Source organism: Argiope bruennichi, chromosome 9 (assembly GCF_947563725.1).
Source record: "Argiope bruennichi chromosome 9, qqArgBrue1.1, whole genome shotgun sequence".
Classification (NCBI taxonomy): Eukaryota; Metazoa; Arthropoda; class Arachnida; order Araneae; family Araneidae; genus Argiope; species Argiope bruennichi.
Window position 1 is genome coordinate 71,351,219 of NC_079159.1, and position 106,357 is coordinate 71,457,575.

General features: G+C 29.3%; 2 protein-coding genes across 4 annotated transcripts; one reads left to right on the forward strand and one right to left on the reverse strand.

Moving 5' to 3' along the window:
* Positions 1-11,658: 11,658 nt before the first annotated feature.
* On the forward strand, positions 11,659-16,426 carry LOC129984608 (KIF-binding protein-like). The gene has a single exon (XM_056094534.1). It carries the CDS (start codon positions 11,852-11,854, stop codon positions 13,538-13,540), a length of 1,689 nt encoding a protein of 562 aa, XP_055950509.1. The 5' UTR covers positions 11,659-11,851; the 3' UTR covers positions 13,541-16,426.
* Positions 16,427-21,852: 5,426 nt separating this feature from the next.
* Positions 21,853-77,591, reverse strand: LOC129983702 (uncharacterized). 3 transcript variants are annotated; one of them, XM_056093293.1, is made up of 22 exons: positions 77,356-77,591; positions 71,520-71,883; positions 63,585-63,794; positions 63,366-63,502; positions 60,899-61,009; positions 59,830-59,955; positions 56,027-56,086; positions 55,340-55,381; positions 55,054-55,149; positions 53,675-53,757; positions 53,352-53,427; positions 53,079-53,249; positions 50,316-50,436; positions 47,411-47,649; positions 45,221-45,341; positions 43,034-43,275; positions 41,996-42,116; positions 39,900-41,225; positions 36,919-37,134; positions 34,596-34,912; positions 29,706-29,875; positions 21,853-23,638 (listed from the first exon to the last, which is right to left on the reverse strand). In XM_056093293.1, the coding sequence occupies exons 1-22, from the start codon at positions 77,425-77,427 to the stop codon at positions 23,560-23,562; spliced, it is 4,500 nt and encodes a 1,499-aa protein (XP_055949268.1). In that variant the 5' UTR covers positions 77,428-77,591; the 3' UTR covers positions 21,853-23,559. The 3 variants fall into 3 exon arrangements, with proteins under 3 accessions (XP_055949268.1, XP_055949269.1, XP_055949267.1); XM_056093294.1 differs by having other exon boundaries at positions 36,997-37,134; positions 53,079-53,252; XM_056093292.1 differs by having other exon boundaries at positions 53,079-53,252; positions 77,356-77,590.
* Between the last annotated feature and the right edge of the window lie 28,766 nt (positions 77,592-106,357).

The following is a 106,357-nucleotide window of genomic DNA, read 5'->3' on the forward strand; positions in this document are numbered from 1 at the left end:
GGCCAATTATTAAGAGCAGTAGAAGGCCACGCCTATCATAGGAAAAATCACGTGACCTCAATGGGAAAATGGCAAATAGTTATCCCGATAAGACAATCATTTGTACCATTGCAATCACGTGATCTTCTTGTGGTAGGAGTGCCCTTCTATTGCACGCAATAGTTGGCCTCGTGTCAACGCTGCTTTATCGCAGTTACCAATTTTAAAACAAAATATTCTAGTCCGATCTGCATATCGAACAGTCGGTATGAATTCGATTGAGTTTTTTTTTAACTTCTCGCAGTTCCATATTCCGCTTTTTATTAAGCTTTGAAAGTTATTGAATGCAGCAGAAAGCCTCTTGATCTCGTTAAGAAAACTTCACTGCCAATCCTATTAATGAAATATAGCAATTAGTAACCTAACTGGCCGAATGAACAGTTTCATGATCTTTGTGGCTTAAAAATCACTAAAAGTGACTTAAAGAAACGTGGTAAGTAATGTTAGTGTGGCTTCTTATTCATCCAAATGATTACCTTAATCTAAACACATTACAATTTATCACTAAATGGCTTTTTTAAATGCCGCATAAAGGATTTTAATGGCTTTTGTGCCATTCAAGTCCAACTCCAACTGGACTTTGCATCCAAAGATATTAGAGAAAATCTCACCTCTATTTCAACTGGTATATTATTCTTTTCACAAATTTGGTGGTATATCTAAAATTTAAGAAGTTGCCTAAGTTTTGTCACAGTTTATCAGAATTTCATTCCATTTCCTCATTTTTTCCCCCTGAAATCCCACTTTGTTGATTCAAACACGATGTCTATATTTTCAGAGGCAATGGTATACTTAAAAACCATGCCTCATGGCTTATGATCTGAACGTTAACTTTCCAGCTTTCACATAATATAAATATCAAGCACATATTTATCAGTCACTATATCTATTCGCACATTGAATATTCAGTGAAATGTTCTTAAATCTGTTACACTCCATTCCAGAGTCGTAAATGCTGCCATGTTATCACAAAGTCTAGGTACCATTCTTCCTCCTGTTGTGCTTTGAAGATTTGAAGAGACAGCGAACGTTTCGTTTACTTGAATTTATTTTTTTAAATTTTTTTATTAACTCAAAACTGTTTTTATAACCTCACAATCCTTTGTTTAACTCAAATGCTGTTTAGTGTAAGCCTGGCTTGCTAGAAATATTGATTGTGTTTATTTGCAATTAAATTTCTAATGCATAACTTATGTTCCACGATTACTTCAAGATATTATTTGTAAACATCAAATCATAACTCGCAGTAAAGCCATGTTATTCTAATAGCCTTATGCCCATTCTTTTCCATTGTATACTAACCATCCAGATAAAATCTAGGCCTATGATATCATAGTATTATTAAAAACGTCATTACACAGTTCATCTATCTTCTAACTTTTGAGATTGTATAACTTAATATTATTATTTCTCAGGTGATATGCATAGATATTTAACAAGCTACAATTATTCCTTAATTTTCAATAATGGGAGAAAATCATGCGATAAAATATTTGAAGAAATCATTAAAACGGTTTCAACAACAATAAACTATTATTGAAAATCCTACAAGAAAGGTCTTTTTAATTTGCAAGGTAGTTGAATTGGGATCTTTAGCCTTTCGTGGTCAACGACTAGTCTGACTGAAGTACGCATCGTTTTCACATTCTTGTTAGATAATGATTGTTATAAAATCCGTATAATAGCAAACACTCTCACATTAATTTTTAAGAATTATAACAAATTTATAAATACTTTTTGAACTTCCTAAGCTCTAAAGGAATATTTACACTCGCATATGTATAATTATGCATCTTATTACTTTCCGGACCAAAAAGAATTAAGACTTTTTTTTTAAATCTTTATAAAAATTAGTTTTGCGCAATATTGTTTATGGAAGGGAAGATATATTTATCAACCTGTAAAAACGGCAAGGTTTCGCTTAATTATTAATTAACTGAAATTCTAAACAAAATCGAATCTTCAAAAACATGCTTCGAAGTTAGCATTTCTGCCCTCTAAAGTATATCTGTGCCAAATTTGGCATCTCTAGGTCAAAATATCTGTCCTGTAGAGAGCCAATACACACAAAGCACATTATCCTTTACTATCAGAAGAGATCAGATGACATCTTCCTTTCAGAAATGCACTGACTTACTGATTCAATTGAGATTCGAAAGAATACCTGATAACTTTATTAATTAAGAATCAGCAGATTACGCGAACGTTTATAAAGTATGAATAATTTTTTTTAATTATGTTGACTTTGAATAATTTAATCTCAATTTAAGTTGGACGACGCACGTTCACGACGGATAAAGAATAAAGTAGGAACTACTAAAAAAAAAGAAATATGCATTATTCACTGCTCTCAAATTAAAATTATAAAAGAGAATTAACATCCTACTTTTCATTCATCCCTTAATTTTTTTTCATTGTCAATTCTAATTCCATTAGTATCGTACTAATGCTTTATATATTCATCAAAATATCATGCCTTTAAACACATAAGCCGAAAAAAATCATTCATAAATTGATGTCTATTCCGATGTATAAACCTCAATTAATTAAACATGAGCAACCCTTATAAATACCTTGCTTTCCTTTTAGTTTATCAATGCCGCAATAATCGTCCAAAAGGTATATTTTTGATACTATTGCAAAAATAAAGTTTTGGACCTTCTTCCATTCAAAGAGGAAAAAAAAAATTATCAGATGAAAAAATTATGTATTGAAGAGCTTAATTTGTCTTTTAAAATTCTTGTTTAAAATCTCTATCGTAGATATATTTCAATATTAAACTATGTTTTCATGATAAGACCTGGTCATTTATCGATTCATGAAGAATGTTTAATCTAGGCATATATGAAACAGTCAGAAGGCCACAAATGCTAAATGATCATCCAATCAAAACATTCTTTAAGATTAAATGGAATACTGTCCGTTTCAGTATCCACTGACTACCACTTTTCAACAATATTCTATCTCGCTAAGAGGTGAGAAGCGGAAAGATGAGAGCATTTCGGGAATTCTACATCATTCTTTGACATTGCTTTCAGCTTTATTAGAGACTTTTCAGTTGCAGTTTGTTTGTTTTTTTCCAAGTGTATGTGAATGTTGTATCTTTTCTGATACTAATTTATTTTAACTGAAGATTGCATTGATTGCTTTTATGGATATTTCAATGTCAAAAAAGCTTTTAGGAATGGCACAAGGGCTATTTTATATAATATCATTAAATGCAACCGAAATTGTCTACCGCTATTGATATTTTTATATAAATTTAGAAGTCAACAATAAAAAAAATTGTTTTAACTTAAAAAATTGTTATTTTAAAATGCGAATTATCAAATTTTAAGAATAGAAATTTTTCATTTATTTACCATAATTTACTATTTAGAGCCTTTACAGTAAACAAAAATAATTCTAAGGTATTGTATTATAAATTAGAATCTTTTTCCGACAATATTAAGAATTATCCGCAATTTGTTCGCCTTCTTAGTCTGCTAATAATCCGAGTTCACTTTATCAATAAATTTAAACATCTCTTTTCGTCATTTCTTTCAACCCTATTTCGACTAAATAAACGCCTCCTGACACATGCGCAAAAGCGCGAAGGTGTTTTCGAGTCCCTGAAAGAAGAGTACCTGATTACGTAACATCATAGCTTTAGTACTCATAATTACAATCAGGGTATTAAAAATTATTTTAAAAAGTAAAACCAGTGGGAGTGGTCTCTCAGAAACTTTCTCGTAAACTCTCCAATAAAGGTCTTATCCCTCCTCCCCAACGCTCAGGTGTCGTCCTCGTCATCTGACCGTGGTTTAAAATTACGAGGGCCGTCCCAAAACAGCCCTAGTGTTGCTTTCAAACGGGACGTTAATATAACCAAACCAAAAAAACCCTCCTCCCCAACATAAAATTGTGAATCTTGCATGGAATTGGCGGACATTGGTTACAAAATGTCGATCTATGGTATTAATCTAATATTTTTAATCAATCTATCGGGTGAGCATGTATTTTAGACATTTTTTTCCAAACCAATTGAAACCAAAAGACCTTTCAGTAGTGTTATACATATCACATGTGTTCGAACAGCCATCTAGACAGACTTTTGATGAATGGGTTTCATTCAAAATTTGATAGAAATCTATACATTTGATCATTAATGCATATTCCAAATTTCATCCATGTAGCCCAAAATGTTTCTAAATTTTCGTGTTCACAGACTGACATATATAATGCCAAAAATAAATTTTTCGAATTCGTGGAATTCTGAAATGTAGAGATTCGTCAAAAATAGTATGAACTTTAAAATAAAAAATTAATAGAGATATTTAACCCCATTATTTACATACATTTCTCTTCTATAAGCATTGAATAGAATGAACTTTTAGTTTACTGAATTATGCATTTTTTTTTTTTTTTTTTTTTTTTTTGTTATTGTTGTTTGTTTGTTTCATCTAGATGATTTTCCCTCAAAACTTGGTTGGAACGCTGATCATAGGGTAAGCATTTATTTATTATCAGCAGAATTATTCAATGGGAGAAAATGTACAGAATTTTTACAAAAAAAAATTCTCAGATTTGTCAAATTTTGCAAGGAATTCTTGTACTTGCAATAAAATTTAAAATTTCGGATTCGAACAAAAATTTCTTACTGAAATCTAATAAGGAACTGTGTAACTTGTGTAAAAAAAATCACATATTATATATAATTGGGAAATTTCTTCCCTATTTCTGAAAATGTCTCCTATCCAGGGATTTGATGTAGTTACAAAACAACTTGCACCAACTGTTTAAATGGAATTCATAAGTTTGAAATATGTTGATCAAAATATCCCTTCCAGTAATGTAAAGGGAAATACAATTATCTGTTGTATCGTTCAAAAAATAAGGATTCTTTGATGAAAAAATCTTTGTCGATTCAAGATGTACCGCCAAGCTTGCAATCGAATGATTTCTTCCCTTCTCAAATGTCAACCACATACTCATTGGAAACTTGAATAGTCAGCAATTCTTACTAATGTTCCTTATTACATACTTTCTCTTCGATAAATAAACAACCGAAGGGAATAACTATCTATGGTTATAGTCAATATATGGTCCCCTATCTTGAATGACTATAATAGTGCAACTATATATAATATGTATAGTACAGTGTTTATATATGTATTAAGCAACAAATATTATAATGCATAAACTTAGGAAAGAATCAAGAAGGCAAATATATAGTGCAATTTTTATAACTTTACAATTCACAACTGATTTGGCTTTACAAAACAAAACGTAAATATCCCCTCATAAATATTGCTGCTTTGAAAGATATGCACATGGTATTGAATAGAAGATAAATAACGCTTTGTGACCAATAATAATTGTTCTTTCGCTTCAGTAATAGAATTTTTAATAGTGTCAAAAATTACTGACATAGTACAACTATCTGCTCATGATCTAACTAAAAACTTGACTACGGTGAATCACACTTCATTTTCCTACTCTAATTTTGATAAATCTGAAATGATTTTAGGAGCTGAATTGTTTCTATCAGATAATAAAAAATAACAGACAAAATAACAAGGTATCTGATATTCTAATTCTTATGAATTATGTATTTAGATTTATCGTTGGTGGATTTACAGAAAAAGAAGCGTAATAAATTACGGTTTCAGTTCAAAAGACAAATTATCAATACCATATAGATCATGACAAAATTTTATCACTGTAATTTTAAAATTCAATTTTAGAATAAAAAAAACAGAAAACGTAATAGAATAATTTTGTCTAAATTTTTCAATTTTAAAAATCAATGAACTCGAATTTCCTTATCTCAAAAGTCATGCGCTCATCCTCCATTGGAGATGATCTATCCTGCCTCTCCACCCCCTGCTGGACCAAAAAATATCTCTTGGGAAGGGGAATTTTTTTACAGAAGAAATTGACCACTTTATCCCTACTGGAAATTTTTCTTTATTTCATCAGAGATATTACAAGATTTACTCTTCACCTATTGATAACTGAATTATGTTAAACTTCAAAACGCGATGCGAAGTCAGCAACATCTTTAAACACAGAAGATATCTATGCGTTGGGTCAATTGTATTACAGGAAATCACGAGATATAGAAATTGATCGGGAAAATATGTGTCGTATTTTTGCAAAGAAGCAAGATGCATCTTAAAAGAACGCATTATAACTGCAATAGTATATTTCTCGAATTATTGATCCAATTTATGGAATGAATAAATTGATTAAAAAAATTAATTCATTTTAGCATTATTAACAAGTACATACGAAAAAAGTTACGGTACATCTCAAATTGTTAAAAATTATACACAATCATGATTAAAAATTATCGTTCAGAATAGACTTCAAAACCTCGCGATTATTAGGCATAATAGCAGTCCATAAAAATTATATTTGCAGTGCATAGAAAAAAGGCTTGATAAAAATGTATTCAAAATATCCAGTTCAGCTGCACTAATATCATTAAGGCACTATCTCTATCCTATTAGTAGAACATGTCCAACAACATTGCTACGATATCTACACGATATTGGTCAGCATCCAGAATGTCGAACAACGTCGTGGAAATATCGTATAATGTCTTATACTAATGAGGTATGAGCTAGCTCATCAAATTTCTCCACTGATATAATCTTGTTCATATTGTATTTTATATTTTTACACACTGTTGTTTGAATAACGGACTAGCTAACAAGAAGGTACACATACATCTCCTCTCAATCAGATAGGTCATGATATCTTGTGAAGGAGAGTCCAATGTCATTCCTATTAAGGGTTCAACATACAATCCCTAGGTATAACTGAAAAAAATTCTTCACGATTTAAAGCGGGACATATATATTGTAACGAATCTGTGATGCTGCTTCCCAGCATAGTTGGTTCCATCATCAGAAAGACTGTTTTACAGTCATCTGTATTGGACGGAGTCCGTGTGTCGCGTCGGAGGTCCCAGAGCTTGGCGACAAACTTGGCGACCATTTGGCTACTTGGCCACGAATTTGGCGACTTTGGCGCTAAAATAGATTATACCCCGAAACATCAGGAATTTTCCCGATCCGTCCTTTGGGAACCGAGATACGCCTCGAAAGTTTCTGATTGGTTGAGAGGCTTCTAGCTCCGCCTCCTGAGACCTATAAAAGGAGGCAGCCTGCAGCTGCCGCAGGGGTAGTCGGAATCGACGTGGAAGAACGAGTCTTCCAGAGATTAGCAGAGCAGCGACAGAGTCAAGCTAGTGCTGAACTAAGCTGTGCACTACTGTCTGCAGTAGAGTCTTGCTGTGTGCTCGTCTCGGCTGAAGATAATTGTCTTCTCTATGCTGTATATAGTCGTCGTCTTTGTGCTGTCCTGTGTGTCGTAGTGTCAATAAACCTGTTATGTGTTCGTCTACTGAAAGGACTGATCATTTTGTTGTGTTATCTTCATACCATACACAACCACTAAATACACACAAGTAAACGAACCCGACGGATTGATAGTGATAGAGGGAAATCCGTAACAATATATATATATATATATATATATATATATATATATATATATATATATATATATATATATATATATATATATCATATCTGTAGTTAAACTCCTCAGTCAAAGAATTAGATAAGTTCCAAAGATTTTTATTTAGTTGTAGCTAGTTTGATACAATTCATGTTTCGTATTGTATTGAACCTTCGGGATACCATTTCAATTTTCCAATGTATGGCTGTACTTATTGTTGAAAAAAGAGGGATGGAGAAAAGCTCATTAAGCATTAACTAAACATGGGATGACAGCGTCAGTTATTTTCCCGAATTCATCCCTTTCATTACTTTACTTCCCTATATGTTCGCAAGTAGCTTTTAAGCACTCTTCATATGTTCTTTCTGCTGATGTCTCATAACTCTCTTAATCTAAGCAATTAGGACAATTGCCTATAGTAAGATATACTGACAAATAAATCAATGGAACGACTACTTGAGGTAGGCTTTGTTTTCTATTGCGCATTATAAAATTTCTATTATAAAATTGCTGGAGGATCCATAAAATCGTTGACTCCCTATGTATTATTATTATAATGGATACATTGGAATTTTTGGCTACAAAGGCTTCATCACGTAATGCCTGAGAGTCAGAATTAATAAATATCACAAAACTTCAGTGAACGGTGAAAAATTTGAAGAAAGGGTTTATGAAAAACAGTTTTTTAGATCAAAATTTTAAGAGACTAAGTTTCTTGGTGATTGAAAGTGAACTTGCTTCATTGATATGTTCTTTGAGTTGAATACTACAAACAGTGTAAGAGTGCCATTTTCTTGGTTACAGGAAAATCAGTCAGGGTTAGTATAAAGTCTAAATTTAAACAGTATAGAAAGTATAGATGTGGGGGATAACGCCTCATCTTCTTAGTACTTGCTATTTTGATACATTTGATTCATATTTTGAAGCGATGTTTTTTTAGGAAGAAATTAATCTTCAATAGCAATCCTCTCAAACTGCAATGTTTGCAAAGGCGGATGCAACTGTTTTTTGCGAAATAATCCGCCTTTTCATTCCTTGTAATATTTGAATGCTTTGGAGTTCATAAAAAAATGATTTTTTTATTGACATTTGTTCTAATTAGTTTTGGCTATTCCATGAATAACTCTCGGAGCTTTAAAAGATAAATTTTTCACAACTTAATGGACAGAAAAACTCTCTGTTAACAACATTTTTTATCTGGAACTGCGAGTTAATCAGTGGCAAGATAGATTTTTGACAGAATTACAGCTTCCGCTGTAAATATTGAATTAATAGGATGAATACGAAAGGAATGAGTGCTTGAAAGGTTTACGATAGAAGTGATAAACTGCGACTTAGATGCATCTTCGGCGATGATAAAATTCCCTATGAAGGTGTCTTCTTCCATTCTGTTCAAAAAATTAAAAATCTCTTAAGGAACTTTAAACCTTAAATTTTTCAAGAGTTTTATTATTATTATTATTATTTCATTTGATAGCCTAAAGACTTCCAAACATTTTTTGTTATTACACATGTGTGTACGTTAATTAAATTTAGAGATATAGTCAGAAACATGAAGATCACTGTTGACTTTTCATTCAGAAACGTTTACTATAAAATCATTTTTCTTGATACTACATTTTCAGAGCTTACTCTCAGGTTGCTTATAATGAATCAATATGAAATTTTCCACGTAATAATAATTTTAAAAATAATGCAAAATCAGAGCATTATTATATTTACTTTTTTTAGTGCTTGCTAATATGCTAAAAATGTTTTTAAAAAACGTTATCATGTTTTAAAAAACATAGAAAGTGTGGTGACGCTTTATAAGCCAGATAACAGCTACGAGACATGAGAAATTTCTTTTGTCTAGTGGTCTTGTTACTCGGCTACGAACCATAAGGTTGCGAGTTCGATCCTCGCCTATCGCTAATAGCAACATTGGTGACTCGATGACGCAAAATACGCAAACCTTCATACAACTGTTGTGGCGCCCTCTACCAGAAATAAATAATCGGCCAATAAGAGAAAAAAAATGCAGCTGATAAATAATCAGCCAATAAAAAAATTAAAAAAAATGGATAAGGCGCAACAGCCAATATATCACCACTAATAACAGCAAAAAAAACAGGACAAAAAAATCGTTCGTCTCACCTCCGACGAACTGAAGGGGGAGTAATGTGGTGACTCTTTATAAGCCAGATAACAGCTACGAGACATGAGAAATTTCTTTTGTCTAGTGGTCTTGTTACTCGGCTACGAACCCAAAGGTTGCGAGTTCGATCCTCGCCTATCGCCAATAGCAACATTGGTGACCCGATGACGTGATACGCAAAAAACCTTCATACAACTGTTGTAGCGCCCTCTACCAGAAATAAATAAAATCAAAGCTGATAGATAATCAGCCAATAAAAAATGAAAAAAAAAATGAAGCTGATAAACAATCGGCCAATAAATAAAATGAAGCTGATAAATAATCGGCCAATAAATAAAATGAAGCTGATAAATAATCGGCCAATAAGAAGAAAAAAAAATGCAGCTGATAAATAATCAGCCAATAAATAAAGGAAGCTGATAAATAATCAGCCAATAAAAAAAAAATGGATAAGGCGCAACAGCCAATATATCACCACTAATAACAGCAAAAACAGGACAAAAAAAAAATCGTTCGCCTCACCTCCGACGAACTGAAGGGGGAGTAATGTGGTGACGCTTTATAAGCCAGATAACAGCTACGAGACATGAGAAATTTCTTTTGTCTAGTGGTCTTGTTACTCGGCTACGAACCATAAGGTTGCGAGTTCGATCCTCGCCTATCGCTAATAGCAACAAAAGTAAGAAAATTTCAGTAAATTTCTTAAAATATTTATCATTTTATACGATTATCAAGTTATGTTCTTTGGAGTAAATGGGCGTAATATTTGTTATAAGTTGCTTATTTTCTAAAAAAATTTTGCGAGCAAGCAAATTTTGTTTTCACCAATTTACATGAAATAATTTTTTCACATATATTTTAACTAATGACTAAAGGTTTAAAGTCTATGGTAAAAATATGGTATGGTTCTATTAAGTTTAAGAATTTTTACTTACGCTAGGCAGAGTCGCATTTTGACCAACTGTCGAGATTTGCTTTGGCTGTTAAAGGTCCTATAGCCCTTTAAATTATTGCACTATAGCTGTATTTAAAAAAACAAGCAAAAAAAAAAAAGATTGGAAGCTGATTGCTGTTAGGGATGACGAATATTTTCAGAGCGGTTATTACGTAACCAATATCAAAAAGTCACAAATACAAGTGATCAATACTTTTCAAAGAGGGGTGTGATTCAAATCCTTCATACGATCTTACTGATGATATTTCGATTACAGGTTTTGGATCACGATAGAAACTAACAATCGATACGATATCACTGAAATTTGCCGGAGCGGTGACGATACGATCTGTCCAATGGAAGCTCTCGAAAGAAATCTCTGATTGGATTGAAAAGTGAACGGACCGGTTATTATAATTATCGTATCGTATCATTGAATTGCATATCACTGAAATTTATCGGAGCGGTGATTTCACCGGAACGTGCGAGGCTTCACTGAAAAGTGCGAAGTCACCGCTCCACTTTACGAGAGTGACCGATATTCGTATTTGATGATGCACTATTCCATACAGATCATTTTTAATTGCTCGTGACATGATTGAATTTGATTACATGTACTCTGTTTACTGATGGCGCCATCTATTGGTAGAATATAGGACTAAAGTAAACATTTTAAAGAAATTACATATATTTTTAACTCATCTTTTCCAGAAAATGGTTCACTCTAATAAATAAACTAAATAAATAGTTTTGAGAAAAAAAAATTTAAGAAGTAAGCTGAATCAGATAAATTAATTCAATCACACTTTAATTAAATTAGTAAATTAAGTATTAATTACAATTAATAAATTTTATATTAAGTAATAATTTTTAATCAATAATATGATTGAAATAACAGATATTTGGAACGCATATTTAAAAATAACAATAGCAATATTATTTGTTATTCAAAAAATCGTGGATTATGCATCTCTAATTGCTGTTGATATTTAATAATCAAACAGGGAATGGCAACATTCTATGTTTTTGTTTACTCTGCAGTGTCTGTTTTCAAGAGAAGAGATTTTCGCAAAATTTGACTTCTTATGCTTTTGAAACATAAAGGTATGTAAAAGATCCTTAGCATTTCATGCTGAAAGAATCAATTATAACTTTTAAAAGTAAATACAAAAATTAAGTGATTGTACTGTTTAAGATTTTCTGCTTTTTATCTTGTGGAATATTCAAGAAATATGTTTGTATCCGAGTATACTCTTTGGTTAACTTCTGCCCGTGAGCGATATGCAGCTATAAAAAAAGTCTTGGAACAGTCGAAAAATGATCCTCCTACCGAACCTTATCGAAGTAAATATGAAGCTAAAAATATGTTAATTGATCTTATGTGCGAACTTGAAAAATGGAGAAATGTCAACGAAGCGCAAGTTAGACTTCTTTTCATACTCCTCAGTTATGAAAAAGCTGTTATTCTTATTGAAACTGACGAAACTGGGCCTGGAAGTGAGATTTTAACTACCATATTAGAAGAAGCACGAGCAATTGCCGAAACCCCAGAATGTATTCATTTGATTATTAAGATTTTAAATCAGTTGGGTATAATATGGAGTGAAAGGGGAGAGATAGAAAAATCCTTATCATATCTTCAAGAAGCAGAAACTTTGTACAACAATTACAAATCTAAAAACAATTGCTGTCCTTTTGAATTAGAAGAATTATTTATGATTGAAAATGTTAATAATAAAGATTGGACTTCATTTGAAAAGACTTTCACTTATACCCTGTATTATTTAGCCCAAGTTTATGAGCATCTCAATGATAGTAACAAATCTGCAATGTATTGTCGAGAAACACTGAAGAGACAAAGAGAAAGTGGCGAATATGAAACAAATGATTGGGCTATGAACTGTGCTACCTTATCACAATATTTTATCCAAGAAAAACAGTTTCCTGAAGCTAGACATCTATTGTCTTGTGCAGCTTATATTCTTCTCAAGTATGAAATCAAAGTTGAACAGAAATTGGATGAGAATAGAGATGCTTGGACTGAAGTCCACCAAAGTAAAGCTTCACTCTCATGTTGTTGGTTAAAATATTGTGTTAATCTTTTGGCTGAACCGCCATATAATGATGAGAAGGATAAAGAATCTGAAAAATTTAGTAGATTAATTGAAGATGAAGATGTCATAAAGATGGAAAAACGAATACCATGCTACATAACATCATATAATGATGCTAAAAGCATTTTTATCTTTGCTACAAATCATGTGTCTGTGGCTAAATCTTATTTCACACTGAATGAGTATGCAAATAATTATGCTCAGATAGTTCAAGATAATAGTAAGCTGTATAAATACCTTGCAGCTCATGATCCTGATCACAGTCGTCAATGTAAAATGCATAAGAGACGCTTGGATATTCTTGAAGAATTATTGCGTAGATTGAATCCTCAGTTTTATCTTGCTGTCTGCCGACAATTGCAATTTGAGCTTGGTGAAATCTGCCATGAGATGATTGATCTGAAGACAAAAATTGCAAATGAATCTGATGAAGGTCTCAATGTACACAGGGCCAAGAAAATTAATTCTTTAGCCTTAAAAGGGATTCAACATTTCCAAGATTTCATTGATTCCATGAAAGATAAGGATGGTAATCTTCCCACTACTTATTCCAGTGACATTGTCAGACCAGCATTAATAGCTCATTTTTATATTGGCAGGTATTATTCGAAACTTATCGAAAGTGACACTAACAAAAAATTGTATGATTTGTCTAAAACAGAGGAATACTACAATTATATTGTCAAATATGCTGAAGCAAATCCACAACATGCAGATAGCGTGGAGCATGAATTGCCTGTTGTAAAAGAAATGCTTGAACTTATGTCAGAGAAAATGAATCAGATCACTTGTTCTACTTTATTCTAAAGCCATTTTTAATGGAAAAGTAAAATAAACCTGATGTTAGAATGCTGAAAAAAATGTGTTGATTAGATTGAAAAAGTATTTAATTCAAAGGACTATGTATAATCATAAGTGTTATTTTCTAATATTTTCACAGCACTTTAAGCATAAATTTTAGTTTAGGATTTCTGCATTGTGCTGAACATTGCTGTGACAAAATGCTTAAATAGTATGCTTTATTTTGGGAGTGTAAAATTAATATTTGCAATCAATTGTGATATATATATTTCCAAACAGCTATTTTTTATTTAAAATAAAGCGCATGCCTGTTTAAAAAATTTCAAATTCATTTTCATGTCGGTTTTATTTTTGAAAATTATTCTTTATATATATATATATATTCTTAAGGGGATTATTTTATTTCTAAATTTAAAGATCTTGTTGAAAACATTCATTGTAATTATGGCATGCATCTACTTTATATGAATCTTTTATATTTTGTTTTATGTGAAAAAATATAATATGGAGAACAAATATAAATAATATACCCTTAATTTATTATTAACACTTTGTAAATATTTCTAATGGATGTCCATCATCAAACATCCATATCTATGTATGTGTTGAACAGCTTAGAATTAAGGAAAGATTTAGTGCACTTTTAAATTCTTATTTCATTGTAGCTCCTAGTCATTTGTGGAAAATGAAATCTTTTTTCTTTGAAAAATATAGATAAAAAGTTTCATATTGCTTCAGGGGAGAATAAATTTGAAATCTTAATTTCTATTTTAAAATCTATAAATATGTTGTTACTTTTCTTTTAGCAAGGCAGCAGTCAGATCATGAATTAACCAATCAAACCTAGCATTCATTTCAGAATATAATTTTTTTTTCCCTTTCTTATTTTAATAACTGATAAGTAACAGAAAGTTTTTGCTTTTATATTTGGCTATAAATACTGTTGAGCTAACTGAAAAATAGATATATAATTGTTAAATGTATAGTAATAAAAAGTATATTAACATTGTTGTCAGTTTTTAAATTAAATTGCTAAATGTCAAATAATTTTTTTCCCCTGTACTGTTATACATATATAAATTGAAGTATTGTTTAATATTTTACTTTTTCCTGTATGATTTCGTTTTGTAGTTCCGTTATACTTTATATATATTTGATACATAAACTTTTTATCCTCTAAAACATTTGAAAATTCATCTTGCAACACTATGTCTAATGGAGGGCAAATCTAAAACTTTGAGCTTACATTATTCTAGTATCACCTTCTCTTAATGATAGATTACACTATACCTTTACAGTAACATTCCTATCCTAAGATAAAAGCATGACCCAGAGAAACCTTTGTTCCTTTATAATATACTTTAGTGCAATGGGCATAGTTATATGACCAGCAAAAAATTTATAATAGAGGATAAAGGTTGCATATTTCTCCTCATGATAATTTATCAATATATATATTAACTGGGCATATATATAGATATATTTGTAATAATTTTTAATTATCTACATTCCTAATCACTAGAATTCTGACTTTATTTTAACTTTTAAGTTGAACAAGCTTTTATATTGCATGAATGACTTTTTAGCATGTACTAAATAAAATTGTTAGTAGATTCTTTTCTAAAACTATATAAGTTCAAAATACTTTCTTACTGTCTCTTCTTCCTATTTTCTGATTGATTCATTGTAGCTTTTAAAAGGAGATTTTGATAATAATTACTAACTTGGCTATTTTCTTAATATCATGAAAAATAAATTATTGAATTGCACTGCTACTTTCCATAAATCAAAATTTTTTTATATATAACAGCTAAGGGCTTGATAATAAATATAGCTGTTATTTAAATATATCTAAAGGTTATTAGAATTCCTGTGTGATTTATTTGGATTTGTACACAGATTACATCATAACATAATAACTTTGCAACACGTTTATTACAATATTTTAAACCAAAGCCTGTTATATGGTTTCAAAGAGAGTTCAATTTAAATCTAAAATAATAATAGTAATTCCTTGGTTCTTCACCCTTACTAATAAATCTTTTTCTTGTAATATAATTTTTAAATACAAAAAATATATATTTATTAGTTTAAAAATCCCCAATAAAATTTAGTTTTGCCGTCCTCTTGAATTATGTAAACAATAAAAAAAACATTGCTTTAAAATAAATCATCAGATAAAGTAAGCTAATTATGTAAAAAAATCATTATTTGTATCAACTGTAACTTTGGAAATGTATTGAAATTGGGTAATTTCTTTCAATAGTTTTAATCAAATATTAAACTCTCATCAATAATTTTAAGAATAAAAAGTTTTAATTTATTATGTATGATTAATTTATTACTATGATTTGAAAATGAATTCACCCTGTAGAATGAAACGTATGTGGAAAATTGTTTTTTATTAATGTTGCTGCATAATCATGATTAAAGAGGAGAGCTATTTCTAATAATTTTAAAGAAAAAAGTCTTATTTAAAGGATTTTTCTTTGTTTGGTTATATAACCTTTCATATTATAGATGTAGCTAAGGTATTAGATGCTGTGTTGAGTGGGTGTTGTATATGTATTCCTTTGATATGATCAATCTAACATTCTTTTTTCTTGTTGTTGTTAGTCTTTATTAGGAAGTTAATTGTGTATGAAGGAAGGTTTGGTTCCTTTACATTGTTTTATGTCAATATAATGTTTTTATATCAGTCCGCATCCTTCTATTTTCATTCTGCCATCTAAGCTTTACGAATAATAAGAATGTAAAAATATTGCTGTTATTTACTGTTAACTGTTTCCTATATGACTGTGACTATAAATATTTGTTTTTTGATGACATGCATTTTATTTTTGTTTTAGTTTCTTTCCATTTTATTAAACAAAAATGGAAATCAATAAATTCTTTGCCATTATTGTCATTTGCATTTTTTTTTCGAAAAAAGTTTTTATTTTATTGTTATAATTTTGAATTGTTATGTCATGACATAAGAATTAATGATATATATAATTGCTTAAAGCATTTCTTTAACATAATAATTCAATATAATTTATGTGCTATTCATTATTATAATTGTTTACAGTTTTGTAGTTTTTGTGTCTGTACTGTTTTGAAAATTCAATACAGAATTAAATTCACCACATAATTTGAATCAATGAGAACAATATTTTCAAGTTGATATAATCAAATTTTAAATTTGGGCAGCTACTACTTTTCTATATGCATTCAAAAATAAAACAGATCATGTAACAATGTATAATGGTTCATATAGTTCTGCACATATATTCCATGACTAGATCTACATTTGGGAAACTGATTTATGAAAAAAAAAAATCTTTTTGGAAAATTATAAGCTGAAAGTAGACGCCATTTGTATTTATGGGACTACCATTGTAAATATAAAGAATTCTGTCATCCCTCTTTATTATTTCTTCCACTAATTTCTTAAGAGTTAGTGTAATGAGAATGAAAGATGATGAAAAAGAAAGCAAGTGACAAGGATTTTCCAACAACGTGTCACAAGTTTAAAAAGTAGTAGAACTTGTAGGAATGAACCTGATTTGAATTATTTTTCATCTTCAGTCATAAAAAAGATATGGAAAATTAAAAATTCAACTTTTTCCCTCCACCATTTTTCCACATCCTTTCAGCTGGTTGGTTATGTAAGAAGTTGACTATTTTCACACTTCCTACAATATATTTTTCACCTAATTAAATTCACTCATATTTAATATGGTCAAAGACAATATGGACAGAGCATTACATGCTTATATATATATATATACAGAATTTTTTTTCAAATCATTGCAAGAACCAGTACAATAGGTAGTCTTCATATAAGGAATTTGGGAAAAAAAATGAAATTTGAATTTGAATCATTAAAACAGTACAATTCAAATGTATATCTAACTGCTAGTTAGTCATTTACTGCAAATATATATTTGTATAAATCCTAACTTTAATTAAAAATTTAATATCAAGTTGATGTGATAACTGATCTTCCTTTTCATTTTTTTTTTCATATTAAATCTTATTATTATTTGTTGTTTTCTATGGAAAATGCCAGTAAAATCAAAATGATGTATTTAGCTTAATACTTTCTTAAAGTACTTTTCTGCATCATACCATCATAAATGAAAATGGTGCATTAAGCTTCTTTAGCTTTTACTGATCTTATTCCTTTTCGTTATAAAATTTTTTTGTAAATTGAAACATTTACATAAACCCAAAAATATAAAGCATTAGTTAACTGTAAATAAAAGTTATATTATCTATTTTAATATTAAAGTGGTTTTCTTACTTAGTTTTCATCGTTAACTTTTTAAGAAATTGCAGAAACTATATTTATATTTTGAGGGCTGGACAATGTTTAAAAATTACTTTATGCATTTTTAGATTTAAAAAGAAAACTTAATGCTGGTATTAAAAACATAAAGTAGACTTGAATATTTAATTTAGATAAACATGAAAAAACACTTTATTCTGCATTTTTTGCTTCGCCTTTTTTTTAAGAGTATAATGTCCTGGTGTTAAGGCCTCAGCTTCGGAACCGGAGAGTTTCAGGTTTGAGCCCCGATTCCACCGAAGAACCGTCGTATAAGCGGGTCTGATGCACGTTAAATCCATCTGGACCAAATGCCCTCCCGCTGATGTGGAGAGAGGGGTGCCAGTTCAGGTATCGTCCTCGTCATCTGACCGAGAGTCAAAATTGCTAGATCCATCTCAAAATAACCTTAGTGTTGCTCTAAAACGAGACATTAATATAACTAAACTGAAATTTCAGAGTATAATACTCCATATAAACATATCCTCCAATAGCTATAGAATTTCCCTAGTTGCTACAGAAATTAACTGAAAACTGTAGCAAATTATTAAAAAACAAACAAAAAAAAACATGTTGTTAGTGGGTGAATTTTTAGGATGGTTTGAAAAAAATAAAAAGAATTATGTATCAGTATGAATACAAAAACATGGAGTCACTCCACTTTATAAAAATGCACATTGGAATCCATTATGATGTTAAACAGAGTAATGACTTTAAAAAAAATTCTTGCTATTTAATGACCAAAAAAAAATGTAAATGTCTAATAAATGGTGTTAATTTGTTTTAATCAATAAAACTGTAATGTATACTTTAAAAAAAATTATTTCACTTATATATTTAGTCAAGGATAAATGCCTGCTAAATAATCTTGAATCATGTTTAAAAATACTTTTGATTATTTAAATTTAAAAATTAATATTTTGTCGATACTACATTATAAGGGCTACTGATATTTGGATAACTGACGTTGAAGGATATGATAGAAGATGAAAGGACTTTGCCATTGCAATAGGCGATTATTATCAAGTCTGAAAGTGCATTGTTTTTTAGATGAGTTTATAAAACACTAAAAAATCTAATCGGGAATAAAAAGTGACAGCTTATTTGGATTCTAGCAAAAAATACAGTTATTAAAGTGAGATTTCTAAATCTTTGAAGTGATTCAATATCTAAAGAATTGTAGTTAAGTCAGAGAAAGCAAAGTGACCAAATTATAGGACAAGAACTAAGTTTATACTTAAATGAAAGAAAAATAATTTCCTAATAAGATAAAAAAAAAATGAAACTATACAGTCTGAAATCGAAAGTAAAGAAATGATGAATTCATATTGCAGAAATTTAATTTAGTAATAATTTCATAAAATATTTTTGTAATCAGTCCTTCAGTGAAACATGGAATAGACTATGCTAGTTTAAACCTATGTTAATATTTATCTTTGTATGTCAGTGAAGGTAAAAAGAACACATGATGAATCATAAAAAAATTGCATTCAGACAGGATTACATTCATTGTGAACATTTACAGTACAGTAGCAGAAATACTGAATACAAATTGAATGATTGATGAAAATATGAAGGATCAAAAATACACAAATTGTATGTATCAATCCAAATTAAATCCCCCCATATATAATGATTTACAAAGTAAGGAAACATTTATATTTGGGTAGAATGAAGATCCATTTCACGTTGCAAGAATGATTAAAAAGTATCTGCAAGACAATTACATTTCATGGTTGGAACAACTCAAGACTTTCATTGGTTAAAAAAATCTGTAGCATCAATAAGGAAACTTTTTAATCAGAAACAAACCAATATTAAAATGTATTAAATTTAAGGTAAGCTACAACTTGAGTTTAATTTATAGCAGTATTAAATTATCTAAATTAACCAGTATTAAATTATTATATATATATATATATTTTAGTTCCTTTAGAATACTATATAGAAACTTGTTTCAGTCAAAAGTCACCATAACATAATTAGCATTAAAGTTTATTAATTAAATATAAAAAAAAAATTTAATAAAATTTTTTTTAACTCCTGTTATAAAATGAATTCCTTTGCATTCTTGATTAAATTACATTTCTAATAATATTAAGCAGTTCCCAACAAATACTTCAGAAAAGCATTTATTTTCCCAAAAGACATTTTTAATTTTGATACTGCTGAATATGTAGGATTTAAATTAATTCTGTTTTCTAGTATTTAATTTGAATGTGTCCGATTTTGGCTACTCATTTTATACGGGGAGAATAGATTGGCGAAAGCCTTGGAATTTATTCTAATAATCTTATGCATCATAAAAATAATTTAAGCAAATAGATTGATGCAGAAATTCAAAAACAGTTTTTGTTAAAAAAAAAAAGATTGTTCATCAATATTAATTAATTTAAAATGTAGATATTTCTAGTTTAGAAGCCATTACAGACTTACTGTCAAAGACTGAATTGCTTGTCATGCAAGACATTAGGTTTAAATATTAGAAGGGGAGGGAGGGGTCACAGACAAAATTACAGCGTTAGTGTTGTAGACAAATATGAAAAAATAAGCAGTTATGCCCTCAAGGCAAATATTTCATATTTAAGGAAGGGGGAACTAATATCCTCCACTTCCTGTGGTTGTTAAATTTTAAATTACTGCAGATTCACAGCAGAAAAATATATCCTTATAAATATCATTAATAAGTATTTTGAGATATATCTAATGCTAACTGCAATTCACATTCACAATACTTCTAATTCTGCAATTGTAAAATGTTCCCATCCCACATAAATATATCACACTACACAACAAAACAGAGGAAATATTTATTCAGAGAATCAGCACAAGAATTGCAAAACAAAATATTTTAAAATCCGAAATGCAAAACCTAAAATATACTCAGCAAAAAATTATGAGAGACAATTTTTAAAATTTGTATAATTTAACTATAAACAAGTAAAGACTAACTTCCCTGCATTTTCTTTCCAGCTAACTAATATTTTAATTATATCACACTTATATTTCGCAGGAGAGGAAACTATAATACTTTACAAACAAGTCATATTTAAGAAATTTGAATTGCAAGATGTATGCATATTTGTTTGGTGCATTAATATACAAAATATTTTTAAGAGGCTTGATTTCACTGAAGCAAATCTACTTTCATTTCTTTTTTAAAAAAAGACAAATTGCATATCGAAAATATTGGCAAACATTTTAGAAACACTACTTATTTAACTTGTTGTAGACAATACTCAATTACTTACTATATTTTATAATACTCAAAATTTTTTGTTTTATTTTTAAAAATTGATTTGAATATATATATTATACACAACAGAACAAATATTTGGGATCTTAGTTTGAATTTAGCAATTTGAAATATTACTGAATTATGATTCACAATAGTTTGAGATTCTCACTTTTTACTTATTTTTTTTATAGTATGAAACTATTCTCACCACAGACAATGTAAGATTACTTAATTACAAAAAGGAGAAGGGGAAATAACAATTCATTCTCACATTCTGAAGCTTTTGTTTATGCGTTAGAAGAATTTTACTTCATCAAAAAAGAAAAAGAAAGGAGCGAGATCAAAGGAGGAGATATTTATATTTAGCAATAAGGTGACTTAAATATTTATGGAATCAGGAGTTCAGCTTTTTGCATATTACCCCTTAGTGAGTGCAAGTGTCAAAAAATGTTACTCTACGAGATCCTGAAACGAATAGCATGTAAATATATTTGTATTATCTAAAATAATGTTTCCTTTCTCTAACTATTATGATTTATTTCGTAAAAAAATGCAACAATTTCAACTGTGGAATTTCAATCAATATATATTACTAAATATCATATGCTGAATAAGTAAAACATTAAATTAAAATTAAGAAAGCTTTCCCCTTAAATTTGTTTTCTAATCATTAACACTCCTCAAAATATTGCAAATCATTTTAAATTGAGGACAGTAAGAAATGTTGTAAAACAAAAGTGTTGATTTTTTTTAAATGAAGGAGACAAATTTGAGAGATATTGAGAAAAAAAATTTATTGGGAAAACATTAACTCTTATACAATCGATATCCGACACAAAAAATAAAAAACATACACAACAAATCAAATGAGCCGCAACTCTCCCAGTCCTGTATCAAAAATATATTTCACTTTTCATGCCTTAAAAACCATCTACATTTAAATTGAGTCACTCCACATCGAGCACTCAAATCACACTGCTCAATAATTTATGGATTTTATAGAATATCTTCAAATTAAATTTTTTGCCAACATTTGCACATTTCAATGTTGGAACACAGTAGAAATAAGCAAATTTACAAAAGGTAAGATTTACATTTCTTTTCAAGTTATTTATATATATATATATGTACAATGCGACAAACATAATGGCAGTGGCCATTTATTTTTTCAATTTTCCTCAACAATCTGCAACATACTAATTTAACTAAAGTACTATAAACATAACTTGTTTCATAAGTTATAATGTCATGACTGCAACTTTTTTTTTAACAAGCATTGTTGCAGCCATGATCACCATTATAGTACTATCATGACCATGACTAGGGGTCATAGGTACAAACGCTAAAATGAAAATCTTTACGGTGATTTGAATGACTCATGTAAAACATGCTAAAATCGCACAGTAAATAAAATGAAAACATGACTTCACACTAGAACTACATGATTTCTCCTTAATAAAATATAAAAAAAGAATGAAATCTGCTTCACAACACTTTGAATGCAGTTCAGCCAAAAACAGGAGAAGGGGAAATAAAGATTGTAGCTTTGATTCACTTTGCTATTACTCTTTCATTATAAAAAAAATCAAGTCATAATTTATTTAAAGTTTTGAAATGTTTTCTTGGTAATTTTCACAAGCTTGCATTGTATAAAAAATGATGAGTAAAATATCTACATCTATATCAAGAAGTCTGTCAAGTTGCTAGTATATATATTTGAGAATGCACAAAAAGCCTATGGCACAACTTTCATAGCAGTTTTCCCTTTGACTTTCCCACAGTAAGAAATAAACAATATTGTACAAATAACTGAGAGCTAATCAGTAGCCAAATGAAGTTTTAATAAATTCCATTAAAACAAACAATATGATTAAAACAGAACTACAACACATTATAAAACTCATAATTATGCTTCCAATTCTGCCATATATTTTCCAATATAAGACATCACGCATAATAGAGGTTGTTGGTTCCTATAATAGTTTTTAAATTCATATAAATAAGTAAGTCAAAGACTTGAATGTTTAAGAAACCCATTCCCTGCAACTATGTCTTGACTATTTTACACAACCATTTTTGCATATTCAGTTGCATTATAAGTCACTTTTTGAAATTTTAAGTGTAGAATAATTTGAAGAATATTTACAATTAATATTGTCATGGAATATGAACCCATGACTTGCAGGCTAGAGCCTAAATATACAATATCAACCATATTGCTGATATGAGATGCTGTGTATATCAATCAAGCAGTGAAATTTAACTGCTGGAGGTTTTTATGAAGCCATCAGCTTTTGTATTTCCTTCTGGAGTGCAGGACACTTACTACCAAGAATTCTGATGAGATATCAGCTTTAGAAATATATCTTGAGGCAGAATTGCATCAAAATGGCATCAGGCACCTCACGGCTTGTTAGCATCACTTTTTATTAATTATTCTGTACAATTTCTAGGTAGATTTTACAAAGTATTATTTCAATCTTTACGAGGGACCCTTCGGACAGCTTTTCTGATCTTGCGAGGAGCCGATGACGGTTGAGAATCAGTACTTGCTCTGTAAAAAAAGAGAATTACACATGAAATCACAACCAACAACAAGATATTTTTAAATAGCCTTATTCCCTAATTTAATACATAGGTTAATCAAAAAGTAAAATACATTCTCTAATTATTTGATAATGGTTTAACATCAGAAAAATTACATTTCAAGTAGAGTACTTATAATTTATCATTACATTACAGTAAATTTTTATTCCCTATTGTTACTAGTAAAGAACCATGAATAACCAGTGTGGCAGTAACATGATTAATTGAATTCAATGGAATTCCTGAATGGAGATATTACGGATCTCCACATTGAAAGAATATACGAGATTTGAACGGTTATGCAACAAACTGATGTCAATAACAATGTGGAATCGCATACGGGTGATTTTCGTAACTTTTATGAAGAGGGTTGTCACACACTTCTGGAGAAAAAGAATTCCCAGTGTTTTCCCAGTAAGAAACGAGAAAAATACACAAATAGCACTCATCTGCTAGTTATAATGGAATATGAAACGAAGCAACAATTTAATATTATTCTAAACTAGCCGCCATTGGTTACCAGCTGGTTCCCCAGTATTATCGCTCGCTACAATTTTCAATTAAATATTTTAAGTAACTGGTCTCTTAATAGATTCTCAAACAAAACATTTTTAATCTTGAAATTTTGATAGTCATACCAAACTTATACTGTTGTTTAGATTGTTTCGTTCAATTTACTATATATATTTTGCTAATTTGTTGTCATTTCCAGTAAAATAATTTTAATTTAAAGTGGAAATGATGAAATTGCAATTAATATAAAGATATTTTTTAATAAAACCAAGCGTTTTATTTTATTTATCATCTTTATTGTTATTTATTAATTATTATTATTATTATTGAATATGAGTATTGCAAACAGAATCGCTCGGTATTTAAGTCTTATGTGAACTACAAAATATTTTTCATAATTTATGTAATATCTCAACAAAAACTTCTCTGATTCAGCATAAAATTCAGTTTTTAGTTTTGCTTTCAAAAGGATTGAAATGAAATCAATAATATTTTGTTCCGGCCTATAAATATATTTCAAAAATTATGAAGTCTAAATTTAATGCAGTAAAGTATCATATTCTGAGAACTATTCTGGACACACCAAATTTTAAATAAATGAATGAATGTTTCTATTTCCCACGATCAACTAAGACTTATTTATGAAGTCATGAATGTTAAAAATTTAGAAAAACTCAACATTTTTATAATCTTAGGCCAATTAATCTTGAGAAACCTGCGCGCTGATTGGCGTATTTTCTTTGAAACGATTATTGGAAAATCTAAAATTATCCTTTTTTTTTTTTAATTGAATAGTGATATTCAAATTTTCATTAATCAGCCAGTTTAAGTGATTGATTTAGTTGATTGGAAATTAACTCGTTTTATTTAAAATATTAGTGTTTCAAGAACATTTTGTTAATCGTGATTTCCACAGCAGAAGCTTTATGTAAAATCAAAAATTCGTTATTTATTAGAGCATTTATTGAATCAAGTTACATAAAATATAATCATTTTCCATTTAGACCATTTTAGCAGATCTGTGTCTATCACTAAAGGTTTACAAATTAGCTGTATGTTCATGATTTGAATGGATATCCTGTTCATATTAAACAAAACTTGCCTTAAAATAAAACTGATTTATTGGATTAATAATATAGAGAGTGTAAAAGATCGTAAAATATTTTTTCTTAAATTTATTTTTTAGAAAAAATAATATTTCATATTTGTTTCATTTCCTACAGACACGTGCCAAAAATTATATTTTTGCAGATTTCATTTCCAAAAAGATTTAAGTTATTTTTAATTGGAGCTTTAATCAATGTGATGGCTACACTTTGAAAAAAAGCTAATTTTTTTCCCATGAATGCAAAACGTGCTTGTGCAGCTTAAATTTTATTTTTATTTTGTATGAAAAAAATTGTTGAAAAATATAGTTAAAATATTTATTTAAAAATTCATTAAAAATAGAAATTTAATTTTAAGGTTAAAACATTGGTGTCATTTAAAAAATAAATTTTTGGTCTTTAACTTCATGTAAAAAAATTTTTTGTGCGGTAATATTTTCGGAAGTTAAAGCAGAAAATTTCGCTTAATTTTTAAATAAATAAAATTCTAATCAAAAATTCTAAAAAATAACCCCCAGGTGCACATTTCCGGTCTCCAAAGTATACACGTGCCAAATTGGTAGCTGTAAGTTGGTCTGGCCTGTAGAGCGCCAACACACACACACACATTGAGCTTTATTATAAGTATAGATAATAACATATTAAAAGATGGTGTATATTTACATATAGGAAGAAAAAAAAACAATTTACATTTATTATCTAGAATTTAGCAAAACAAAATTTATATATTAGGGCAGGGAAAGGGATATATTGGCTCACATGCCCTTTAAGTCATATAAAATTAAGGACTTGGGTGATATAAAACAAAACATTTTTGCTATCATGAAACAAATCATTTAATGATTACTTAACAAAAAACATTACAAAGCAAAAAATTTTTTAATTCATTTTTGCTAATTTATGCGTTTGGGCATCAATTTTTGCAGATTTTTCAGCCATCAGTTTCATAGATCTAACGAATCTAATCCATAACAAATAAAGTAAATATCTGTATGGTCTAAAGTACATGTTTTAGGTATTTCATTTTCAGTGAACATATGAGAAAATATTTCCGACATATCAGTGAATGAATTAAAAGGCGAATGTGGTGCAACCAGTTTTAATGTCCAAAAAATTTCAGATTAAAATTATTATTTCTGAAGTAAAAAGTTTGAAATCAGCTTATTTTTGGACATTAAACCTGACTTTTTTGGATTTGATATGTCATTCCTTTAAGACACTAAGTCCAGCATCTATTAACTCTTTTGAGCTGGCACAGTCTTGTATGTTTTTCTCTTTTAGCATGACCAGTAAGAGCTTGTTTTCCCATATTACTTAGGCTTATTATCTTCCTTCAAAGTGAGCAGTACACAACAGATTGATTTTGTGGAACTTTTTGAACCCATTCAGCAAAATCAGGATTGATTTTTTTATCCAAACAACTTATCTTACATACGGATTTTCAGTAGCTCATTGATTTAAAAATATTCTCTAATTTACTTAGAATAAGCTCATAGCTTCTCAAATAATAAACAAACCATTCAATAAACTCAAATATGGTAGACAGCATTACCACAGTGCTTCCACAGATTGTATGTTGCTAACCATGCCAGAGAAATGTAATCTCTTCCTTTGTGCAATTACAGTAGTCTCGCGCAAGCCCATTAGCTGCAATTCAGGAATCTCATGGGAAAAGAACAAATGTCTCTCAAATCAGAATCGAAACCAGAATGATCTATGTAAAAAAGAGGGAAGGGGAGAGAGAAAGGGTGTATTACATAATCGTATTACACAATCGCGAATGGCATTGTTTCGTTTTTGGAAGCTATGACTGTAATTCTTTAGAGGTTGCCAATTCCTGGACGAGAAAAAAAAATAAAGAAGAAAAATTCCCTGTATTTTCCTTATTTTTAAGAAAAATTTACAAATTTTCCTGCATTTTCACCAATCTTTTAAGATGACTTTAAATCCCCCGTGTTTCTCCTGTTCTTTCTGGTGGCATGGCAACCATGACAAACATGATCATTTCTAAAGAACAGCATTGATAATGGCATGAATAAATTTAGCATATCTTAGAGAAAGATAAGCTTAAGTAATGTGTGAAGGATATTAAGTTCCAACACAATAATGCAAGACTACAAAATTCACACCAAACAATTTAGTATACTAGCCAACTCTGGTCGGAGAATTTCCATTTGTTCAGATGACTAAAAGGCTTATATGCAAGTGTAATAGTTTCAAAATGACATTGCTTGCAGGTGGAGGGGACAACAACAGTGCACTTGCTAGTATAAGGGCTCTGCAAAAAGTGTATTCATGGAAACAAACAAACAAATACACATACTGAATAATTTTCAAAGAACCAATGATTTCACAAAATTTCTTCCCTTTAGAACTCCCAATTACCAATTTAAGAATGATATTCTAAGTGACGAGAAACTTATTAACCAAATAATAAAAGCAATTTCATAACTTTACCAGAGGCATCAGAATCACTGGGATGAAATTTATTGGTTTATAAATAGTTTTTATGATAGACAAAAAATTTTATTTTATAATTCATTAATGAATTAAAAAATATTGCTTAATATTCAGAATTGTCTTTTATAACTAATTCTCATTATTAGTTACTATTAATGATGGAATACAAAATCTTTAAAATAAACATATTGTTTGTTCATTGTGTCTGAGCTCCATAATAAATTTAAACTAAAAAATTTCTTAATGACACAAAAAATAAGATCAAAATTTATGAAAAGTTGATTTCAAAGAAAAAAAATTTCAATAATTTGTAACTGCACTGTATTTAAATACTTTCATCTCTAATGCTGTATCCAAATCCAATTTTTAAAAACTCAAAAGACAAATATAACTTAAACAAAATCAATTTCTCATTTTACATATCATAATCACTGGTTATTAATGTAAGTAATAGATGTCTTATGAGAAAGTTATTGATGCAATCTTTAGAATTAGAAAAACTTCAAAGCAATATATCAATGCCAAATTTACATTATATTTTAGTATTATTAAAAGTATATTTTAGTTGTCTTTTTGTTGACCACTAAAATATACATTTAATAGAAGTTTCTGGCTTGATTACCTGGAAAAATAATTATTCCGTCAGATCAAAATATGGGTGGAATTGAATTTTCCATTCATATTTTATGGCTAAATATAAAAGAGACAAGAAATGCAACAGTAGTTAAAAGATAAAACTGCTGAGGTTGTTAGTGCTTCTTAAAATTGTATTGTTTAAAGCTTCAAAACATTAATTTCTCTTTTTTCATTTATAATTTATACTCATTAGCATGTAAAATGCAATTCATAATATTTGAAAAATAATTTTTTTAATTATATATCAAATGGTAATTCCTAACATTCTAACAAATGAAGATTTATTCTTGTGTTAGACAAGATACATAGTAAGAAATGGATGCAAAATTTAAGCAGTTTTTAAGTACCTTATTAAAAAATAACTTTTATACATACACAGATGCATAAACCCATATTTTCTCAGCACAGAATTTTTTCTGTTCTGTTTCATAATAAATTATAGTTTTTTAATTGAAAAATTTAAATAATATTTTTTTAAATTTAAATGCTTCTTTTTTATTGTAATGTTTGAAAAAAAAAGCTTTTCTGCTTTAATCAACATATTCTAAAATGATATGGCAAATTCTAAAAACATTAGTAATTTCATTAAAGACAGACTACCGAGTTTTGCTTATCTGACTGAATAAGGGAACTTCAAAAAAGGACAGTATCTCAGAACATGGGATATGATGGAACTTCCATTGTCATCTCAGCAATAAAGGTCCAAGATTAGCTGCCTTTAAGCATTGTTGTTTTTAAGTGATTTGAATAACAAAGATTAAAATAGAGGGAAAAGGATAAAAAAAAGTAATTGAAATAGGAAGGAAAGAACCAGACAGCATGAGAGAATGTAATTAAAAATTAATAAATTAAATGGCAGCAAAAAAGAAATTTAAAGAGACCACATCAAGTAATGGTTCATCCTTAAATTTGTCTATATTTTATTTAAGGGTAATTTTTAGTAAAAAACAAAGATCCTTAATAAATTATTGAAATTATTAGTTGTGGAAGTATTTTCATCCCGAGCACAATCAGATATACCAGAAAGAAATTTGTATAAAATACCTACATTAACAGTCTACATTTTACTATGCAATCTGATTCACAAAAGAATTTTTACAAACTTAGCAACTTTTTATTAATAAGTTCCTATGAATTAAAGAATTATTTGCACAAGATTCTGAATGGGATGCATATTTTTTGTGAACCTGAAACAAAACCCACCTGAGCTTGCTAAATAAAACTTTTAAAAAAGGAACATATCACTGTCATTACCTTATTTAATTAAATTACAACATCAATTCTATTAATCCAAGATTAGCTTTTAGAATTTCTACTTACGCAAACTGGAATGGACCAGGATGTGTTGTAGAAGCAGCTCCAAAATTAAAAGAGGCTGGAGTGTTAAAATTGAATTGAGAAGTGGGAAATGAAGAAGATGGAGCAGGAGCAGGAGTTTCCTGAGCAGGTGTCCCAAAAGAAAATTGAGGAGCAGTAGCTTGCTTCTTTTCCTGGAAGAAAATTCCAGTTTAATTGATGAATTTCTCAAGCAAAATGTATATAACTTCTAAAAAATATTTGACCAGACACCTCCTTCTCTCATACAATGCTTGATTAAAACAAAAATAAAGATTGTGTATTAAATTATAAGTGCAATACATTTTGCAGTGCAGAAAGGCAACAAATAAATTGCATTGAATAAAACAAAACAAAAAAATTTCTTTCACATATTAAATATTAACTATAATTAGACCCAGATATTAAAACTGTGATTTTATGTGCCATAATTTTAATTCTATTTATTGCGTACATAAATCTTTCTAATGGAGAGTCCCCTGATATCGCAGGACTATTAAAAAATGTAAATATTTGATTCATCTTACTCAATCTTGCAGTACTGTAATTCAAGAATGTAAGCAAATAACATAATAAAGTATTTGATGAAAAATGAAAATTGTTCAAATTTTAGGACAACTAATAACTGTTGAAAATTAGTGGAAAAAAATATTTTTAAAAGGCTGCCAAAATTTAGTAAAAATTTGCATGTCTCAATGTCCTCCAAGGTTCCCAGACCATTACCCAGACATCAGTCACACTTCTGACCGATATATTATAACATTAAAACATTTATAGCCTATTACATTATATTATAATATTAAAACATTTATAACATATTACATTATATTATAACATCAACAAATTATTGAAGGTTAAATATTTCGAAAGAATAATTTTATCAAGATAAAACAAATATTTTCAAACATTATACAAAATTATTTAACAAACATTTATTATTGACAAAATTTACTTTTCTTTTTAAATTTTTACAACACAATTTTGTTGATCAAACAATTTAACACTACTTGCTAAAACATTTACAAATTTTGTTTTATTAAATAACAAGCTATGTTTACCTTTCTTAAGTTCAGTTTAACATCATAACAAACACCTATATTCATTTTTGTAATGAGAAGCAGCCCCAATATTTTCGTATTCATGCTAGAACATCCCCCCCCCCAAAAAAATGCTAATAATTTACTCAGAACCAGCATTGCTGCGAGTAAGGATTTGGGAAACGGATTTTTTAAGAAATTTTTTTCATTATACATCTGTGACTACTTAGTTTTCACCTAATTTCTACACTAACTTTAAAAACTCTGTAGCTACTAGGAGGGTATGCACCTATGAAATTACATTATAGTGCAAAAAGACAAGTTTCTCAAATTTGGAGTGGATGAAGTTCATTTTTGCAGTATAATATTTTCAAAGGTTATTACAGAAAATACTTAAAATTTGCTTTACTTTTAATTAAAACTTCAAAACAATAACTCTTAAGCACACATCCCCATTCTCCAAAGTATATATGGCCAATTTGATAGCTGTAGGACAAAGGAAGGTCTGTAGGACACCAAGCACACATATTCCTCATTAATATTATTACAAATATGCGTGTCTTGTATTAGTATATGGTGTGTTAGTATTACGTACAGTACAGTACCTAATTTGCCAAATGAAAGAACAAAGGTAGAAACAATGTGGGACAAAAAAATACGATAGCAAGTTTATCCCATCTCTTACTGTTTGCCAGCTATGGCAAATAAATTATGCTGCTAATGGAGGGAAGAAAATCCTAATTTAAAGTGATTCCAATCTATAAATAAAATAATCACATATTCTAAAACAGTAGTAAATTCATACAAGATAGCATTATTTTCATCAGGATCCTGGATTTAAAGGCAAGCTACAAGAGAAAGGAACGAAAATACGTGAAATCTTAGCAAAATACAAAATCAAATTAATGTTAAAATCCTTTACAACGTATAGTGAAAACACTTTTCTAGCTGTAAACAGTAATATCAACATTTCAAGTAATCAAATAATTTAAATATATTAAAAGCTTGTCCATCCCTTAAGCATTCAAATGAACCTACAATAAAATATATCAGTGCTCTAATTCAGGGGAAATATAGTCTTTCATCTTTACTTATATAAAGCTCAATGTGTGTATGTCTATGTGTTGGCACTCTACAGGCCAGACCATTCCACCTACAGCTACCAAATTCGGCACATGCATACCTTGGGGGTCGGGAATGTGCATCTGGGGTCCCTTTTCTTGAATTTTTAATTAGAAGTTTAATTATTAATTAAAAACTAACTTTCCTGCCAAAAAAATCTTCATTTCTCCACCGTCAAATGAGTAAGGCTTCAGTTTTTTTTTTCACACGCTAAAGAGGGTAGGTTTAAGAAATTTTCGGCAGATTATTTCAAAGGATTCTGTTTATTTTCTTAAGGTTTGATGCATTTAAAGTTAAACATTGTTAATTAATCAATCTTTCAGATACATTCTGAAGTACTTTTGAATTAAAATAAAACAGAATAAAAGAAATTAAAAATTTCTAATCTGCATAGGGTTACCCCAACTGGCGTAGAAAATTCATGCCTCTGCGTTACCATAATTAGCATTGAAAATTCAAGCATGTGCATTGTGTACTGATTGTTGACAACGGATACAGACTTGGATTTGAAGGCTTAATATGTTTTCGACAGATTATTTCAAACGATTCTGTTTATTTTTTTAGTGTTTGATGCATTTAAAACTAAACATTGTTAATTAATTGATCTGTTCATGATGGATCTGAGAAAATTTTGTTGAAAACTTCTTGAGATATTATATAAATTAAGAAAAATATTGTTAATGCCTATAAGGTTTAAATACTCGGCGACTCTGTTTTCAATACTCAAATTTGTTTAAAAAATGGTTCGTTTCAGTAAAAAAAAAAAAAAAAAAAAAAAAAAAAAAAAAAAAAAAATATTATATTTATTGCAGTTTAACCATTTCCACTTAAAAGCATAAATTCTACGGGAGCTAATAGAAAATTAGAGAGATACGTATTGTGTTATGGCTGAAGGCCTTTATAATATTATAAATGAATTATATGACTATTAAAATTTGAAGTTTTAAAATATATTAATGAAGAAGCAATTAAAATGGGAGTTCTATTAAATATTTAATTATTAAAATTTTAACGTGCATTAAGATTGGCGAACCAGCTGGTCACCAAAGGCAGCTAGTTTGCAATAAATCATTGTGTTAAAATAGACATTCAACAAAAAAGCTGGTAAATGAAAGAATGGTTTGATAAATGAAATGTATGCAAATCTCAAAATCTGTATTCCTTTGTATATGAAGTTGCCTGTTTATTCCTTACTTGGATTTATTTGTTGTTTGTTTGTTTTGAATCTAACTAAAACAACAAGTTTTGAAGGCGGACAGGAAATGCAAATCAGGAATGCCAATCTTTCTTGCAAAGTTTTCATTTTTGATGAATGCTCTCTCAGTATGGATGTACTGCAAACAAAAGAACCCTGAATTGAAACACTAATATTGGTTTACTGCAGGCTCATTTGAAAACTGATGGTATTGACAAATTTTTCACAAATTTGATAGATTGCAGTTAAAACAATATTTATGATAGATTTATCAATATTAAAGACTTTGGATTTTGCCAAGCTTTCGGTGCTCTCACTCGGATTTAAATCCGTGTTTTAATCACCTGTGCTGAAAATATGGGCAAACACCTTGAAATGCCTTTGTCACAAAATTGCAAACATCAGCAGGCAACAATCCCCCCCCCTGCTATTTATAAACTATTGGATATGTACATCTGTGAATTTTTTTTTTTTTTTTGCCAGTGCAAGTGTTTAATATAAATGGTGCAATGTTATAAAATTTTACTCTTTCAGATTACATGCTTATTTTAAGTGTAAATCTATCAAAAACTTTTATAAAATTAGGATTTTTTCCTTATTGGCAGTATATTTATTTTATCTGACATAGCTTGCAAAAGGTAAGAGATAGAACAGAATTGCTATCATGTTTTATGTTCCACAAGAGCTCTTTTATCAACCTTACTATTAATAGACTTACAACTTTGTTTCCTCCATTTTTTGATAGACTGCTTCGGTAGTAAACATTAGTCGAAATAGGTAAATAAAAAATGTCATACATAACAATAGCACCAGGTTAGAGAATTTTTGTTTTCAATTTATTCTAATGGATAACACACACACACAATATATATATATATACATATATATAATGCTAATGTACGTGGTGCATAACTCGCTCTTATTAATTAACAGCCTAAAAATTCAGTAATCTGGATGCACATGCTGGTTGCCAAAGGTGGATTAGATATAAAAGATATTACAGATTATAAAAGATAAGTTACAAACTGATTGATTCAAAACAATCAGCCCAATTTGAAACAAAATCCATCAAACGATACATGACAGATGTACTTCACAATCAAAGAAACTTCTAAGATACAACACTGACAGTCCAAAGTAGCTGAAAATCCTCAGAAATTTAAATGTAAACCTCTCATCAATTGGCAGAAGTGCAAAAATGTAGATGATCTTTAGTTCTAATTGCCAATATATGACCAATTTTCATTGGCTGTTAACAATGTTAATTTTCAAAAAAAAAAATCAATAAACAAATTTTTTTTAAAAATTCAAAACTGTTCCAGAATAAGGTTACTCCAAATCTCTTGGAATAACCTACCCATTCCCTGTTGGCTGGCCACCTATATAATCATGAATCAACATTAAGATATATAACTACATATTATATATATATATATTAAAAATGTAAATAGCTCTATTTAAGAAGAGCACAGGTATGCAGTTGTGATAAGGAGAGAAAAAAAAAATGAAATGTTAACTTACACCAAACTGGAAGACAGGTGTACTTGAAGCCTGAGGCATTCCAAAATTGAATACAGGTTTTTCTGCTTTCCCAAAAGCTGGTGCAGTAGTTCCTCCAAACATAGGCTGCATTGTATTAATGCCAAATCCACTTGTTGTTTGGGTTGTTGGTAGTTGATTTGTTGATTCAGTTTTTCCAAATGTAAAAGTACTTGTACCACTCCCGAAAGTTGGCGCAGGAGCAGTATTTGCTGCAGGCTGACTACCAAACTGGAAAGGAGTAGCTGTAGGGTTTGTCTGAAACCCAGAAAATGTAGAGTTTGTTGATTGTGCATTACCTAAAAAAACAAAATAGCCAACTTAAGTTTTCTTCATTTTAAACATTACACAATAAATCTGACCATAGATGCTATATTTTGACTATCTTCCAGAGTTAAAAAACTAAACTTACTGTTCAATACAACACTGTGATGCAAAAGCTTAAACACTGATGTCATTTAGTTTTAAAATTCAGAATTACAACAATATTACAAAAACCTATAAACATATTCAAAAATTAAAAATGCAAATAGTATAATCAAATCAATTGTTATATTTACTTTATTTATTTATTTATTTATTTATTTATTTATTTATTTTTTTTTGGATAAAAGCAGAAATTGGTCTGCTGCAAAAGTTTAGACATGATTATGGGACTCTGAATTTTTATTAGCATATGCAAATTTAAAAGAGAAGTTACAAACTTCAAATAGTTAAGTTTTGCAAATGTTAACACTAGGTATGCGAGATGCCATGAGCAAAGAAATTTAAACAGGAAATGCTATAAAAATTCTGAAATTAAAAGGCTATTGGAACTCTCATTATAAAAAAAATACAATTTGTAGACAAATTTTGGAAATGGGAACAATTGTTCATTATTTTAGTGATTAGTTTTTCACTTTGAATAGTAGTATATGAAAAAAGGAATTTTATCAGCATTAATTTAATTTTGATATGATTTCACAAGAGTAATAAATGGCTTACAAGTAACTTTGGAGCATCATAAACATTTTGCTTTGTTTTTATTTTTGGAAGCCTTTACTCATTCAGTGTATTAAAAATGTGTGTATCCATCCATGAGTGAAATATATATTCTCCAACATAATGCTGAAAGTTCTTAACTTTTGAATAAAAATTAATTGAAGTAAAAATACTTGAATAATTCACTAATGACAAATCACTAAACCGCAGTTGAAATATAGTCAACAAATACTCTACAAACATGTAACCATGCATAGAAATGCAGCAATGAGCTGATGTTGCTGTTAAAAACCAACACTCATGGTTTTACGAGAATACATAAAATTTTCTAAAAAGAAAATATTTTTCCCTAACTAAACCGCAGTTGAAATATAGTCAACAAATACTCTACAAACATGTAACCATGCATAGAAATGCAGCAATGAGCTGATGTTGCTGTTAAAAACCAACACTCATGGTTTTACGAGAATACATAAAATTTTCTAAAAAGAAAATATTTTTCCCTATCTAAACATGCAAAAGGAAATGAAAAGGATATATTTTCCTCATTCATTAAACATTGAATGATAGAAATGATTGAATGAACAGAAAATACAGCCTACAATTCGGCAGAATTAAGAGGGATGAAATGACCCCCCCCCCCCTCCCATAAGAAAGAAAACTTAAGTGCCTGGATTTAAAAAATTAACTCTTATATAAAGGCCATAAAAAATAAGCAATTTTTAAGGACTTATATGACACTATCCTCTTGATTATATCAGTAGTATTAAAAATTCATGGCAACCAAAATTCTGTCTTGATATGCACAACTTAGGGCTATATAACTTAATATTACTAAAGATTTAAGAAAAGAATAAAAAAATGAATTAGCCTAGTAGTCAACTTCACATAAAAAAAAGCCTGCATTTGCATTACACAACAAAAATGAGAATTATTCCAAATGATAATCAAAATCATAGCATATAATACCTACTATAGTGTGTCTTATTTAAAAAACCATACTATTAGTTTACAAATCCAAATGATAAGCAATCATGACCATATTCCCTCCTGAGAAATTTTAATTCACCATTCCAAACTGGATTAAAACCATTTAAAATGTTCGTGATTAAGTAGATCAAAAACATATTTTGTACTTTAAATTAGTGACATCTTTTTAACTAAACATCAACTTAGTAGAAAATTACTATTTTTTAAGATTAAAAAGTGGGCAAAAAACAAAAAATTAAATGGGGAAAATATCTACATTGATAATACAAAAATTTTAATGAAAAGTAAATATTATAAATTATAATTTGCAATAAAGATGACCAAGAATAAATACTTGATCCAAATCCGAAAGATGGAGTTGGAGCACTTGCGGTTCCAGGTTCTGTTTTAACAGCTCCAAAGACATAACTACCTGCAGTAGTGGTAGGAGCAGATGCATTGAATACAAAAATAGAAGATGTTGAAGAAGTTGTAGCAGGAGCATTGAAGTTAAGGGCATTAGAAGGTGCTAGAGCTGGCTTATCACCATTCAAACCTTTAAATGTAAAACCTGAACATACAAAAAAGAAAAAAAATTCAGAAACTTTTATAACATATAAAATTTTATAATGAAGCATTTGTGAATTATAGTGTAATGATGCCAAAGTAGTAAATTACATATATTTCCTATAAAAAATAAATTATGAAGGGGAAAAATATTTTCATATACTTTAAAAAAATTTATATTCTGCTCTTTCCAATTAGATCAATATCCCTTCCCTATTTACAGATATGGCTCTAAAAACATCAATGATTAAAGAGCAAAGATCTTCCTTGCATACAAATTTTTCCTAATAGAACACACTATTGAAACAAATCTAAATATTAAATTTTTTAAAAAAATTATTCCATGTTATAGAGTTTCTTCAAAAATGCATATGATGGTAATGTCTTGTAATCGAATTCCCTTAAAAAGTTTTAAAAAAAGCTTTTTGCATTGTGGTTTTCTATAAATATTTTCAAAATAATAAGCAATTATATTTTTTAAAGCATTCAACAAAATAATAAAAACACAAAATTGTTAAATTCGCAACACCAGTGAGTAATTGTTTTTCAGTAGTCCTTTATTATGCAATTTTATTTTTCTATGACTTTTTTTTAATGCAGCATATGAATTCCAACAGAGTTAGTATTATTGCACCAGTGTAATATTTTCTATCAGTATACAGGTATATAAACAATATGTATGATTTATAATGTATGTGCATATCACATCAACTAAATCCAATATTCCAAAATGAAATATATACTATATTCCAAAAATAAATCAACTCTAATATCTTAAAATCATGAAAGTGATTTTGAACCAGTTCATCACAAGAAGATGTGCTTTTTGGATTATGATGCGTAGAATTGAATTATTTTGAAAATTTTTATAAGTTAAAAATGGAAGATTAAATTAAAATATAAAAGGTTTCTATGTGTAATTTAATTATTTTATTTGAAAAGTACTTTCTCATTATTTTATAAATGTTCACCAGATTTTTTTTTAAATGCAGTTTCGTTTCGCCCTAATTTTTTCCCCCTTTAATACATTGCAAAAAATTTGTTAAAACTATTTATGAAGTTTCAGAACTTTTCTTGTGTGTTTGTATGTGCACAGAATATTTTTTATGTAGTCCCTATCTAATTCAAAAAAAAAAACAAAAAACAGTCTGACTATAGTTTAAACAGATTTAAAAAAATTCTTCAACATAATCTTTTGAAAATTCATATCCAGAAAAATATATGGAATAAACTGAACAAAAATCATTAATGTTGGTATATCAAAATGATTAAAAATTTTATTAAAGGAAAAAATAAATTCAGAGCAACAAATTTATATAACATGTAAAAATATATATAATTATTTTCTGTAGGCAGCTCAAGGTCACATTTTCTACAGCCTTACTGGTACCAGACAACCAATAACGAGGTAGAAAATGTAACTTTGAACAGCCTACAGAAAATACACAGACTATAAATAAAAGGTAATTCAGAGATGAAAGCAAAATGTTATAGCACAGTTGATTTGGGTAAAAAAACATAAGTGGATTTTGCTGATGGCTATGGTAAAGTGGCATTTCAAGATCTGCGCAACTATCATATGTATGTGGTATTCTCTCTAATTAGGTAAAATGGTGCTTTTTAGGTGCAATTGTAAAAATCGACAATTTTAACCATAAATGATTACATTTTTTTTTTTATAATAAGCTAGTACCCTATCAATTTTGCACCAAACAAATTGTTAACAGTTGAATGATAATTCCTCACTCTTACTATTCAGTACAAAACGTTTTTAGGTTATATCAAAAGTTATTTCATTTATGCATACTTTCACTATTAATTCTTATGAAAAAGATTACAGAAATTCAATATATTCAATTCAATCACATCCCAATTAATTCATTTTTACAAATTCCCTATTAGAAGCAACAATACAGTAAATGAGTTTTTATTCGACACTCAATAAAATTTCATTTTAATATAGTTCATATTTTTATACCCCCTCCCCATACACAGATTTAACATTTCTTGCCTTTATCATAAGTTCAATGCAACTATCTACTTGGAAAACTTGATCTATTAACTAATTTAATAACTTATTTGTTTGATAAATATAATTATTTTTATATTTCAAGTCATTTTGAACAATTTTCAATCAACACTAATTATGTAACAATAATAATCAGTATATTCTAATGAATGCAAGAGAAAATTCACGAAGCTTAGTACACAAGAATGACAAGATTCATTTTCAGGTTGAAATCCTTTTTTATTTATTTATTTATTTTTCCTTTTTTGACTTGGTCAGTAAAACAACTTTCAACAGATTATATCATTCAATATCACGTTGAATATGAGTACTATCCTCAATTTTTTTTTAAAACACTCAACAGTGTGTTTCTTATCTATGTTCTAGTCAAGACCCAGATACATGAATGTAAAATATAGTAATTATAAAAATATTGCTATCATCTAGTTAACTTAAGCTAATTTTGAATTTATAAAAAGGATATTAGGAGACAGACTTTGAAATTCTCAGTCATTAACAAATGACAGTGATGGCTGATGAAATTGTGCCCTACTCCTTAGATCTTGGGTGGAATAGGATCTCAAATTCATAATCGAAACGAAGACTTTTTCGACCTTTATACTTTTTCAACCATAAAGGTATAAGGTATACCATTATACTTTTCCAACCATTAAGGTAAAAAAAAAAGGGGGGGGGGAGGGAGGAGGCATTTAAAAAAATATACATATTTAGAACATCAATAAGAAAATTAGAAAACTTACCACCAGTGGTGGATGCCTGTGAAGTACTAGAATTACCAAACATGAACACACTAGAAGCAGTAGTAGTGCTTGCTGAAACAGTATTTGCTGCATTTGAAGTAAAAAATGAAAAACCAGAGGATGGATTGGATTGAGTTGTGGTAACAGCTGGAGTTCCAAACGTAAAAGTACTGGCTGTAGTAGCAGGACCAAAAGATGGCACAGATACACCACTTTTCACGTCTTGACTTTTAACCATATTGCCAAATGCCTGAGTCTGGGTAGGAGCCAGAGATACACTAGATTGAGATGAAGTAGAAGTCAACCCTGATAATGAAATAGGAGTACTACTAAAATTGAATGTAGGTGTAGTAGATGTAGAACTTGAGCCAATTGAAGATGCAAAAATATTTTTTATAGCTGACGCTTCACTTGTCTTTGCAGTCTCCACTTTATCTCCAGTTTTAAATAAAGGAAAAGAAGTTGCTATTGAGATGGGTGTGGACAGAGATGGGGTTGACACATTTATACCCAAAATAGGATCTGGCTTTTTTTCAGCATTAATACTCTTCACTTGAGAAGCATTGTTTCTGTCAGCATTTGAATTTGCTGCACCAAAAGCTGATGTAGCTGAAGACGATATTTTGAAATTGAAACCACCAATTGGGGCAATTTTTAACTGATCAGAAGAGACACTTTCCATCTTTTTAGAATCAGAAACTTTAGAATCTACCTCTGAAATATTTGTCTTTACAGGAACCGGTAAGGTAAATTTATTTTCGGTACAAGCAGATGATGTAAAACTTGTATTTCCCATTATAGAAGAGGGTATTTTGAAGGCAGAGTTACTACTACTTGTTATAGCCGGCAATGAATTTCCTTCATTACTACTACTATTGCTCTCAGGTATGCTGAATAATGATGGTTTAGTATCAGCATTTTCCTTCTTGTCCACAAGATCAACAACATCAGCATTTTCCTTTTTGTCCACCAGATCAATGACATCAGCATTTTCATTTTTGTCCACAAGATCAATGACAGGTATATCAGGTTTTGAATTGTCCAGTGATGGCACTTTTGGTGCATTAAACTTAAATTCAGGAACAGATAATTTAGGAATAGATGTTTCAGTCAATGACGTAGCTTTAGGTTCAATTGTGCTGTTCACAGATGTGACAGTACTTGAAACAGGAGTGAAGAAAGTACTAGTTGCTGAGCAACTGGAACCAAATGTAAAAGTTGAAGTTTCTGTTGTTGTTGTTGCTGCTGTTGTTAGAGTTATAATAGATGAACCAAATTTAAAAGTTATGGGAGAATTGAACTGGAAACTTCCAGGATCTTTCAAACCTACAAAAGACAATAAGTTAATTGTTTAAGACAAAAAAAAAAAAGTGTTTGAAGCAACTGTTTCCAAGTTGGAGAAGTTGCTATATTTAACAGATGCTTGAAAAGAAGAAAAGTGTGAAATGAAATTTTCCTAAGAAAAATTACACATGTTATATTTTATCTACTGAACTATATTACACCAATTTAGAGTTGGAATCAATAGCATTTTAGCTAGAAGAATGAAAAAGAGAATATGCTACTGATAATATATAATTAGGTGTTAGAACACAACCAATTTAACTAGGTGGCCCAGCATCCTAAGGCAAACTCAGATAAAAGCAAAAGCAAAGAACAAAACCATTACTATAACATCTGAAATATTTCTCATAATTCAGTGTTTAAAAATAAAATATTAAGAGAACCATGAATATCAAACTCTGAGTAAACTGGAATAAGCACACTGACAAAATTAATTAGTTTAGATTCAGTATCAACAAAAAATGATGGTGAAGCTTCAAAAATGTAATATTTGAAAAGGATAAATTAGAAATGGATGCTGTTATTTACAAAATAATTAACAATATAATATTGAATATAAAGATTTTCATCATGAAAAATATTTGATCTAATAAAATTAAATACACACACACACACACAAAAAAAAAAAAAAAACAGAATAGTAATAAAAATTGTAATTCAGAGAATAAAATTACTTCTATAAATGTAAAATATATTACAAAAATAGCAATTATTATAATCACACAAAATACAAATAGAAAGAAGCATATTACCCGACATATTTGTTTTAGATGGTCGTAATGTTTCACATGCTACACATTTCTGTTTATCAGAAGTATTTCTCACTAAACACACGTCACATTCCCAACTACCAGGCGGATTGAAGACAGGAAGCTAAAGGGAGGAGGGAGAGAAAGTAATAAAAATTACATTTTCAATGTTTATTAAATTGGTAAATTGCCCACACATACATAAAAAATTCAGCAAAGAAAGAAAATTTATTGAAAAATATTTACTTCCTTAGTTAATATTTGCACTGAACCACAACTGATATTGATATAAAAGTACACCTCAAACTAACCACATACTAACTTAGTTTTCAAAATCAAATATAACTCTTATGCTTATATTTGAGTAAGGCTTAAGAAAGTTAAGCCTTAACTGCATACAAAAAACCTAATTTAAAATATTGTCATACCAATTCTTAGGAAGAATGGCCTTTTAGTTATTTATATATAATAGGTTGAAATAGTATCCTATAATCCATTAACATATTTAAATTTAGAATTATTTAAAAATGTTAATCTGAACATATGAAGCAAATTCAATTATTAACCGATATATAACTAAAAGAATGTGTAACTACATATAATATAGATTACAATAATAAAATAAAATTCTTTTAATCTCTGATATTGAAGAAATTTCTTTAACTTATCATATATGTATCACATTACATATACTACAAATACAGTTTCTCCAATCATATCCCTTTGTAAGTTATTTTTGTAAGCCAAGAATTCTGCCAAATTAAAAAAGTAGGATTCTACCAGTAACTATAAAATAAGCATATTCATGAGAGAAGTTTATTTAATATTATTCTCAGTAATTAATACTATAATATAAAACACTGCAAAAATATTTACTTAAAAACAACAGAAATCGGGGGGGGGAGAAGAAAGGAATGTAATAACAATAATAATAAGCAATACGGAAATTCACATTTTTATTTCCCAATACAATGAAAAATAGGTTTCTTTCATTAAAATTTTATAAGTCTCATAAGAAGTGCTCCAAAGATAATCACATACCTTAAATTCAGAAATAGATGGTTTTGGAGCAGATGTTTCAATCAAAGGGGCAGCTTTAGGCTCCAATGTGCTGTTCACAGATGTGACAGCATTTGAAACAGGAGTGAAGAAAGTACTTGTTGCTGAGGAATTAGAACCAAACGTGAAAGTTGAAGTTGTTGTTGTTGTTTGAGATGTAGAAGATGAACTCACTTCATAATTTAATGGCGAATTGAACTTGAAACCTTTCTGGTCTTTTGTACCTACAGAAGATATTATTAATAAGATAAGAAGAGAAAGAAAATATATTGGATATACAGTTTTTATTTGAACTACTAGACATTTAAAAAGTTAATTTATCACATATAAACTTTAATTATATATCATTAAATCTAAAAAATGGTACTATAGATGTATATTAAATAATAAAGTTATAAAAAAACTATAAGGTAAATAATACTTCGGAGGGTAAAAAACACCTGATGTTCACGCTCTTGTTTTAAACAGTGATCTAATTCAGAGTTCTCACTCTTATTGTTGTAAAAAAAATTCAAGGACTTTCCAAGGTACTTTTTAAGAATATTCAAGGAGCATAAAATTACATTATTTAAGTATATAAATACAAATAATAACTTTAAATACAATATTTTCACTTTTAATATTTAAATTCAAAATTACTTTCCTGCCTACTACTATTAAATGCTTAGAGAAAGGGCACTAAAGACATTTGTTATGCTCACTTTCAGTTCATAAGTTAAAACTTGCAATTCGAAGTGTGTTTTGAGAATATACAGTAAAAAACCCTTACAATTAGCAGCTACTAGATGGTAATTTTGCACAAACTACTAAAGGGTGTAGTAGACTTGACATTCACATTTCTTTACAGAATTAAGTAAATAAAAATCTCTTAACCTTGCTTTTAATCAATAAATGGCAGAATAAAGGTAGAAATGGGGCAAAAAAATTAATACAAATTAAGAAATCCTTATTTGCATTGAAACAAATTGAAAACAACATGTCATTACAATATTTTAAATTATTCCGTTGAAACATCAATTTCTAACGCTATTTGATTCTGTTAAGCATTGAAAATCTATATTCTCTTCTGCTTTTCCTATTAGTTTGTTTGTAGATTTTTACAACCTAAAATTCATTTCAATTTTGGCCTTTTTTGATTTGAAATCAATTAGCTTATCTACAATATGTTTCTTTTCCTCATGCTTTTCACCATTTTGAAATTGTAATCTTCATTTGCCCAGTTTTTCAACTTTTTCACCACCCACCCACCACAATTCAGCTGCAATCACATATCTTTCAACATATGTTACTTCCTTAACTTTTTCAAGCTTAATGTTTTTATTTCAGAAAGAAAAAAACCCTTTCAAACATAATTGGGCATAGGATGGTAATTTTAATTACTTCGTACAATTTCTGATGAGATTCTGAAACTTTTCAATATTTTGATGAAAATGTGTTAACTTGAATATTGGATTCTCAAATTCCACTGATTTGTAGGACATACCCTTCAAAAGTAGATAAATTCTTTCAAAAATAAGATAATCTTTTTTCTGGTAGTTGCTTTCAGTACACAAGAACAGAAAGAATGCCTTTCAATTTGTTAAGGCGAGGCATTTTTATCTATTCTCCACAGATCATTAAACATTCAAATATACAGTAAGTATATGGACTGCAATGGCATTCATCCAAAAAACTTTATGTATAAAGGTACATATTAAACCATGACATTTATGTTTCTAATCTGTTGGCTGTTTTTATGAAATATTTTTCTTAGTAATAAAATTTTTTTGAATTTTAACCACGAAGATTCTAGTATTGACTTAGCTATTAGCATACAATCTTTATTGAAAAACTCATAGAAATGCTATTAACAGCTCTTATAGCCTTTCATAACATGAATTTTGAAGACAAGGAAAGTTTTCAAACAGCCAGTGACCACCATTATCATACATCCTGTGCAAAAAAAAAAAAAAAAAAAAAAAAAAAAAAAGAGTAAAAATGGTAATGTTACAAAAAAATGGTTGGATATATTTGGTTCATCATGAGAGGGACCTGATTTCTGTCTGACAGGTAGAATCTTTATTGCATTACCAACAAATTTAAATTATTACTTTTATTAATTTAAAATATATTAGAAATATAGCAACCATTAGAATCACACAAAATACCAGAAAGAAAAAAGTATATTACCTGACATATTTGTTTTAGATGGTCTTGGCGTTTCACATGCTACACATTTCTGTTTATCTGAAGTATTTCTCACTAAACATACATCACATTCCCAACTACCAGGTGGATTAAACACAGACAACTAAAAAGGGAGCGAGAGAATGCAATAAATATCATATTTTCAATGTTTATTAAATATTTAGTAAACGGCCTGGACATGCATAAGAAATTCTTTCCCAAATCCTTGCTCATCACAATGCTAGTAATGAAAGAATTTTTAGAATAATTAAATATATATTTTTAAAAAATGCAATTTTGTTGCAGCTTGAACGCAAAAACTTTTAGAGTCATTCTTCATAACAAAAATACATATGGTAGTTTGTTTTGATGTTAAACTGAGTAGAAATAGAAAACAAAAATGTGTTTACTATTTGATGGAAAAAAATAAATGTCTAACAAATAGTGTTCATTTGTTTGATCAATAAAACTGAATTGTGTGACTTTTTTAAAAATTATTTCACTTTCAAATTTAGTCAATGATAAATGCATGTTAAATAATTTTTGAATAATGTTTAAAATATTTGTTTTAATTAATTAAATTTTTGGAAATATCTATTCTTTAAATATTTGTAAATACTATGTTATATATCAATATGTTAGGTGTAACATATTGATAGGAAGTGATACTGATGACTGGGTAGCGATCTTGGAGGGTATGTAACATTCAAATCAAGACTGAATAATAATAACAAAAACAGTTAATGAATAATAACTTTAACTTAACACAAATTTTTTTTAAAAAAAATACAAGAAAATATTGGCAATAATAGTATGCATTTTTAAACAGGGAGGTGGTATTACATCAAAATAAATTAAATCATTCAGTAACAGCAAAATTGCATTACTTTTAACTCAAATCTAATTTTTTAAAAACCAGTTGCACAAGGGCAAAATTATTAACTTATATTACACTATAAAAAGTGGAAATTTGATTCTTCTCACTAAATTTTTCTTTGTAAAAAAAATATTTCCAATAACATGTTTAAAAAAATAGATTAAATGAATACTGTAAATTTTTATCAATTTCATATACTCTCTTTTTTCAGACATGGATAACCTCCTCACTAATGCCCATGCTCCAGAAGGCATTGATTTTAACTAAACAAGGATTAGATGAAATATGGGAGAGAGGATATTTACTTTCTATTTAAGAGTATAGCAAATTCTGATTATCAAAAAAATTAAAAAGAGTAGCAACCGCAGATAAACCATGAAGATGAACTAGTCAAACTAAGACTAAATACATGTATCACACTTAAACAGTGTGAATCAAAATGACAAGGGGAGGGGAAAATGCATCTAATAGTTTATTTTGCCAGAATAAGATTTTGCTCATAAGAAAGAAAAGTACATAGTGCAATGAAATTATTTAATTAATGTTGTTTTGATATATTATTCATTCTCAAGTATTTAGAAATATCAATTAATTTATTGATGCTTGAAAAATTCACATAGAAACTGGCTGAATTCAGATAAAAGAGAAATCAAACACTGTCTAATACAATATTAATAAAAAATAAAGAGCAAATAAAGTTCAAAAATAAGCAAAAGAGTTTGAACTACACAGCAAGTTTTAACATTACATAATGATTACAAATTCTTTCATCCTGTATGAAAATTTTCAAATACATTTTCTGGAAAACTGTGATTCTTGGTTATTTTCCTTTCAATCAACATCTCTTTGAAAAAGTTTTAGATATTATAATAAAATTTGACCAAAAGTAAGATTCTAGTTATGCTATGTATGAACAAGAATCTAATATTTCAGTTCATATTTATATATTTTACCAATCTTTTATTTTTTTTAAATCTAAAATTTAAAATCAAAACTTTGAATTTTTAACAAAAAAAAGAATAATTCGAAAACTTTTAGGATACATGAAAATATTTATGTTCATAGCAGAGATAAGTATATTAATTAAGCATTGTATGAATATGACTGAAAGAATGACTCAAAGAATGTTCAGAGTATATGTAAATTTTTACTAAAATTTAGTTAAAAATTGCTTAAATTTCAAATCTGACAAAATTCTCATTGAAACACCACTGAAATTCTTATTTTTACTCCTCATAACAATAAAAAAAAATACGTTTCTTTCAAAAAAAATTATAAATTTCATAAACAGTTTCCAAAGATAGTCACATACATACCTTAAATTCAGAAATAGATGGTTTAGGAGTAGATGTTTCAATTAATGGTGGAGCTTTCTGTTCAGTTGTGTTGTTCACAGACGTAACAGAACTTGTAACAGGAGTGAAGAAAGAACTTGTTGCTGAGCAACTAGAACTAAATGTAAAAGTTGAAGTTGTTGTTGTTTGAGAAGTAGAAGATGAACTGAATTCATAAGTTATGGGCGAGCTAAACTTGAAACTTTTTGAATCTGTCAGACCTACAGAAAAAATTAAGTTAATTGTAAGAAGTTAAAGAAAATATATTGAATATAGTATTTTTTTTAACTAGACAATTATAAAGTTAATTCATGTCTTCTATGAATTAATTTCATATATATTACATATAAAAAATAGTTATATTGACATACAAAAAAATAAATAAATAATATGAAAAAAATCTAAGTAAATACTTAGATATCAGATGAAAAGACACAACAGGACACTTTGCTTTAACCATTGATCTAATTACATATTTTACATTTAAAAATATATTTTTTATATCAACTGCATTATAAAGCAATGTGAATAGAAAAGTTATAAACAAAAAATATCTGATAATATAGAATAATTTATAGAAAAACAGAAATAATTTTCTTAACAATATTAAAATGCAGTTGTTTTATAGTAAAAAAAAAAAATCATACAAATTTCATTTTCTAATATAAAGGAAATTCAGCAGATTTAACATTAACGGTGCCTTTCTTCTTAAAGTGGTGCTCGAAGAACATTAAATAGTAGTGTTCATAAACATTAAGATGATTGAAAAATGCGCTGACTAAATAATTGAAGAAAAAAAATTTTAAGTTTAACCTCTCCTTTTTCTGAAAATTGGTTATTATAATGCTATCTGAAATCATAGACAAACATTTTTAGATTTCGAGTTTTTAGTTCTCTGTCTGTAAATTGAAAAAATGAATGCAAGCTTCAAGGATTTTCACGGGCTGTGGAAACCTGTAATTACACTTTCAACAATTTTAAATTATTCTTTTTAATCTATTAATTTTAAATGTAGCAAAAGGCAGTATTGGAAAAAAGTTATATAAAAAATATCGGAAAATTAAGGAAGTGCAAGGTGAGAGAAGAAAATAGAAAGTACATTTTAATAAAATCAAAATGCTTTCAAAATTTTTAATATTTATTAAATGTTATTTCAAATTTTGTTAACAAGTGCTGAAAAAGTAATTAAGGTTGTCTTCAATTCAGCAATTCACATAATTTTATTATTAATCACAGTTACTATTATTATTATTTAATTATTAATCACAATCACTATTTTAAGACCAATAATAAGCATTATCAAAAAATGTTATATAGTAAAACAAGTTTTAAAAAATAATGGTAGAATAATTCAAAGAGGTTTTTTTTTTTTTTTTTTTTTTTTTTTTAAGGAGATTTTTAATTTCCAATTTTTGTGTTTAGAAAAGTTCAGAATATACTTTTTCTTGTTTCAGATAAAGAATATATACATAAGATGCAAATCTAGAAGAAAAATATCACCATTTCATAAAAAAAGAAAGCATTAAAATCATTCTTATTTGTTAGATAGCATAGAAGATAAAAACAAAACCTTGACTAGTTAATAAAAGTAAGAATGTCTGTTCACATTCTCCAGTGAAGACCATTTAGCCTAACTTTAACAAATTCAAACCAAATATATTCTGCATGTGAAAATGAAAAACTCAGCATTATCTTTTGAAAATATTGCATAAAAATAATTTTTACACAACTTGAATGCAAAATAAATTGATTCCAATTTATTGTCTTTTTACTTTCTAATTTCAATAAATCCTTAATAATTTAATTCATAGTTTTTGTTCAATATTTTTAAATACTGCAATAAAATTACAAAATTTTCATAGTTTTTACATATATTAAATGCCAAGTTTCTCCTCCACTATTTAAAACTAAGGTATGATGATTGCTTCCCCTCTCCTTCATTTCTTTGATAAAATCATGATGGATTTCCCATTTTTAATTAAACTTTTTTGCTTTGTTGTTGCTGCATAGAATCTATAATGGAATTCCCATATAATTTAGTTATAATAATATTAAGAAATATATTCTAATAAATATAAAAGCTGAATTATTACAGTTTCCTTCATTCTTTTTATCAACAAGTTTTAGTCCAACTACTGTGCTGTTCACATAAGCTATACTGCATCATATTATATCGTGAATTGCAAAATCGTAACAGTGATAGCCATTCAGGCAATACATCGCAAGTCAAACTCAATTTTACAATTTTTAATTACAAAAAAAAATATATATATATATACCAAATACTGATATTTTTCTCTTATGAACTGTGGACAGATTGATATTGGCACACATAATGTCAAATGGCAATGTAATGTCAAAAATCAAAGATTTCATTCTGAATTCAAATGATTAGTCATTTTGCACATGTCCATTTTCAGAAAATCAATTATTCCTTGGTTAAAATAGCTCAGTAAGTGCACTGTTATTATTGATAAAACCAGTTTGAGCATTATAATGTCTCGCAGAAACAGCATACTGGATTTATAGCAAATCTAGTTCAAAAACATTTTGCAGAATGCAGCATTTTAAAATAGCAAAAAATATCAACTGGCTGATTTTTATTAGGTAAAGCAAATGTAGCATTTTTTAAATATATAGATATGACTATATATAGATATGCCTGTTTTATTATTTAGCTTTAACTTTTATTTCGGTTAAACTTTAGCTTTTTAAAAGAAGTTTCAATTTTGTGACTTGAAATATACTAATTTAATATTACAACGAATTGGCATATTATAATTTTATTTCTAACTATATATTGTGATGTAGAAATGCAGACAATACCAAATACCTCTATGTATTAGAAAAACAGCAAAATACTTGACCAAAAAAAAAACTATATTACCTGACGAACTTGTTTTAGATGGTCTTGCTGCTTCACAAGCTACACATTTCTGTTTATCTGAAGAATTCCTCACTAGACATACATAACATTCCCAACTACCAGGTGGAAGGATCACAGTAAGCTAAAAAGGGAGGAAATACAATAAGAGTAAGATTTTTAAAGTTTAATTAATTCTTGGTCTCCACAAACAAAAGAAATTCAGCACACACAAAACAAAGCAATTTAACAGAAAATGCAGAGCTTACAGAACTAAAATGGACATATGACTTGAAAATACATCAACTAAATCACATATAAAGTCATTTACTTATACAAACAATCTACTTTAAAATATTGAAATACCTATGCTTCAGAAGAATTAGAAAATATTGTTTCTTTCTTCCCTCTCCAATTCAGCAAAATTAACAAATTGGAATTAGTGAAAAAAAAAAAAAAAGAAAAGAAAAAAGATCTAAAAGTTAAAAAAGAATTCTAAAAGTTAAAAGAAAAAGTTTCAATAATGTAACTAGCTATTTTTCCTGCAGTATCAACTCGGTTATTTCTAGTGATAAACAATGTGCCGAGGAATTTAACAGAATAAAATGTTAAAATTATGGTCTAGTTAGTACCTTAAAAAATCATTTTATTATTCTAAGAACCAAATGATGACTGTTTCACTGGAACTGTTTCAATTGAATTTTTTAAATCTGTGCAGGTTATCCACTTTTTCTTCAATAAAAGCCTTATTGTTTTTGAAGTAGCATAAATAGTAAAATTCTCTCGAATAAAAACTGAGCAATGTTTAATTCCTAGAAATGATAGCATGATTCAAAACAACTAAACCAACATGATAATCAAGTTTGCAACTACCAGTAAAATCAATACCATATATTTCAAAATCATATATATTTATGACTACCATATATTTTAGTCTGTAGTGACAAAACACTTGCACATACACTGATGGTGTAGAAGTTGACTTCGGTTGTTTGTTAATTTCATCAATGGTAAAAATATTTCTACTTGTCCTAAATCCTAATAATTTTTACTGCCAGTAAGATTCTGAAAATATTTTTTTAAAGTTATATATACATTTTTTATTTATTAATTTCTACAATGATTTGAATATGAGGTGCATATAAGTCTATTAATAATTATAAAGTACATTAAAGTATCTTCATAATAAAGCAAATATTGGCAATAAAATTTCATTTCTTAAAAAAATTATGATTAAAATTTTTGGAAGAAACCTGCCAAATATTTGTAATTAAGAAAACAATTTAATCCCAATAAGCTTTCTGAACTTTTCAGAATTCTAAGGCACAGTAAGGCTTAGCAGTAAATATTAAACAGTTTTTTTAACCATTTTTATTTCTTGAAGCTCTTGATTAATTCACATTAAAATATAAAGAAACAAAAAAGAAAGACCACTTTTAAATTATGTACAGCTTTTTTTTCTTTCTGACAAAACATTTTTTTCAAGTTAATTTTAAGACTTTAATCTTTCCTAATTTTAAACTTATACATATTTCTGTATTTTTATGTCTGTATCTGAATATTTCAAAGACAGAAAGATAATTTCATTGCAATAATTGCCATTTATATATTATAATATTAGAAATTTTAACATTCTGTAAGTATACAAACTCTGATACACAGCTGAAATCAGATTTGAACTGCTATCAGGAGTGAGGCAGTTAATAGCTCAACTCTTACACCACCTCATATGATTAGATAGTAATGAAAAATAATGAATTCAATTCTGACAAGTTTTTTTTATATTTTGAATTAAAATGTAGACAAATTTTATAACAAAATATTTAATAAATGAAAGAAAAAGACAAGACACTCAAACGGCCTTTTTAATAATTCTTAATCACAGGCACAAAATATTAAATAATTTTTTTAAATGATGTACGGACATATATCAAAACAAATATTTATCAAAGAACAAAAACAAAAGAATTATTTAAAAATTCAATCTAACAATGAAAAATGTTTTATTTTTTTTTCCCCTTCTTTCTGAACTTATTACAAACTTTATACAAATAATCAAAAAAAAAAAAAAAAACTGTTTATATTTTTTCAGCATTTAAGCAAATTCCAGTTTCTTTACCGCATTATCTAAGAACTTAATTTCCTTAACTAAACTACAATATTGCTTCAAAAGTATTGATTAATTTTTTGTCAAATCTTTTATTTAATCAATGTCTAATGGAAAAAAAAAAATCTTGCTAAACTGAATTAATTTCTCCCATTCTAATTTTTGAATATTCCTATATATAAAAAAAAGAAGAAAAATTCCAAATTTTTTTGCAATAAAAATTCATGAATCATTCTCCCAGCCAAATATGAATTTTATAGGAGTATGTGTGTGTTTGTGCCTTGAAGGAGCAAAAGATATATTGATTCAAAAGATACTGTTTATTGTAGAATCTCAAGACATTTTTAAAGATGATGCAGTGAGTACACAAAAAAAAAAAAAAAAAAAAAAAAAACACCTTCTGCCCGTTTTTTTTTTTTTTTTTTAACTCATTTTTTTTCCACAATTCTCTGATGTTGACTTTCATTTTGTTTCAATTGCCCTATTTATTTAAATATATATAGCAATATTTCTACATATTGCAGAGTGAAAAATAAGCATCTCTTCCAGCATCTGTTATCTGACCTCAGTTTTGATGAAATAAAAATAGACTGATGCATGAGCAAAAGTATGTAGGATTTCCTTATCAGAAAACTGACAATTAAAAAAAAAAAGCTATTTTGTAACATTTGTATACATACATTATTATTATGCACAGGTACTTTAGGCAATACTTCAATAGGAGAGGAGAAAACAAAATCATTTCCAATTTTATTGAGAATTTCTGAACTTCTGTCAGGCTTCGGTCCAAAGCTAAATGTAGGCAATGTAGAGATGGAAAGTGGTATATTGGGCAGTGGTGCAGGTTCCAACTGCTAAAATAATAATAACAATTTAAAAAATCAAATTCAGAAATAATTTGTCCACTAAGTTCATTCTAAATGTATTTTATAATAAAAACTTCTTTACCATACCTCAAAAGAGCTACTTCCAGCACTAGGTTGATGTTGTTTAAGCATTTTGCTTTTCATTTTACCACCACCTTTAGCACTGAAAAATCAATCAATAAAATCTGAGCCCGTTTTATCTCATATTAATTTTAAAATGTACAGTTGATGAAATAGATATAAACAATATACTTTAAGCACAGCTAATAAATAAAAATTCACAGGAGTACTTCAACAATGCTGTAGTACTACAACAATGCTGTTCATATAAGTCATAGTAAAAGCTCATTGCTTTAAATAAAAGCAATGTTTACACTTTAATGAATATTAATGCATAACAGTTAACTTACAGTGGTATTTGTTGTAATGAATCTGTTTGGAAGATATCAGCAGGAACTTTATTTTTCTCTTCAGATGGAAGAGGAAGAGAATCCTATAATAATAATTAAAAAAAATACATTTATTTAAAACAGATAAAACAACTGGCCATTATAAGAAGCATCTTAGAAGATTCAATAACTTTATATAGTAAAGGCCTTATCACACGGGCAAATACCGTCTACACTTTCGTGGGCAATTTTCCGTTTTTATCCGCAGGCAACCGGTCAAGCAAGTTTTCCGTCATTGTGAGCTTTTTCAAACCTGCTTGAAAATGTAGACGATAGCGACGGAAAGATTGTTTGCAAACGAAATTCAGCCAATCGTGCATGGCTTTGGTACTGACGTAGTTGCCAAGAATGGCGCGATTGGCGCCAATATGAAACTAATTTGTAAACACATTTCCAAAATGTTCTATGGTCGTGTGATAAAAAATGGGTTTTGATCGACTTTATTCATCAAAAACCGGCTATTTCGAATCCACTGAATATTTATTATTAAAGACAAATGCTACACGAAGAAATTCGTACAATAATTAAGACAAAGAGATATTGACACCCGTAGATAGTCATTAAAACTAAGAAAATTTATTTTCAGAATTAAAAAAATTATTAATGTTTATGTGAACTGTCTTCTTTTTGTGAACTGTATTTGAGCAGATTAAATCTTTAATTTTTTTTTAAATAATGGTATAATTTATGATTTTCTAAACTATGTAATTAACATCTTCCATACAGTTGAAAAATTATTTAATTCCTTGCTGTTGTGAAAGTTAATAAGGATCAATTAATTTTTTTACCTCTGAAATATTGTTCAGCACATTATATAGTACATTTAAGGGAACTGAAGAATATGAATAATTCTGTTATTGTTTAATGCTTTGATTAATAAATAATAGTGAAGTTTTTATTTTTAAAATTAATTGCACATCCAACTCACAAAATCGCTTTTTTAGCATATTTCTGTGTGTCAATTTGATTTTCACAATTTAATCTATGAAATACCAATACAGATACATTATGCAATTATTAATTTTTTTTGTACGTAAACCTGTCATTATTACTGAAAAATTGGCAAAATTGATGAAACAGCAATATATCCCAGGATATAATGTATGGAATGTATGAACAGGAATCCCACTAACGAAATGTGTAAACTACAGATATTCACCAAACAGAAAAAGCGAATAAAGAGCAATAAATTAGCCATAAAGTACACCTGTGTTTTAGGTTTACTATACAGCAAATCCCCACATGACGTCACTACACACATTTTTCCGTGCATGTTTGCCCACGAAAGTGCAGACGGTATTTGGCCGTGTGATAAGGCCTTAAGGAGAAAAAAAACTTACCATTGTAGAATTCTGGAATTTTCTCATCCCACAACTTTTCAAAGTTGTTAATTTAGATATAGAACTTATATTGGCTATAGGAGGTCCTTTGGGTGTCTGGAATGAAAGATAATACAAATTTTGCTGTTAATACAGTAAAAAATTCTTCACAAATTTTATAAACAATAAAACATGAAAATTCTCTATGAAGCTTGGATGAATATTTAATTATTATATAGATAAAAAGGTTCAATCAAAATTAACATTAAAATATTAAAAACAATTTACTATGGAGAAAATTACTTACACCTGCAGGAGTTGACACAACATTGCTGCGATGTTTAGGAGGCTAAATAACAAAAAGATATTTAATTAAGTGCATAGTCAAAAATTAATATTCTTTACATATTTTAATAGACACCTGAAAGTTCAAAAACTTTTTTTTTTTCAAATATTATCATTACAGGTATTTTATTTGACAGAAAAAAAAAACCCACATATTTAAAGTTTTTAATAGTAATATTTTTTTAGAATCGAGCAGGGTTTTTTAACTTGCATATTAAAAAGTTTTTAAAAAGCATCTAATATTTTTAATAGTTGGGATTTGACATTGCTAGACCTAAAAAAATTGCTAATCATCATTCCTTGATTGTCTGTCAAAAAATGTAAATATTACAGAGGGTTTGATTTAATCATGTTTATCATTCTATATCAAATCAACAACAAAAAAAATTAATTGATAGTCTTTGAATGTTCACTTAAATCACAAAAGGAACAACAACGCCACAATCACTCAAAAACTGAGATCATGAATGCTAAGGTGTGGTTGAGTGGGTACAAAATGACCACATAAAGGGAGGAAATAAAAGTTATAAAAATTTGAATACAATTATAATTTTCTCTTTTTTCTTTAGTCATTGCTAAAATTATTTTATATTTTGAAATAAGTTATTTTAAAGGCATGCTTCACACAAACACAAATTTATCACCTTACCATCATATATAGAGATAAATCAACTGGAGACTTGTTAGTGTTGGGTATCTTTTTTACATCCTGTAAAAAAAAGTAACCTTTAAAATAAATGCTAATATAAACAGAAATATTTAATATGAATAATAATATACACTATGCAATGTCAGAAAATATTTTAAGAATTCTACGAGTTAAATCTATATTGCAAAAGAACACCTTAAATCTTTTCCAGATTTAGGGAACACAGGACGGTCTCAAAAACGAAAACAGTCAAAATTTTAGTTGTAAATAAAGGGGATTTAATACAAGTAAAAATTACTTCTCAATAAAAATATGGCATATATAGAAAGAATGTACTGTTTTCAATTAAATACAGTAAAAAAAAATAGTTATATTTTAAATTTATTTTTCTATAGCAAATTGAAAATGTGTTAAGATGCTAATATCCACAGATATGCAGGTACACATAGATATGCTCAGAAAAAAAAAGAAAAAAAAACTTCTGCTTAATATCATCTCAAACTCAGCATAATATGCGAGTAAAAGAATAATAATTACAATGAACTTATTTTTGTTTTATTAGATAAAAAATAAAAATAATTTAAAATATTACTTATATAACTAGAAAATCCCAAAAATACGTGTTATTTTTCATCATATATATACTCTTAAAATTATATTACTACCCAGAAATATATAAAAAAGTGTTTAATAGATACATAATGATTAAGTATATTGCAGTATAAAATTTTAAATCTCTACAATGAATACTATTTTTTATATGCATATCTAAAGTTGAAAAAAAACCTGTTTTGAGAAAATTGCAGAAAACTATATATTTACTTACAAAATAATCTATATTAATTTTTAAAACATCCCTGGGTCCTATTCATCATGATTTGACATTTCCTGAAGCTAAGCTATTCTTTTAATTTGTCTTTTAATTGTTCTTGCTTCTTTACAAGCTTTTTTGTACATAATATCAGCTTCTCTGATACGAAGCAAATCCATTTTTTTCAATGCATCACAAGCATTTCTACTAGGTGTAATGCCTAAATTTTTTAATACTTCAATTTGAATGTAAACTCTCCATTATTAAAGCATATTACAGCATCCATGACACCCATTTTTAATGTATTAAGTCCAACAAATGCGTTTTTAGGAATTCTTTGCCAGACACAATTGTTAAAACTCTAATTAGGGTTTTGTGTTTAACCATGAATACATTTTGCTAAGAACTCTTATCAGTTAGCTCTCTAAACACTTTCTTAGCTGCTAATAAAACAGGTGCTGGAAGTTGAATGTTTATGAATATACTATGCTCCAGTCACCAAACTTCTATTATATCCACACCAGCTTTCAGAGCCCATAGGACACAAACCATGTTAGGGCTTGTCATCAGTTGAGAGCTTGTGAAAGTAAATTGCCCATACTGATTTTAACAACTCTGCAACTGATTTGGAAGTATTTCTTCTAATTGCTAATCCATAATATTTCTGAATTAGCAGAATTTCAGCATCTGTAAGCCGGCCAAGTCCAGAATTTTTTTTTCCATCTGACAGTTTAACTGACTTTAAGCTATTTTTCAAAGTTTTTAAGCGAGTACCCATTCTTTTTTTTTAACATGTCCAATACACTCCAGTTTCTCAACAGAAAATGTATCTCCATATACTTTGGATTAACTTATTTTTAGGAAACCTTTAGAGTCATCATCCCCCAAATATATTGCATAGAGAACATCTCTTGAGGAAACAGAACACTGGAAGAGTCGATTGGCACCTTCACTTTCCATTCCACCACTAGAGCCTTCGTAGTTTTTTTTTTTGGCAATCTTTGCATCCATTTGTTTTATTTTTACAAATAAAACAGTATTTACACATACATGGAACATTAATATTTTGTATTGTATAATATTTAAAGTTAATTTTATCTTTTAAAAAAGTATTTGCACATTAACAATAAACAAAATATACAAAGCTTTAAAAAAATCCTTAAATTCTTATGAAAACCAGCAAAATTTGGTTTATATTGAAGCATATTCATTATATCTATACTTGTAAAAAAAAAAGTGCATAAGTGTATGCAATGTCCAGATGAATCTGTCCAACCATGAAATTTTTCACATAATCATAAAGGTGACTAAGTGACATGATTCTTTCCACGTATTTGCCCACAGTACAGCTTCTAATGATTTTAGACAAAATCTTTGCATTGACAAAAAGAGTATAAAACAGTCAATCCTATTATTTTTTTTTATTTGACATAATTCCTTAAATTTTGAAAAATGTTTTAATATTAATTCCATTCCCTGATATTCCCCCCCCCCCCCGTAACAGAAACCAGAATTGCAAAACTCAGTTCCAACAAAAGGTAAGTGCAATGGATTTGCTTAACAATAACCAAATTACAACATAACACAATTGAAGCAAAATAAATTGGTTCTGTGTATGGCAAGACATATTTTATATCATGGATACCTATAATTCCTTCCGGCAGCAATATTTCATTCAGGTTCAGACAAAAGCAGTTTTCAGTACATTTGAAAAACTTAAGACTAAATTTTGAAAAAAAAAAAAAAATGCTGAACAAATATGTCTTTAGACAGACAGTCTTATGTAGGCTTCTAATGATTAACTCTTGACTCAGTGTTTGTTGTTGCTCTAGCAGAGAAATAGTCAATATTATGTACCAAGAAGTTTTAAATAATAATTTTCTGATGATGTAAATATTTTTTTTTTAGGCATCTTAAAATAATTTATCTTAGCTTTTTAATTTCTCTCTAACATTTACACACACATATATATATATTCAAATTAGTAATTTTGAAAACTAAATCATTGTTTTTTTTTATAAACGACAAGAAATTAATTACAATTTATGCAATTTCAAACAATTTAAATTTACTAATAAATAATTTATAATTTTCTACATACAATTGCATGCCAAGTGTGAAAAATTAGTTGAAAACACATAATGATCTCAGAAGTATCATAATGTATTTTTTGTGGGTGTGGGAGGGGAATGAGCAGGTGTGAAAACTCGCAAGTTTTTTTTCCTAGAAATTTAAATTCTAACAGCATCATTTGCAACAACCTTTTAAATTCCCTTTCTCTCTTTTATTCAAAGAACCTTCATTTTAAGCCATTTTTTCAATTCTTACTGTCAATATTTCAGCAATACTATTTTCTTGCGGAGGGGAAATATTAATATGCAAAATAATTTCTTTTACTTCATTTTCAAAGCAATTATTTTATGTAATTCTGGTTTTTATTTCGCTAACATTAATCATGGGCAATGCAGATTCAGCTAACCTATCATGCAAGCCAAAAAGGGTTATCTAGTAGAAGAATGACTATGAGGGTGGTAGAGGTACAGGTACACTCATATATATGGAAACATTTATGTAAAAATTTTGAATTTATGAAATTATTATTGAATTTTGATCAATCAGGTATAAATTTTATCTATTTAAGATAATCAGAAATTGTTATTTTAAGAAAATGTCTATTATCATGTCATCAAGGAATGCAACTAAAACAATTGTGGGGAGAAAAGGGCATAAAAAACTCATTTCTCTATAAATTTTCAATAAAAACCATAGTATCTATGGTGAGTCTGTAGCTGTCAGCAAGTCTGTGAATATTAATTTTTTTACTAAATATGTAAGTTATTTATATATTATAAAACTGAAATAAATAAATAACTGTATATTAATTTCTTAACAAAATAAATAAAATATCATCAGGTAAGAAATTACTAACATACAAATAAGTAAGCAAGTTAAAATAAAAGAATAACACATAAGACATTATATGCAAACATACAATGACAGGTGAAGACATCTTTTCTAAAGTAAGCAAGATTCTTTTAGCTGCAGAACTCATTCCTTCTAAACTGTCTTCAGGTTGATTAGAACGGACTTTGATTTGATTCCTAGATGGCCTTTCAATCTAAGAAAAACACATTTTAAAATGCTTAAAATGATTTCAGGACTCTCAAACTTATAAATTGATACAGTAAAAGTTTGATAAAATAGCACTGATTAACAATTTATTATGAATTTTATTAAAAAATTTGTCAATAAAACAACAGCAGGGAAATACAGTTTAAGAGAAGTGAGAAATAAAATTTCTTAAAAAAAATTATGAAAAAAAAAAAACTTTTAAAACACTTTTTTTTTTAGCAAAAGGAATCTTGATTTCACCTAAGAAAATAAAAAGCAAGGTTATTTTGGCTTCTGATTAATAGCTTAAATATGAAATTGAATAGAAGATTGATTCATTATATATCAATATTATTTAATCGTTCATCATATATCATTATTTTTACAAATGCATTCTTTTTTTTGTGTGTGTGTGTGTGATAAATTAGAATATTATCACAAGGAAAAAGCAAAACAGATTTTATTAAATAGTATTTTTAAGTATGGTTTATATCATCATGTTAAAAGTTTGAAACTAGATTATTTCTTAGAATCTGGATTGAATTTGCATTTATTAAAGCATTAAAGTCAAATATTATATGAAATGATTTAGAAAAAATAAACATTACAAGCATCACATTACAACTAATTACAACTAATGAGCATCCTTTGATAAATAACTCATTGCATATACTTCTATTTTCATATTGTCACCGCCACATAGGATGGATAAGCATAAAGTATTTCAGTTTCTTATTCAATCATTTCTTGATCTTTGTTTTCATAATCATTATTGCTTTAGTTAATAATTTAAAATTTACAAATGCTGCAAGGACTAAATTAAAATATTACTACAAAAAAATGCAACAACTTTCTGTACTGTAATAATATTTTTCAATACAAATTATCATAATACAGTAAAATTATTTTACAATCATGCACTGAAACAAAGTTTTAAGTATTTATCTTACCTGATAAGGGGCAGTGCTTACTGGCATCTTTAGAGTTGAAGATGCACCACCAAATGATGTTTTCCCTCGATAAAAGGGTGATGCAAGCTTTCTGTCAATTTGTTGATTTACCTATAAAAAGAAATAAAAATTATATTTATAAAGTATTCGCTATTTTATAACAAATAATTATAGCAAAAGTAACAATGTTTTTAAGGGGAACACTGTACTTCAGAGGATTGTTATTTTATAATTATTTTTTTACGGTTAAGTATTCAGAATCACTTAATGGCTCATCATGTATAAATTTGATAACATATTATCCATCTACGGTTATTTATAGCTTCCTAATGACTTAAATATTACTATTAGAATTCATAGAATTAAAATTTATTGCATTTTTTAACAAGGATCAACCATAAAAATAATTTTTGGAAACTTCCTTAAAAACTTAATACTACTAACAAGTGATAAATAAGTTGGCTAAAAAGATAGATGATTGGACAATTAATGAAATAGACAAAAGTGATGTGTATTAAATATTTCAAGAGCTAAAGGTACAATCTGAAAAAGCAGCTGAATAATTATCATTTTTTTTTCTATTGTTATCAATTTCAAATCAAATTCATGCAAATTGATTTTATAAAAATCAGTAGCAGCAACTTGAAAGCTCAATTTTTTTTCAATGCAAAAACTTCACCTTTATAATTAATGACAAATATATCACGCTATTAACAGTCACATTGGGTTTTTAGAATTTCTCGTACTTTAGATAATTTTCCTTTTAGTCTGTGCACTGCATAAAAAATGAGCTCCCGAGTTGTGACATCCAGTCCTAAAGAATGACACTTTGTAGCCATTCCTCTTGCTCTGGCAACATAATCGTTTGCCAATTCATTACTTTTCATTTGAAGATTTTTCATTTCATTGCCAGCATCTACTTTGCAATCTTCTGCTTGACCCGTGAATGTTGACTTTATTTTATCCCAAAGAATTTTTGCATTTTCCTCTGCTACGAACTGTAGGGCCTGTTCGTCTGACAATAATAACTTAATATAAGCAACAGCGTCAGAATTTTTTTTATTCCATTCTGCTGAATCTTTTTCATTTAGATTGTCTGGTTTCACCGTGGATATCACAGAGTCCAATCTTTTCAAACTCAGTGCTGCCTGTATTTTCAATGCCCAAATAAAGTAATTAATTCCATTAGGTACAGTGACATTTAATTCCTCCATGCTGACAATTTTGTTTTAGTCCACACAGTCCACTTACAATTTCAACAAAACATAACCATGGTCTGCTACCAATTTGTTGTTAATTTTCAACAAATCTCAGCATGGTTCTTGAAGACAGCATATTTATTAGACATAGAAGGAAAAAAACATAGTTATTGATGATTACGCACACAGCATCATGTTAAGCAGTTCACAGGAGAAATGCATTGGAACGAAGCCAGAAGCGTAACCACACAGATATTCTTACACGAGAAGAAAATAGTTCACTCGTTTCATCCCAACGTTTTCCAAATATACATCTAAAAACAGTCCCCCAGGTGTAAAAAAACCACAAAAGTGTTTTACTTCCCACCAAACTGCATGTCAGTAATGCAGTTGTTAGATTTAAGTATAATCAAGAGTTTCTAGAGATATTATAGAAGAAAAAAAAAAAAAAAAGTTCAGAAATCTGTTTACAATTTGGATAACAAGTTGCCAAATCCATATGCAACTGGTGCAAAAAAATTAAAAGTGTTTGAGTCTGGAAGTTGGAATACTATGACAGTATCTACAATCCCAAACTATTAGAAGAAAGGGATGAAAACACAAGCAATGAACTTTGTGAAATTGCTGAAGAATGCATAGACAGTTTATCTAACAATGTTTTCTAAAGCTCATCAAACCTATCATATCTTTACATCACTATAGATTTGATGTTCAAAGGCTGCAGATGGTTCATGAAACAAAATACAAATTTCCACTGACAATACCGTATCCTTAATTAACTGTCTTTAAGATTTTGTAGCAACAGTATCAAGAAATTCTAACATCCATCTGAATCGTAGGTGGGCTGAAACACTTGTGCATGCAAATAACATTCACATCATAAAGCTTGCAAGTATCATTTTAAACAAAATTAATTTTTTTTTTATAAATAAAATTTCTTTCTGAAATTTTCTAATAAAACAAACATGCTTATATCTTTCAAGTACATTTTTATATTATTTATTTATTGCTAGAATAATAAATAATTTAAACTTCAAAAAATATAATTTTATAAATCACACTTTTTAAAGTAACTGTCTAAAACAATATTTTAAACAGGTTTCACAGTACAACCAATAAATCCTAACAAATTTGTTACAAGAAAGTGGTTAAATTCAGGCAGTATTGAGCCATAACTGAAACATTATATTTATTTATGAAACAAATGCAAATAATTCAAACTTAAAAATGTCAGTACATCAAAATTTTTAAGTAATATAACTTTTTACCTTCGAAGGGGCAACAAATGCATTCACATTAAAGGCAGGTTGACTACTATTTGCAACTGAAGGTGATCTTCGATTGAATTTTGAAACTGGACTTAAGCCTCCAGACCACAAAGACAATCTACTTGCACTTGTATTAGCTAAATATAAAATTTTTAAAAAATTAATGTGATTTTATCACACAAAAAATGATGACTTCATTTATAACTTTTCAACACTTACGAGAAGAAAATCCTTCTTTCTGAGATGCAAGATCCCTTCTTTTTAAATCTACAGTATTTTTTAATGTCCCTCGTAGATTAGCAAGAGCAGACTCACTCAATCTCAAATTTGAAGGCCCTAAGCAATTAGATCTTTCTTTATGAGATGATACTAGAGATGAACACCCACTGGTAGAAGCAGAGCCCTCACTGTTTTCTGAATGATCATCACCTGAAATTGATAATAAAATTTTACCATCATGAAACTGGTCTTATCATTAAGTTTTTTATCACCAAATAATTTGTTCTATATTGTTTATAGTTAGATCTGATAACAAAAAGACCCAGGTTCAAAACATACTCGCTTCATATCACACTGATACGGCTAAACAAGGTAGTTACTCGATATTTTAAAAATTGACAGTTACACTCGTTTGATAGTTATTTGATATTTAAAACACACACACACAGAAAAAAACTAGCAAAAGTAAAAAATTTGAAAGAATGTTAATGTGATGCATATATAAAATATATGCAAATATTTTTTTTTTTTAATTCATTGTTACAGCAAATTTTATTCAGCAAAAAATAAATGCAATTTCGAAAATTATGCACTACATCATTTACATTAAAGTTCAACATTTGTTTTGCAACATAATATAAACAATTACTAAATTCAGGTTATTTTCAGGAAAAGCAGGTGTTTCTGGGAATTGCTGTTTACATTGTTTACAAAAAATAAATGAAACTTTAGTTTCATCAAGATAATGACTTTTCACTTAATCCTTCCAATACTCCATTATAACTTGTCCTTATTAAAGTAGCAATATTAAAAAATTTGAAGAGGAACTGAATCCAGAATGAGAAAGGTACATAAGAAATAAATTTTAATTAGATGTCATGGAAGAAGATACAAAAGATAGTCCGTAAAATTTTAAGGAAGTGGAATTTAGAAGAATTTCCTGACCTTCAAAATTTCACATCTATTTTTTTTTTTTTTTAAACTAAATAATACTTTATGGCCTACACAGCATATAGAATAATATTAATTTAAACAACAAAAAATGACTAAAATTAAAGAAAAACTATTAAAAATATTAGAATTAGAAATAACTGATTACAAAAGAAAATTAAATGATCTTAAGAATGATGAAACATGATTCTGAAAATGCTGAAATATATATCTACGAAGATGTCCATTTATCATATTACTTAATTAAATGTACTTTTACAAATGAGCCTGTGAAAAAAATAAAACAGATTTAAGTAATTTTATCAAGACTAAGTAATTCCTTTCCCTAACTTCTTTAACTTCGAATAAAACAATCCTAATATTTGACAATACTGATAGCAGAACCATCAATATTTTATACTTAAGACAACTGAACAAATTATCATCAACCAACAAATTATCATCAAAGCAATGCAAGCTGTTTCTTTATTACATAGAGTAGGATTTGAATTATTAAACTTGGATAAAAATATTTATATAGCAGTAACTTTTTTTAACATGTAATCATTTCTTTTAAATTGTAACTCTTTAGGAATGAATTTAATTTCTTTCCATAAAATACTGATAACAAAAAAGATGAAATCAACAAAATTCCTAATAAATGAAATGAACATATTCATCATAAATATAATTATTCAATTTTTAAAAAAATTATTTGGAAGACGGTCCTAAAAATTTCAAATATTGATCTTCAAAATTAAGTTAAAAATAACAATAGTATATTTGTTCCAACAGAATAACACAAAGGATTTATCACCTTAAAAAAAAAAGCTCCATTCAAGAAACATATAATTGTTTCTTTCTTCTCAAGATTGTAATTGAAACTGTCTAAATTATTACATTTCTTATATCTTAGTGCAGTACTTCATAAATGCTTACTATTCACTGTACTATATTTAAAAACATATTGCAAAAAAAGAAAAAGAAAAATATTATATACACTTAAAGATAAATTTTACAATGTCTAATTTAATTGGAAAAAAATTAAAATAAGTTATATAGTATGCAACTGCACAATTTTAAAATAAACAAAAAATAATATAAAATACAGATTTCACCTAGAATGAGGAGTTTCAGAAGATTTTAATAATTTTTATATGAATTAGAATATGCAAAAATGCTCAATGATAAATAATTTCATTAATTTGATAAGGAAAGCAAGATTGATGGCTGAAATTGACATTTATTTTCAGAAAAAGTTCTAACAAATAACCTAAAAAAAGTAAAATTTTCTTCATTCTGTCCAAAAAAATTACCTTTTTTAATTAGGTCTTACATTCAAGTCTACTTTTCATTTTAAATTTGACTGAAAAACATGTTAATAGTGTTAAATATGTAGAAGTTAAATTTTGATTTAAAATATTTAAATATTTCAATATGATAGTTATCGTAAAATGCATCCACTGTACTTTTTTCACATTGACATATACTATTAGGTAAATTGAAAAATGTTCAACCCATTTAATTTTAAAAACATGTGGCAAATCAAAATCAAGCCAGTTTTAAATATAACGTGTAAAATGATAAAAAAAAAAAAACTAGTTTTGCTTCTTAACACTTAAAGAAAGAACATGAATTAAAATTCATGCGAATTAAATTTTAAAAATTCATATAGCATTAACCATCATTTGAATTGTTAAATTTTGTTAATATCAAAAGAAACTAAAAATGAATTATGTATTTATCATAATAAATACTAGACATTAATTCTAGTAATTTGACTTGAGCTAGCAAAAAATAATTGTACGTGTAATGATGACATCAAACAATATAACTAACAATGAAACCAACATTGGAAAGTAGGTTAAAAAAATGAAGGAGTGGGGGGAATCAGGACAATGTTGGTAGACCTTCAGTTGGGATGGGGAGAATAAAAAAGCAACCAAGCACCAAAAACAGAGATGAGAAATTTTTAACATAATATTTGGTTAATCAAACTAATTTTGCACAGTTAAAAGTTTCCACATATAATCTTTTTCCATCAGCATATCAGTAAATAAAATGAACAAATGTTAAAATACAGCCCATATAAGGAGAGCAACATTATATTGTAATAGAAATCTAAAATTATATATTATTACAGTTTGGATGGGACTATGGATAGTGATACAAACTGAAATATATTTAAAAATATTACTTTGATAAAAACAGACAATTTCCTTCAATAGATTACAACTAACTCATAGGCAAAAGACATTAGAGATAAAATAGGAAAAAGGTTAAGATGTGAGAAATAGGGTTGAGTATTGAATCGCTATTACTGTAAAATAATTACTACATCTGCCATAAAAACAATTTCTCACTTGAAATAAGCAAGATATATATAAAAACAATAATATAACTAACTCTTTCCATTTATGCTTCAAATTAAAAATTAACACACTGGTAACAAGACAGCAGCTAAATCATATAGCTAAGCCTAATTAACTATGATGTAATACCATAAAATTTACAAAATCATATAATCACAAGTAAATAAAAACAAATCAACCATTCAGTTTAAAGCTTACAAACAAAAAAAAAAAATGTACCTTACAAGACTTAAGTTGAAAATAAATTATTTTAAGTCTTGACAAAAAAAAATTTAAAAAAATTATAAAGACAATAATCGACTAAGATTCTCAGGTTAATTCAATAGTTTCATTTCAATCAAACCACAGATGATCATGTCATTCTTACTCAAAGAAAGCACAACAGTGACACATTCATCAATGATTCTACATTCTTGAAATACCTCCAAATTTTCAGGAAGAGTAGAAATTTTGTGATGAAAAGTCATCAAATATATCACCCAATAAATGTTGCAAAAAAACCTTGCTATAAAATAAAAATATAATAAATTTAAAGATTTCTTAGTTTTTAATAAATTAAACCAATAGCAATTGACATAAGCATAGATTTTGTTAGCAGTCAAGTAAAAGTTTTCTCCAAAATCTCAATAAAACCGGGATGATTTAATTCAAATGTGGATTAAAATCAGTGGCAACTCAGAAAATGAGCATCACAAATAATTTAAGCAAAATGATTTTTTTCCCCCTTTCCTCAAGTATCTCCAAAAAAACCAAAATTTACTCTTGCGATTATCTGAATTGCTACTTAGAAACTATGAAAATATGTTAGTTAAACTATCAACATGTATTCTTTAGATGAATAGCTTCTAACAAGAGAGACTAATATGTATTAACCTTTTGACTGCTAACACAATCATGTAAGTTTGTGGGTTGGTTTTGGGCTGTGAAGTGCAGGATGCGAGTTATCATCAAAAAAGTCTTAAGGAGGAGACATGTCTGCTATGATAGTGATGAATGAATTTTGCTACCCGGATAGCTTCTGTAATTCTCTTCAAATAATTTCTCATTTCTTTCTGTTGAACACCATTTTATTTTCGAATCAGAATCGCTATTTGTTACATTAACTTTTTGTGTTACATCTTTTTGTAAATTCGCAAGCTCAAGTTGTTTTTCTAATTGCGCGAGTTTAAGTTTTTCCAATTCTACTTTCTGTGCTTCATTTTTCTCGTAATCTTTTTTCCTATCAATTATTGACTCAACTACAGTTTTTACGAATTCATAATTATCTTTATAGATCTCGCTCTTTTCAATTAAATCTCTAATAGTAATTATTTTGGCACCTGCAGGAATATTAATTTCTAGTTCCTCGGCAACTTCAATTAATTCACTCTTTTTAAGTTTTGAAAGCATTTTGAAAAGAGAACTCTGAATATATGCAACTCATAAAAACGAAACTAATACAGAAATTTGGAAAACAAAAGTGTACTCACAGTTACCCTGAAACCAAAACGGACACAATAATCCAATTATCAGATAGTCCAATCATAGGAATTTACACTTTATATCCATTGGATATCACTCTGAACGATTCAGAAATCACTGAGAACAATATCAAGTAAACACACGCGGCAAAACATAAACACTTGCCGACTTCTCAAAACTCTCAATGGTTCAATACTGCATAGTCGATGGACCACTTAATGCAATTCTCTTCAAATAATTTCTCATTTCTTTCTGTTGAACACCATTTTATTTTCGGACACGTTTTTTGTGCCACTTCATGTAGACTATTACAGATTAGGACACCTCTCACAATCGGGTGCCACGTCTAGGTGCTAGCATCGTTCTTACACTCTCTACGTTCAGAAACAAAAAAGAATTAACAGAACTTTGTACTCGACAGATACGTCATCTATCGGCGTGAAGCTGTAACAGCTTCAAATGACACAGAAAGAATTCTGCAATGAATTTATACTCAATATATCCAAAAATGATTTTTTAACGTCATTTTTTTTTATTTATTAAATTTTGCATTGAACTGAATGAGAAATATTATAGTGTAAGAATACACTATATGAAACAGTATTTCTCAAAAATTCATTCACTAAGCTAATTTTATTAAAAACTTTATTATTAATGAAGGGTATCATTAATAATGGAAATGTGTTTATTGTATGCTGAGTTACATTTACACAAGAAAAAAATTAATCAAAATGCTCCATACATGAAAACATCTTTTGCTGCTCTGCTTTGATTAAAAGATTCAAGATTTTAAAAATTAAAAAAAAAAAATTATATTGCTTTTAATTTTTTTGTAACAAAATGGAATGAGTCATGAAATTTTGTATCTTGAAAGACAATGCACAATATTAATATTTTTGCCATTTTATTAACAATTAAATATTAAATTCATGTACAAAAAAAAACTAAATAATTTGAATTTCAGAAGCACAATTATTTCAGGATTCCATAATAATGATTTTCAAACAGACTAAGCAGTAAGGAATATTTCAAATAAAAAGATCTTTGCTTACAACATATGAATGGAAATGCATCTTTAAAATTTACTTTTATTAAATTTGTTTTCTCTTAAAATTATTTGTTGCACATTGTTATGAAATTATCCAAAATATAAAACATTAAATGTTAATACTAAAAGGTAATGAGTTATATTATAGTCTGTGCATTTTCTGTAGGTGGTTCAAGGTCACATTTTCTACTACATTACTGATACCAGACAACCAATAATGAGGTAGAAAATGTGACCTTGAACCATCTACAGAAAATACACAGACTATAATAAAGCATATATCAGTAATATAATTTCATCTTTTTTTAAAAAAAATAAGGTTATAATTTATTTTTTAAAGATAAATACGATAATACATGATAAAAAACTTTTTATCTTGTCTTATCTTTTTTTTATCAATAAAAAACATTTTTTATTGATAATAAATAATAAATAGATATATATTATTGCCTAAACAACTAATAAAATTCAATATTAGAAAAAGAATGGCCTTGCTCGTTTTCATCAGACAAATAAAAAATTTTGAAAAAATTCATGTTTTGATTAAACATTTCAAAATATATAGATTGAAATAGAATGCTACAAATTTAGCGCATTAAATTCCCTAGTATTCGAGAAATATTTTTTATTTTACATTTTATTAAATAAAAAAATTTCTTTCTGAATAATCAAATATTAAAGTTAAAATTAAGCTAATTATAAAAACTTTATTCAAAAGACTTCTCTAATATAATTAAAATAATTATCACACAGATATTTTAAGTTCAGTACATCCAGTATATTCCATAATGTTAATCATATAATTTACTAACATATCCAGTTTATCTCTTTTCATGTAAAGAAATATAAACTTTCACAATTCTATTTCATTTACGTAAAAAATCTTTTGCATTCCTCAAATATTCACATCTGACTATTTGCTACATCTAAGAAAGATGCTGGTGCATCTCGTACAAAAAAATAAGTATATATGTGTCGATCACCAAAATGTTGACATGTTTATATAGCTAAGCGTACACTCTAGTTGTGATTTTAAATTTTTTAAAAAAGATCAAGCGACAACAGTCAATTTCAGAATACGTCGTAGATTCAGACAAAATAATACACATGAAAAAATATTTTAGACCAATTTTGTTAAAATAGCCTTGCACATAAATGAGACTATTTCTTTAGAATATGCCCCTTGTGTTCTTCCTTAACAACTGAAAATACAGTGACATCTGTTGAAAAAAAAAATCAAATAGATATTTATTGTAGCTTTCCCATTCTGAGGATAAATGTGCTGAAGACAGATGAGTTCATTTCCACAAGCCAAACAGCAAACCTCTGCATAAAACTATATTCAGGTTTCAGCTATCACCAGGAGTCAGAGGGTTAAACCAGATGTGTTTTGATTAGACCAAAATTTAAACCATAGGATGAAAAGAAAAAACAACGACAAGGCAAAACAAATTAAGAAGCAACTTGTGCTTGAAGGGATTCGAGTTGTTCAAGGATATTGCTTGAATGTTATGTTTATAAACATCAAAAATACCATGCCTAACAAAATGACTTTAAAAAAGGTGGCTCAAAGGTGACTTTAAAAAAGGTGTATCATCAATATAATTTTTTTAATACTTTTTTCAGTGCTACTACCATCTAGTACAAATCAACTGCTCAAAATTACATTACAAGTTTTTTACAGATAATTTACATTGGGCATAGTTACACATTAATCATATAATGAAATGGTTTATAAATGACTAAAATAGCCTATAATAAAGGAGCTGCTTTCAGAAGTCAAAGAAAATGAAGTTGCATCTTAAAACAATCAATGAACTTTCTTTAATATATCAAATGCCTTTCAGCTTTAAATCAGTTACTTACCATATTTATATCTTTACAACCAAATATTGCATAAAAATTCATGAATCTAGGAATTTATAATGAATTTCTGTATTTTATGAAAATTTTTCCTACTTTCATGTTATAATCATAAATTAAGCATATATTCAAATAGATTATAAAAATACATGAGGTAGAACAAATATTAATGAAATAAAACCTTTCAGCAATGATATAAAGTTTTAAAATATATTTAAATCTTTAAAAAAACATGCATTAGAAAATGTAAAAATAGTTTACCATTCATAATAACAGGAGATTCTTTGTTTTCTACCAAAGTATTTTGTGTTATAGTAGATGGTAAATGAGATGATGGATTAAATAAGTTAGATGAAGATGCATCTAACCAAGTTTGAGTCCCTTCACTTAAAATTGAAGGAGCAGGTTCATGTAACCGTAACCTTGGCCTTTTACTTCCATGTGTTGTGGATGATACAGTAGTAGGTATTTGAGATGGTACTTCATCTTCATCATTTGATTCCTCATCAGGAGCATCAGTTGAAGCAGGCTGTTCTTGAGAGGAGGACATCCATTGTGAAACACTAAAAATCCAAGAAGGATTTAGAAGGCCTTTCATTTTTGATGCAACCTTCCCAAGAATGCCCTAAAATATGATAAAAGTAAATGATTCATGAAGAAAGAAATTTTATTTTCATAATTCATAAAAAGAAAATATTATATGAAAATATATAAAATGTATAGGAACTTCACTTTCTCATTATTATATATAATAACACCATGAAACCAAAACACTCCGAGGAAAGAGGATCAACTTTAAGTAGTCGTTGGATAGCAAATGACAGAATTAATAGTAATTCTTTATTATTATTATTATTATTATAGAGAAGCTCTAAAATAGATTATATTCTATTTTCGTTTTTCTAATATTGGTGTTAAGATATTTTTTAATAAAATAACAAATTTCAAAAATTTAAAATATTTTTATTAAACAATTTTTTATTAAATTTATGATTATTACATCTATTTTTTTCAATAGCACAAGTTCTAAAAAATGATGTTCTCTAAGTCAAACTATACTTTTAACTAGGATTATAAATGCATTAATATATTAATTGATACAGGAAAAAAAATAAGTAATACAATTTGTATTTAATTACATTATTAATCTACAAGTATAAATTCAAAGTCACGACAAACAGTATAATGAATATTCTTCACTACTGAAATCCACATTGAATTAAATATACAATTTCCTGGCATACTGTAAAAAGGTTCCAATTTTTGCACTGTAATTATTTACAGCAAAATTATTAAAATATTTCTCTAATGATGAAATATAATAAATAAATAATATAAAGAAACTATGTGCAGAAACGCAGCAACCCTCTGAAGTCACTTAAAAACTAACATATCCAAGAATACCTAAAATTATCCTTGAAACGAAACAATTTTTTTTCTTCTATCTAGAATAACAAATATGGATGAAGAAACAATCAAGTTAACTGTAAGAGATATTTTCCCATGATACCACTATTTTACTGAACTAAAAGAAAATCTTCTGCACTAATCTTTGGATTCATTAGCATTCTGCCAGAGATAGAGATCAGACATCAATCACCAAATGCATTCACATAATTTAACAAATAAGAAAAACTTTTTTTTTTTAATCTATGAAAAAAAATTAGAACCTGAATTTTTTTTTAAAAAAAAAGTACTTTTAAGGCTCTTAAATAGGAACCATTAAAAATAAGTGGAAATATTTTTAAGAATTTTTAATGATGCTGTGCACTCTTGATATAATTGATTTATATCTAATATACAGGGTGTTTATAAAGTCCCGGACCCATTTTGATGTTTAATAACTCATAAAATAATAAAGATATAAACACACTTATGGCATTTATTGATGGAATAACTCATATATTTTCCTTTTCAGGTTTGAATATTTTTACTTTTGTAAATATCGTCTGCGCATGTGGTTAATTTCAGATAATTTCATTTTCCAGTCTAAATATCTGTACTTTTCTAAATATTGTCTACTTATTAATTGCATTTTTCTCTCTTTTGTTTTTGGCAACTATTGCAATGTTATGTTTACTTTTGATGTGTTTGTTCTATGTAGTACTTTTGTATGTGATGTTTTATTCGAGCGGATATTAAGGAGAATGCATACACCACAAGAGAAAGCACAGATTTTATGGTGGTTCATAGAAACGAAATCAATAGTTCAAGCACAGAGAAATTTCAGAAGAATTTACCAAAAAGATCATCCATCCAAAAACAGCATCTTGCGGTGGAAAAAGAATTTTCTAGAAATTGGAAGTATCGAAGATAAGAAACGTTCCAGACGTCCTTGCACAAGTGATTTTGATGTTGAGCGTGTCAGAGAGACATTTTTACACAATCCTAGAATATCTGTGAGATTAGCGGCAACAGAATTGGATATGCCAATTTCGACGACGTACAAGGTTATTAAGAAAAAATTAAGACTGCATGCATACAAAGTTCAAATTGTTCAAGTTTTGGAACCGAACGATAGGCCTAGGAGGATAGCCTTTGCAACAGATATGCTAAGGAGGATAAAAGATGCAGCTGATTTTCTGAAGAGCATAATGTTCACCGATGAAGCATCCTTTCATGTTTCTGGCATTGTTAATCGCCATAAAGTGCGCAAATGGCTCTGTGGATGCCGACATGCTTGTCGCTACCTGGCGTGAAATTGACTATCGACTTGCTATTCTCCGTGCGACGAAGGGGGCACACGTGGAAGTTCATTGACAAGGGTCATGAAACTTTTTGAGTCTATTTAACCATTTATGTTATTAATTTAAACCTATCTTTATTATTTTATGAGTTATTAAACATCAAAATGGGTCCGGGACTTTATAAACACCCTGTATAACTATCAATACATATTGCACGCACACACACACACACAGATTCATGAACATAAGTAAAAAGTAAGTATTTTCAAAATGTAATTCATTTTTAACCTTTCAAGTAAAATATTATTAAATAAGTATTTAGTGCATTATAAGAACAATTTTCTTTATAAGAAACAGTACAAATTAGAAAATAGAATATACTAAAACTTAATTATATGCATTGAGTATACTTTCAGACTTGGCATATATCAGGAATAAATAAAGCTGAACTTTATCTTAAAAAATGAACTATGCCAAATATAAATACAGAAAAATAAAATAAGTAGGCTTTAAGTAAATAATAAAAAGAAATTTATACAAAAAGCGCTCAAGTGCTATGTGACTGTTTCCGATTCATTCAATGTTATAGCTATAACCAATAGGGTTGCCCCTCAAATAAAAATAAAAAAACAACTGCTGTGTTTCCCTTGTATGTATATGCAATATATGAGGAAGCATACATATATAATTCAACTAAATTAGAAATTAATAAATAGAACTAACTGTGTTAGTTACTATATGATAATAATATACCTCCATAGTTTTTATCATTGCAAAAAAGAGTAAATAATAGTTCTTGAAACGATAATACATTAATTAAAATTTATATTTACATAAAGAGAAAAACTTTCTTATAATTGCCTAGAATCTTGCAAGACAAATTCACATGTTAAGAAAAAAAAGATATTGATTATATTTCCCAGAAAAGAAGTACATATAGAATTCCTTATCTCAAAGAAAATCAACTACATAAAATTTTTTAAATAACAATCAAAAGAAAACTGCAAGGAAATAAAATTGGTATTTTGAAAAAGTAAAATTTTTAAATTAAGTAAATTTATTTCAGAATAATCTAATGCGAAATTTCTGTGGAGAAAAGGCAAAATACCGATTAGTTTCTTAAAGCCTAATACTGCTGCTATTGTCAAATATATTTTCTCATAAAACTTTTATTTTTTTTTTTACTTCCATTCTTGCGATTGACTTTACACCTGCTTTTAAGCATTATTAAATCATTACTTTGAAACAATAAAAAACCTTAAAAAAAAGTGATACACATTTACTCAATGAGCACTTGTCATAGCAAAAGATTAGTAGAGAATTTAAAAAAAAAAATAATGCTTCATGAGAGAAAATTCATAATGTGAGTATCAAGGAGATATTTTTATGTCAAAGGTATAATCTTGTATGTTTTTAATGCTTGTTTGCTAATGGATTTCTCTTTTCATATTAAAAGCAGCTGTTAAACATATTAATAATTAAGTCATAAAAAAAACTCCGAGATTTTGGTAAAAGGCTTGATTTTACAGTGCAATATGAAGGACAAGTATTTCAGTAATATATGTGCACAAATACAAGCATAAATAGAACTGCATTCTTCATCACAGCAAGATATTATGGAGAGCATTTTGTTAGAAAAGGAGCCAACAGCTTCAGTATAGGATCAAACTTCCAGTGAAACAAGAGATGTTGTAAGCAGGATAAACTGCTGTATCGTGTGTTGTAAAGAATCGCCCTAATCAGGCAACAGTTACAAGTGCTAAAAATTTATTTAATGCTGTCTTGTTATCAAATTTTGAAGCAGGAATAAGAACAAGTGTCTTAAATGGGACAAAACAATTTAAAATGGGATTTTTAATAAGATAAAACCATTTTCTCATAAAAATGCACAATAAGAAATATATTAACATATAAAATTATAAATATATCTTAATATATAAATTATAAATATATTTCATAAAATATTATGTCCTTAAAAATGCAAGTATTTTTAACAGGATGGTATACATTATCTTATTTTATATAAATACTATGACCAAATTATTTCACTTGATTAGCATTACACATTATCAGCAAGATTCAGATAATTATGCTTCTTAAGCAAAGTCTTACTAATCGTAAGTAATAAGGTTTATTTTATTCATGGCACAATAAAAATATAACTGAAAGAACTATAGCATAGAAATGATATTAATGTCAGTAAAATTGTAAAATTTTAGATTTTAATATTTCTTTTGAATAATCTGCCTTGATATTTAATATAGATAAAAAGATAAATTTTGGTTAATTTTTAATTGAATATTTAATCATTTTTTCAGAATAAAATATAGCCAAACTGTAATTCTTTAAGGTGATAAATAGTCAAAAACCATAACCTAACAATATTACTTAGTTGATATTTGGCAAGTTTTTTGCTGTTGGACAGGATTTGGCAGGGAATGGCAAAAAATCTGCATGGTATTCTTTAGTTGTGTCACTTATTGAATCTTGGAAAATTGACAATATTCTTGTCTTCAATAACAAATGTGCAAAAATTTGGTTGAAATTGATCTAATTGTTTAGAAGGAGTTGTAGAACATTCACAACAAATTTTATTTATATGAGATTTTGAGTGCACATTCAAATTATCAAATATTTAAATTAATTCAATAATAAGTTTTAATTAAAATGAAATTTATTGACAAAGTAACATTCTAATTTACAATTATATATATTTCATAAGCACACATAAAATTTAACAGATTGATTGCAGAAAAATAATTGAGTGCTTATAAGATAGTAACAATATTTTATTTATATCATAATAAAAAGTTACACAATAAACATTGAAAAAGGCATCTCATTCAACAGACGACTATACGATAAATAATAAGTTATTTAATGTTTATAAAATTTTTATCAAAATTGTATCACCTCTGGATGGCAATTTTCAAACAGGAAAAATTAAAAGAGTAAATATTGGAAGATAACCTCCTTGGAAGATAATCATTGAAAATATACATTGAAATCATATATTTTTGCAACACAAATTTTAGATCCATCAAAACTCAAAAACATTGTTTTTATTCTAAAATTTATAATTACTTCTAATTTGACTGCCAAAATTCTGATTGAAAGTTAAATCAATAACAGTGTTACAAAAATGCTAATTTCACTTTTGTATTGCCAATGTATTAAGCAATACAGTTAAAAAGAATACTACAAGCATACTTATTGACCATGCTTTCACAAGTAAATATAGTAAGATATGACTGTCATATTTAGACATAAAAAGTTGAATACAATAGCACAAAAAACAATTTTGCGAGCTTCTAAATACTATTCAGGCAGCTTCATTACTTCAGGTAGCAATTATATTCATAACTATGAGAAAAGTAGCATCTAAAACTGTTCAACACAATGAGATCTACCTGATTTGGGCGATCGTATGGCCTCACATTGCGTGGTTTATGCTTCTTGTTGCGTATAGCTCTTCTATCCATTTCTATATATAGAACCAAGTAAATTCTGTAGAAATTTCAATCACATAAAACACAAAAAAATAAAAGTTAACCTTCTAAAAACTATTCATTTTTAATCACGTTTATATTTCCATCTAACGTACCACTTCAGCAATAAACATGGCGGCATCATAAGTTGAATGTGATTGGATGTTGAAGAGCGCAAAACTTTTCGAGATAAAAGTAACTGAGCTAGCTTATCAGCCACATTTCCTTAAGTCTTCAATAAGAGAAACATTAGTAAAACATTTTATTACTACAATCGAACCTAATATTATTAATAATTACTTTGAAATATAAAATGAATAATAAAAAAATCCTTATATTCTTATTCTGTTTATTCCTTATACTGTATCAAATGATTCTTCGGGACTATGCTCATCGGGCCTTTTTCCTTGATTAAAAGGACTTGCATTAGGGTTAAACAAGTCAATGATGGTGATTATCCATAACATGAAGCTGGATAGAATGTTAATACAAAATGATGCTTACATGAGCATTTTCTTCAAGATAGTATTTCTTTTCTAATAGATTGCAATTCCAAGAAATTTCACTTTATGATATCAATTATGTTCACGTGATCGATGTGAAATGTAGAAAGCAAGAAAATATCTGGTCATAAATAAGCTCAAAAATATGTAAGAATCGGTACTCCTTCCTCATAAAACCAAATCCCTCGAGATGACCACTTGTTCTCACTACATCGAAAGGTTTCGTGGAGCTTACATTTTTTCTCTTAAAGGCAGTTTATTCTCATGACAGAGTTTGTCAAGAAATATATAACGTCCTGCGACATACGGATAGCCGTGTGATGTTAAAAACGGCAAATTCTCTATCAAATGCATAAGTAGATGTAGTTGCGGAATCTGGAAGCCAGACAACAAGGTATTGTGGGACTGAAAATGTGGAATCTTGATTCAAGATGATAACGAGGCTTCACCAAACAGCTGTAAAATCTCAATACCAAATCAAAACACGTTTCTCGAAGGCTGTGAAAAACGCGAAATGAGCAGACATCTGTACGGCAGATCTGAGGTCTGTCTTTTTCTTGAACCATTCGTCGTCGTTTCCTTTTATCCGGAAAGTACACATTTTGGTAGTCAAATCTTCGTCATCGGCTTACATCTTGGGGAGTTTGTAATCTGCACATCCGTCGAGATGTTGGTCATCCATGGTGCTTACAACAAAGAATGCTTTCTGGATAATAGGTAGAAAATTTCTGTCAGTACCACGTATGTCATCACTGACTGTAGCACGCAGTGATCATAGACAAACTGGTAGTCTGGATTTAACTGGCCTTCCGTCTTTTGAATCATTACTGGTACCTCGACTCTTTACTGCTGCATTGGTTACAATAATAAAAGAGCACGAGCATCGAACCCATTCGATAGGGGCAGACATTTCCATGTGGAACTGTCCGTTGTCCTAACGTGAAAAAAGGCCACAAAAGTTGTATCTGAGGTCCCAGCAAAACTCCAGCCTCTCGTTCGTACTATGAAGAGGTTGAAAGATTTCTCGTACCGATTATGCAGCTTTTCAGTATCAACGGCGCTGGATCTGAAGATGATGTTCAAACAGACGACTTCCTTGGACGCCCTCTGAAAATTTTCCATGAACATGCCACGTTGCCACTGATCAGTGTGCATGGCGGCAACGATATATATATATATATCACAAATTTTGTTCACAGATGCTCAAGTATAACTTAAAATGGAGATGCTGTCCTTCCTCATCATTCGACAATTCACCTGCTAAAGATCCAGTAACAAACTGTTCCGAAAAGGGATCAGAGTGAACACTATGAAATTACCTACTGTACCGCAGCGACACCCGAGTCTTTGTTTCTCAGACCATTTCTTAAAATTGAGAAAATTTAACCTAAACTGATTTAAAAGATATAGATACTATAAAAGCAAGCATTAAAACCAAATATTAGATTTTATCCAATTTTTACAAGCAAAAGAACACACTCCATTCAAGAGGCATCAAGGTCCATCTCCAAACAAAAGAAGAGGAGTCCAGGTGAAATCTCTTTATATAAATCAATTTCAGTTAATACATAATAAATCAAAGAATAATACAATGCGTTAATACACTTTTGCTACTACACTGACATGCTTATTCATATTTATAAACAGTCTTACAAATTACATAGCTCTTCTAATTTTTATAGCTCAGTGTATTTTCCTATTACAGAATATTGCATTTTCTTAAATAACTAATAATTTTTTTAACTAACAAATTCCCGTTTCAAATACTCTACATTACTGAATTAAAATTTCTCACAATAAATTTATTTATTATTAGCTACCTTTCACGACCAGTTGATTGTCGGGATTAATGGCCTCTAAAATTTTCAATTAAATATTTAATGTAACGATCTTAATAGTTTTCCAAATAAAATATTTTTAAGCTTTAAATTTTGATAGTTACGTAACATATCATATTAGAAGTTTTACATCGTTCTGTTCATAGTATTATTCTGTTTTCGTTATTTTCTATATTTTAATTTAAACTTTAATTTGGAGCGGAAGTCATCAACTTTTAACTAATAAAAAAATATTTTTCCTGAAAACAAATATGTGTTTTAAGTAATATATATGGATACAGGAGATAGAATCGATCACATTGAAGTTTTAAATCTACAGCAAAATATTTTTTTAATAATTTAAGCAGTATTTCAGATAATTATTTAATAAAAATTAGTTTGATTCTACATAAAATTCAATTTTCTTCATTAAGAAAGAATTTATTAAATATAACTCATAGTAATTAAAGTAAAGTCTGTATAAAAACTTAATATTCTTAATTCATCAGAACATTTTTGATTCAAACTATATAAAATATAAATATTTTCTTTATTTAGACTATTTTTCCCTATTTCATGAATATGCCTATTGCTAAAGATTTAAAAATTAGTCAATGGGATATCCTGTATATACTAAATCATGTTTGCTTTAAACAACAAAGAATTATTGAATAACTAACCAACTTCGGCAACCAGCTGGCTCGCCGAAATTAATGATCGCTAAAATGTTCAGTTAAATACTTTATGTAACATGGTCTCTTAATAGCTTCTTCAGCAAAATATTTTTGAGTTTCAAATTTTAAAAGTCATATAACTCATACTATTACAGACGCATTACGCCGTTCTGTTCAAGATATTATGTATCTCTAATTTGTGTCAATTCCCGTAAAATTTTATTTTAAAATAAAGTGGAAGTGATTAAACTTTAATTAATGCAAAAACATTTTTTTTACTGGAACTAAGCATGTTTTTTTCAAAAATATGAATACAGAAAATATAATCATTCGGCATTGAAATCTTATGTGCATTATAGAATTTTTTCATAATTTATGTAATATCTCTAAGAATTATTGAATAAAAAAATTCTCTGATTCATCATAAAATTCAGTTTTCAATTTTGCTTTCAAAAGGATTTAAATGTCGAAATTAATAATATTTTATTTTGTTTCGGTCTATAAATATATTTTTTTAAAAATCCAAATTTAAATAATTTTTTGGTTTCAAGGAATCATATTCTGCGCAATATTATAGACACTTCCTTTAAAAAAGTTTCTATGTTCTGTGATTAAATTTGACCGAATTATGAAGTTTCCAAAATTACATTTACTTTTAGACAAATTACTTTTAGAACAAACAACATTTTCATATTTTAAGGCCAATCAGTCTCAAGGAAATTCTGAGCACTGATTAGTGTATCTTCTTTTAGACGGCCATTGAAGTGATCTAAAATTGTCCGTTTTTCTATGATAACAATGTTTAAATTTTCCTGACTCAATCAGCTTTAGCGGGCCTTTCTTTTTCTTTAAAACTATTCGCTTTTGGCGATTCACTAGAAATAATTGTTATATTTAATTTCCTTTAAATAATATAGATATAACTCCACGCTCATGATTTCACCAAATTATCAATTTTTAATGTCGTGTTATTTTTATTATCTCATGCACATACTCTATTTATTGAGTACGTGAGTCTTTCTAATGAAGACTAGTTCCATGACATTATAACGCTATTAAAAATTTAAATATCCGGTTCATCTAGTTTTTAAGTTCGCAATATTGTAATTTCATTTTTTTATTCACTTCGTTAACTACACAAATATTAAGTCAAAAAAACTTGTTCTTTAGTTTTCAACAATGGAAAAAAAAATAAAGCTATAAAATATTTGATGAAATAATGAAAATGTTTAGAATTTCAGGGAATAATGTAATCTATTGTTGGAAATTAGACAAAACATATTTAAAATTTTTTCCAAAAACCATAAAAATACCCACAATTGTTACATCTGTATCATTAAACAAAGGCAATTTTTTATATTTTAAAACAATGCAAACGTCATTTTTATGAGTAATATTTTCGGAAGTCGTTGCGGAAAAATTCAAAAACTCAGTTTAATTTTTATTTAATTGCTCCAAAGTGCACATTCCCGACCTCTAAAGTATATGAGTGCCAAATGTGGAAGCTGTAGAAAAAACGGTCTGATCTGTAGAGCGCCAACATACACATACATTCCTTTTTATTATTAGTATAGATATATAGATATTTGAAAAATCCCAGAACCTTTTTCTTGGGATTATTTTTCCAGAAAATATCCCGTTTTATATTTATATCATTTCATATAGGCACATGCTATGAATTACACTTTTCTAGTTATAGTTAGTTCATTGTGAGAGTTAATATAACCATTCAATATGAACTTTTGACTGCGTGATAGAAACACATTGATAAAAACTTGTTTTTCATGCAATTATGACGTGTTCGTTTAACTTATTTTCATTTATTTTTCTTGAAAATATGTTTGTACTGTAAAATAATAGGTATCATTCTTATATATATATATATATACTAGCAGACCCGGCCACTCGTTGCTGTGGCTACGGTTTTTGTTATATTACATAGTAGTAAACTATTCAAGGGAAAAGTAGGAGAACACGGTCATGGGGACCACCATGCTTTTTTACACAGATGCCATTTGTAAAAAAATATGGGGACCTCCATGATTGATTTTCTAGTACCGTTGATATTGAGCAAAAATCAATACAAAAAAAATAAATTTAAATTTCTTTAATTTTTGTATTCAAGTTTGTAACAAATGAGTAAATTGCAAAGTTGTTAGTAAAAAACACGTAACACTTAAACTTATAAATGAGGTAGGTAGGGCAGTTAGTTTTAAATCTTTGACAATAATGTTTATTATTTTGAATTATAAATACTTTTAATTTCAATTTAATTTAGCACTAATCGATGCACAATATTTTTGCTTAACCTGTCTTTAGCTAACACAAATAGATTTGACGGTTTTCCTACACGTGAACATGCAACATATAGTTGCCCATGAGAAAAACATGGATTTTCCAAATCTAAATCACAAATGGACATTGTTTAACCTTGAGATTTATTTATAGACATGGCAAAAGCTAAACGAATTGGAAACTGTAACCTTTTGAAGAGTATCGTAGATTCTGATGGTATCATCGGAATACGTGGCAACAGGACCACTTCTCCTTTAAACTTTCCAGTTAAAATGGTAGCTTCAAGTATATTTACGGTGATCTTTTTGATGACCAAACGCGTACCGTTGCATAATCGTGGTGGATTCAAATTACGCAGGAGAATAATAGGTGAACCAATCTATAATCGAAGGTTATGTGGTGGCATTCCAGGTATATCTAGTGAATTTAAAAATTCAATTGGAAAATTTACACTATCATTTTCATCAACAACAGTATCGATTGATTTAAAAGACATCAGATCACCTGGTAACAACAGTTGTATTTGGAAGTTAATTTCGTCAACATCAACAGTTTTGGCTGCCAAAATAGCCCGATCACTGAGCCAGTTATGATTCAAGTAATTACTCTGTATATCCGGAAAAATATTCTGAATCAATTCATTTTTTCCCTGAAGAACAGTGCAGAAATTGTCTGGCAGTTTAATGCATTGCGTATTTGGTTGCAGTTCTATTTTACCGTTCCCAATATCTAGTAATTGTTCAGAAAATATTTGTGCTGATGGATCATTTTGCAATTGTACGCGCATGTTTATGGCCAATCGAAGTGTTTCAACACTTCGCCATAAGAATGATTGTTTTAAACATGCATTTTAATTAAAGATTGTTGAACAATGAAGCACTAATAATTAAAAAGCAAGAAGAATTCCACTGTATTACTTTTGCTATAATATGAATTCAATTTATACTTCAGTCTAAATAACACGTGGTCGGCTATGCTAATACCAAAAATTGAAAAAGTAAGAACAATTGAATTTCATTGTATTGCGTTTACTACGAAATAAATTTAACTTATACTTTAGCCTCAGCAACACGTGGTGGTTATGCCATTAAATTGTAGCTTATGTGAAACGTTGGTACTTTTAACACAGCGCCATCTGTTAGAATACTTACTCAATCCAGTCAACAGATATCGCCATCTGTTAGAATCGCTTGGAGCTAACAGATAATTGTGACTGTCAAATAATGAACAAATAATTTGTTCCTTCTTAATACCTTCCTTCTTAGTATAAACCCTTTATGATGCATAATAAATCCTCTAACTTCAGTGATACAGATTCTGGCTTCCTCAGCTTAAAGGAAAGATTTTTTTTTTAAAAAAAAGTTATATATTCCACACATGAAGTTGCCATGAGATTTATTCCGTCATTGATACATTTGTCTGTTGCAATAATTCAAAATTCATTTACAAAATGAAATCAGTTTCAGAAGCATTTATTAAATAATGATAAGCATTGTAGCTGAAGTGAATGATAGCTGAGTTGATGATAGCTGACATAACTTGATACGTACATGCAGTTTATTAGTAAAGAATTGAAAAACTGAAACGATTATTGTAACCATTTTTTATTATCATATCTTCAATAATTTATATAAAAAATGATTAAATTTCATTTGGCATACAAATGAGTTAATATTTTTTTTATTATCCGATTAGAGGAACTTATTACTGGCTCGTTCACTTACCTTTTTTATGATATCCTTAACAAAAGAAATAAAATCATTTAATTGAAAATTCAATGAAGGTAACAAATGTTATTGCCGTGCAACATTTTTCTTAGTAAACAATCAGATAAAGAATCGGAATTCATTCAAAACGAAAAGTAATAATTATCCGTGTGCACCTCCAAGTATTTTTCCAAACTTCTTTATAATTAAAAAAAGCAGAATTTTAGTATGTTATATTAATCAGTGATCCGTTAAAACGTTTGTAATTAATCATTTTCAAATAAAATTTCTTATTTCTGAGAATTGTCACCGTGCACAGTAATACAAAATTCAACATAAGATCGTGATACTTTATCCTTTGCAACGTATCAAATTTATTGTATGCATTAAAAAATAATAGTGGAAAATGATATCTTATTCTTGAGAAACGTTTTCGGATAGGATCATAAATAATTCGAACATTCGGATTCGAAACGTAACGCAAATGCGTGAGTTTTTCTACGCCAGTTGGGGTAATGCTATGCAGATTAGAAATTTTTAATTTCCTTTATTCGGTTTTATTTTAATTCAAAAGTACTTCAAAGTAAGAATGAATAGTAAGTAATTCAAAGTAAGAATTAATCTGAAAGATCGATTAATTAACAATGTTTAATTTTAAATGCATCAAACATTAAGAAAATAAATAGAATCGTTTCAAATAATCAGCCGAAAAATCTTAAGCCTAGCTTCATGACTGTTGGGGAAAAAAACTGAAGCCGTACTCATTTGGCGATGCGAAAAATGAAAAGATTTTTTTGGCGGGAAAGTTAGTTTTTAATTAATAATTAAAATTCTAATTAAAAATTCAAAAAAGGGCTATCCTATCTTTTAAGTTAGATCAAACTGCACACGGTGTACACATTTGATTAAAATCGGTTAAGTAGTTTAGGAGTCCATCGCGGACAAACAACGTGACACGTAATTTAGATATATTAAGATAATTTATATATATTAAGATATATATAATTTTATGCTGATGTAAAAATAATTATTGCCTAAAAATACCAAAGCTTTGCTGAATTTTTAATTCAATCAATTCTTTTTAAAAAACTTTTTTCCGAAGTGAACTTTCCCACCCTTTAAAATATATAAGTGTCAAGTTTGGTAGCTCTAGGTCAAATAGTTTGACCTATAGAGTGCCAATACACTCTATAGGCCACACATACACTCATTCAGTCCTCATTATAAGTAAAGTTTTTTTTTACCCTTCATGCTTAACAATACACTGACACTGAAAAAACTTATCTCCGTAATCACCAATTTGTTAGATGAAGCGCTATATTCTATTTTATTAACTATGATTTACAAATATTGAATCATTTGAGTTTACTATAGGTATAGTTTATAACCATCAATAGAAATCTATTCTTCACAGCAAAGTAAAAAATCTGAATTAAAATAATTTTAAAATTTTAGCTATTGATATAATTGACTGTATATATCTTGAATAATAAAGCTGTTATATGTCAGGTTTTACTAATATATACTGTAATTAGATCTTTCATCAAACTTCAATAAATATTTTCCCAATAGTTATTTCCATATATTTAATATCATTATTATACACCTAAATCTGATTACTCCAAATTTTAATATGCTTAAACACCAAGAAAATTTCTTGATTTCACCTTTCTTTATAATTATGCAGTTTGGAAGATAAGATAAATAAAAATAATTGTTTTTAAAAGTTGTCTTGTTTCTAAAATGCAGACTGATAAAATACTAACTGATATTTTAATACACAAATCATCTTAATACCCACTATTAATGCCTAAATAATACATAAGCATTTAACCATTTCATACTTTTCGTGACAATTTTCCAATTCATATTGTCAAATATCTCTTAGATATTTCAAGTCAATAAAAGCAACCTAATAAGAAGGATTAAGCACCAAAATAAAATGAAAGGAGTAAAAATTATGAAAATAACCACAAAGAATTCATTAAATTATTAAAGCCCCCCCCCCCCAAAAAAAAAGAAAGGAAAGAATTTAAATAATGCATCACTGATTTATACAGAATACAAAAAAAGGCTTGAACAATTTATCTAAGTCTACAAACAGCCAAAAGGGGATTTCAATAACTGACCAAGGCTTCGAAAGTTTTTTAGAAAATAATCATCTCGTATCGTTTTAAATCTTGGACAACTGAAAAGTTAATGGGAGATCATTCAATATCCAGTTCGTAGACACATATTTATTCTATTCTAAAGAATCGGTGTTGATAAACTTTGAAAATCCAATGATTTATTAAAAATTGCTTATGGAAAACTCCCCACGGCATCTCTTTTCAAATACCTTTGTAAATAAACCAAAAAGGTATCTATTTTTTTTTTGTCAAGGTCTCTCATTGTGCTGTTCTTGAAGTAAATCAAAAAATATTTCATTTCATTCTTCACCCTTTTATTAGAAAATTTACTCAGTAAATCAATATAAAAATAGGTTTGTTCTTACTTTCCAGCTGCCTGCTGCTTTTGAAAAGTTATTCTCTTCTCATTACCTTTAATACCCTTAATTACCTTTAAAACTCTTAATGGGCCTTAACCCAACAAAATTCAATATTTGTCCTATACTTTAATAATAAACGATTTTTCTCTAGGAATTAGATGTTTTATCCTGAATCCAGAGCCATTACAATAAACATGGGGATAGAGGAAATATAAACTTTTTCATCAGTATCAATTACTTTCTCAATAACTTTAAATGATGCTATAGTGTCTGCTCCGAAATACTAATATCGTTACTCAGACCAAGAGAATAACTTCACCGGGGATTTTCTAATTATATAGTAAATAAGATAATAACTAACTTATTTATTTAATTTTGATCCCTCTCTGAAAATTTTTCTGGCCTGAAAATTCAGATATGTTTCTAGACTCCATAGATTTTCTCCATGGTGGTTATTTTCATCTTTGGAATATCAAGATCTTTAATTCAATTTTTACCATGCATTCCAACATTTTTATTATTATGTAAAAATACATATTTCAGAGTTTCATATTTTCCAATAGGTCTGTTAGTGGCCATTCAGATATTCAGGTCAGTTAGTGGTCTCAGGGGCCACACTGTTGTATGTCTTAGTTATGGACAGCCAAGATATTCTTTGGATGTAATTTTTGTTTCTTATCTTCTCGGGGAACCAAATAGAATAAATTTAGATATATAGATTAGATGTATTTCTTTAAGTATTTTTGGTTTAATCCACTCCTATGTTACTCTAGAATATTCTACGAATTTTTTTTTGAACATTTATGATTCTGTATCTTACGCTTTCTAAATCTCCAAGTTAAATCGTCATCAAACGATATCCCCAAGAATTTTCAAGTTTTGACATTTTTAATACTTTGACCAGCCAACTTAATATGAGGTGTATGAATAATTTTCTTTCCAGAAGGAGACATAACAAACATAAACTTGCCAGGATTTATCCTCAGAATATATCTATAGATGATTTTCTATATTTCTAGCAGAGGATAGTCAAGTTTATCAGAAAAATTGTCCGAAACAGTCTTTTTTTCTGATTTGGAAATCAAAATATATTTATGGATTTGTTCTAGTCCCGCACTTTTATCGTCTCCTTCATTTCACCGGTTGGTTGTTTTCTGTTCAGCCTACTATATCCTCTTATTCTGCATAAACCTCATGCACAATCTTTTTCTTGTGATAAAGAATGTAGCTACATAATCTCTTCGCAGATTCTGGCTAGGTTCTTTCACCAGCTCATCGATGTCATTGCTATACTCTTTCAACCAGCCCCATAATCATGGCTAGAGACGCAATCCCGTTGATTACGGTTTCCACAGACACTTTCTCAAAACCTTTGGAGTCGCGTTCGCCAACGCTATCCTGCCAAAACTTCTTCCATGTAGATATGTTTCACTACAAACAAGCAATCATCATAGATCGATACAAGCCAATCCTGTTTGTGCCGTCATTTTGTCTCCTCGCCACTCGTTCTGCGAAACATTGCGCGTAAAGAGAGTCATTTTTTTAAACATTTTTTTTTTGTTTGCTAGTTATCGAGGTGCTCTTTAACTCTGATTTTATGTTCATTTCAATATACACACATTGTTTTCGGGTCCAAATGGGCATAATATTTCTTATTTCAATTTTTCAGTTTTTGAACAAAATTAATAAAAGAAATTATTTTTATCTTTAAGAAAGAATTCGACATAAAAAAAATGTATGCTCATCTGCCCATCGTATCTATTCTTTACGTCTCGCAAAATGACTGCACAATTCATTGTAGGTTTTGAATACATAGACAAGCAAAAGTAAACCTATAAATGCCCTGAATTCGATACTTTCAATTCGATACTACGGTACTTTGGGATTATTCCGTCGACCTGTCAACGCTCGCGAAAATGCGCCATTCCTTTGGCGCCATCATAATGAAAAGTAAGTTGTGGTTAGTGGCACAAAACTACCTTTCGGCGATAACATCGGGTTTGGAGAAAAGGGTCGACGGGATAATACCAAAGTACCCTTTCTACATAACTTCAAACACATGTTTTCCTTCTGTATATTCGAGCTCACGTTGTCTCTTGTAATAAACAACTTAAAAGCAGGCAGTTCGTCCTGTATTCGTGAATTAGTGAGTATAGTATTTCAAGTATAACTTTCTACTGTTTCTAAGCGTTTATGTCTATACTTTTTATCACCATTACTCGTTTCCAGCATTTAACTATAAAAGAAATATTATATATATATTAATAATAAATGTGTTTTCGATTTGTAGAGAAAAGAGACTCTAATTTCATCATGAGGTAGATGAAAATAATGATGAGTTTCGGGAACAGTTATTTAATTATTTTCTAAGTTTCCCATTTCAAAAGAAAACAAATACGAACTCGAAAAAACACGTCACTCGCTTAGAGTACAATTTAATAATGACCCCCAAGAAGAATCATGAGGCTCATGATATTAATAAGGAATGATGCATCTGTTATATCAAAAGAGAAGGTAGGAGAATTATGTAACCTCTCCAGATTTATAAATATATGTGTTGTTTATATTACAAAAGAGAAAATTGTGCTTTAAAATTTATGCATTTAGTGAAATGTGCTTTTAAATTTATGCATCATAGCAAAAGGATCCAAAAAGACTCAAATGCATTGTATGTAAAGCTTTTTTTTTTTATTTTTTTTTTTATTTTACAATAGGTTTATGTTGTAATCAAAATGAATAAATTTCAAGAATAAATATATTTCATAGAATAGCAAACTGAAAGCATTGATGAAGCCATAACGTAATAGCTACATCATTTTTAATTTTATTACAAAATTAAATAGTTTTTGGGTATAGCAAAAACAGCAATAGGATTAAGCAAGGTATATAATATTAGTCACTTTTGGCAACCAGTTATTTTTCTCGAATTAATGCTTTCTAAAATTTTCAATTAAATATTTTATGTAACTTGGTCTCTCAATACTTCTTCAACGAAATTCATTCAAATTTTTATAGTCACAGAACTCATAATATGATAAAGACCTTATACCTTTTGTTTCTTGTACTATATATCACTTTAATTTTCCCTCATCTCCTTTGAAATTCGAACTTTAATATAAAACTAAAATTATTAAATTTTAGCTAATATAATTTTTTTTTTTTTTTTTTTTTGCTGAAATCGAATATTTTTTTTTAAATATGAATACAGAAAAGAAACTTTGCAGTATTGAAGCCTTATGGGCTTTACAGAATTTTTTTTTCTTATAATAAAGCAACATCTCAAAGAATTATTCAACAAGAATTACTCTGATTCATCATAAAATTCAATTTTCAGTCATACTTTCAAAATATTTAAATAACGTAAATAATAATATTTTGTTTTATTTCAGTTCAAAAATGGACTGAAAAAAAAGTGAAGTCTAAATTTTATACAACGTTTTGGCTATAAGGAATCATATTCTGAAAAACATTTTTGACAATCCAACTTTTAAATAAATAAATAATCTATTTTCTGTGATCAAATCTGACTGAGTACTAAATATCTCTATTTCGGGACAATCAACACTTTCATAATTCTAGGCTAATTAACTTTGGGTAAATTCAGGGCGCAGATAAACGTATTTTCTTTCCAATGGTCAATGGAGTTGTCTAAAACCATTCATTTTTACTTTATCGTATATTTAGTATAAAGTATAACAATCGTCAAAAAATTCGGATTCGAGATTTTGACTAATCTTTACGTTTTAGACGCTCCTGAGTTCGAAAAGCACATTTTAAAAAATGTCCGTTCGTCTGTCTGTCTGTCTGTGACAAAGATTACTCAAAACGCTTTGAGCTAGATGGTTGGTATTTGTATACGGCCTTAACAAAAAAATGTGCAGATTTCAGTCAAATTTTGTGTAAAATCTGTTCAGAGGAAGTCCGTCTGTCCAGCTGTTCATATATAAGTTAACACAATAATTACAAAACAAAAAGGACTAGCTTGGTAAAATTCCTTACTACAGATTTAACATTTGTAGTATGGACACCTATCAAATTTTGAGTCAAATCCAACAAAGGGGGGGGGGCTGTTTCCGTTAACGTTATTTGACATTTGCAAGTTTCTGTACTTTCAGAAATATGTAAAGGTGATAATTCAAAAACGCAATGATTTAAAATACTAAATTTGGAATGGGATTTTATGACTACAAGTGCAATTTTGTATCAAGTTTTTGTTTCAATTGGTTTTGAAAAACGGATCTAAAACTCAAATTGGATTTTTGGTCACTATTAACCAGAGATTAATCGACTTATAACTCTCTGACGATCACACAATAGATTCAGTAAAATTGCTACATTCACGTCAAAAACTAATATTTCATAACTATTGTACACCAAAACCATGTAAAGCGTCCGTTCTCTGGTATTAAAAAACCACTGGTATGAAAAGAACACTGGCATGAACAGACCACTGGTATGAAAAAAAAATACTGACATGAAAAGACCAGGGGGGTGACTACTTCCACTGATTTAAAAATAGCAATGTTAAAATTTTTATAACTCCCTTCAGATTTAGTCGCAATAGAGTGCATTTTTCGTTAAATTTAAAATGTACTTCTCAAGAATATTTTATTAGATATAAATCATAAAACCGATTGTCAATACAAAAATATGAAATTAACAAAGTTTAGAACATTTTCTGACTCAAACTGCATAAAATAGTATTCTTTACTTCATTTAAACTATTTTCCCCTACCCTAATGTATACTAATACTAATTGTCTAAAAATTAGGTGTTGAGATCCAATTAGAACGGACATCCTGCATGCATACAAACCATGTTTGCCTTAAATAATACAGGATTATTGGATTACACGAAACATGATATTTTAAAAGTTCACATAAATCTTTTTCTAGTACTTAATTTTCAAAAAAATATCGTACTTCGTGTTTATTTCATTTTTTACAGACATATGCAGAAAATTACATTTTTCTAGTTTTTGTTTCCTGTAATATTTTAATTCAATCTTATTAATGTTATGGTGAAGCAATGATGAAAGCTAATTTTTCCTATGCATGCTTTATGTGTTCTTGTAGGTTAAATTTTGCTTTCATTTTATGTAAAATAAATTGTTGAAAAAGATGCTTAAGTTATTTTTTAAATTGATTAAAAATAGAAGCATAGTTTATATGTTAAAAAGTTGGAATTATTGAAGAAATAATTTTTTGTACTTTAAGATCATTTAGAAAACATTTGTATACTTTGATATTTTCGGATATTATCACGGGGAAACACTCAATTTTCGCTTAGTTTTTAATTAATCAAAATTCTAGCTAAAATTTCAAAAAGCTCACAACGAGGTGTACATTCCCACCATCCAAGTATATATGTGCCAAGTTTGGTAGCTCTAAGTCAAACGATCTAGCCGGTAGAACAGCAACATCCACACACAGTCACCTTTATTATTAGTAAAAATTTTATTTACGCTATACTCTAACATGACTATGCTTAATATTACAAAAATGAAAGAAAAAAAATGGAGATTTTTTTTTAATCAATAGATAAAAGCCGATATCGGCCGAGATTCAGGTGAATAAATTTTTATTCGATTACCCAAGTAAATTTCGAAAGTTTCAGGTACAATATCAATTCTGAAATTTTCAAATTCATACTCCATTTGTAGCAAACCCTTTTAATATATCTCTTGTAAATGAAGATGTTTCATTCATCCTGCTGGATAGAGTTTTAATAATGGAAATTAAAATTGCGAAAGGAATGGTGAACTCTATTAGGCATTTTCATGAATTATTCATTTAGGGAAATAAAATTTTTATGCATATATATTAAAATATAAATATATCAAATATCTTAAATAAAATGCTTTAAAACAAAATATATTAAAAATTAAAAATATATAGTTTGCATTAGTTAGAATAGAAATACATTTGTGACAGTTAGAAAACATATTGAAAACACTCTTGCAATCAGAATAAACAATGAGATTTCGCTAAAGAGAAGATGAGATTTTCTGAAGAGCACAGAAAACTTCACCAGTTCAGTGGTAAATATGGCCACAGTTATTAATCAGATTTCGAACTATTTGTGAAACCTGGCAGAAAAGAATACGATAGAACTGATATAAAAAATGGCTGTTGGAACAGCCGAAATAGCTGAAGATTTAACATATTCTTAGATTGGATTTCAAAAAGAAAATTGCACGATATCCCAGGGCGGAAAAATAAAAACAATAGCTTTATATAAACAACGTTAAAAAACATGAACTGCAGGAGTATTTCGGTAGGGAGCAAAATACTCTTGCTGTAGATATTTCCGAGAGCACTTTCAAAATATTTAATAATTTCAAACACTTCTTTTACATATGTAAGATAAGAGGGGAAAAAGGTGCTTTTAATAGAAAATCACTCCTAAAAATTGTATTTCATTCAACACTGGACAAGGAATATTTTTAATGTGAAGATTAGGATCCAGATGAATGTTTCTCTTCCGGTAAAAGTGAATGAAACAACTCTTCTCCGGTGACATTAAATCCCCTTTGTTATTGCGCCAAGCTACTGATTTGTTTACTGCATTTTGTAGTTTTTGATTTATTAGATTTATGTTATTTCCTTGCTATGAGTTCTGCAGATCGTTACTACAAAGCGTTCTGTTAACAGATGGCATTTAAGTAAATTTTAATTCATTTGCCGGTGGTCAAATTAGTAAAAATTTGATTTAGATGAACAATAAAAAGTGTGATACTGAGGACACCTCCTTACGGAACTCCATCAGATTGGCTAAAAGAATTGGAATAAAAATTGGTCGCACGAACACGAAACATTTGACGAGATAAAATTTTTGTAAAAATATAAACAAGTTTCTCTTTAAGCCGAAATTAAAAAGCGTACAAAGTATGCTATAGCACAAAGCATGATCATGCGCTTTTTTATATCGAAAAATACGGAGATAAGATAATTTCTCCTAACGAATGCTTTATGTATTTGGGTTTCCAGAAATATGAGGTTGCAAATAGCAGGGAACATCATAGGGAAACTGCTCTGCAAAGGGGATATGCATCCTTTTCCCTCCATTTTTCTCTGACTACGACGGCGAATGAGACGACCTAGGGCTTGGGCTCGTTTAAAACGACAAGATTTTCTATACCTGGTACTTCCTAAATATTTTCTAATACTTTTTTTTCTAATCGATATGCTTCAATCACCACGGTTTTTAAAATTTTCTTACACATCGTAAAGGTTTCGGATTTCTTAGATATAGGGAAAGGCTTCAACGTTTATCATCAACAACATGTTGTACTGCTTTCGAAATGTACGCAATACTGGTCATACTCTCAGTGATATTTTCCAACTGCTAGAATGCAGACTAGTCTGCCCACTAAAATAGAAAATGTGGAGGAAAAAGAATCGCACCATCACTATCAGACAATAATAGGAACGGAAGATAAATCTTCTTTAACTCAAAGGAATAATTTCATTAAAATGTTTTCTGTTTAACCGAAGATTGAACTTACGCCTTCTTTTGCATATATTAAACCATTTTTTTTTCTTGTCTTTACAATGACCGGTTTATTCAGTTTCCGACGCGAATAAGATTGAGCATACAAGGAATGATCGCACTGCAGTTCACTTATTTTTCTTATGCGGTGTACTGATGGCTATTATATCCTTTTTAGAAGATCAGGCACAAGCGAGTGTCCCATGACAATTAATTCTAAACTAGTCAGACTGGAAACACCTCAATGGATTCAGCATGTTTTGTCTGACTGATAACTTAAGGTAAACCTGCATATACATATTCATGCAGCTTAGAAATTTGAAACGCGAACATTAAGTGCTTCTTGGGGAAAAGTTTCTGATCCTGCCGAATTGTAATTTGGAGTATATGAGCTCACTGTTTGTATTTTCAGTTCGGTAGATATCTTTTCAAGAGAAATATTAAACAATTTTCCGCAAGTTATCACACCGTTAGAGAAGATCAGAGATGAATGAGAACTCACAGATACAGGTATAGTTACCAGAATTTTCTGTTTCAGAAGTTGTTAAGCTTGCTTTTTGAAATCGACTTCCACCAAAACACCAGCATTTTTGTTGTTGCAAATTTTACTTTTCCGACGGTTGCAGAAATTGCCATCAGAACAAGAAATGGAGAAAAAATATGAAAGATATCATTTTTTCCGATACTCGCTTATTCACAAGAAGAAAAAAATCAGAATTGTTAGAAGACTTCAGAAATTTATGCCTTTCAATGGCAGAGTTTTTGTTGGAGCCCATATGATATAGTATAGGAGTCGGGCCCGACGGAAATCAAGAAGGAAATGCAATAATCTGTTCTGGTCTTTTTCATTTTCTATTTTAAAGCTTATACACTAGGAATCATCCTCGAAGAGATTGGCACCCTTAACGCTAAGCAAAAGAAAGAACCCTTTCGTTTGATCCCAAGCGGACTATCTTCCAAAGCTCTCCTTCTAAAGGTAGGTATAGGTGTCCCAATTCCGAGGTTCCCAAGAATCTTTATTTCCTTCAAGCTTCTCTATCTTTTTGCTTTTTACTCTCCCTTTCTATACCTGAATGGCAGGCGAGAAAGTTTGTTGTCGCTCTATATTTACTTCTTGCTTCTCATGGACAGCCAAAATCGGACATGTTGGCCATACATGGCGACCCATTAGACGAATAGTGTACTGTGGTCCCCGTGTATCAATCGGCCAGACGTCATAACCCACCTGAGTAATTATTCTAATAGGCATCAAATAAAGGAGTCATTTTTTTTTGTGCTTGGTTTTAAGGGTGGGAATTTTCCTCGTTGATGACTGCTAGCGTATGGGTTCTGACTAGCAGTAGGTTAAGCACCGAGAATGGAAATGTTTAGAGCTTGTGGCTGCTTTCTTTTTTTGCTCCATGCTGGGTAGGACACTCAGGCCTGAATTTGAAATAATATCGTATGGACAGATCAAAACTTTGTTTTTCAGCGGACAACAAATTGCTCTTAACTCTCCCGAGTTTTGAAAACTAAATTGAAAAAGTCATTGCCGCTGATATCGCTGATGTTAAAAAAGTAAAAAAAAAAAAAAAAAAAAAAAAAAAACGTCGCTCTGGTGATTTGTTTTTCTAGGTCCAGTCTCGAAAACTATCACAACAAATGCCGAAAGTTAAAGTGTTTTCAAACATTCCAGTTCCTGTATTTGCTCATGCGTTTTTTAATTCTTCCAAAAGGGTTGTCGCCTGCAGAAAATTACTAAACGTTCCATTAGAAGTACCATATCTCTAAGAATTGCAATTCAAGGACCGAGAGATAGATGGTGTATATCTATATAAAGATATGAACATTTTCTAACATTAAGCCTCTTGTTTTAACTTTTACGAGGGTGGGATGAAAAGTTTCCAGCCCGACCTAGAGGTGCGATCCCGGAATAACTTTGACTAAAACACTTTAAAGTGACATCTTTGTTTAATACTTCTTACATATTTTAAAAGATTTGTGTTTGGTTGTTTTTATACTGTGCTGTTTTAAAATTTTCTTCTTTTGTTTTTAGCCGAGTATCGAGAAAACTGAAGTGCGAGCTGTGATAAAATAATTTTTTATAAAAGGCTTTTTTCCAATTGATCTTAAAACTTAGCTAAATATTGCATTGGGGGGAAACTCCTCCTTCATTTTCAACTATTGAAACATGGATTGCAGACTTTAAACGGGGTCGTCTAAGCACTCTAAATGCGGAGCGTTCTGGAAGACCAAAACCAGCCACTGCAGATGAAATCGTTAGAAAAGTTCTCAAAAATATTGTGAATGATCGCCGATTGAAATTGACAGAGACTCCTGAGTCTATTGGTATATCCTAAAAACGAACATATCATATTTTTAATCGATACTTTGTGTACGAGAAAGTTATCGGCAAGATGGGTGTCGCGTTTGCTGACCATGGATCTAAAACTGCAGCACATGACGATATCGGAACTGTACAATTCAAACTCGATTTTTTTGCGGCGTTTCCTTACTATGGATGAGACAGGAATCCATCACTATACTTGTTGCGTGAAACGGAAACCTGACCGAGAGAGCAGGAACCGACACCTCAACTCGAAGAAAAAGAAAAAAATGGAATAAGTTTATTCTATTAGGCCAGAAGGTGTCAAGTGGAAAATTCAATCTAAGAGGATGGCAATCAAATGCTCCACTTAAACATCACGATGGATCCAAAAACAAAATTGTACCCTTATTGGAACTGAATTGGAATTTGCAGGAGGACACTCTATCTTGCAATATTAATTGCCCAAGAGAGGAACTGCTTATTCTCATCAAACGACTGTTGCTTTCTCTTGCACAAGGTATATTTGATCCGTTGGGCATTTCTTCGCCAGTTACTATCATTCCAAAACTTATGCTTCAGGAATCCTGGAATCTTGGTCTAAAATGGGATGATATACATCCGGAAGATCTATCTACGGCTTTTTTTTTTTTTTTTTTAATTGGACGAAGAAGATACAGTGTCTTTCAGAAGTTAAAATTCCTCGGTGAATGGAACTTGATCATTGTGAAGAAGAAACAATTAGCCTTCATGTATTCTGCAATGCAAGTGCAAAAACCTATGCCACTTGTATTTTCATTCGTCATTTCCATCATTCCTTTATTTATGTCATGAAGTTTTTGTGAGATTTGTTCAGTCATGGGCCAGAGTCTCACCTTTGAAGAATATAACGATTCCACGTCTTGAACTACTATTAGCATGTTGTATTGGCTCTAGACTGAGTTCAAGAATGGTTGAAGATCTAAAGTTAGAAAATCTGAAAATCTTTTACTGGACTGATTCATCCACGGTACTCAGCTGGATAAAAAGAGATTCTCCATGGGGAACATTTCTGTGGAATCGAATGCGCGAGATACGCACTCTTACAGATGCTAAACAGTGGTGGCATATTCCTGGTAAACTAAATCCTGAAGACCTTCCACCCAGAGGATGTTCAGCTGAGAAATTTTTGCATTTGAAATGATGGGAGGGGCCTTTGGGGCTTCATGACAACAAAGAAAATTGGCCACAAAGCGCAGAGGAAGATTTGATAAACGCCGAGAAGAGAAAAACTGTTTTATCAGCTCACAATCACACAGAAAGTACAAAAGATTGGTATTGTGGATCTTCTCATCCTAAAAACATACGAAAAATATTGCCTGAATTCGTCGTTTCTGCAATAATTGTCGAACGTTGAACACTTGCCCCTCAACGATTCTTTCGTGTTTAGAAACCAAAGGTGCAGAAAATCTACTCATGCTTTTGATCCAAAAAAGAAGTGCTCGATGGTTCTTCAGATCCGAGATTACTTGTAATTTAATTTTGTGAGTGATAAAAATGGTTTACTTTGAGTCAAAATTCAAGTAAGATAAGATTCGTCAATATACAGAAGATTTTAAGTACCCAGAGATCTTGCAAGGTGACCATCCAGCTGTAGTAGCCCTGATTATGTATCAATACAAAAATTTGATGCACTGTGGAAACCAGATTTTGTTGGCTCGTTTGTGAGAAAAATATTAGATCTTGAAAGGGTGAAAATTCATTCGGAAAATTCTGAAAAGTTGTGTCCGTTGCAGACGCTTCAATTCCAGATTTGTGGAAATGAACTTGCCACCTTTACCAAAAGATCGAATAAAGGATGCAGGTGTTTTTGAAGTATCCGGATTAGATCTAGCCGGCCCACTATTTCTGAGATATGGATCCAAAGCTTGGATTGCACTTTTTACGTGTGCTGTGTACCGAGAAATACACCTTGAACTTCTATCATCATTGTTGATGGAGAGTTTTCTGCTGGCATTGCGTCGTTTTATTGCACGACGAGAACATTGGGGTACTCAGATAATAGGACCAATTTTATTGAGGCTAATAGACTTTTTCATTGCATTAACTGGAGGCAGATCGACGAAGATAGCAAGAAGAAAGACATAACTTGGAAATTCATACCACCATCAACTCCATACTGCGGATTATGGTGGGAGCTTTGCCATTGCACTGGTGAAAGATCTTCTAAAAAGTTTTAGGAAGAGTGTCTTTAAAATACGAAAAGCTAAACACTGCGCTTTGCGATTGCGAAAATTCGCTAATTCACGACCTGTTACGTACATTTCGGAAGAGGAAGATTTGAAACCTTTAACACCATCCATGTTCCTCAGAGAACCAAGAAGAAATGAAGTTTTAAACCTCGAAAACATGGAACTATCTGGCAAGAGTCTTCGCAAGCGGCTGCAGTATAAGTGTAAACTCCAAGAACATATCAGAAATCATTTTAGACTGGAATGTTTGGGGCAACTGAGAGAACAAACGAAGAAAATCAGAAATACCCGTGTCTTCAAGGAGGGAAAAATAGTCATCATTGAAGTGACAAATCAAAAGCGGCTAAATTGGCCATTAGGGAGGATACTTGAAGTATTCCCCGGGAAAGACGCCACTGTTCGGCTTACTAGAGTGAAAACGAAAAACGGGAATTGTGAAGACCCGTGCTACGTCTGTACGCCCTGGAAGTGCAGGCTCCCTTAGGAGAGGATTTGAGGGAAAAACAAACCTCTATAACTGAACACGTAAAAGAGACTAGACCCCAACAAGATGTGATATATCCTGAGGAACTGGAAGAGTCTAGCCTAAATTCAAGTCCAGAACAGAATGCGAAGACAACTCGTCTAGGCCGCGAGATCAAGATTCCCAAACGATTGAACCTTTGAGCTAACTGAACAGAATTTTAAGTTTTAATCGTGTACTTTGAAACTCCAAAGGTGAAAGTATTGTGTGAAACGGAAGCTTGACTGAGGGAGCAGGAACTGACGCCTTAACTCGAAGAAAAAGAACTCTGAGATGTAGAATGAACCGAAAAACGAAATTGTTTAGATAGGATCTTGCAGCGTTGTTCATGAAATGTTATGGTTAATGCAGCTTTGTATATAGTTTTGTATATAAGTTTTTTTCATTTTGGAAGCAGTTAATAAATGTTAGATAGTCATTCAAAAAACTAAGAAGTTTATTTTCACAGTTAAAGAATCTGATAGTCATAAAAAATGTGACAATACTCCAAAGACCAAACAACAATCAAAACAGAGGATAGCGAAGGACGAATCAGTACCAAAAAAAGTAAAAATTGCGCCATCTTCTGGAACGGTTATGGCAACAGTTTTTTTGAAACGCTAAGGGAATTTTATTATTGGATTATCTAGAAAAAATAGGCAGGATCATCAATGCTGAATATTATGCTAATCCTTTCGATAAATTGCATTCCGAAATCAAAGAAAAAAGACTAAGTTTGTCCAAGAAGAAAGTCCTGCTTCACCAGGACAATGCTCCCGTCTACAAAGCTGTCATTGTAATGGCAAAACTTGATGAACTGAAGTTTGAAATTCTTCCTCATGCACCTTATTCTTCTGATATGGTCCGCTTAATCTAAAACCTCTTCCCTAACCTGAAAAAAATTTCTGGATGGAACTAAAATCTGTTCTGATATGGAAGTCATCTCAGTCATGCCTACTTTGAGGTCGTAGAAGAAAGCTCTTACAGAGAAGGGATCCAAGTATTGCTTCACTACTGGAGCAAGTATATGTCTTTGGAAGAGGACTATGTTGAAAAATAAAGCAGTCATTAAACAGAATTTTTTTATTTTCCTTTTTAAGCCGGGAGCTTTTCTACCCACCTTCGTACTTTTGCTAACGGCGTATATACGTTTTCCTGTTCAACCTTATACTCCTTCGCTGTTTTAAATACCAATGTTTCAGGTATTTGCTTAAACTTCTTTCCGCCAGAAGCTGATTGTGCTTTCGTGTAGAAATCGGCTTGATTGTTCTCAGTGTAATTTAGTAGAGAAATATACGAACTGTAAAAGTGCATCATAATTTTACAGCTTGAAGTTATTAAAAGAAATCATAAACACCAAAATAAAAATGCAGATGCATTATTCCGAAGCTTGAAAATTAGTCAGATCATAAATTCTTTGTAGACTCTTGCTACGCTTTCATATCTCAGACCTAAATTAAACAGATAAAACCTTTTGATTTACCAAAAGTGCTGCATTTGAATACACTATTGATTACGACCCTAATGAAAGCACTTGAAAAAAAATCTTTTTACGGCCGGTGTGTAGCATTCCTTCGTTAACAAACCTCCTCTGCAAAAATTAACCTGATGCAAAAATTAGTAAAGAGCCTGTTTCGACAGGTAAATTTTAAAACTCTTTATCCAATGACCTTATGTATTACAAAACTACACCAAGTAAAAACATTTCTTTGATTTTTCCCAGCATTTGGGTTCATATTGTTTTTAAACTGGTTTCAAGTTTTCGTCATATTTCGATACATTCTGGTTTCGACATATATTGTATATATATATATTTTACACGTCAATATTTTTTTCCGATACAGTTGTTTTTATTTTTGAAACACATTTTTGGAAAGTGTATTTATCTGTTTTGAATAATTTATGGATTATCAAAAGCTTTTATTGTTTTTATATTCATTCGAAATGTGTTACAATGTTAACTAATGCACTTGTATTCAACCATAAGTTTGACGCGGTATGGCGAAATTTAGGTTTTGTGTCATTAAAACATTACATCCATTCCCGATTATTTGGTTTTATTCATTTTGGCGTTGTTGACGTTGAAAGAAAACAAGATTTGAATATTGAATAATTTTGTGCTTTTATTTTTGTAGCAAAAAGAATTTGCCCCTTGTTCCTTTATTTTATTACAAGTTCTTTTTTCAATTGGTGTGTGATATAGTGCTTTGAAGTCAGGTGAGACCTGTCCATTTTTCTTTTTTATTCTACTGTTTCAAAACTTAGTAAAGATGAGCCATACAAAGGTTACTGTAGTAGAAGAAAATGTTATTTGCTATTCTGTAAACATCATATAATCTGCAATGTCTGAAAAATTCTTCAAGAGTGGATAATCCACAAATGAACTGGTTTTACGCTTTGGGCAAAATGAATTCGAAGAAATTAATATTGTTACATCAAATGCGGACTCTAAATTACGAATTCCCCAAATAAACCCATTTACCCTAAAATCTTTCATAAAAGAGAAAATAAAGCGTCATGCAAACATACAAAATATGAAATTTACTCGCAAGGGAAAAATCCTGTTTACAACTCAGGATCCTGTTTGTGCAGCCCAATTACTTAATTTAGGCAACATAGTACATTCCAGGTGCAACGGATATTATATGGGAAAATATAACCTCCCGATTTCTACTCTATGATATCCCAACAAATGTCCCATTGCCAGAAATTGCTGAAGAGTTAACAAAAAATAATGAATTTAAAATTGTTGAGATGAGGCGATTTATAAAACAGAATAACTCCCGGGAGACATTACCCGTTCTCACAACGAAACTTGGAACGCACTTGCCGGTACAAGTAAAGATTTGGTTCACAAATAAAAAAATACAATAATTTATTGACAAGCCACGGCAGTGCACAAATTGCTTTAGTTTAGGGTATGCGAAAACCAAAGATTTGCCATTTGTATGGCGACAATCATGCAGGTATTTGTCAATTCCCACAGAAATGTATCAAATGTGAAGGCGAGCATTCGGCCACATCGAGAGGATGCCCTCTTTATATAGAGGAGAAAGAAACTTTAGAGCTCAAATGTAGAAACAATATCACAACTGCTAAGGCGAGACGAATCTACAATCAATCAAAGAAATCTAGCTATGCGACAGCTGTCAAAATAAATACTCCTATAAAAAATATCGAAGATCAAATAAGCGAAAAAAATGGAGACTGTGATCTTTAAAATGAATGAAAGGTTGGAATCTGTCATCCAAACAATGAAAATTAAAATGGAAGAACAAATTAACATGATCCTTGGAAAGTTTGAAAAATTGGAGGAATCCCTGTCACATAACTTAACAGCCATGAGTAACCTGGGAGACGAAAATCTTCCACCACCAAAAAGGAAAAAAGCATTAGAAAAAATTCGTAAAGCATCTGCTATTCCAATGCAATTGGATGCAGAGACTTTTGGTTTATTCTTGGTCTCGCTCCTTTCCTTTCTTTTTCTTGTGTGTCTTCAAACTTTTTTTGTCTAATTCTTTCTGCTTTTTGCCCTTTTTTAAAGCCCCAAGCTGGGAGCAATTTCTAATAATCCTTTTAACTGCCTTTACAGGGGAATTAAAGGGAAAAAGTTCTGGCTTTCAATTCTTCCTTTTTCTACCTCTTCCTTTTGGGTCTTTCAAGAGACTTTTCTTTCCGAACAAAATTTTTTTCCGTACACACAGACAAAATAGACCAGGTAGTGGTCTTCTAATTGGCATTCCTGTTAACATGTCCGGAAGAATAATTTTCAACAATATTAAAGAAGATTTTAACTTAGAACTTTCGGCAGTCGAAGTACAATTCCAGAATACCAAATTCAACATTATTAATTTATAACTCCACAAGGTTTTGATACTGATCAAGCAAAACACTTCTTTGATTTTCTAACTTTATCTACTTTCATCTTCGGCGATTTTAATTTGCATCATACTCTTTGGGGAGCATCCCGTTCATCGGCTATGAGTAACGATTTCGTTGATTGGCTAACTTATTCGCATTTCATAATTCTCAATACAACTATTTCCATGCACAGTTCCTTAAGAACTCAATCTATCTTAGATTGAGTTCTTCTGATATTCATAATCTCTGTTCATCTGATATTCATAATCAAACCTCGTTATGTAATGGATTCAACTTTTGGTAGCGATCACAACCCGTAAGTTGTATCCTGGTCGGTTATAGAAAATATCAGTCTCAATTTAAAAACAATTAATTGGACGAGGATCACACAGCAAACACACGAATTTTTTAATAATGCCAACCAATGTTCCATTGAAGGAATTACGGTGAATGCAACTAAGATAATAACCCAAAATACTTCATTTAAACTATTGTCGCATAAGTCTTATCCTCCTTGGCGGAATCTTTCTTGCCATAATTATGAAAAACTCGACAAGTATTTTCGGAAAAAAGCTATCAGAAACATTTCTAAAACAAATTGGATGAAACACAAAAAATTTGCAAGTCGGTTTCGTTTTCATGTTAAAAAGGCGAAAAGAGAATATTGGGATAAAATTTGCACAATATTTCGTAATCCAAAAATGTTCTTTAAAATTCTAAATAAACTTTCTAATCACACAAATCCGAACTCTAAACACAACAACATTATCATACAAAACAATCGCTATATTTGCGATCCCTCTCATCAAAGTGAATTATTTGCAGACTTTTTCTAATGAAAATACAAATATGGAACCTATTCCCTTGGATTTCTCTGGAATACATTCTTTCCTCAACAGTAAATTCGAAATTTGGGAACTTAAGAAAGCAAGCCATAAAACTAAAAACTCTACTCCTGGAGCTGACAACATCCCAGCCATCTGGTTCAAAAATCTGAACAACGATCAACTTCAAATTATTTTGAAATTTTATCAACATCAATTTGATTCAGCTGACATCCCCAAACAATGGAAACACGCTCTAATTATTCCGATTCCGAAACCTAACAAAGACAAAACCAAAGTTTCTTCCTATCGGCCCATTGCCCTAACCTCAGTTTTTTGAAAAGTCTTTGAACGTATCCTTACTCAACGCATTACTTACTAATTTGTAACAAAAAACTACAAAATAGCTTACATGGTTTTATACCCTTCAGAGACAACCAGACTGCAATTTACAATATCCAGGCAAAAATCACAGAAGCTTTCGAACAACAAAAAATACATCGTTGTTGTGAATTTCGATATCAAAAGTGCATATGATTCTGTTCATATTGACAGCCTTATTTTTAAATGCTTACAGCTTGGTATAACAGGCAAAATGGCATAGTGGTTATGTTGTTGTTTCTTATGGCAATTGCCCCGGACAAGCCCGCTGTTACGAAGACAGCGATTTAAGCCGGAGGGGGAGCGTCTCTTGTTTTTATAGTAGCTCCAACTAGGGCCAAGAGTACGTCTTTGCTACTCACGCATCACTCATTCGCTTGCACAACCCCTTTTTACAGGAGGGCACATTCACACATCTCACAGATAGAACAACCATGCCCAAACCGGGACTCGAACCCGGGACGCCCAGACCACGGGGAAGACGCGCTACCCATATGCCAGGACGCCGGCGCAAAATGGTTATTCAACCTTCTTCCAAGCCAGAACTTTCCAGATTCGCTGGAGGCACTCCCTTTCTAGAAACAGGACACTGAACAAAGGGTTACCTCAAGGAAGTGTTCTTTCACCAATTTTGTTCGTTATCTTTATGCACGACTTTTAGGAAACCATAGAGGAAGGAGTAGAATGTACTCTCTTTGAGGATGATATCTTTATCTTATGTAGCCATCATTCCTGGGAAATCATTATCAAAAAAATACAAAACACAATGGAAAATATATTCAAGTGGTGCAATTATTGGAAACTAGAAATTACTCCAGAAAAAAGTGCAACAGCTGAATTGACCAAGAAAAAAATTGCAACTTATCCACGCATTTCTTATGCGGGATACCCTTTAAAATTTAATGAAACGATTAAATTTCTTGGCATTCATTTTTCTAAAAAGATCAAAACACAGTTATCTTTAAAAATCTTAGGAACCATGCACTTAAAAAGATAAAGGGTCTCAAAATATTCGCATCAAAAAACCATGGCCCCAGAACTAAAGATATTATCAATATCACAAATAATAGTATTTTCAGCGTATTTTACTATGGTTGCACCGTAATTAACAGCTTTTCCGAGACTCAGTTTAAAGCATGCAACACTATCCAAACTATAGCTCTGAGAATTGCAAAATGGACCCCGAATGTTGTCCTTCTGAAAATTGCTTCTCAGGAAATTCTTTCAGAAAAAATCCAGCGATTAGCTTCCCAGTTTTTTATTAAGCAAATTGCTAATGATGTACATTCCCCACTTATAACAGAACACTCCCATAATAATCAAGAAATTCAATTAACTACCAAAGACAAAAAAATCCATTTCGTTTATTCTCAAGCAAATTATCACCTTGCCTGAAATCCCAACGACTAAATCTAATCACTTTGAAATTTTTCTAATGGATTTTAAATTTCAAAACAAAAATCTACCTTTGATTGAAATTACTAACTATTTTAATGAATGCATTCGGAATTTCTTTCCTGATCATTTTATTATTGCTACTGATGCATCCAAAACTCTCCAGCACACTTCAATTGCTGGTTTTCCTTCTATCCAAAAATTCATGTTTCGAGTCCATCCTGTAAATTCCATTTTTACTGCAGAAAGTTTAGCCATTGCTCAAGCACTAGATGTTCTAGTTGTTCCTGGAAAGGATTGTTTCATTCTTACGGATAGCTACTCTGCGTTCACATCATTGAAGAATATTTATCTCCAGTCGCCAAAAATTATCCATCACATTGCATCCAAAATTGAAACTTTAACAAAACTAAATAAAAAAATATCCTTCTTGTGGATGTCTGGTCATTCG

What these genes read in the sequence shown, in the direction of transcription:
- LOC129984608 (XM_056094534.1), top strand. Translation starts at nt 11,852, where the DNA reads ATGTTTGTATCCGAGTATACTCTTTGGTTAACTTCTGCCCGTGAGCGA.
- LOC129983702 (XM_056093292.1), bottom strand. Translation starts at nt 77,427, where the DNA reads ATGGATAGAAGAGCTATACGCAACAAGAAGCATAAACCACGCAATGTG. An exon ending in TAAGCACTGCCCCTTATCAG is followed by an intron (nt 59,956 to 60,898) that starts GTAAGATAAATA and finishes TGTTTTTCTTAG; the next exon opens with ATTGAAAGGCCATCTAGGAA. An exon ending in ATCTTTCGGATTTGGATCAA is followed by an intron (nt 34,913 to 36,918) that starts GTATTTATTCTT and finishes TTGTTTTTTTAG; the next exon opens with GTAATGCACAATCAACAAAC.